Below are 107674 nucleotides of genomic sequence, written 5' to 3' on the forward strand. Positions count from 1 at the left end.
GGATAGCAAACTCCCCAGCATATTTGTACTGTGGAAGAGTACTGACAGTAGGAATAGCTAGAGCAGCAGCTGCTGAGGTTGTTGGGCCCACTGTCTGTGCTGTTACCAACACACCATTGACATGACTTGTGGAACCTATAAAGGAGCTAGGCTCAGTATTAAATGGTAGTCTAGGAACAGCTGGGCAGATAGCACCAGGCATATTTTGGAATGGATGAGGTCTGGAACCCTGAGCAGTCCAGTGAGGACTTGGTCTTAGTTGAGCAATTTGGTGAAGAGGATGGTATGAAGCATGGTTCTGAGTCTACAGGGTAGCTGCCATGAAGTGACCTGAAGGAGGTGGATCCAGGTACTGTAGTTGTTTGCAGCTGGTGATGAAGTACAATACTAGCTGTTGTATTGTCACCAGAGCCAGAAGCCTCCTGTGTTCTTTTTAGGTCAAGTTAGGATTTTTTTAAATTTGTTTTTCGATTCTCAAATTGTCCCAAATATGGCCCTTGGGTACCCTTCACGATCGTTTCTGTACTCTCTGGATATGATGCCATAGTGTTTGAATGCTTTCTTCCTTGCAGGACTAACAAGCTGTCCCAGATTAATATGTATTTTTCCTACTCCAGACCTGGAAGCAGCTATTCTCCACAAGACACTGGTATCCTTCCATGAAAATGGGCATATTAAAACCAAAATCTGAAGGGTTAGGAATGCTAACTATAACTTAGGAGTATCACTGCTTCTAGACCTTTTCAGTAAGCATTGCTAAAAAATACAAGTTTTAGAAATCAGGAAGTACATGTTTTAAAGTAAAAACAGTGTTGTTTTTACTATTATTGGTGATTTTAGAATACAATTCATAGCATAGATTATATGTAGTCAAAATTGCTTCAGTGCTGATTAATGAGGAGAAAAAGTAAATGTTATATAAAACAATGTAACTATAGGACGTAAGTTCTATAAGATAACTAAATATTTGAAATAAAGTTTCCTAAGTTATCACAGTTTTTGAATCATTTAAAAAATAAAACTATAAAAAACATGAGATCAGTTCCTATTTCTAAATCAAATATAACTATTATAGGGATTTTACCTAACTTCTGTCTTCTTTCACTTACACTTAATATCTTGGTTCCTAATATTATTAACATATTATTTATTTTTAATATTTAGCATAGTATTTATTAGCTTTATTTTCCAATATTCAAAAATTTCAAGAGAACAATACCAATATTATTACTTACAAGAAACTACTGAATTAAGTTTAAGATTTTTTTTAATGTTTATTTATTTTTGAGAGAGAAAAAGAGAGTGAGAAAGAGAATCCCAAGTAGGCTCCGTACTCTCAGCGCAGAGCCCAATGTGGTGCTCAAACTCATGAACTGTGAAGTCATGACCTGAGCCAAAATCAAGAGTTGGAGGCTTAACTGAGTCCCTAAGATTTTTTTTTTAATATCCATGTATATATTTTGAGAGAGAGAATGCAAGAGGGGCAAGGGCAGAGAGAGGGGGAGAGAGAATCCCAAGCAGTCTCCACACTTGGCTCATGAACCGTGAGATCATGACCTGAGCCCAAATCAAGAGTTGGAGGCTTAACTGAGTCCCTAAGATTTTTTTTTAATATCCATATATATATTTTGAGAGAGAGAACGCAAGAGGGGCAAGGGAAGAGAGAGGGGGAGAGAGAATCCCAAGCAGTCTCCACACTTGGCTCATGAACCATGAGATCATGACCTGAGCCCAAATCAAGAGCCAATTGCCCAACTGACTGAGCCACCCATGTGCCCCTAAGTTTAAGATATTTTGCAGTTCTTTTGTCCTTAGACTATGTCTCACCAGAGACGTCCACTAAAAGTACTAAATTCTAAAGCGTCTTGAAATAATCCTTGAAATTATATATATAGTTATATAATATATATACTTTGATATACAGATTTATTTACTTCTATTTGCTTTTAGTTCCAAGATTTGCCTTTAAATAAGATTTACATATAATTTCGGAATATATAAAACATTTATATAGTTTAAAAGTCAAGACTATATGAAAAGGTATTTTTGGAAACTCTTGCTTCTTTTCCTGTCCCTTAACAATTGAGCCCATTTTCTTTTTCTTTATTTAATTTCTGGCTTCTCCTTTTTTAAAAAATATATTTTAGTAAATATAAGCAAATGGATATTTATTGTTGAAAATTATTCCTCTCCGATTACACAAATAGAGCATAATTTGTACACTTTTTTTGTCCAGTGTCAGTGCGTAGAAATTGTCCTTGTTCCTGTTAACCACTGAATAGTACCATATTATGCCCATGTCCCATTAGTTTGAGAATTCCTCTATTGACGAAAGTTCTTTCCAATCTTTTGATGTTATAAATAATCCCACGATGAACGAACACATGCGGTTATATTTTGTGTGTGATTATGTGTGTGTGTGTGCACGTGTGTGTGCTTGGGCAGAGTCTTTTCTAGGATCACACCAAGAGCATATATTTTCAAACCTCAGGATTATTCCAGTCTGATAAATGAGAGATAGATTTCAGTGTAATTTTAAGTTTCTTTGATTATGAATGAGTGGGCATCTTTCCATTGATTTAAAGGCCATTTGCCTTCCTTTTTCTGCAAACTATCTGTTCATGTCCTTTGTCTATCAGATTTTTGGTATTTCTCTTTTCTATTTTAAAAAGATCTTTACATAGGAGAGACTAGCCAATTGTCTGTGATGTAACTTACAGATCTTTTCTCCAATTTTTCTTTTGATTTTGCTAGTGGTACTTCTTTCCTTAAGTAAAAGAGTTTTCTGTTCATATAGTTGAATATATGAATCTTTTTCTTTATGCTATTAGATACACAGTTAGAAAGGAATTCACTCATTTTTCCCTTACCACTTGTATAGTTTCATTTTTCACTGTTACTTCTCTGATGCATTTGGAATTTACTCTGTTACATGGTGTGTGGTATGGATTGAATGTTATCTTTTGCCAAATGGTTTTCCAGTTATCTGACCCTGGATTAGTTTGTTAGAGCTGCCAAAACAAATTGCCACAAACTGAGTAGTTTTAAACAACAGAAACTTATTTTCTCATAGTTCTGAAGACTAGAAGTCCAAAATGAAGGTGTCAGCAGAGCCATGTTCCCTCCAAAGCCTCCCAGGGAGGATTTTTCCTGGCCTCTTCCAGCTGGTGGTAGTTCCTTGGCTTGTAAATGCATCACTCCAGTCTCTTACTCTGCCTTTAGATGGCATTTTCCTGATGTGTCTCTGCATCATCCTTCCTTTGTGCATGTCTGTTTCTGTGTCTAAATTTCCTATTCTTAGGGTGTCAGTCATATTGGATTAGGGGCTCAGCCTGCTCTAGTATGACCTCACCTTAACTAATTCCATCTGCAGTGACCCTATTTCCAAATAATTCTGAAGTACTAAGGTTCAAGACTTCAACATATCTTTTGGGGGAACACAACCCGTAATAAGTACCATTTATTAAAATAACTATCATTTTCCTTCTGTGATTCAAGATGTCTTTATTGTACATTAAATTTCCATATATATTTGAGTCTATTTCTGGAGTTTTATCCTATTCCATTGATTTATCAATTCACCTTCTAATACCAGAATATTTTAATTTTAGAAGCTTTATATTATGTTTTAATATCTGGTAGAGCTAGTTACCCTTAATGCTCCTTTTTCCCTAGGACTTTCCTTGCTTTTTTTAAAATTTTCCTTATGAACTTTAAGATGACTATGTAAATACAGAACATATTTCTTGCATATTACTCTGCTTACATCTCGAGAACAGTATAGCAATGTGTGGTAAAGTTTTCAATCCAACATTCACAGCACAAGGAGAGACATAGAAGGAGGGTGTGGATCAGAGAACATAAATGCTTTTCATGAAAGAACTGAATAGACTATGTCTAAGTGGTTTTCATTTGTTTAAGGAAAGGAATGACTGTTGTATTTAATGCCCTCGATACTACATTAATTTCTACTGTACATTATACTCCCTTGGTGAGAGTGTTCTTAATGCCATATTATTTTTTAATAAAAACAATATTTTTGTTGTGCTTGTTTATAGGAGTTATTGTCAATTGGAATTTATAGAAGTTATTGTCAATTGGAATGTATACATAAGAATTACTTCATGGTGTAGGAATCTCTAGGTTTTCGATAACCATTTGTTATATGTATTAAAGATTAATCTTCTATTAGTAAGCTAGTTATAGGTTTAAAGTATTGTCCCCCAGTGCTGTTTGTTTGTATGTCAGGCAGAGGAGTTTAGAATTACAGAATACAGGAGCAGGAAGACACTTGGTGATCATTTAATCTAACCTCCCTCATCTTTTATTTTAAAAAATTTTTTAAATTTTTGAGAGATTAAAGTTTTGACAGAAATAAATTTTTAAATTTATTTTTGAGAGAGAGAGAGCAAGCAAAGGAGTAGCAGAGAGAGAGAGAGAGAGAGAGAGAGAGAGATCTGAAGCGGGCTCCACGCTAACAGCCCAGAGCCTGATGCAGGGCTTGAACTCATGAACCATGAGATCATGCCTGAGCTGTGAAGTCAGAAGCTTAACCAACTGAACCACCCAGGCACCCCACCTTCCTCATCTTCTAGATGAGAAAACTGAAACCCAGATTTATTATTACTGCTCAGTGTCCAAGTCTGGGCCTCAAATCTCCCTTTTCTCCATTGCTTTCTGCTCAACTAAACCTCTGAACATCAGTGGCCCACACTGGCCACATCGTCATTATTTCCTCTGGTCTTACTAACCGTCTTCTAATAGTTCCACTCCATTTCAGCTCATCTCAAGTTTTATTTTTTCTTTCATTCACAACATATTACTTAAAATATTGCTGGCAATAATTAATATGATTCTGATGAAGTAATGAAGTAGTCATTGGATGTGTACTGCCCCCAGGGAGGTAGTGTAATTGGGCTACGTAGTTCCTTTTTGGTGTTGTTGTTAATGTTTATTTATTTTTGAGAGAGAGTGAAAGACAATGCAGGTGAGGGGCAGAGAGAGAGGGAAACAGAGGATCCAAAGCAGGCTCTACATTGACAGCAGAGAGCCCTGTGTGGGCTCAAACCCACAAACCGTGAGATCAAGAGCGGAGCCAAAGTCGGACACTTAACCAACTGAGCCACTAGGCGCCCTGCTATATAGTTCCTTTTGTCTGAGGGCAATTCTCTCTCTCTTCTTTTTTAATGTTTATTTATTTTTGAGAGAGAGAGAGAGAGCACGCGCACAAGCAAAGGAGGTGCAGAAAGAGGGAAGATACAGAATCTGAAGAAGGCTCCAGGCTCTGAGCTGTCAGCATAGAGCCCAACGTGGAGCTCAAATTAACAAACTGTGAGATCATGACCAGAGCAGAATTAGAACATTTAACCAATTGAGCCACCCAGGCGCCCCTATATGAGGGCAATTCTTAAGGAAGGTCTTAGTTGTGATCCCTCAACAGACAACACTCAAGGCAGGCAGGGGAATGAGTGCCTCAGTCCTGAAAGAGGGATATTGGCTACACATCACCACCCCTTGTGCCATTTGGATCTTTGGCTCTATTGCTTCATATAATTTCACTCCATCTGGGAAAAAACTCCTCCAGGATTCTGGTTGGTTTCTTTTCTTGGGGAAATTTATGAAAGGAACATTAGTGGAATGAACTATAGCCCCTTACCTCCGCAGCTGGTCTTGCACCCTCAACTGATCATCGCTCTCACCTACTATCCACACACTATCTGTTCTACACTTCTCTCACCCTCAACTAGTACCTGTACTGGTCTCTGTCACTTACCTGGCAGGTGACCCAAATCATCATCCTGAGGTGCTTGAGCCCAGGTCATCATTTGTCCTCTACTGAACATAGAATGCCACGCTCAGCCATGGTACTACACTTGTCTACTTAAATTGAGCCATCAAAATTGAATAAGAGATTCCCTTATTACATATCTGTTGCATACAGATCCCCCAGTGGATCACTTGGAATGTGCCAACCACATTCCTCTCTCCTTCCATTTTGTAACACCACTGAGAGATTAGAAGCAAAAATTTCCCAAACAGGTCACTGTGAATGATGGTAAATGTGCTACTCTTTCTCCACCCTTGATCTTCTGTCTGCTAGAGACATGGGACCATGTAATGGTCATTGATCTAGAGTGTATTCTGGCACCCCATCCTTGTAGCTTCAAAAGTCTTCTAAAGCTTTTTCTATCATTCTCATCAGTTTGGCAGGTTCTGATTGCTGTGCTTATATGATTTTTGATGGGATTACTGATGCACATTGTCATGTGTCCACTGCTCCAACTACTGTGCTATAAAGTGTATTCCTTGATCCAATGTAATGATAACCAGGATTCCTTGTTGGTTATCAAATATTCTGTTAGCCCTTGGGTAGTGGTGCTGGTTGAGGCCATATGAGCAGGAAAGACAGACTGATACTCAGAATAAGTCTCAATTCCAATCAAGATTAATTGTTCTCTTACCTAAATGGGAGGGATTCAATGTCTTCAACTTGCCACTATGTTACTATACGGTCTCATTGAAGGATGGTGCCATATTGAGGTCTCAGTGTTGTTCTCTGCTGTTAGCAGCAAGTTGGACATTCAGCAGCAGCAGTAAGAACTACTGTTTGGGCCTCTTTATAGCTGCCACTACATTTATGCACCAATTGTGCCAGTACTTAGGTGGCCAATGGAAGAGGCTGGCTGACATCAATTGGCTGAATCATTTTGTCACCTTGATTGTTGGTAGATACCCTCTGTAAGAATTAACTGTGATACAAAGATCTTCATATCTTGTATCTATTCCCATAGGTTCATTCATATGCCTCTTTCTCAGATTTCTTTGTCTTCAGTCTTCCATGCCTTCTCCTTCAGCCCCTTACCTACCAACCAAACCATTTGGCCATGAATCTGAATACACTCTTACCTTGGGCCACCTCTCTATACATGTGAAATGAATCAACCAGTCCAGAGTTCTGACTACTGGGAGGATTTTGTCTTTTTGTTACCTTTCCAGAGCTAAAGTAAGCAGCCATATAATTTTGGCTTCCAGCCACATCTTGAGCTAAACTTTGAATAAACCAAATTTAACCTTTTTCCTCCCCAAGCAACATGGGAATGCCCACACAACCATAGTTGCAAGCTGAGGGAGAGAAACTAGTGGAACAGTTTTTGATGACATGGGAACCTGAACCTCCTGCTTATACTGTTTATTTGTGACCTGCAGTGCTTCTCATGCCTGATCTTTAATGTGCTACTTCCATCTTGTGATAGGCTACTGTTGGACCAAGTTGCCCTTATGACTCGGTAGGTCTAACAAAACCAAGTTCATAATGGGAAGTTCTAGTCACATGGTAACTCAATACCCATTGCCAGGTGAATCCAGTATTATTAAGGTGTATAATTATGCTATTCAATATGATGTATAATTATCAGCAGACAGCATGGCCTTGCTAGAGAACCCCATAGGACTATGTTGTGATTCCTCTTCTTGTGGTTTGCTTCACATGGTGTCTTTCCCACTGTATATATCTTTTTTTCTCTATTGTTTGTATAGTGTTGAGATACATTAAAATATTAAGCATCACTATTGTAGAGAATTTAAACTCAATTCTATAATAAAATATGGTTAATACTGGATTGCCAAAAGCCCATTTTCTTCACTTTTAATATTCTTCCTCATTAAAATAACATTGCTGTAACACAGGTGGTTCCTACCCATACTGATCACCAAAATTTTAGAGTCTTATCTTGCAAGTGTAGCACATATATAATTAAACAGTTGGTAAACATACACAGATTGAGCACAAATAAGGCACACAAGGTACTGCTGTGTAATGTATCTACCAAGAAATTGATCAGGCCAGTATATAAAAGTTGTATTTTAAAGCAAGAAAAAAAATAACTGGTTTCTGTTCATAGCTGTGATTAAACAAAGACTGGGTTCCTTTCTTTCAGCTTCAGAGACTAGAGATACTAAGTGCTTTTTATTTGTGGCAGACAACTAGATCGGTTCCCAAGAACATAGTGGCACTACAGCGCCTTTAATTAGAAATTTGGCAAAACTCAAAATTGTATCACCCAGTAGTAAACTACTAAGAACGATCAGGCTAGAAGCAACTATCTAAATACAAAAGGCTAAATAGCTATTCTCTGAGATACTACAACATTTACCTGAACTATGTAAAGAGATATGAAGAGGCTAATAGCTGTCAGAATACCGTATGTTCCTTTTATCCAGTTTTTGACATGTGATCTTTTTTTAAGCATATATGATCCTGTTTCCCACTGCATACATATATATCTTTTTAATGTTTATTTATTTTTGAGAGAGAGAGAGAAGCACAAGTGGGGGGAGGGGAAAGAGGAGGGGGGGAAGTCCAAGCAGGCTCTGTGCTGTCAGCAGAGAGCCTGATGCGGGGCTGGAACTCATGAACCGTGAGATCATGACCTCAGCCGAAGTCAGATGCTCAACCAAATGAGCCACCCAGGCGCCCTCCCCCATCACTGCATATATCTTTAATGCCAGAATCTGCTGGTTGTATGACCCAACTGGTAGGACTGCTTGGACCTATTCTAAGCTCCTGTCAAAGCTGGCAGCCTTCTGTGTCACTCAGCAAATATGTCAGAGAAGTATTCCTAAGTTTGGAATATGCTACCTCCAGAACTCAAATAGGTCTATGAGGCATTGCGCTTCCTTCTTCATGGTAGGAATATAAGATGCAATAGTTTGTCCTGTATTTTAAACCTACCTCAGACCAATGGGCCCTGAAAATCTCCATTGATGTGGTAGGTCCCTTAACCTTCAAAGGGTTTTCTCTTACTCTCAGGGATGCATGCGTCCCAGATGTCCAGCATACTTGCCACTTCTTATCCCCCCAGTCTGTTTTAACTGATCAATATAATGGAAAAATGTGATATTCTTACAGAATGTCCAGACAGCCCAGGTATTTTTGGATTGTATTATGACAGAGGGTAGAAAAGCTAACCATAGACTTCGGGCAAGACTGTAAATGTTGCATGTTCTCGTCCTTCTCATGCATGTGAATTGCTTCTGGTAAATTTCCCTTAAAGTACTGCTTCAGCTGTATTACACACCTGTTGGTCTGTAATCTTTTCATTTTATCCAATTTTAAATATGTTCTAATTTTAGTATAATTGCTTCTTGTTTCCATAAATTATTTGGAATTGTTTTTAATTTCTAAAATCTATGGATCTCTTTTGAATAACCTTTTGTTATTGATTTCTTTTTTTTAATATGAAATTTATTGTCAAATTGGTTTCCATACAATACCCAGTGCTCATCCCAACAGGTGCCCTCCTCAATACCCATCACCCACCCTTCCCTCCCTCCCATCCCCCATCAACCCTTAGTTTGCTCTCAGTTTTTAAGAGTCTCTTATGTTTTGGCTCCCTCCCTCTCTAACCTTTTTTTTTTCCTTCCCCTCCCCCATGGTCTTCTGTTAAGTTTCTCAGGATCCACATAAGAGTGAAAACATATGGTATTTGTCTTTCTCTGTATGACTTACTTCACTTAGGGTAACACTCTCCAGTTCCATCCACGTTGCTACAAAAGACCGTATTTCATTCTTTCTCATTGCCACGTAGTATTCCATTGTGTATATTGTGTATTTAAGCCACAATTTCTTTATCCATTCATCAGTTGATGGACATTTAGGCTCTTTCCATAATTTGGCTATTGTTGAAAGTGCTGTATAAACATTGGGATACAATTGCCCCTACGCATCAGCACTCCTGTATCCCTTGGGTAAATTCCTAGCAGTGCTATTGCTGGGTCATAGGGTAGATCTATTTTTAATTTTTTGAGGAACCTCCACTGTTTTCCAGAGTGGCTGCACCAGTTTGCATTCCCTGTTATTGATTTCTAATACTAGTGCTTTTTTGTCTATCTCTGAATTTTAAAATGTCAAACCTTTAAGGACGCCTTGGTGGCTCAGTCAGTTGAGCATCTGACTCTTGATTTCAGCTCAGGTGATGGTCTCATGGTTCATGGGTTTGAGCCCTGCATTGGGCTCTATGCTGTATCATCACAGAGCCTGTTCAGAATTCTCTCTCCCTTCCTCTGTGCCCCTACCCTACTCATGCTCATGCTTTCTCTCAAAATAACAAACTTTAAAAAATTTTTAAAAATAAAATGTTACGACTTTAGGCCTAAAACCTGGTCCATTTTTGTAAATATTTCAAGTTTACTTGAAAAGAATAGGGATTCTTTAATTGTTGACTATAGTTCTATATCATATATATAGCTTTATGAAGTTTATGTGCATTTAGTCAGTTACTAAAAATGATGTGTTAAAATCTCTCAGTGTAGGGGCGCCTGGGTGGCTCAGTCCGTTAAGCATCTGACTTCAGCTCAGGTCACGATCTCGCGGTTGGTGAGTTCAAGCCCCGCGTCGGGCTCTGGGCTGACGGCTCAGAGCCTGGAGCCTGCTTCAGATTCTGTGCCTCCCTCTCTCTCTGCCCCTCCCCCGTTCATGCTCTGTCTCTCTCTGTCCCAAAAATAAATAAACGTTAAAAAAAATTAAAGTAAAATAAAATAAAATAAAAATAAAATCTCTCAGTGTATTTGTGAATTTATCAATTTCTCTCCATAATTCTATTTTGGCCTTTTTTACTCTTGAAGATGTATTATTAGGTATCTATAATTTTAGAACTGGTATATCTTCCTGGTGGATTTTTACTTTTATTATTATCTAGTGAAAGGGGAGGAGTTTGAGCATTTCAAGGCTGATCGTGGGAGGACAAATATGGCCATGAGGTGGCAGTAGCACACACAAGCTTTATTTGGGGGATGCTTTGAAGATTTGCATATTGGGGAAAGCCCTAAGGGAAGACCTTCCAGAGACTTAAGGCTTGGAGGCCATCCTTCAGAAGAGGAGGAGAGTGAGGGAACTCCTGGAGGAGAAAAGCATCAGAAAGAGGGCTTATGTGTCTAGGTGGTTTTTGTATGATGTCACTCAGCAAGCAGCATCTGAGTGCAGAGAGTCTCTGGGTCAGACTGAAGAATTCTAAAGAGCAGCAGCAGGTTAGGGTCTTTATAGCCCAAGACTTATTGTATCTGTGGCAAGCAGATTTTAGACAGTTGCACAGGGTATGTTAAGGAGTCAAGCTCTAAGTAGCTAAAAATCTGATTAAGCTATGTTTAAAACAAATGGATGTGTAAAATTTTGGTTTGGTATTAGTGGGCTTTTGAGCTAATAAACAACCCAGGGCCAATATACAGAAGCCTCATTTGCCTCATCAGTTTGTTTTTTTTGTTTTTGTTTTTGTTTTTGTTTCTTGCTCACTGTTTATTATATTTTACTTGATTTTTAGGTTTGTTTATTTTTTTAAAATATTTTTTTAACATTTATTTATTTTTGAGACAGGGAGAGACAGCATGAACGGGGGACGGTCAGAGAGAGAGGGAGACACAGAATCTGAAACAGGCTCCAGTCTCTGAGTTGTCAGCACAGAGCCTGACGCGGGGCTCAAACTCACGGACCACGAGATCATGACCTGAGCCGAAGTCGGACGCTTAACCCACTGAGCCATCCAGGCGCCCCTAGGTTTGTTTATTTTTATTGGCATTATTTTAATGAAGTGCCAGTTTATTGCAGTCTGCTATCTTACCACGTATTTATTATTAAAACTGCTGTAATAGGAATTTTACTTCATTCTTTGCTTCCACTTAACTAAAATTGCTCTAGGTAAGGTCATCAATGACCTTCATGTTATCAGTTCCAATTAATATTTTACATTTTCTTATAGCATATACACATGTGTAATTTACATAATTCAAAATGGGATATCATACATGGAATTTAATACTTTACTTTCCCTTTTTTGCTCATCCTCTCCTTTCTCCCACTCAAATTCCCATCTTTACTCCACCTACCCTCTCCAGACAAAAAATGTCATCGTCATTAGATTTTATCCCCATTTTTCTCCATGCTCATAAGATCTTATGCAAAATTATATACATATACATGACCCCAAATAAGAGTGTATATATACATACATACACACAAAGATGGATTAAACATGCTATATTGCATCTTGCTTTTTACCACTACTACATAGAAATGCTGACTGATTCACCCAAACACTCCTAAAGTGAGTTTTTAAGTCCATAATTTAAAAAGTACTAAGAAGGGCGCCTGGGTGGCTCATTCAGTTGAGTGGCCGCCTCTTTATTTTGAATCAGGTCATGATCCCAGGGTCGGGGGATCGAGTCCTGTGTTGGGCTCCATGCTCACAGCACAGAGTCTACTTGGGATTCTCTCTTTCCCTCTCTTTCTGCCCCTCCCTCACACTTTCTCCCCAAATAAATATAATAAACATTTCAAAAATTTAAAAAACTCTTTTTATTTAAAGAAAAATTTTTTAAATGTTTATTTCTGACACAGAGAGAGACAGAGCATGAGCAGGGGAGGGGCAGAGAGAGGGAGACACAGAATCCAAAGCAAGCTCCAGGCTCTGAGCTGTCAGCACAGAGCCCAATGCGGGGCTCTAACTCACAACCGCAAGATCATGACCTGAGCCACCCAGGTGCCCCAAAACTCTCCTTTTTAAAAACCTCACTTTTGGGGTGCCTGGCAGTCTGTCAGTTAAGTGACTGACTCTGGATTTTGGCTCAGGTCATGATCTTACAGTTGTGAGATCCACTGTGCAGAGCCTGCTTAAGATTCTCTCCCTCTCTCTGCCCTCCCCCTGCTTGTGTGCATGTGCCTGTGTGCTCTTAAAAACTCAAAAAATATAATAAATAAAATTTAAAAGCCTCACTTTTATGTTCTCATTTGGTAATTAATCTACTAACATTTTAAATTTCATCTTGGGTGCTTTTGGTCATTTTTGGTCATTTATGTTTTTCTAGGAAATTATCCATTTCCTCTAGGTTTTCCAATGTGTTGCTTATACAGCTGTATGCAGCATTTTTTTTTTAACGTTTATTCATTTTTTGATAGAGATAGAGCGTTGAGTGGGGGAGGGGCAGAGAGGGAGACAGAATCGGTCGCAATCTCCAGGCCCTGAACTGACAGCACAGAGCCAGAGGCTGGGCTAGAACTCACGGACCATGAGATCATGACCTGAGTGGAAGTCTGACGCTCAACCGACTGAGCCACCCAGATGCCCCTGTATGCAGCATTTTAAAGTGAGTATCTTTCTATATCTTCATCTTATTTCGCTGCTTGGCAGCATTCAAGATAATTGAAGACTGTACTTCTAAGTTTTGAGGGTTTTTTCTTTTAACATTTATTCATTTTTGAAAGACAGAGAGAGACAGAGCATGAGCAGGGGAGGGGCAGAGAGAGAGAGAGACAAAGAATCCGAAGCAAGTTCCAGGCTTTAAGCTGTCAGCACAGAGCCTGACATGGGGCTCGAAACCACGGACCACGAGATCATTACTTGAACCGAAGTCGGACGCTTAGTTGACTGAGCCACCCAGGTGCCCCTAAGTTTTTGAGTTCCTTAAATCTGTTGAATGGGTGGTGTTGATCCCTATCTTCAGTGTTATGAGGCAGAGGAATGTATGACAGATACTAATGGAAAATTACAGGAAATTCAAAAATTTAGTGAATTATTTCTTGACATTTTTTATTTTCCCTCTAGTACGGGGATCATCTCTGTAATTATGCAGTTTACTACCCTTTTCCCCATTTCTATATCGTTTTGGGAAATTACAGCCTTATAATAGAGATCAGGAATTTGCTAACATTGTGGCTGATCTATTGGACAACAGTAAATATTGAATTTGACAATAGAGAATAGAGTCACAGATACACTCTTTTTATAAGCAAAGAAATATTTAAACCAAAGGACAATTAGTGGGTGATGTCATCTCTGAGTAACAACATAGGTATGCCTCTCTGAACAGATTTTCAATGTCCTTCAAGATCATAACTAATATAAAATGACATAATACAATTGCTTACAATATGGATTTTCTACTTTTTATATTAAAATACTGCTTGCTAGAACATGACTCTACTAAACTGGATTTCTCCAGAAGATAAAAAATTTCACTATCTGGGGGCGCCTGGGTGGCTCAGTCGGCTGAGCGTCCGACTTCAGCTCAGGTCACGATCTCACAGTTCATGGGTTCGAGCCCCGCATCAGGCTCCGTGCTGATGGCTCGGAGCCTGTAGCCTGCTTCGGATTCTGTGTCTCCCTCTCTCCCTGCCCCTTCCCCACTCATGCTCTGTCTCTGTCTCTCAAAAATGAATAAACGTTAAAAAAAATTAAAAATTTTTCACTATCTGAACATGATAAGATAAAGTGAGCTTCCAGGAAAAGATCATCACAAACTAAATCACAACTTCAGATGATGCAGTATAGCTAAAACAAAACAAAACAAAACAGCCATTGAGTCTTCTACAGTCCAGCCTCTGATGCAAAGGGATTCCCTGGCTAGCAAGACAAACCATGTTCCTTTAATTTTCCTCATACTTTAACAAATTAAATTATGTAGTGAATTACAGTCATTAAACTTGAAAAATCTTTCAATTAAATGGAAAAACTTCCCATGAGAACTCTCCAAATATCAAAGAGAGAGTCAAGGTATTTTCTGCATAAATTTTCCACCTGGATATACCACTCAAAGTGCTAAACTTTTAACTATTTGAAGTGGAAACTGGTATCACAAAATGCAACACATATCCTGCCTTCTTAAATACCACATACTACCCATCTTGATTCGAATTCATCAGTAACATTACTTGGATTAAGTTGATCACAGGGATGCTCTCAGGGACGAGTGTGCAGGATCCTACGTTAAATTTTAAGCTGCTATACTTTTAATGTTCACATTAAATTTACTTTTTAGTTTCCTCCCCCTGCTATCAGCTGTTACATTTTATTGTTTACCTGACACTAGCAGGACCCTGTTGATACTTGCAATTTTTTTCAGGAGCATAAATCAGATAACCAAACTTACCAGAATTAGTTGTGAAGTAATAAGCAGACTCTGAAGATGGGGACCTGAGGCACTCGATTCTTTTTTTTTTTAATTAATTATTTTTTAAATTTACATCCAAGTTAGTTAGCATATAGTGCAACAATGATTTCAGTAGATTCCTTAATGCCCCTTATCCATTTAGCCCATCCCCCCCCCACAACCCCTCAGTAACCCTCTGCTTGCTCTCCATATTTAAGAGTGTCTTATGTTTTGTCCCTCTCCCTGTTTTTATATTATTTTTGCTTCCCTTCCCTTATATTCATCTGTTTTGTATCTTAAAAGTCCTCATGAGTGAAGTCATATGTTTGTCTTTCTCTGACTTACTAATTTTGCTTAGCATAATACCCTCCAGTTCCATCCATGTAGTTGCAAATGGCAAGATTTCATTCTTTTTTATTGTGAGGCACTCAATTCTTAGTTAGATGTTTCTAGTAGGTAGTTAACAAAATATCCACCATAATTTAAGAACCCTATTGAGCAGCAGATTTTAAAACTCTCTTTGCAGAGGGAGAGTCTGATAGCATGTTTCTAATGGAAAACTATATGAATCGCAATAAGGAAGGCAGAACTATGTAGATCAGCAACTGGCTTACGTAGCTTCCCATCAACTTATTAACAAATTAGGTTACAAAATACAAAAGCAATTTAATGAATCATCATATGAGGCATTGAACTCAAAGCTGAACTGTCATGTGCTTTCATAATACCACTTGCTTAATTACCCATATGAATGAATCATTAATACTTCAAGCCTGCTCAACAGTTTTGGATACCTGATATTTATGTAATGGTGTGCTCATTTGCTGAGTAAGGCAATGAGTAAGGAGAAGCAAGCCTCAAAACAATCACGTGACAATGAGAGTTTTTTCTTTAAGGTTCCAGAAAACCAAGGTATGTATTTCAAGAGCTGTTATCTTCTGTTGTAACAATTCAGAAGCAGTTGGTTATCAGATCATTTTTTAAAACAGACATGATGGAATTCTATAAATTTATAAGAGGAAGTGACGGCAACTGATAATAATGCTTATGTAAAGGGAGTCATTAAAAAAACAGCTTGCTACCAGCCTCAGCCCCTTTTGAAAAATTTGCACACGTAGGAAAATATTTGGACATAGCTCTTTAAAAATGTGGGGAGCACAAACTATTCTGAGAGTATAGCTCTCATACTTTTGGGGTGTTAAAATTACCTTCTATTAGATAATTAGTTTTCAATTCTTTATATACATTTAGCTGACAAAACTTAAAGTTGATAATTTCATTTTTAGTCTCCACATTTTTAGGAAACTTTAAGTATGGGAACCACTAGAATATACATGTTGCTGTGCTGCAGTAAATTATTTTAAAGAAAAGCATTTCACGACCACAGACCATGGATATTCAAACTTTTGGTAAGGAAGATTTTTCCCAAAATCTTGTGATCATCTATGGAGAAATAATTGTTTACTTTGACAGTGAAGCCCCTCAAGAATGTTGAAGAGAAGGTTTTAGGAAAGAACACCCAGAGCCATAGTGATGGCAGTGGTAGACTTCTCCCTCTTCACACATGAGGAAAGATTAACAATTTTGGACACACACCTTGTAAAACTGTTCAAAACCACAACTACATTTCTAACCCTAACTTTAAAACTCCTGCTTTTGGGGAGCCAGGATGGCTCAGTCAGTTGAGCGTCTGATTCTTGATTTCAGTTCAGGTCATGATCTCGCGGTTGCTGGGTTTGAGCCCCACGTGGGGCTATGTGCTGATACCAAGAAGTCTGCTTAGAATTCTCCCTCCCTCTCCGCCCCTCTCCTGTTCGCGCTCTCTCTCTCTCTCAAAATAAATAAAAATAAAACTTAAAAAAAAAAGGTTTTAAAATCCCTGCTGTTGGTCACAGAGGCAAGATCACACAATAGAATCTACTGACGTTACAAGTAATAAATTACAAACCTAGGTACCAGACTTAGTGCAATGTCACATACATACATGTGCTACCTATTAGCATATCTTTGTATATAAAAAAGACACAGTAAACTGACAGGACTGTACCTTTAATAGACAGACTTAAGGATAGCTATTAATAGAAGAACTGTAATATACAATAAAACAAAATAGACTCTTAGGCTGAAAAATTACAAAAGTTTTAAAGATTCTTCAGTAAGTTTATTTTACAAACTTTCTGTGTTTTATGTTTTATTGGCTTAGACTGTTTGAAGAGAAAAATGTATACCATTTTGAACACTGAAGTGTTTATCATTTTACTATGAATTCAGATATACTTTATGTTTATTTCTAACTGACCTTCAAATTGCAGCAGCTCATGAGTTTAGTATAAGTATTCTTGCCACCCCATCCCATCCTGTCATTGAGTCAAAGAGTTCAAGATACATATACAAAACACACACCTAAACAGACACAAACAAGACTTTTGTAAAGTAAACACATTTTTTATAATGTAAATAACTGTTCCTTTTTGGAACTTTCTTTATCCAGTTCAAGTCTTTTCTGAAACTGGGATATTCACACTTATTAGACACAATCTTTATAAAAGCAAAGCATTTATCTCTTTGAAAACTCAAGTAATTCTTGAGAGCAACATGTTTCTTACTGACCTAAAAATAACAGAGTGTGGAAGGCCAAAGAGGAAAAATCACAGAAGAGGACTGGAAAACAATATATTTAATAGTGCACAGAGAAAATTTCTAAGTGTAGATTCTATTGAAAATATTGATATTCAAAGGAATAGCTTTGGACACACTGCCAAAAACTTAGATTTTTCTCAATTAAAACCAAGAGTGTTGATTTATTTAGGAAAATAACATTAAGTCTTTGAAGTAAGAATGAAAGGGTTGTACAATTTAATTTCTATATAAATGATTGTTTGAATATACAAAGTATCAAATATAAACAGTAGTGTAGCAAGAAAATAAATTGGCAGAAATAATTACTCAACCAATAGCAATAATTAAGACCACCATTTGAAAGATCTTCTATACACAAAGAATGAAAAAATATTATTAGGACATTTTACAGCACACAACTGAACTCAATCCTAATTCATTACTATTATACTTCTTTCTTCTTCAGTATTAGCGGACCCACATTATCTCCTGTTAACTCATTGTGTTTATTATGTGAACCATCACAGGCAGGAAACTAGAAAGGAAAAAGAATTACAAGTATTATTTTAAAAATGATTCAATAAGTAGAAATATTTGTGAAATGCTCTTATAAAGAAAGCACATTACTTTGAAAAACAAATCACCAGACAGCTTTCCTAAGTAATGTATATTCTACACCTAACCTAACTGCATTCCAATATCACAGCAAATCTAACAACTTTAAACAGTTAATTTATTATTTGATAAATATTTTAAATAAAAAGCTTTGGATTGGTTATTCCAAGAGTCAATACAACAGGCTTAAAGGGGGATCAAAATAATCTCTTGTTTTTTGTGGAGCTCCAAATTAGAGCTCACCTCTTCACTTATTTAAATTTGAAAAGAATGTACAGTTGACCCTTGAACAATACAGGTTAGAACTGTGTGGGTCTACTTAACTGTGGATTTTTTTCTTTTTTGATAAACACAGTATAGTACTGTAAATGAATTTTCTCTTCCTTATTGTTTTCTTACTAACATTTCTTCTCTAGCTTCATTGTAAGAATAAAGTATGTAATATATCTAACATGCAAGATAAATGTTGACTGTTTATGTCATTATTAAGGCTTCTGGCCAACAGTAAGCTAATAAGTTTTGGGGGGAGCCAAAAGTTATACCCAGATTTGACTGTGCCGGTGGTTGGTGACCCAACCTCCATGTTCAAGGGTCAACTGTAATTTAAATTCAAAATACATTATTTCATGTTTTCTTACCATGAAACTCACACATATTGTAAAATTTTTGAAAAAATTTTAAAATGAATTTAAAAATATTCACTCATAAGTAACAATAATCAAGATTTTTATATAATTTTTCCTCTGCATTTACTATGTGTATTTCTTTTTTAAAAAACAAAACTGGGATCATACTGTACTGTGCTTTTATTAATTACATCATGCTCTCCTGTCATTAAAATATTCTTTAAAAACATTACTTATAATGGCTTCCTAATATCCCATAATTTGTATTATACCATTCTTTAATCACATTCCCATTATCGTACACCTAGATTATTTCCAAAACTTTGCTATTACAATAAATGTTGTGATGAACATTACTATGCTTAAAACTTCAAATAACCTATGATCAAAGTACTCGAAGAAAACAGATCTCACCACCTACTTATAATACTCATCACTCCATACTTGTTTTTATTATTTCCACATTAAAAATCATCCATAATTATAGCTGCCATTTATTAGCTCATCTATATATAAGGCCCTGTACATATAGTATCTACTAAATCCTAAAAAATGTCTGTGATATTGATATATTATCAGAAAACAAAAAAACAAAAACCTAAAACATCGGAGATTAAAGATTCAGTAACCTGCCCAACCGAAGTCATACTGTAAGTGGCAGACATCAGTTTTGAAAACATCAGATTTCTATTCTTCCTTTTCTAATGTAGGTAAGTATCCACCATAAAATGCAAACTTTAATTTAGGAATATAAATTTTCAGTACTGAATAGTGTGGAAAAATCTTTCATTTCACAGAACCTCAAAACTAAGGATTTAAAAAGCAGAACAATTCTAACTGCACAAAGTTTCAGAGTACGTGCAAGCGGACATCTTACCGTCTTAGACCGCCAACACCTACAATAAGCTGCTTTAGTGAGACACAAATCTTCAATGTTTATTTCATTCACCACTTTGGGATTTTCCTTTTGTATTTTAAGATTAATCAAGCTATCCTTCTGTTGTTTCTTCTTCGGGAGGAATGGACGAACTGCAAGGTAGCCAAGTAGTGCAAGTACACCAAGGAAAGGCAATAACCGAAGCCATTCTGAAACTAAACACGTACAGATTTAACAGTCTGCAGCACTCTTGTAATAGAACTCAAACAGCACGTGTCATGCTTAAGTTATTCTTTACCTATGCTTTACTTCTCACATTAATTTCTTATCTATAAGTCTATGAACAAATAACAAAGTCAAGCCACCTATATCTAAGACCACTATGTTTGATTTGTGAGCTAACTGAAGAGTTGTGAAACTGGAACACAAAGTTTTGAGAAATGTATCTTATATCAAGTATCCTATTTCATTATCCCTGACCCCGCCCTCCAAGACAGTACTGAGTGCTCCACAAGGCATTTAATGAACACTTAGGGAATAAGAGGCATCTAACAATGAGAACACCAAGTATATTTGTGCTTATCTTTATTTTTATTTCAGGAATAACAATCATCATAATTACAAACAAAATTCAATGTGTGATATATTTTATAGGTTTAGAAAACATTTCCACCATGTCTAAAATCATACAACAGAATACCCAAGAATATTTTTTTAATGTTTATTTATTTTTGAGAGGGAGAGACAAAGCGTGAGAGGTGGAGGAGAGAGAGGGAGACACAGAATCTGAAGCAGCTCTGAGCTGTCAGCATAGAGCCTGATGTGGGGCTTGAACTCATGGACCACAAGATCATGACTTGCACTGAAGTTGGATGCTCAACCAACTGAGCCACCCAGGCACCCCGGAATACCCAAGAATATTTTACCGTTGATTTAGAATTTCAGACAGAACATGTCTTCAATGCTTTAATTTACATTTTTGGTAAGACACAGTAATTCCTAAAGAAATGTTATCTAAAAGCTACTATTTTAAAGAACTAATTAAAATTTTCATACACTGAATGTTCTCATTATTAGATACCTCTTATTCCCTAAGTGTTCATTAAATGCCTTGTGGAGCACTCAGTACCTTCTTGGAGGGCAGGGTCAGGGAATATTAAGTAATATAAATAAAATGGTCCCTATGTCTATGAAGACAAACACATAAGGAAACCAAGATAAACATTTCAGCATGCACTCATCAAATGTTGGTTAGTGCCCTCCCTCTTCGGGTCTCTGTAGAGAATCCTTTCTGTTCTTAAATGTGATCATTTGACAATCTTCACTGAGTACTTACCTGATATCTTGCTCAGCACTATGTAAAAATCGCTTAGTCAAGAAAGAGAGAAAAACTAAAGATGTGCCAAGGCATGCTAATTAATGTTAGTAATAGACTATGCTAAGAGTACCACTGTATTATCTTATTTAACTCTGTTAAGCTGTGTTAGCTTAAAACAGCTGTATTTGGAGGGTACCACTATTATTCCCATTTTCATGTGGGTAAACTGCAGCTCCATAAGGAGGTTTAGTCCAGGACAATAAATCCAGTCTAGTTCTCAATCATGATAAATAAAATCCAACAAATTTAAAATTTCATCTGTCCTTCTCTTGGTAAGACTATAATATAATTGTTCTTACACTTAACTATTAAAGAAAAAAATTTTAATTTTTAATGTTTATTTATTTATTGCAAGTACACGTGCAAGAGAGAGAGGGAGAGAGAGAAAATCCCAAGCAGGTTCCGCGCTGTCAGAACAGAGCCTGGTGCAATGTGGGGCTTGGTATCACCAACTGGGAGATCATCACCTGTGCAGAAATCAAGAGCTGGATGCTTAACTGACTGACCCATCCAGATGCCCCAAGATAATTTTAGATTATAATAAGAGCTATGAAGGAAACAAACAGAATGATAAAAGAAAGAAAAAGATTATCCTAAGGACCAAGCAGGATAGGTTGACTCCAACTTTCGGTAAGGAAGTCAGGAAGGAAAAACAGATCTTTAAGTCAAGACCTAAAGACAAGAAGGTGGGGGGCTCAAAGACTTGAGAAAAAAACTTTCAAGGCACAAGAGTACATGTAAAAGAAGCTTCCAATTTCACAGGATTGTTGGGAGGAGCGAATGAAGCTGGAAACCACTAGAAAAAGTACAGAACACTATGTGAAAGAAAGCTACTAATACATTCTGCCCTGAAACTACAGTTATGTAAATATCTGTCTCCTCCCCAACTCCTGGTCCTCTAACAGAGACTTATATAAACCAAGACTTCAATTAATTTTAACTGAATTGAGTCTGTACTCCATTACACTGACATTTAAGATAACTCCTACTAGGTATGCACTTGTTTGCCTTTATTCAAGGCCTATGAATGATAACAGTGTAAGGTGACAAATAAGAATTCTGTTTAAAATATTTAAGAAAAAAACTTTAAGCACCCTCAAGAAATATAAACCTCATAGACAGATCAGGTGATAAGACAGGTGAAGATACAAAAATTACAAGACACAGTTCCTACCCCGAAGAAGCTTTTCACCTAGTATGGACTACAGATCTATAAGAAAAGAATTAAGTACTGTATGGTATGTGCAATTATAAATAAGACAGAAGACATGATTAACTCTGCAGGGATGAGCAAAGGCTTTTACATAGAGGTTGGCACCTAACCAGGTTTCTGAAAGATGAATAAGACTATAGGAGTCCACTATGCTGACCGCTCAGAGCCTGGAGCCTGCTTTGGATTCTGTGTCTCCATCTTTCCCCCCTTTCCCACTTGCGTGCATTCCTCTCTCTCAAAAATAAACATCAAAGAAAAAATTTTTTAAAAAGACTATAGGAGTCCATAGGCTTATGGGAGGGGGAGCTACCTTTCACACAGAAGAAACAGCATAAGCAAAGGCACAAAGATACAATGTGCATTAAAAACTTGGGGGAAGTAAGCACAACAATATTGCTGGAATATGATGAAATAGGAGAGGGACTGTAGAAGTGGTCAGGTGCCAGATGATAAAAATCAATAGGTAGGTAATAATCTACCCTGTACATAAAAGGTAAACCACCGATATTAAGAATATCACTGCATATTAATGTAACTGGAAAGCTGTTCATTTATGAAATCAGATGGAATTAAGGTATCAGATGGACGATGGACTAGTGGAGAGACAGAGGGAAGGGCAGAGAGGGATGTTAGTGGGAGGGCAAGAGGCAAGACAATCTGTTAGAATTCCACTGAAATAATTCCCCCCAAAATAATGCAAGTTTAAACTAAGGCAGTAGCCATTAAAGCAGAGGACAAATGGAACCCCCAAAACTGCCTGAACGGTGTATGTGTGCATGCATTTTTTGAGGAGACAGTCTGATGCTTTTACTGGGATCACAGAGCAGGTCTGTGATCAATCTTCACATACCTTGAAACTTAAGAACCATTAACTCAAGTAGTAAAATCAATAGGATTAGGTGAGTGATCAAGTATGGAGCATAAATGGAGGAAGTGAGGGTCCTTCATGATTCCCAGATTTCTGGTTTCATTATCTGGATGAATGGAGATACTGGTCTCTAATTCAAAAACAAAACAAAACAGAACATAACAAGGGCAGTTTTAAGCAGCAAGAGACCAGTGAAGTGTTGTAGAAGAAAGGGAAAAATATGAAGGAAAATATTCCTTAAAGAATATAAGGGAGAGACTAAAGGTCAACAGTTAAAAGCAAAAAATTAGGAATACTGAAGGATTGCATAAGTCATAGCTTTCTTTGAAACAGTGAAATAGTCTAATGTGGAAGTTGCTCTTCAGAGCCTAAAAGATGCCATCTCTCGGGGCACCTGGGTGGCTCAGTTGATTAAGCATCCAACTCTTGATTTCAGCTCAGGTCATGATCTCACAGTTTGTGGGATTGAGCCCCATGTCATGCTCTGCACTGACAGCACAGAGCCTGCCTGGGATTCTGTCTCCCTCTCTCTACCCCTACCTCTTTCTCTTGCTCTCTCAAAAATAAACAAACATTAAAAAAAAAAAAAAAAAAGATGCCAACTCTCTCTGCTCTGCCAGAAAGACAAGAAAGATAAAGAAAAGATATCACTGAGAGACCTACAAGGGAAGTGGTTTACTAAGGGATAGCTTTGTTTCATTTAGGGTAAGGAGGTACATATATGAAAAATTATCAAGAAGACAAGCTAGGGAGCACCTGGGTGGCTCAGTCTGTTAAGTGTCAGACTTTGGCTCAGGTCACAATCTCACGGTTCATGTGTTCGAGCCCCACGTCGGGCTCTGTGCTGACAGCTCAGAGCCTGGAGCCTGCTTCAGATTCTGTGTCTCCCTCTCTCTCTGCCCCTCCCCTGCTTGTGCTCTGTCTCTCTCAAAAAAAAAAAAAAAAAAAAAAAAAAATTAAAAAAAAGTTTTTTAATAAAAAAAGTAGACAAGCCAGGAGTAGAAGATAACAGTGTGAGAGAAGATCAGGGGTTATGGGATGGGGTAAGTATTTTTGGCTGTAATTAAATCAAGGAGATGGCTGACCTCAACATTCAATCCACTAAAAACATACCCAGTTAGGCAACATTTTGATTATTCATTTGAATGTAAAAGGCTTGAATTTCCTTAAATTTTTTCCTTTACTTCAAATTTTTCACTTCAGAAAGATTTTCTTCCTCTACCAGTGAATTTCTCCTATTTCCAATTTTTTTAAATCACCTGTTTCTAAGTTAAAAACAAAAATTAGGGGTGCCCGGGTGGCTGAGTCGGTTAAGTATCTGACTTTGGCTCAGTTCATGATCTCGCCATCTGTGAGTTCAAGCCCCACGTCAGGCTCTGTACTGATCGCTCAGAGCCTAGAGCCTGCTTCAGATTCTGTGCCTCATTCTCTCTCTGTCCCTTGCCCACTCATGTTCTGTCTCTGTCTCTCTCTCAAAAATAATTAATAAAACATTTTTAAAAAACCACACTAATACTAAAATACCAAGCAGGATTCTAATATGCATTTTGCAATATTCTATTTCCCACTATTAAGATAAACAACAAATAGACTAAGAAGGTAGAGTAAAAGAACCAGTACCATCAGACAAACAAAACATACACAGAAAAGAACATTTCAAAGCAACCTGAGTAGCAAGCAATTTTAACATAAATTTTTTTTAAGTTTAAATGCTGTTAAAAGAAGGTATAGTATCTCCTTAGAGAAACAGAATGTGGCTTAAGACAGGGCAGATTCAAGACAGGCTACAGGGGCTCCTGGGTGGCTCAGCTGGTTAAGCATCAGACTGTTGATTTCGGCTCAGGTCATGATCTTGCTGTCATGAGACTGAAACCCATGTAGGGCTCCGCGCTGGGAACTGAGCCTGCTTAAGATTCTCTCTCTCCCTCTCTGTGCCCCTCCCCCACTTGCATACACTCTCTCTGAAAATAAACCCTATTACACCCTATTCCTGACCAAGATATATAATCAAATACTATGATAAAAACATTTGTAAAAGTACAATATAGATACACATGGCTCTCGATGAGGAACTATATTCTAAGAAACTAGGACAGACTTTTTTCCCTTCTCAAAATGTGGCATATAATGATATTATAAAAATAATATTGGCAACTTGGCTGCTGATACTTTAATAACAGATTTTCTTGTGTACCGTTTATAGGTTAAGACACAGAAATGATTTCTATTTCTGGACTGTAAAAAGAGAAAAGTAAAATCTTTTCAATGGATGGTTTTACTATTACCACTCAAAACCTAATACAGACTGTTCAGGACCAAAATCCAATAGAATGAAATTAATGATCAATTTAAAAATCTTTTTTCCATTCATTATTATGAATAGAACAGTGTCTCAGTGTCCAGAACATTTCCTGGACCAAGTCCTCAATAAATACCTGATGACCTGAGAAAATTTACACTGCAAGGTAGTTAGATGGCAGAAAATGTTTTAATGAGGCTGAAATTGTTCCCCACAAAGCCTAGTATAATCTTTAAATCTTTAATTACACTAACTTTTAAATATAGTTGGTCTAACTAGGAAGAGGGGAAAAAACTTTTGTAACTTATAGTAACTATGTAAATATCTTCCCAAATTCTCAAAAACAGTTTCCTAAAATAAAATTCTTTAATCTTTTAGAAATAACTTTTATTATTTACGTTATTATTAATAAATGCAACTTTCTAGTTTGAACTTATTTCTTATACATTCCTACTGAGAAACCTCACCTTTTGTTCATTTCTTTAAAAAAAAAAGAGAGATACATTTTACATACAAGAAAATAAACAGATCTCAGGTGTTTAGCTCTCAGTTGTGACAAACATACCCCAGCAGCCTCTACTGAAAATATGTAAAAACATGCAAAATCCTCCATCACCCAAGAAAGTATTCTTCTGCCCTTAGAAGTCTATCCTTCCACCACTGATGTCTATCACTAAAGCTTTTTCACTCAACATAAAGTTTTTGAGATTCATCCAGTGGAACAGTAATTCATTCCTTTTTATTGCTAACCAGTATTCCACTTTGAGTATACTATAATTTGTTTATCCACTCTCTTGTTGTCAGATATTCGGGTTGCTTCCAGTTTGGAACTATTATAAATAAGGCTACTATAAAACATGCTTGTAGAAGTGTTCTTGTGGATATAGGTTTTCAACTCTGTTCCACTTGTAAATTCTTTGTTCAAAAGTGGCCCTTTCTGTATAAACAGAGCTAATGCTTTTGATGCTGTCAGCTCTGACATGTTTGTGTTACTCTGGAAAGAATATTATGATGGTCTTGGGAGTCACTGCCTTGTCTTTAGGAGCAAAACCATTATTTTTCAAAGAACCAAACAGGGTCAAGAAGGGCAAAGCTGTATGTTCAAAGTTTCATAGCAAGCTTTTAAATCCAGAAGCAAACTGTTTCTGACTTTCGAATAGGAAGATTTTATTGTTGTTGTCATGCTTTAAAAGTTTACACAACAGGGAAAGTTTTTTTTAAAGGTCAAAGTATTGGAATAGACTATACTTCCAAGCAATATACAAACTTACTATAAAAGCCTCACTGTTAAAAATGTGACCTAAATAAAAATAGATAAGTTGTTTCTGATAGATAAGGACTGTCTGTAAATAGTGTATGGTGATTAAGGATCTCCAAGTGTTTACTAAGAATGCAGAGTCATCATGAGACAGTCTATTGCTTTAAAAAACCACTAGATCTAAATAGGGAAGAAAAAACAGGCAAAAATAATATAAACTGTAACTTTGTTTGCTCTAGTTTTCACAGATAGAAAATGCAAACACTTTTGGTCTCCTAGACATTTTTTTAAAAAAATTTTAATGTTTATTTATTTTTGAGAGAGACAGAGTGTGAGTGGGGGAGGGTCAGAGAGAGAGAGGGAGACACAGAATCCCAAGCAGGCTCCAGGCTCAGAGCTGTCAGCACAGAGCCCGATGTAGGGCTCGAACCCACCAATCATGAGCTTATGACCTGAGCCGAAGTCCAACACTCAATTGACTAAGCCACCAAGGCACCCCTGGTCTCCTAGACATTTTAACAATTGCTGAAAAGTTATCTTTCAGGTTTTTGACTCAACAGAAGTCTAAGTATGGATTCTGTAAGTAGCTCAATCAAGACAGATGTAATTAGCTACTAAAATCTACTCTGAAGGGGAGACAAAGAGTGGAAATTGGTCATTGGAAATTTTCTTCCATAGTGCTCCAAAACAGATTCTGCAACTATTATATTGTCACCGTCCAGTATGAAACAGACTATCTCAATTTTTCATAGAGCAATTATTACAAACATGTTAATGTTTCCTAATAAACAATACAATGAGAACTAAAGTGTAGACACATTGTAATGGAACTTAAATATATGTTTTTAAGATACTTATCAGAGTTATCACTATTTCTGAGAATCAGTCCTCACTTTAAATATTTAACAGCTTTGAAGAAGTTACTATGTATTATTGATTTAAGGGGGAAAAGGTTTTTGAGTTTCCTTAATGCCTTTAATAGAAATTAAATATTTGTTGACAGCGGAAATCTTTAAGGCAAAAATAAAAACAAAGAAAACTTCTAAAATCTAGCCACTAAATAAAACATCATACTTTCTATCTGCTCCAACTATATTCTATTCACAAAAAATTGAAACTAATATAAAACCAAATGTCACAAAATGATCATATTCTTTATTACCACTTTGGTGCATACATTCAAGGGTATAATAAAAGGAGAAAAACTAACAATTGGTATAGGGCTACTTAACCACTGAATATTACAAATAAAATATATATACACGCAAACATTCCAAATTTCCAACTGCAGGGGAATGGTTAAGCCTACCATGATGTTACTCTAAAAGAAAACTATACAGTTGTTAGAAAGAAGATGAACACGTTAAAATATATAAAGTTCTAAAGTAAAAGCAATGATACAGGGTTTAAAAAAGCCAAAATTGTATATAACTGATGAAAATCCATCAGAATAGGATCAAAAGAAGACTTTGATGTTTATAAATACTTGATTTGACACATTTTTTTCACTTTATGTTATTTTTATGCGGCTTTGGATGTTTAGATATTTCTTCTTAATAACCGTTAATTATTCGGTTACTATACTTTCTATTTAATTACATGCTTTCAGGGGCACCTGGGTGCCTCAGTTGGTTAAGTAGTTAGGCATCCGACTTTGGCTCAGGTCATGATCTCACAGTTTGTGAGTTCAAGCCCCACATCTGGCTAAGGTCAGTGTGGATCCTGCTTCTGGTTCTCTTTCCCCTTCCCTCTCCCCCTTGAAATAAACCTAAAAAAAAAAAAAAATAAATACATGCTTCCGATCAAACCGTAATTCAAACAATCTCTAGATTTGGAATGTCACCCAGTTCACCCCATCTAAATCTATTACTGGACTACCTCATTTTTTAAATACTATCCTTTTTTAGGGATAGTATTCTCTTAAAAAACAACCAAACACCTTCCCTGTATTAGGAGGTTAAATTCATCTCCCAATAATCTTCACTGATTTGGTCCTAGTTCTGTCTTTTGGTCTACACAGAATAAATGTTATTCTTCCACCAGTAAACCTTCAGCTACCATAAAACTCCAGACTGCTCCAGGCTAAACAACTCTATCTCAAAATTGTCTTCATGAATCATGTTTCATTCCCTGACATTGAAGACGTATGAGTTCAAAGTTTGCCGAATCAATATGGTTTTTGTTTTTTTCTCTCACCACCCTGATCAGTCTCAGTCTGGTTTACAAATATTCCACTTACAACGTAACACTCCCAACAATGTCTCCCAAGTGTTGACTGCATTCTAGAAATTTTCGTCCTTTTGATGTGAAATCCTGAATTGTGGGTTCTTTTCTTGTAGAGGAAGGATCTAAGTACAGAAAGTTATATATATTCATTAAATTTCACTTTCTAAAATCTGGTCCATCATACTAGCCTTTGAACACCTTTTGGCTAACTGATCTTTCCTCAAGTTGCCTCCAGGCCCATAGTAACGGAGTTGGCCTAAAATGCCCCGGGGTAGTTCAAGTCTTCCCTATGGGAATGGAGGCTACTCTCCAATTTTGTTACCAAATAAAACTGCCATACACATATTGCGTGCCTGTTTCTCTCCCACGCACACACAACCTGTGGGTAAAACAGCGCCGAGAGCTGGAAATGCCTAATTCACAGCACCTTAGAGAGCTATGACTTTAAAATAAAAAGCACACTGCAGTGACCGATGGAGATGAAAAATATGGGCCCGCCACAAATTCAGCACCTCCTCTGCAAAACCCTGGTCCCCCGTTACAGAAGAACACGGCAGAGCCACCAGGACAAGGACGGAAGGACGGAAGCCCCCAAGAACCCACAGGAGAAATCACTCGCGCTCCACCGCGGCTGCGCCAGCGCTCGCCCCCGCCCTCTGCGCGCAGGGTCACGGGGTAACGTGCCACTCGCCAAGCCCCGCCCCGTCCCTTAGCCCGAGGATGTTTAGACCACCCCCGACTCCCACCTTGAGAAACTTGCAAGGACAGGGACTGACTGAAGGCGAGGGTTACCTGTGAGACGGGCGAACCCGGTAATGCTCTCGGGGACAGGGAGCCGCTTTAGATAGGCGGGGAGCTGCACCTTCACGATACGGGCCACGCTCTCCAGCACCATCCTCGCGAGCAGCGTCCACTCCCCTCTGAGACCGCGCCGCTCTCCGGCCAAGCTGCCGCGCCTGCGCCGAGAGGAGAAGCGGCCGGCGGGCGTTGCGGCCTGGGTCCCGCGGCCTGCAGGAGGGGGCGGCGCTGGGGGCCCCCGGGGGAGAGGTGACCTGCTGGGCGCCGATTGGCAGCGGGCGAATGACGTGCGCGCCCCGCGGACGCCGAGGGGGCGCGCGCGGCCGCGAGGTGCGGAGCCGCGGGAATGGATGAGTAGGGCCGCCCTCCGTGGTAACACGGTTTTGAAGAGGGCCTGCGTACACGCTGGGCCCTTCACATCTGTAGACGGTGGAGGCCAGGAGAAAGGATACTGTGTGCGATGAGGTAAAGCATGTGAGAGTGCTTTGTAACCGGAAAGTGCCTTTCAAAAGTGAGTTGCTCCTCTCGTCGCTTTTTACTTCGGCCGCTCTCGTCCCGACCCCTTCTTCCTGGAACTGGTTGGGTACCTTGGCCCTAGCCTTGCATACTCATCTAAGAGCACCCTCCCCGTCTACCCTGCGGTGCCCAACTCCGTTCCCTCGCCCCTGCAAGCCAGGTTTTTTGTTTTTGTTTTTTTTTTTTAAGTTAAAATACCTGAGCTACGAACTGCTTAAATTAAGCTTTGCCACTCGGCAGTTTTGTGCAACTCTGAGGGGGTTTTTTTGTGTGTTTTTTTTGCAGCTTAGATAAGACCCGTGATATTCCTTCTTTCGATACTTTCAGTTCCTTCTGCAGATGATCAGTTCTTTTTTCGGTTAACTAAAACTAGGAAAGTGTAAAGGAATATAAACCTTTAAAGCGACTTTTATGGTGCAGGATTTCTACTATAAGCTAAAGTATTCGTGAAGATCTTTAGATTTTATTTTTATTAATATCTTTTTAAAAACTGAAGAGTGGAAGGAGACCGCTTCACTTCCTTGCAACACCTGCCTTGACATGACTTTGTTTCCTATTTTTACCAAAGTGAAATATCCCTAGTAATGCCCTTGGTGACTGCGTGTTGTGTATGTGGTGTGATATCTTAATAAGGTGCCTCCTTACAGTTCTGAGCTCCACCTGACTATTAACATAATACCAACGAACTGATCATGGTCCGGTATTTCGTTTTGTGTGACTTAATGTTAACAGCTAGTTGTAATAAATACGTTTTATTCTTTATTTTTTCCCTTGTTATTTTCATTTTAAAGCGAGGAAAGGACATTTTTTAAAGTAACTTTTCGTTCTCTAGACTCTTTGATTTTTAATATCTGTGATGGTTTTCACTAAAAAAAATAAATAACCGTATGAGAGTTAGTTGAATTCAGATCTAGATAAACCAATTTCCTATTGTTTTACCTTGTTCAAAATCCAATTACATTGGAAATTCTATGAAAATGCTTAGATACAGGTTCATGAGCTAGAGCAATATAGAACGTTATATACAAAGTGATGATCGAAAGGTTGTTTACATTAGTATTTCCTTTCCATTCTTTTTGGGAACTTACTTTTGGTTTAGTGAAAGAAGGACCCTGAAGTTTGTTTATTCTGAATTTAATATTCTCAAACATCCTTGTCTTCTGGACTGTTCTGTTAGGGGTTATCTTTAATAATCTCTGCTGGTCATATGTAGAAATACCCTTGGGGAGATGATTGCGGTAGGAGTGTGTTGGGAGTGAGGGAAATAAAGGGAGGAAAGGCTTGGAGACAGCCACTAAATTTTCTCAATTAAAGGCTTTGTGGTCTTGACAAGGGCAAAACAAGCTATGTTGAGTGAGATTCTTTAGGCTTCTGAAGTTTTTCTTTAAAGGAATTAAAAAATAAATACTTCATTTAAGACATACAGCATAGTAAAATGCTGAGGTGCCGAAGGTACAATTTGGTGTGACCACTGCACAGATAAATATAGAGAGAATAATGTATCCAACACCTAAGCAATAGAGCTTCTTTTGGTCCTTCCAACCATGGTTGGTCCCCGTACCACCACCACCACCGCCGCTGCTGCCACCACCGCTATTCTGCCTTGCTTTGAATGTTCTTTAACTTCATATAAAAGGAATTATACAGTATGTAGTTCTTCTGTGACTGGGTTCCCTGAGCAGTTGATGTAGATAGCTGATTTGCTATTTCCAAGTAGAAGAAATACAGTAAGTAGAAGTCTCTCATCCATTGATCTTCCTTTCTTCTTCCTTCCTTTTTCCTTCCTCCTTCCTTCCTTCCTTCCTTCCTCTTTTTTCTTTCTTCTTCCTTTCTTTCTTTCTTTCATCTTAAAATTTAGAGAAGATGCATTACATGAACTACATTCATGTATAAAAGGAGATAGTTCCTAACCGAATCAATAAAAATTCTTACTGTGTATTATAGGGAATAGTTTCTTAGATTCTTTTTACCTTAAAATTTAAATCTTGGGGCACCTGGGTGGCTCAGTCGGTTAAGCGTCTGACTTCAGCTCAGGTCATGATCTCACAGTCTGTGAGTTCAAGCCCCACATCGGGCTCTGTGCTGAAATCTCAGAGCCTGGAGCCTGCTTCGGATTCTGTGACTCCTTCTCTCTCTGCCCCTCCACCTCTCACGCTCTGTCTCTCTCTTTCTCTCTCTCAAAAATAAATAACCATTAAAAAACAAAATTTTAGGGGCGCCTGGGTGGCGCAGTCGGTTAAGCGTCCGACTTCGGCCAGGTCACGATCTCGCGGTCCGTGAGTTCGAGCCCCGCATCAGGCTCTGGGCTGATGGCTCGGAGCCTGGAGCCTGTTTCCGATTCTGTGTCTCCCTCTCTCTCTGCCCCTCCCCCGTTCATGCTCTGTCTCTCTCTGTCCCAAAAATAAATAAAAAACGTTGAAAAAAAAATTTTAAAAACAAAACAAAACAAAAAAAAAAAAAACAAAATTTTAATCTTATGGGACTCCTGGGTGGCACAGAAGGTTAAATGTCTGACTCTTAATTTTGGCTCGGGTCATGATCACAGTTGATGGGATCCGGCCCCACAGTTCAGACCTGCTTGGGATTCTCTGTCGCCAGTTGGCACGTGTGCACGCTCTCTCTCGCTGTCTCAAAATAAATAAATAAACATTAAAAAAACCAAATAAATTTAGGGACACTTGGGTGGCTCAGTCAGTTGAGCATCCAATTTTGGCTCAGGTCATGATCTTGCAGTTTGTGAGTTCAAGCCCTACATTGGGCTCTATGCTGACAGCTCAGAGCCTGCAGTCTGCTTCAGATTCTGTGTGTCCCTCTCTCTCTCTCTTCCCCTCCCCAACTCCTATGCATGTGCTCTCTCTCTCTCAAACATAAACGTTTTTTAAAAAATACATCTAAATCTTGAAAAATAAAATTTAAATCTTGTTTCATTTATATTTTAAGTTTATTTTGAGAAATATTTTGAGAAAGAGAGAGTGTGTATGTACACAAGTTGGGGAGGGGCAGAGAGAGAGGGAAAGAGAGAATCCCAAGCAGGCTCCACACTGCCAACACAGAACCTGATGTAGGGTTGTGAACCATGATGAACCATGAGATTATGACCTGAGTCAAAACCAAGAGTCAAATGCTTAACCAACAGAGCCACCCATGCACCCCTGTAATAAGATATTTATTAATGGTTGTTATGACTAGGTATAATTGTTTTGTGTGTATAATGAATGGTTAGTATCATCATCAATGAATGAGTCTTTACTCTGGCTTTGAGATCTTAAATTCAGAAATACTACCTTCTGACCACAACCTTGTATATTTGTTTATACATCTTCTACTCCCTTACTCCTATGAAACTTATTCTTTGACTTAAAGATATTTAGTGTTGAAACCATCTCTGTTATTCTAGTCTGTTAGTCCATTCCTGGATTTATTTACTTTTTCCATTCCTCCAAATCTTCACTATTTTACATTATTTATTTATTAAGCTTTCTAATTGTTACTACCAGACTTATTTTGAGCTTCGATGACCTTGAATTCTAGTTAACAGATAAGCTCTCCTCACCAGCACCTCTGAAGATAGCTATAATTCCTCCTATAACTAGCGTCAGTCCTTCTCGCCTAGTCTTCTGCACCCTGTGTTCTGGAGCTCATCCTCCAAGATTTTGCTTCATCAGTTATTTCCTCAGATTTTCATTTTTCTTGATCTCTACTGGCCACAGAACCTGATGATCTTCAGGCCTTTAGATTTCACCAACTATTAAGTTTTATAATTGCGAAAATGTAGGTTCCCCAACTTTTTATTTTGTCAAGAAAATATATTTAAAAGCAATATAACAGCACGCCCTGGGTTGGCCCAGTCAGTTGAGAGTCACTCTTGATTTCGGCTCAGGTCATGATCCCAGGGTAGTGGAATCGAGCCCTGCATCAGGCTCTGTGCTGAATGTGGAGCCTATTTGGGATTCTCTCTCTTTCTGACTCTCTCTCCCTGCTTGCATTCTCTCTCCCTCTCTAAAATAATAATAATAATAATAATAATAATAATAATAACAATAATAATAAATTTAAGGAGTGCCTGGGTGGCTCAGTCCATTAAGCATCCAACTCATGGTTTCACTCAGGTTATGATCTCACTTTTCATGAGATCAAGCCCCACGTCAAATCCCCTGCTTGAGATTCTCTTTCCCTCTCTCTCCTCTCTCTCTCTCAAAATAAACTTGAAAAAAAAAAGTAAAAGCAATATAACAAACAACAAAAAAACCTCTGCCATTAGGGGTGCCTGAGTGGCTCAGTCAGTTAAGCGTCCGACTTCAGCCCAGGTCATGATCTTACAGTTCGTGAGTTCAACACGACAGCTCAGAGCCTGGAGCCCGCTTCGGATTCTGTGTCTCCCTCTGTCTGCCCCTCTGCTGCTTGCACTCTGTCTCTTGCATTGTCTCAAAAATAAATAAACGTTTAAAAAAAAAACAAAAAAAAAAAACCCTCTGCCCCTTACTACTGGAAGGTAGTATATCGTAACAGTTAAGACCACTGACTCTGGAACTGGACTGTTTGGACTAGAATTCTGGCTCTGCCAAGGTAAATTATGTAACCTTTCAAAATGTAGATAGTATTGGGGTGCCTGGGCGGCCCAGTCAATTAAGTGTCCAACTTTGGCTCAGGTCATGATCTCGTGGTTCGTGAGTTCGAGCCCCACGTCGGTCTCTGTGCTGACCGCTCAGAGCCTGGAGCCTGCTTCAGATTCTGTCTCTCTTTCTCTCTGCCCCTCCCTTGCTCACACTCTTGTCTCTGTGTCTCTTTCTCAAAAATAAGTAAACATTAAAAAAAATTTCTTTAAGCTAGTTTAAGAAATATAGATGGATGGATGGATGGATGGATGGATAGATAGATAGAACCTAGATAGATAGATAGATAGATAGATAGATAGATAGATAGATAGAACCTACCTCTTAAGGTTGTACTGTATGTAGAAATTTAGTGGATTAAAACATATAAAGCAACTAAACTCACCTGGCACATATACATGCACAGTTGTGTTATCTTTTATCATTGTCATAATTATTTATATCACTATTAGCACATCTTTTTATTATAGCTGTATTTTGTTTTGTTTTTCACAGTGGTTGCTGTAGGGCTGCATGGTCAGTTTGATAGTGCAGTGTGTCAGTGCTAATCACATGTGGCTCTTGGGTATCTTATTAAGATTGCTGTAAATATAAAATGCTTAAGGGGACCCCACACAGATTTCTGGACTTCTTCAGAAACAAAGAGTAGATTGTACAAGTTTATGGAGAGAAAAAAAACAGGTTTCATGTGATGTACACAAAGGTTAATGTGCTGCACTTCTGAGTAGCAACTCTGCAAACAAAAGGATAATAGAGCAGTGCTTGAAAATTCTGATGAAAAATTAATTGTAATTTAGAATTCTGAATAAGCCAACCTGTAACTTAATTATGGGGCTAGAATAAAGTTATTTTCAAACCTAAAAGGTCTCAGAAAATACACATTTTGTACATCTTAAGAAGCTAATGGAGAATGTGTACAACCTAAGTTAGGATTAAACCAAGAAAAAGTAGGGCATGTGATTAAGGAAATATGAAACCCATACTAAAAAAGAGGTAAAGGAGTTGCGGATTGATGAATTGAAACAGTAAGATGAAATTAATGGAACACCTAACACAGGCATAGCTTTGTTTATTGTGCTTCGCAGATAATGCATTTTTTACAAACTGAAGGTTTGTGGCAACCCTGTGCAGAGCAAGTCTGTTGGCACCATTTTCCAACAGCTTTTGCTCTCTTTGTGTCTTTGTGTCACACTTTGGTAATTCTCACAATATTTCACACTTTTTCATTATTTGTTTTGGTGATCTGTGACTCACTGAAAGCTCAAATGATGGTTAGCATTTTTAGTAATAAAGGATTTTTTTTATTTTAACTTGTTTTATTTTTTATTTTTTTAAATTTACATCCAAATTAGTTAGCATATAGTGCAACAGTGATTTCAGGAGTAAATTCTTTAGTGTCCCTTACCCATTTAGCCCATCCCTTCTCCCACAACCCCTCCCGTAACTCTCAGTTTGTTCTCGGTATTTGTGAGTCTCTTCTGTTTTGGCCCCCTCCCTATTTTTATTATTTTTGTTTCCCTTCCCTATGCTCATCTGTTTCGTATCTTAAAGTCCTCATATGAGTGAAGTCATATGATTTTTGTCTTTCTCTGACTAATTTCACTTAGCATAATACCGTCTAGTTCCATCCACGTAGTTGCAAATGGCAAGATTTCATTCTTTTTGATTGCCGAGTAATACTGCATTGTATATATATGCCACATTTGCTTTATCCATTCATCCATCAGTGGACATTTGGGCTCTTTCCATACTTTGGCTATTGTTGATAGTGCTGCTATAAACATGGGGGTGCATGTGTCCCTTCGAAACAGCACACCTATATCCCTTGGATAAATGCCTAGTAGTGCAATTGCTGGGTCGTAGGGTAATTCTATTTTTAGTTTTTTGAGGAACCTCCATACTGCTTTCCAAAGTGGCTGCACCAGCTTGCATTCCCAAGTAATAAAGGATTTTAATTAAGGTTTGTACATTGGGTTTTTTAGACATAATGCTGTTGTACATTTAATAGGTTACAGTATAGTATAAAATAACTTACATGCACTGGGAAGCCAAAAAATTTATTTGACTCACTTTATTGAGATACTTGCTTTATTGTGGTGGTCTGGAGCTGAACCCAAAATATCTCTTAGGTATGCCTGTATGTCTGAAAGTTATTTGCAGGCTTACCCTCCTGGGCTATAGATTGGGGTTGAATGAATGATCATTACATGAGAAACTAAGCAGATGTTTAAAAAGAACTTTTATTAAACCTATGAACTTATTTATTAAAACATTTTTAAGGGGATAAACAAATTTACTAAAAAGAGTATTTTGATTTTGGTGTTTGGTGTTCTCACATTATACTTCCCCTTTCTTTATGAGGAACCATATTTTAACTGCCTTGCCTTACCCACAGCTTTAAGAGGAAATGCAGCAAACTGGAAATAAAAGCAAAATTGGAGAAACAAAACTGGTATTGGTGAATTAATAACATATGGTAAAGCTATTTTAAAATCATTTTCCGTAATACTTCTGGTACTAAAAACAAGCAGTATATAGAATTGCCTAGTAGGAAATTTCTAGAGACATGTAGTGGAATAGAGTGAGCTTTGAAACAGCCCCTCTACCCCATAATTCTATGAGTGTATACAGTTCTTCCTCAGTTTACAATGAGGTTATGCCTCAATAAACCCATCATAAGTTGAAAATATATTAAGTCAAAAACACCTTTAATAAAGCTAATATAACGAACATCATAGCTTAGTCTAGCCTACCTTAAACATGCTTAGAATACTTACATTAGCCTATAGTTGGGCAAGATCATCTTACACAAAACCTAGTGTATAATATCTCACCTAATGTATTGAATACTGTATTGAAAGTGAAAACCAGAAGAGTTGTATTGTTACGGAATGGTTGTAAATGTATTGGTTGTTTATGCTGGTGATTTCATGGCTGGCTGGGAGCTGTGACTGCTGCCACTGCCCAGGATCACTAGAGAGTATCATACTGTATATCACTAGCCCAAAAGAAAACCCTAATTCAAAATTTGAAGTACAGTTTCTACTGAATGCATATTGCTTTCTCACCATCATGCAGTTGAAAAATCATGAGTCAAACCATCACAAGGGACCATCTATATTGAGATGCCACTTTTGCAGTCATTGACTAGAAAAATATTACAGTTAAGAAGTAAATACGTACATAGATACGTGCATACATACATAACAAAAAGCTTCTGTAGATCTTTGAAATTTCCTTTTCTTTTTTGGAAGCTACCTTTTTGCCTTAGAAATGCCATACTTACTATAATCTTCATATGTAATCATTCAAAATATTAGAACAGATTCTTATTTAACTCAGAAATTTATGGAACTGGCCTACTCCCAAGTGTGATGAATTAGGCATAAAGAAAGCAGGAATCTAATGCTTTGTGTTGTGCATAGAATAAATTTGATAGCTGCATTTTGTATGAAATAGTGCTATTTAGATTGAAAGCATCCAATAATGTCTTGTTAATGACTGATTTGTTAAAGAAATTAAAGGTAAGTTATAAAAATATGGAAATGAACAATTTAAGAACATGAGTAACACCAAGTGTAATGGATGAATAACTTCCTTATTCCTCCATGTCGTGTTAAGGTAAAAAATAGTCAACATGTCAGTCATGGCTATTCACATCTTTTCAGCCATATTTTTTTGTTCTCATAATTCTTGCCTATATTGGTGGGGTTTTTTTGCTGTTCCTGATTAACATAATATTTTTGACAGATTACCTCTTTAAATCACAAACTTTAAATTCTACTTAAAATTTCTAAGAATGCAGGGGCACCTGGGTGGCTCAGTTGGTTAAGCATCCAATGCTTAATTTAGGCTCAGGCTATGATCTCATGGTCATGAGATCAAGCCCCACGTTGAGCTCCGCACTGGGTGTGGAGCCTGCTTAAGATTCTCTTACTCGCTCGCTCGCTCACCCTCTGCCCCTCCCCCACTCATGCATGTGCACACACTTTCTCAAAAAATTACTTTAAAAAAAAAAGACTTCTCAGATGCAGTTTTCTTAAATTTTCAAACTAATTTCATTTGCTACCTTAGTACTAATCATTTTAAGCTTGGACCATAGCAACAACCTGCCTGATATTTGACCTCTAGCCTCCATCTCTAAAGTACCCTATACAAAGCTTTACAAAAATAGTTTACAAAATAGTTTTTCTAAATGAGGTTTTTTTAATAGATTGTTTTTGGATCAGTTCTAAGTTTACAGAAAAACTGGACAGAAGATACAGAATTCCCACATCTCACACACACACACTCAGTTTCTCCTATTGTTAACATCTTGTATTAGTGTGGTATATTTATTTGTTACCATTGATAAACCAATATTGATACATTAATATTAACTAAAGTCCATAGTTTGCATTAAGGTTCACTCTGTTTTGTACAGTTCTGTAGGTTTTGACAAATGCATAATGTCATGTATCCAGCATTATAGTATACAGAATAGTTTCACTGCCCTAAAAATGCCCTGTGTTTCTCCACCTGTTCATCCCTACTGTCCCCCAACCACTGACCACCCAGTGATCGTTTTATTATCTCTGTAATCATGCCTCCTAAATGAAATTCTACTGTCATTTAAAACCTCAGTCTCTGGAGTCAATCCATATTGGGAAATGAAAAAGCAAGCTGCTATAAATTTTTTAAACCATGTATGTATACATATTTGATTATACATAGAGAAAGAATTTCTGAAAAGATACATAGAAAAATGATTACCTCTATGGAAAGGATAATGGAGGAGAGTTAATGAGGTCTTTTACTTTCTACTTTCCTTCGATTTTGTTTGAATTTCTTACGATATACAAATACTATTTTATAATTTAAAATATTGCAATTATAAAGCTAAAAAAAATCTCTGGATGAAGGTGTTTCAAACATGAAAACAGGAAACCACAAGAGTAAAAAATCTAGAGGTTTTAACTACATAAAAATATTAAAATTCTGTACCTCAAAAGCAACTTAAAATCTGATCAACCCTGTTTATCCATCTATGATGTTCCTTTTTTTAATTTAATTTAATTTTAATTTATTTATGATGTTCTTTAAACTCTTTTGTTTCCATACCTAATATTCTCATACGGCTTTTTTATGATTTCTTGTTTCTTCAAACATTACTGACCTCCCACTCAACATCCTCTTCACTCCTATTTTAGGTTTAGTTTCATTTTGAAATTGTGACCCTTTTCACAATCCCAATCAGCCTTATTTTTATAGCAAATATTACCTTCTAAAATGGCTTATTCCTTAGTTAGATAATAAGTTGTTTGTATGCTTTTGTCTCTGTCCCTCATGCCATTTCCCACCACTAGAAAATAAAATGTACAAGAATAAAGATTTTTGTCTATCTTGTTCATGATGGATCCTCGGTGCCTGACACTAGTAGGTGCTCAGTAAACTTTTTGTTGAATGACTAATTGTTTAATTCTTTAAAAATTTTTAAATTAAATGTCTACATTTATTCCTATAATTCTGCTTCAGTTGGTATATGTTGTGTAACTTGTTGTGTTACATAGTGATCATATTCCTAGGAGTCTAGATACTTGGTTCACAAGCTTCTGTTCTTTCCTACCCTTTCTGATAATGGATATTGAGGAAGAGCAAAAGGGCAGACCCTAATTTTTATCCCTTCGCACAAGTTTAAGGATTAGAGAGCAGAGAGCTCCAGGCACCACAGAGGAGCTATAGTGTTCTATCTCTGTTGCTACTGTTTGCTCTGAAAACTCCTCTGGTGAGGATTTAACTTGAAACTCATAATCTAGCAGAAGGCTCTTGTCATCCATCAAAACCCTAGAGGTTTGGAGAAGGAGTTGGAGAGTGAATGTCTCAATTTTCTAGAGTATCTGTTCAGCCCACACTTTTTTTCATCAGCAACTCGCTTCAACAGACCCTTTGTATTATTCTATACTGGGAAGTTGTTGCTAATGATATCTGTAGCAGTCAGTTGTCTGGACTGATTGTCCCAAAGCAGTGAAGGGAAGTGCCAGGAACAATACTTAAAAACTTACTCCTGACCCTTACCAGGGTTTTCTCAGTTTTTTTATCTTATTCCTCAAGCCCTTGCTCCCTTATTTCTGTAGTTACCTAGGGTTTGTTTGGAGGGAGGAAGCCCACAGCCATTAGTAGTGCCCCATTTTCTCAGGAATCATGTAAGAAATCTACTTTACATATAAAGATACGGGTTAAAAGCAAAAGAATGGAGAAAGACCCACCAATCTCATACTAATCAAAAGAAAGCTATAGTTGCTATGTTCAGGGAAAACAGACTTTAGAACAAGGAAAATTATCAGGGATAGAGAGGAGCATTACATAATGATAAAGGTGTCCATTCTTCAAAAAGATATAAACTTTAATGTGCATATCTCACAACAAAGCATTAAAATAGCTAAGGCAAAAGTAGACAGAACTACAAAGAGAAATAGACAAATCACTATTATGGTTGGAGATTTCAACACCCCTCTTGTGGTAATTGATAGATCTAGCAGGCAGAAAATCAGTGAGGATACAGTTGAACTGTGTATTACCATCGGTCAATTAGATCTAATTGACATTTATAGAATACTTCACCCCAAAAGAGCAGAATACACATTCTTCTCAAAAAAGATAGACACTTGTCATTATTAAAAAGTAGCCTGCATAGAAAAGTTATAATTAAGGTTAATAGATGTGCAATAAATTTTGAAAAATATTCATAAGGAGGTTTAACATCTGTAATACACAAAGCCCTCTTAGAAATTCACATTAAGGGAACATGTAGTTCAACAGAAAATTGGGTAGCAAAGAATATGAACTCAGCAAAGAGTAACTCCAAATGTGAAAAGATGCTCAAAATCAGGGGAAATCAGGAGCATGCAAAGTAAAATAATAATGAGATGCCAGTTAGGCCTAACAGACTATCAAACTATTGTTTTAATTCAACTAACATTAAATGCTGATTATGTAACCAGCACTGAGCTATGCACACATATAAGTGCTCACAAAGTACTATGAAGTGTATCTTACCCCTGATTTGCAGTAGAAGAAAGAATCAGATGGGTAAATGGACTTGACAAAAATCACATAAAGGAAACTAGGGAATTCACCATATGGAAACTTCTTTTCTTTTTGAGTAGGTAATTCATTCAAATGGTGTGTGTGTGCACGTGTGTATAAATAGACTTATGTTTTGAAATTTCCCACATGTATATCCCCTCCACCATTTCTCATGCCACAGCTATCTATCCATCCATCTCACAACTACTTTTACAATTTTCTCATGTATCTTCCTAGAGCTTATTTTTTCTTTTTCTTTTCCCTTTCTTTTGCAGTCTTTCTTGTCATGGTATTCTTTTTTTTCAATTGAGGTATAATTGACATAAAACTTTATATGTACAGGTGTACAGCATGATTTGATATTTGTAAATATTGTGAAATGATCATCACAATAAGTCTAGTTACCATACACTTACAGAATTTTTTTTCTTATGGTGAGGACTTTTTAAGATTTACTCAGCAACTTTCAAATATGCAAAACAGTATTATTAATTATAGTTACCTTCTGTACATTCCATCCTCATGACTTATTTATTACTGGAAGTTTGTACCTCTTGACCCCCTTCACCCATTTTGCCCACCCCACCCCTGGCAACCACCAGTCCGTTCTCTATCTCTGAGCTTGGCTGGTTGGTTGGTTGTTTTTATATTCCACATACAAGTGAGATCATGTGGTATTTGTCTTTCTCAATCTGACTTATTTCACTTAGCATTATGCCCACATGGTCTATGTTGTTGCAAATGGCAAGATTTCATTATTTTTTATGGTTGAATGATATTCCATTCTAAATATATATGACGTTTTTCTTTTTTTTCCCTCTAAACTTCGATCATGAATTTTTCTTTTTTTTTTTTTTTTGAGTGTAGTTGACACACAATGTTATATTAGTTCATATGTACAACATACTAATTTGACCAATTTGTACATTATGCTATGCTCATCACAAGTGTAGCTACTATCTGTCACCATACAACACTTACAATATCATTGATTATATTCTTTATGCTGTGGCTTTTATTTCCATGACTTACTCCATATCTACTACATTTTCTTTATCCATTCATCTTTCAATGTATATTTAGGTTGTTTCCATATCTTGGCTATTGTAAATAGCCACCCATGTTCAATGAACATGGGTGTGCATATATCCTTTGGAGCATTCTCATTGTCTTTGAATAAATACCCAGATGTGGAATTGCCAAGTCATATGGTAGTTCTAGTTTTAAGTTTTTGAGGAACTTCCACACTGTTTGCCATAGTGGCTATTCCAATACATAATTCCACGAACAGTGCACAAAAATTCTCTTTTCTCCACATCCTCACCAACATTTGTTACTTCTTGTCTTTTTGATAACAGCCATTCTAATAGATTTGAAGTAATTCCCAGAGCTTTCTTATACAAATTTATATTCTCCTGGGGCGCCTGGGTGGCTCTGTCGGTTAAGCGTCCGACTTCGGCTCAGGTCACGATCTCACGGTCCGTGAGTTCGAGCCCCGCGTCGGGCTCTGTGCTGACAGCTCAGAGCCTGGATCCTGTGTCTCCCGCTCTCTCTGACCCTCCCCCGTTCATGCTCTGTCTCTCTCTGTCTCAAAAATAAACAAACGTTAAAAAAAAAAAAAATTAAAAAAAAAAAAAACAAATTTATATTCTCCTTTTTAAAAAACAATTTATCATAATGTACACTATGTTCCACATCTCACTTTTTTGGTTGCAATACATCTTAGAGGTATTTAATCAGCTGCATAATAAGATTACTCATTCTTTAACAGCCACGTAGTATTTGTACTACAAGAATGCCAGAATTGGGGCAGCTGGGTGGTTCAGTCAGTTGAGCATCCAACCCTTGATTTCAGTTCAGGTCATGATCCCAGGGACATGGGATGGAGCCCCAGGTTGAGCTCCATGCTGAGCATGGAGCCTGCTTAGGATTCTCTGTGTGTGTGTGTGTCTCTCTCTCTCTCCCTCTCTTCCCCTCCCTCTCCCTCTCTCTTTTGCCCCTCTCCTACTCTCCCCCACTCACACTCTCTTTGTCTCTCTCTCAAAAAAAAAAAAAAAAAAAAAGCCAGAATTTATTTTGCAAACTTCTGTGATGGATATTTGCATTGTTTTCAGTCTTTTGCTCTTAAAAACAATGTAGTAATGAAAAATCCTGTTCATAGTTTTGTCTCACATGTTCAAGATATCTGTGGTATAAATTTACAGAAATAAGATTGTTAGATCAAGTTGTGCATATGTGTGTGTGTGTAATTTTGATGATATTGCCGAATTTTCCTCCATAAGTGTTGTATAAAGAACAGTTGAGAACATATAGCACTGTCATTAGAATATGTTATCAGACTTTTGGATTTGAGATTGAAAAGTGAAAATGTTTAATATCAGTATTAGTTTATTATGTTTTTCTCCTGTTATGAGTATGATGAAACATCTTTTCAGAGTGGGCAAAATTTTAAATTCCCTCTTGCTAGTGAGGATCCAAGTAAAAGGGTATTGTTTTACATTGCTGGTATACACGTGAACTTTTCAACCTATTTACAAAGCACTCTGGCAATCTGTGTTAAAATATTTTAAATGACAAATACCTTTGTTCTAGCTACCTTTTCTTAAGGGAATGCCATAGGAGTTGCAGCCGTCATTTCCACTTATAAGTCATGGGCCAAAATATAGTCATATGGCCACACTTTCAAGGGAGGCTAGGAAATATAGTCCTTAACTATGTGGCAATGTACAAAGCTAAAACTTGGGCATTCTAATACTGAAGGAAGAAGAAAGGACATTGAGAGACTAGATTAATTGGTGAGCTAGGTAACAAGAGAAAGAGACTTCCTCCTCCCCCCCCCCCCAAATTATCTATTCCTCCAAAGGCATATTGCAAAAAGGCATAAACCAAAGAAGAATTATTCATTGGGAACAAATATTATAACAGTGTAGCATATTACATACTTACAGGTATATATAAAGTTTTATATTTGCCCACATATTCAAAGAAATCTGTATAAGTAAAGTTGGTTAAACACGTTTATGGTATGCAGATACAAATATGACCATGTCACTATCCTACTTTTATTTGCCTTACAGATTGAAGCCCAAACCCCTTTGCCCATACTATTTCTATTGTTATACTGCCTCTCTGGGGATGTAATAAAAACCATATAGAAAGATAAATTGCCTCTATCTGGAGTGGTTGGACTTCATGTAAGATACGGAATCTGAACTGGACCTTGAAGGAAGAAGTATTTGAATTAATGGAGAGGGGCATGGAGGCATAAACAAATAGTTCCAGTCTTTTTAGGCCCACCTTTTAAAAAATCAAAATATAGAATACTACGGAAATAAATGAAGTATCTATCATAAAGTAAAAATATCACTGTATCCACCACTCAGAAAAGAGTATTACTGTTTACATAGTATGCAACCTCTCAATAACTATCCTGCCTTTCTCCCCAATGTCATCATTCTTCCAGTTTCTAACCATAGACCAATTTTGCCTCACTTTCAACCTTACATAAATGATATTAAGTGTGCATTTCATATGTATATGAGATTGTTCTGTATTGTTTGTAAAAGTTCACATTCATTGCTATATTCCATTGTATGACTACACCAAATATATTTATCCATCCTGTTGTTGATACTTGGGTTTTTCTCCCCTGGGGCTATTAACCAATAATGATGCCATAAACATTCTCTTATGTGTCTCTTGGTGTGAATGGGAAGACTTCTTTTGAGAGAATACTTAGGATTAAAATTCCTTGGTCTCGAGGTATGTTCACACTGTATAAAGAATGACAGTTTTCCAAAGTTTATGTTATTTATATCCCCACCAAAAGTATATGAAAGTTTCACAGTCTCCACACCCTGAGCAACACTTGGTATCATCACTGTTTTTAACGTTAGCCATTCTGATGGGTGTGTAGTGGCATTTCATTTTAGCTTTAATTTGCATGTTACTGGTGATTATTGAGACTGAGCACCATTTTATGTTATTTGCCATTTAGAGATCCTCTGGTTTGAAGTGCTTGTTCAAGTCACTTGCCCATATTTCTGTTGGGTTGTCAGTCATTTTCTGACTGATTTTTAGGACTTCTTTATCCTGGATATGAGTTCTTGAACACACATATATAACCAAATATCCTTTCTCATAGTATGGTTTGTCTTTTCATTTTCTCAGTAGCATCTTTTGAAAAAACAAAGTTCCTGATTTTAGTGTAATTTATTTTCACCAATCTTTTTCATTCTTAAATTATTTCACATGTGCCTTCAATTTTTTTTATAACCCTGACTGAAAGAGTAATTAGTACCAGAGCTGTTACAGGAGATGGACCCTTTGAGGTTGAATTAAATACACACACACATGTAAAATCAATCACAGGGATAACTTCATAGCTATAGACAAAGGGACCACAAGTGATCCATGGCTTAAGGTACTGTTATACTTACTATTAATAGCATGGGATGGAGTGAAGGTGAGAATGTATCACTGTGGTAACCATAGTGATTTAAGATTGTGGATCCACCAGGCCTCTCTTATGAACCTCAACAGAATGTAGACAGGAAAAAGAAAAATGTAAAAACTATGACTGTGTAGCTGAGAATGCATAGAGAGTGTCAGAACTCCTCCACCACAGCTTTGAAGGAGTCCTTCATCTCCTATAAGCAGTGGGCAGAAAAGGTAGATTTGTAGTACCAATAAAATACTCAGTTCTTCCAGTTTTCTTAGTCTAAGGGTAGAGCATTGGTGAGAAAGATGTGGAGCCCTAAGACAGAATGGAGACTTTTGAGCAGACAAGAATGAAGATGAGAATGCTGAACCTGCATATCCCCCAAACTTCCTTGGCTCTCTGGGGAAACTAGCCTCCTCTGCATAGAGGCTTTCGGTGACTGCACTGGGAACAGCTCTCTCATAGGCTGGTATCTGTTCTCAGAACGTACCTTCATCACCTCACAGTATCCCTAGATAAATCTCAAGATCACCTAATCAGAGAAGTATGTGGCCTGCTCTGGCATGAGATAACCTACACAGGAGTTAAAGACCTTACCATTTTGATCAGCAGAAACCTGAGGAGTATATATAGAAGTGGGTTCTAAGGATGTTACACCAAGGGGGAATCAATACAAGGTTTTATCATGGCAAATTTATTGGCATGGGTGCACTCACCTGAGAATCAACATCTCATATATTGGCATTAATAGTTTGCTAGGATGAGGCATGAGCTCAATAACAGTCTACAAATAATAAATGACCTACAAATGAAATTTGAAGTAATAATTTCAGAATCCCAGAAATACTCTGGCATACTGTAGAGAAGAGAAAACAAGGGCTCCTTAGACATTCTCCATTTTTACCAAGTCATTAAGGATGCATTAGTGATAGAAGTATAAGCATCCCTAAAGAGCTCTGAAGTGGCTGCCCTCTGTCAGATTGATGGTGATAAATGCTGTGGTAGAACTGAGTTTCCTGATCTCAGAATAAGATAATCTCAAATTAGTAGAGGCCACGTGATGGCATATAACCATCAGAGACATGGTGGGCACAATTACCATAATAATCCAAAGAAGAGAAAGTTATTCAGAGTGTTTTGACTTTCAGGGAAAGGTGGTAATGGTTAAAGGACAACAAGAAAGGAAGCAGATTAATAGATTAAGTAGCCTACTAATTTGCTGCTTGACATATATAGGTGGGAAAATTCTAAACTAACTTGTGTTGTCATAATGAAATTTGAAGCATCTCATCCAGTTCACAGACCTGGAACTCTTTGATGATGGAGAAAGATTGGGTCCCTTTGAAGAAAAACCCTGCAATGCTGCCACAGGTGTATAACCATGAACCTTCCCCTAATCCCATGCTTCCCAAGCCTGTCTGTACTTTAGACCACCGTAGAATTCTCAAGAACATCCAGGCCAATTAAACCATAATTTCAGAGAGTGAGACCCAGGCATTGATATTTTTTGAAGCTCCCCTGGTGAGCAAATTCCGGGATCACTGCCCTAATTCTTCTCTAGTGGCCATTTCATGGAGAAAGGAAAATACCAGACCTCCTGAGGCTTATTAGATACTGTCTCTTAACTTATATTAATACCTAGAGACCCAGAACCTAATCCTGGACAACTGGTTAAAATAGGAGGCCTAGGAAACTTAAGTGACAGATGGAGTCTTGGCCTGCATCTGGGTTAACAGTGAGTCCAGAGAGACCCATATTGGGGTTATTTCTCCAGTCTTAATGTGTAGTAAGAATAGACATATTTTAATAACTGAAGCAGTCTTCATTTTGGTTTCCTGTCCAATGGAGTGAATGCTATTATGGTAGGAAGGGCTATGTAGAAGTTCATAACTGCTTGTCTCTCACCAAAGCAGTACTGCATCCCTGGGGAACTTGTAGAAATTAGTGCCACCATGCTGGCATAGTGATTCATACCACATTCCCACTTAACTTCCCTTTGTGGTCACCAGATGGGTCATAGGGAATGACAGTATAAAAACCAGATGGGTAGTAAAGAATGACTGGATTACTGCAAGATTTTATCAGGCAAAGATGCCAATTGTAGTTGCTGTTATAGGTGTGGTATTTTCATTGGAGGAAATGAATAGAGACTTTGATATGATATATAGGTATTGCTCTGGAAGTGCCCCCTCACTTCCCATTCCAGTTATTGAGGGAAATCAGAAGTAGATTGTGTTTAACTGACAGAGACAACAGTAAGCCCTTACTGTCTTGTCTCAGCACTGTGCCACCTTTCTATTCTGTGCTGAAGGGACCTTGATCATCTTGCTATGCGATAGAATATCACACTGGTCTATTATAGAAATGAACGTTAAATGAGCCCAAAGAGCAGGAAGTAGTAAACACTCTACATGCTTTCGTAAGACATATGCTTAGCAGAAGGTGCAAGAAAAACCCTGTAAAACTTCAGGGACCTGCCACATGGGATTCAATGGCCAGAGACCTGTTAGGTTATCCATTCAAGTGAGTGACAGTCTGTTGTGTTTTTCACCACCACAGTAAAGAAAAAGGCAAAATGTGTGGCAGGCCTTTTTAGGTTCTGGAGACAACAAAATAGTACTTTTGGGTGACCTAACCTGTTTTATGGGTAACTGTAATTTTGAGTGGGGCCCAGAGCAAACCGTCTTGCCAGTTGGGCCTTATGGTTAGGCAGATACAATGGTATTGGAAGTTCATGTGGTAGAGATGTTATATGAAGCCTCTGAGGGTAAGTGCCAATAGGAGAATTACAAGATTCCTTGGTTTTTGAGTAAAGATCTATCTTCCTCAACCAATGTTTTGTTTTGTTTCTTTGAAAAGCAGCTCCTGGTTTGCTGCTGGTACCTGATAGAGATGGAACTCCTGACCATGGGACATAAGTGACTATGTGAATGATCGAACTACTACTCGTCATGAACTGGTGTTATCTGATTCACCAATCATACAACTGGATGGGCATAACAGCAGTTCACTCCCTACAAAACTGGGTACATGGCCACAACTAAACTGAATAAGCAGGTGACTCAGACTACTGTTATTAGTATCTGCCCCTATTCCTTCAGCACATCTCCCTCAATCCATATACACTGGCTTCAAAGGAGGTTCCCTCTGACCAATTAATGAAAGAAAAAAGTTTAGGTCTTGTTAATTCACAAAAGGGTCTGCAATGAGCTGGCAATAGCTGGGTGTGAGTGGTTACTATACAACACCATCGCTCAATAGTGGCCCTGAATCACAACAGTAAAGGGAAATCCTTTCCTTGAGAACTTTAGGAGACGTGGCCTGAGGTAAGGGTATAGAGTGGTTCATTGTGAGTGGCTTATGAGTCGACAGGCTGGACAAGAACTTAGAACAAATTAGAAAACTGGTTCAGTTTATGGAGCCAACCAGGAGACAATAACCTCCAAATTTAGGATGCGGACTTCAGAATAAAGTATTAGGCTTAAATGCAGTAACCAATATGTAGTGCCATCTTTCCCAGAAGGTATGTATAGTGGAGATGAGCATGGTCCCTCTATTTTCTATATGTCTATTTTTTTTAAATACTGGGAGCATGTTTTCTGAATTTGGTGAAAAGCATGAAATTACAGATCCACAAAGCTCAGTGAAGCACGGGTAGGAAAATTACCAATGTGTGTTATTGTCAAACTGGCAAAACTAAGAGAAAATATCTTAAAAGCATTCAGAAAAAGTGCACATCACACACAGGAGGGCTATTATATGAATTTTTAAAAGTTTTTTAATGGAAGCATAACACACATGTAGAAAAGTACACAAATATAATTATTTAGCACAACTTATCACAAAGTAAAGATAACTGTGTAATCAACACCCACATCCATAGCTACAACACTAACATGCCCCCTTCTTAGTCATTATTCTTCTTTCTTCCCAAAGGTAATCACTTTCCCAAATTCTAACACCAAAGATTAGGTTTGCCAATGGTTAACTTTTATATATATTGAATACATAACTGTATTCTCTTGTGTCTGGCTTCCTTTGTTTAATATTGTGAGGTTCATCTCTCTGCCCCTCCCCTGCTCACTCATCTCTCACTGTCTCAAAAATAAATAAACAAACATTAAAAAAAATCTTTAAAGAAAATATTGTGAGGTTTATCCATGTTGTTACCTGGATCGGTTGTTCATTTATTTTCATTGTTATACAGTGAATGAATATATTGCCATTTACTTATCCATTCTACCGTTGATAGATATTGGCGATGTTTCCATTTAGGGCTATTATAAGGACTGATGCTATGAACATTCTTTTGTATGTCTTTTGGGGTACACATGTATGCATTTTTGTTAGGTTCTCTATTATACCTAAAAACCCACTTGAAGAATTTTTTGGTCCCTGAAACTTTGGACTTAGTGGTTTTGGTAGTCTTGGTACTAAAGAGAGGAATGCTTCCTAATACTTCAACGAATTAGAAGTGGACACTGTTCACTGGCAGGTTTGGGCTTTTTCTGTCACTGACCAACAAGAGAGAAGGAAATCACTCTACTGGCAGGGTGAGGGATCCCTTTTAACAGGGGGAAATTGCGTTGCTGCTATACAGCAGAATAAATATGGCTGTATATGGACTGTAACAGTATTCTCTGAGAAGCTTGTTCATATTCTCTTAGCCAATAGTCCAGTAAAAAACTAGGGTAACCCAAAAAGGACCTCTGCTAGGACTCATCTTACAAGAATGACTGTTGGGAGTACCCCACCTGGTAAGAATCCCATCCAGGTGAGGTACAAACAAAAAGTGAGAGAAACCAAGAATGGACGGTGAATAGGGCACCTGGATAGCTCAATTGGTTAAGCATCTGATTTCAGCTCAGGTCATGATCTCATGGTTTGTGGGTTTGAGCCATCAGGCTCTGTGCTGACAGCGTGGAGCCTGCTTCGGATTCTCTCTCTCCCTCTATCTGCCCTCATGCTCTCTCTCTGTCTCTCACTCCCTCTTTCTCTCTCTCAAAAATAAACATTAAAAAAAAAAGTTAAAAAAAAAAAAAAGAATGGATGGTGAAAGAAAACAGCTATGTTTATGAATCTAGGCCTCATGACCAGCTTAAAAAAGCAGGTTTTAAGAGACTATGATTATGTTTTGTAACTTCTTTTCTCCCCTACCATATATGAAGAATTCTAGGGTGCTAATAATGTTTATGGTTCCAGAGCTGATTTACACCACCCCATGATGAGTTTGTAACTGATGGGAAGAGATTGCTTAGTGGAAAAGAGTGAGGTGAGCATATCTTTTCTTCCCCTCCACTAGAGGTTACCTTGAACTGGATTTATACTTTGACCACAGGTCATTACTCGTCTCACAGTGAACTCTTCACAATTCTTTCTCCCTCCAGATTCTGATTAAGTTCTTCTGTCTCTTGGAACCTATTCTTGTAATTCTCTTATACCCTACACACACACATTTGTAATTAGTCCCTTTGTAAATAAACCTTCTTTAAATGATCCTGAATGTATCATTTGTTTCCTATTAGGACTCTTGAACACATGAACTTTTTTTTTTTTTTTTTTTAATTAAGTAGGCACCATGCCCAACATGGGGCTTGAACTCACAACCCCGAGATCAAGAGTCCTATGTTCTATTGACTGAGCCAGCCAGGCGCCCCTGGACACATGAACTTTTTATCTCTTGAATTGCTTCTTGTCTAAAATCTACTTGGATTTAGCATAGCCGCCCAATCTTTATTAGTTTTTGCATGATATACCTTTTTACTTTAAGCTTTTCTGCATTCTCATATTTAAGATTTGTCTCTTGAAAACAGGTTAAAAGTGTACCTTTATAAATCCAAGTCTTTGTCTTTTAATTGGGATAATCAATTTACATTTAGTATAATTATTATATACAGGCTTTAAAGCTGCCATCCTGCTGTTTTTTGTCTCACCTATCCTTTGTTCTTTTTTCTGTACTTTCTTTGGGATTGTTCAAGTGTTTTTTCTATTTCATCTTTTTCTTTTGATTTTTTGTGGTTTTATGTTCTTTTAATATTCTTAGTTACTCTAGAAATGAGAATGTGCATCCATGACTTTTAAAAGCCTAGTGTATATTAGTACTTTTTCCACTTCCTAGACAATGTGATTACCTTAGACCACTTTAAGACTATTTTCCTTCGCCTCTCAATTACTGTGTTATTATGTTTTAAATCTGTATGTTTTTAACATGATATATTAGCATTGTTTTGTAAACTTACTATTTATTGGGATTTACCTATGTATTTTTCCTTTTCATTGCTCTTCATCTCTTCCAGAATGTGAGAGTGGCTATCTGAGATCATTTCTCTCTGCCCAAAGAAAGTCCACTCTTTTTTACAGGGCAGAAATGCTGGTGTCAAATTCTCAATTTCTGTTTGTTTGAAAAAACTTTATTTTGCCTATTTGAAAGTTATATTGTTTGAATGTAAATTCTAAGTTGACAGTATTTTCCTTTGGTACTCTAAAGATAGCATCATTTTGGTTGCAAAGCAGCTGTCTTACTGTCATTCGTTTTGATAAAGTAATTTGTCTTTTTCCTCTGGATGCGTAAATTTTTCCTCTTTGGTTTTCAGCAATTTTACGATGATGTGCTTAGGTGTGATTTTCCTTGCCTTTTTCTTGCTTAAGGTTTATAGTGCTGCTTAAATCTGAGGCATGATGCCTTTTACTTATTTTAGACATCTCTTCAAGTATCACTTTTTTATGGTCTCTCATTCCTTTCCTTCTGGGTCTCAACTATATTAGACTTTTTAAAATTCTACACTGTAAGTCTCTTCCACCTTTAAAAATTTTTTTACACATTTTCTTCCTTTTGTCTCTGTAAATCTATCTGCATATTTTCTTCTGAACTTTGTCCAATTCCCTAATTTTGTCCTCAACTCCATATAACTGACTACTAAGTCTACCCACTGTGAAAGTCTACCCTCAGCTGAAAGACTGAGGTGTTTATTTCTTCCTTGTGAGCCCTAAACTCCAGTTTTCAACCTCCCTGCCCCCTCCTGGGCCTGTGAGTTTGCAAAAATCTGTGTTCACTTTCTCAGTTGCTTTTGATAGAGTCAGATGTCTCTAGCAGAAAGGGAGCCCTGAATACTCAAGTATCTCTCCGATGTGTCTCCCTCTCCTAGATCTTGGCCCTGCAATCTTCACCAGTTTGGTAGCTTTTTAGTGCCTTTAAAGAAATGTGGTTTTCTTTTTCTTGGCCCACTTTTCTAGTTGCTAGTTATTCTCAGCTAAAGCATAATCAAAACCCACCTAGTTCTTTATTATTAGAAGTGGAACTGCAGACGACTCATTTTTTTTAAAGTAATCTCTACACCCAATGTGAAGCTCAAACTCACAACCCTGATATGAAGAGTCATATGCTCCATGCTCCACCAACTGAGCCAACCAGACACACCAAGTCCTTGGTGACTTGTGACATTTTTAATGTCAAAAATTTTACTGGATGCTCCTGCCCCCTCTCTATCAAAACACACAAGGTACTAGTCATACATGTTTAGCATATAAACTATAAATAAATATATAAGAAAAATAGACACATCATTATGTCCAAGTCCCCTGTAATAACTATTACTCAGGGATTTGTAACTCAAGGGAAACACTGCTAGAAGCAAAGGCATAGTCTCAGGAAAGTTAGAAGGATATTTGAAGGAACATGAGCCCAGTTTGATTAAGAGACTTGATGTATGAAAGCAGGGATAAAGGTCTGACTTTTATTCTCTATATAATAGGAAACCATTGGAAATTTCTTTATTGTGGTATCTTTAAATTTTTTTTTAATTTTTTTTTTATTTTTGAGGGAGAGAGAGACACAGAGTGTGAGCAGAGGAGGGGCAGAGAGAGAGAGGGAGACACAGAATCTGAAGCAGGCTCCAGGCTCTGAGCTGTCAGCACAGGGCCCACAGCGAGGCTCAAACTCACAAACCATGAGATCATGACCTGAGCGGAAGTCAGACACTCAACTGACTGAGCTACCCCTATTGTGGTATCTTTTCATAAAAACTGTGTTCAATACGGTAGTGACATGCAAGATAGACTGAAGAAGTAAGAATACAGGCAGAGAAACCCACTAGGAATCTTTAGTAATGGACCAAATATGAGCTGTTGATGAGAGACATCATGGTGTAATGAAAAGAATGTTGACATTAGAATCACAGGACTTGTAATTACTGGTCCTGTCAACTTGGGCAAGTCATTTAACCTGTGTGATTCTGCTTATTTACATGCCAGTCACCTTGGAGGCCTTTAATAGAATGATGAAATGTTAATAACTTTTGCTTAACTCACAGAGTGGTTATACAAATATAATGATGATAAAAACCTTTTAAAATGCATAGTATAAAATTTAAGGTGTAATATGCATTTGAAGATCTAAAGAAATAAAAGTGGAGACTGATAAGGAAAGAGAAGAGTGAAAGAAAAAGATTATTCAAGTATAGTGAATCCTGGTGACTAGAAAATGGAATCACTTACATAAGTCAGTCAAAAGAGGAACTGATGGGGTGCCTGGGTGGCTCAGTCAGTTAGGCCTCTAACTCTTGATCTCAGCTCAGACCGTGATCTCAGTTTGGGATCAAGCTGTGTGTCAGGCTCTGCGCCGACAGTGAGGAGACTGCTTGGGATTCTCTCCTTCTGCCCCTCTACACCCCCTTCCTCTCTCTCTCTCAAAATAAATAAACTTAAAAAAAAAAAAAGAGGAACTGATTTTGGGAATCAGGACGAGGGAAAAAACAGTGATTTATTTCTTTTTAATTGTGGAAATGTTTAGCAGGCACTTCTCTATTGTATCTATTAATTTCAAATATTCTTAGGTATTTTCATGTGAGATTACTCAATTTCCTTTATAAAATTTTAAGTTTGGGGATAGAGAAAGAAGATATCTCCTTGGGAATATGTATTTCCTCATTTTTTTTTTTTTTTTTTTTTTAGTTTATGTGTTTATTTTGGGAGAGAAGAGAGTACAAACAGGGTAGGGGCAGAGAAAAAGGGAGAAAATCCTAACAGGCTCTGCGCTGACCTGGTACAGAGCCCTAGGCAGGCTGCGGATTCAGGAACCCAGAGATCATGACCCCAGGCAAAATCAAGAGTCAGACACTTAACCGACTGAGCCACCCAGGCACCTCATTTTTAATTTAATTTTAATTTATTAAAAAAAATAAAGCATGTACCTGCTGGTTTGATAAAAGTTCCATTTATTTTTGTCCAGTTTATTAGTAAAGTGATTACCTGGGGTACTGCCTGGTTTAAGGATTATTTGTTCCTTCCAATTTAATACCAAACTGCTATTCTTCAGTGTGTATCACTCTAAATCTTTATCACTATTAGTACTTTAAGGTACTGTACCTTACTAAAATCCAGGCACTTTATTTTTTTTTCAATATATGAAATTTACTGTCAGATTGGTTTCCATACAACACCCAGTGCTCATCCCAAAAGGTGCCCTCCTCAATACCCATCACCCACCCTCCCCTCCCTCCCACCCCCCAGCAACCCTCAGTTTGTGCTCAGTTTTTAACAGTCTCTTATGCTTTGGCTCTCTCCCACTCTAACCTCTTTTTTTTGTTTTTTTTTTCCTTCCCCTCCCCATGGGTTTCTGTTAAGTTTCTCAGGATCCACATAAGAGTGAAAACATATGGTATCTGTCTTTCTCTATATGGCTTATTTCACTTAGCATCACACTCTCCAGTTCCATCCACGTTGCTACAAAGGGCCATATTTCATTCTTTCTCATTGCCACGTAGTACTCCATTGTGTATATAAACCACAATTTCTTTATCCATTCATCAGATGATGGACATTTAGGCTCTTTCCATAATTTGGCTATTGTTGAGAGTGCTGCTATAAACATTGGGGTACAAGTGCCCCTATGCATCAGTACTCCTGTATCCCTTGGGTAAATTCCTAGCAGTGCTATTGTTAGGTCATAGGGTAGGTTTATTTTTAATTTTTTGAGGAACCTCCACACTGTTTTCCAGAGTGGCTGCACCAGTTTGCATTCCCACCAACAGTGCAAGAGGGTTCCCGTTTCTCCACATCCTCTCCAGCATCTATAGTCTCCTGATTTGTTCATTTTGGCCACTCTGACTGGCATGAGGGGATGTCTGAGTGTGGTTTTGATTTGTATTTCCCTGATGAGGAGCAATGTTGAGCATCTTTTCATGTCAGGCAAACACTTTAACTTCAATTTGAATTTCATGTGAGACATAACAAATGTCTTACTGAAAGTCATATGCCATGTTTGTTTCTTTTATATTTTAAATGTATATGCCTTTAATTTAGACTGTGAACTTTTAAGATGGTTTCTGTTCCTTCTGAAATCCTTAGTTTCTCCTAATTGTTTTTAAAATTAAATTGTAATGGACACTCAACCATAACAGTAGCTTTATGTTGTGCCCCAGGAATTTGTCCCCCATAATTTGATTATCTCTGGATTTCTGTAGTATGTTACTGAATCTGTAACTTTACATTTCCAGTAACATCCAACATCTTCAGTAAGTTTATAAACTTTAAAAAAATGCTTTGTCCACCATTAGAAAGCTGATTGGGGGTTTAGACCAAACATTCCTCTTACATCCTCATTTGTTCCCTCTCATTTTTGTTTAGTTTCCCCTATTCTTACATGAGTATAAATTTGGTTATATAGAGCTGTTTGCCTTTCCTGCTTTTTTTTGCCCATTACAGTTTTCTGTATTTAACAGCCCTTCTAGTTCTACTCCAAATAAAATATTTTGTATTTTTTACTTGGGACTACAGAAATAATGTATTGGCATCCTCTCTTATCCAGTAGATTTTGGCATGCCCAAATCTGGAAGTGAAAAAAGCAACAACAACAACAAAAAAAAAAACAGAGCAGCAAGGAAAATCGGTAAGCTTTATCCTGCAGCAAAAATATCAATCTGTTCTTAAGGAATTAAGTGCTTCACAAAGGTGAGTTCTCCATGTGACTAAGGCTTCAATTATTCATCGTGGACAGTAACCCAGTGCAGTTTGAAGGTCCTTGTCATTACAGGTGACCTAGTAAATGTTTGACAACTAGCTCACCAGGAAAGAAAAAAAAAAAAAAGCTTTGATTATGGTGTTTGCAAATTTCTTGGGGTAAATATCCCACTGTGGCTCATTTCAGGCTACCACAGGACATCACAGAACACAGAATTAGAAGAAGGTATATATTATCAAACTATAATATTTCTATAATACGGATATGATCACCATAACCACAAAAACATGGATAATAGTAAAATGAGGAAATGAATTTTGAATATTTATTATTCTTATATATTGGATTTTAACATAATTGTCAGCTTACATAGTTAATTCTTCATAAAGGCTGTGTTTAACAGCCTGCAAAATTTCTAAAAATGTTTAAATGTACTCATAAAGCAGTATAAGCCAGCTCTAGCATATACTGCTTTCTGCACTCTTAGTTTTGGAAGTGACTTAGGCAATAGCTAATATGAGTTGAATCCTTCATGCCTTTTTCATATTCCTCCATGTATATGATACCTTGTTATGACTTTATTACTCTTTAAAATCTTCTGAGCCAGCTGTAAATGTTTAATTTGTCACTTGTAAATAAACACAAACAAAAGGAACTCCATAAACAATGGGAAAAAATAGAGACATTTCCTCAAGGAAGAAATATAGACAGCAAAACAGCACATGAAAAGATGCTGAACATCATTAGTCACTAGGTAAATGCAAATTAAAATAACAATGAGCTATACCACTACATACCTATTAGAATGGCTGATTAAAAAAGACTGGTCATAACAGGTCAGGGGGAATTGGAATTCTCAGTATATAACTAGTGAGAATGTAAAATGGTACAACCACTTGGAAAACAGCTTGGCAGTTTCTTAAAAAGGTAAATGTATACCTATCATAATCCACCTATTCCATTCCTACCTATTTGCCAAAAAGAAAACCTATGTCCATACAAACACTTATACAAGAGTATTTGTTATATACAAAAACTGGAAACAACCAGAATGTCCACCGATGGGTGAATGGATATAGAAATTGTGGCATATCCATACAAAGAATACTACTCAGTAGTAAAAAACAAAAAACAAAAAACTGTTGAGTGACACAACATAGGTAAATCTCAAAATAATTATGCTGAGTGAAAAAAGTCACGGAGGGCATGCCGTTTGATTCTATTTAAATAAAATTATAGAAAATGCCAACTAAGCTATAGGACAAAATGATCATTGGCTTCAAGTGGGTGCAAGGAAGAGGAGTTGGGTTGGGGGAACAGAAAGGGTTTACAAAGGACTACACAGACACTTGTAGTGAGGCATATGTTTATTATCTTGATTTTGGTGATTGTTTCATGGGTGTATACATATGTCAAATTACCAAATTGTGTACTTTAAATATATGTGATATACTGTATGTCAATTATATTTCAATAAAGCTATAAGAAATTTTTTTTTAATTTTTTTTAACATTTATTTATTTTTGACAGCCAGAGACAGCTGTGAGCTGAGCGTGAGCAGGGGAGGGGCAGAGAAAGAGGGAGACACAGAATCTGAAGCAGGTTCCAGGCTCTGAGCTGTCAGCAGAGCCTGACACAGAGCTGAAACTCACGAACCGCAAGATCATGACCTGAGCCAAAGTTGGACGCTTAACCGACTAAGCCACCCAGGCGCCCCCATAAAAATTTTTAAAACTATGGTCTGGCCAATGAAGATGAGGAAAAGGCAACTGCTTTGTGCTGGACAATACATTTCTATCTTTGGGAGTAAAACTGTATAGGTTCTTTAGGCAAGCCCTGACCACATTGCTGGCTTATACTGAGATGTTGAGCAACTGAAATGCTCATGTTTTTATCACATGTCTGCTGTTAAGCCAGATTCTCTTCATCTTTATACTTTACACTTCTTTACACATTTTATACTTATCTCTGCTATATTTTATATTATTTATTTCTCATAACTATTATAGTGAGGCTTTGGTATTAATATTTATTAGACAATTGGTTTTTCAGATTCTGTTTAGTGAACACTAGGAAGGGATACTCACAGAACCATCTGAGGTATCCTGAGTGGGTGTGAGGATTGGAAATGCAGGGAAAATGATAAAGATTCTCAGTAGGCAAGGCTCCAGCCTCCAAGTCAGGCAGCTTCTTTGTTTTATAGACTTAAGGGCTCCTGAGGGGAAAAAGTATGAAAATCACCTCTTAAGTTTTCTACAAGCTAAGGCCAGAAGCTAATGCATAGCAGTTGCTCAAATATCTGCCAAACGGATCTTGATTAAATTTAAAATGATTCTTTTATGGGGCACCGGGTGGCTCGGTCAGTTAAGGGTCCAACTTCAGCTCAGGTTATGATCTTATGATGGTTTGTGGGTTCCAGCCCCTCGTCCAGCTCTGTACTGACAGCTCAGAGCCTGGAGTCTGCTTCAGATTCTCTCTCTCTCTCTCTCTCTCTCTCTCTCTCTCTGCCCTTCCCTGGCTTGTGCTTTCTCTCTCCCTCAAAAACAAAAAATATCTAAAGGAATAAAAATAATAAATAAAATGCACTCTCGCTTCTTTCTGCACTCCCTCTCATGTGGCACATAAACATTTATTCTGTCATCTGAGTTTCTTGAGGTGGAAGTATTAATTTTTGAGAACTGCTATTGATTTTACACTAAGAAAGGTACCGATTGCAAGGAAGATGGAAGAACAGAAGGATCCTGAGCTCACCTCCACCCCCCACCCCCGCCAGACACACCCACACTGCAACTACATTTAATATAACTCACTCTGAAAACGACCTGAAGACTAGCAGAACAACTTTTCCACAGCTACTGATATAAAGAAAAAGCCACATTCATTACAGTAGGAGGGGCAGAGACTCAGTCAAGAACCAAAACCCCTGGCCTGGCAACCCACAAGTAGGAGGGATATCATAAGATATCATAGGAGTTCCTCTCTAAGGAACGAAGAGATCAGGCTCCACATCAGGCACCTCTGGCTGTGGGGACCTGCACAGGGAAGATAAATCCCCATAAAATCTGCCTTTGAAGATCAGTAGGACTTCACCATAACTCTAAGAGAGCCAGAAGGCAATAAGAAACAAAGACGCCACTCATAAGGCCAGAGCACTAGATCACTTAGTCTGAGACCCAGCACAGGGGCAGCAGTTCGGAAAGCACCTGGGTTATACATGAAGGAAATCTAATTTTAGGGTGTTCTGGAGGGGCAGGGCAGTACTGGTGGGCACCATTTTTCTTGCCCTCTTTCCGCTTAGCTGGACAGACGGTTGTGTGAGCCAGTTCTGATACTCTCCATCTGTCCTGAGAAAACTACTTGCTCCTCCCCAGCATTTCCCTACAGACCTGTCCGGTCCAATCTGCACCACATCTGGCAAGCAGCCTCAGTTGTTTTTTGGGGTTTGTTAATTGGTTGGTTGGTTGGTGGTTGGTTTTTAAGATTTTATTTGGGTAACTCTATACCCAACATGGGGCTTGAACTCACAACCCCTAGATCAAGTCACATGCTCCACCAACTACCAATGCCCTTCCAGAGCAACTTCTGCCCCAGGGAGGTGGAATGCTAGCCCCACCCACCAGCATGCCCACTAAAGGTGGAGGTGAGACTTTTAGACTTCTACACTGGAACTAACCCTATCTACCAGCACACCCACTACAGCCAGATCTCATAACTGCACAGGGGTCCACCCCTACCCACCAGTACACCCATAAGTAGTCATGGCTAATCACTGCAGCCAGCCAGGCTGGAGGCCAGACCTGCCCACTAGCATGCCTGCGGCAGTCATGCCAAGTCACAACAGGAGGGTGAATGCAGTCCACAGAGGAGACATCCTTGGATTACCTGGTTCTGGTGACCAGAGAGGATTGTGCTACTGGGCCCCACAGGACACCTTCAACATAAGGCCACTACTTTCAAGATCAGGAGATAGAGGAATATGTTCCAAACAAAAGAATAAGGCAAAACCTGAGAAAGAGAACTAAACAAAATAGAGATAAGGAATCTATCTGATAAAGAGTTCAAAATAATGCTCATAAAGATGCTAACCAGATTTGAGAGAAATATATGAGCTCAGTGAGAACTTTAACAAAAACTTCAAAAAAATCAGAGCTAAAGAATACAATAACTGAAATGAAAAATACACTAGAGGAAATCAACAGCAGATTAGAGAATACAGAAAAATGGATCAGTGATCTGGAAGACAGAGTAATGGAAAGCACCCAAGCCGAACAGTAAAAACAAAAGAGATTTAAGAAAAAAAAAAAGATAGGTTAATGGACTTCTAGGACAACATCAAGTATACTAACATTCATATTATACAGGCCCCAGAAAAAGAGAAAGGGGCAGAAAACAATTTGAGAAAACAACAGCTGAAAGCCTCCTTAAGTTTAAGGGGGATGAAAACAGACACCCAGGTCTAGGCTATACAGAAAACCTCAAACAAGTGAGCGCAAGGCAGTCCACACCAACACACATAATTAAAATGTCCAAAATTTGGGACACCTGGGTGGCTCAGTAAGTTAAGCGTCTGACTCTTGATGTCAGCTCAGATCATGATCTCAGAGTCACGAGACTGAGCCCTGCACTGGACTATATGCTGGCATGGAGCCTGCTTAATATTCTCTGTCTCCCTCTTCCTCTGTTCCTCACCCACTCAGGCACATGCATGCACTCTCTCTCAAATAAATAAATAAAATGTCCAAAATTAAAAACAGAGAATCTTAAAAGCAGCAAGAGAAAAGCAAATAGTTACATACCAGGGAAATCTCATAAGGCTATTACTTGGCTTGTCAGCAAAAATTTGCAGGCCAGAAGGGAGCAGCACTATATATTCAAAGTGCTCAAAGGAAAAAACCTATAACCATGAAGACTCTACTGGGCAAGGTTATCATTCAGAACTGAAGGAGAGATAAAGAGTTTCTCAGATAAACAAAAGTTAAAGTTCAGCACCACTAAACCAGCCTTACAAGAAATGTTAAAGGGAATTCCATAAGCAAATAAGAAAAGGCCACAACTAGAAGAAAATTGTAAAAGGAAAAAATTCCACTTGTAAAAACAAACACATAGTAATGGTAGTAGATCAATTATAAAGAAAGAGCTGGGGGCGCCTGGGTGGCTCAGTGGGTTAAGCATCTGACTTCAGCTCAGGTCATGATCTCGCGGTCAGTGAGTTTGAGCCCCGCGTCGGGCTCTGTGCTGACAGCTCAGAGCCTGGAGCCTGCTTCAGATTCTGTGTCTCCCTCTCTCTCTGACCCTCCCCCGTTCATGCTCTGTCTCTATCTGTCTCAAAAATAAATAAATGTCAAAAAAAAAAATTTTTTTTTAAAAAGAAGAAAGAGCTGGTTCTCTGAAAAGCTAAAAACCTTTAGCCAGACTCATCAAGAAAAAGAGAACTCAATATGAGAAACAAAGGGGATGTTTCAACTGATACCACAGAACTACAAAGGATTGAGACTACTATGAAAAATTATATGCCAACAAATTGGACAACTTAGAAGAAATGGATAAATTACTAGAAACATACAGTCTCCTGAGACTGAAGGAGGAGAAAATCTGATTACTACTAAGAAAATGGGATCAGTAATAAAAAAAATTCCCAACAAACAAAAGTCCAGGATCAAATGGCTTCACAGGTGAATTCAACCAAACATTTAAAGTTTATTTATTTATTTATTTATTTATTTTGAAAGAGAGACAGCACATACGCACATGTGCACATGAGTGGGGAAGGGGCGGAGAGGGAGAGAAAGAATCCCAAGCAGGTTCTGCCCTGTCGGCACGGAGCCCGATGTGGGGCTTAAACTAATGAACAGAGAGATCATGACCTGAGCCAAAACCAAGAGTCAGACGCTTAACCTACTGAGCCACCCAGGTGCCCTGAATTCTACGAAACATTCAAAGAACTGATGCCTATCCTTCTCAAACTATTCCAAAATATAGATGAGGATTGAATGTTTCCAAATTTATTCTATGAAGCAACAATTATCCTGGTAACAAAACCAAAGACACTACAAAAAAAGAAGTACAGACCAATATTCCTAATGGACATAGATGCAAAAATCCTCAACAAAATTTAACAAACCAAATTCAACAATATGTTAAAAGGATCATTCACCACAATCAAGTAGGATTTATGTTGGGGATTACAGGTTCAATACCTGCAAATCAATCAACATGATATGCCACATTAACAATATGAAGGATAAAAATCATGATCATTTCAAAAAATGCAGAAAAAGCCCTGGTCAAAACTCAACATCTATTCATTATAAACACTCTCAACAAAGTGAGTTTAGAGAGAACACACATCAACAAAATAAATGCCATATTGGAAAAATCCACATCTAACATCATATTCAGCAGTGAAAGGCTAAAAGCGTTCCTCTAAGATCAGGAACAAGACAAGGATGTCCACTCTCACCACATTTATTCAACATAATACTACAAGTCCTAGCCACAGCAATCAGATAGGAAAAATAAATAAAAGGTATCCAAATTGGTAAGGAAGAAGTAAAACTTTCACTATTTGCAGATGACCTGACACTACATATTGAAAACCCTAAAGACTTCACCAAAACGCTATTAGAACTAATGAATGGAGTCAGTAAAGTTGCTGGATACAGAACCAATATACAGAAATCTGCCACATTTCTCTACACTTAGAACAAACCATGAGAAAGACAAATTAAGAAAACAATCCCACTGACAACTGCATCAAAAAAAGAATAAAATACCTATGAATGAATTTAACCAAGGAGATAAAAGAAGCGTACTCTGCAAATTATATGGATAAGGCACAAATAAATAGAAAGATGTTCTGTGCTCATGGATTGGAAGAATTAATATTGTTAAAATGCCCATACTTTCCAAAGCAATCTACAGATTCAATGAAATCTCTATCAAAATACCAGCAGTATTTTTTACAGAACTAGAACAAACAATCCTTAAATTTGGGTGTAACCACAAAAGACCTCAAATAGCCAAAGTAATCTTGAGAAAAAAGAACAAAGCCAGAGGTATCACAATCCCAGTTTCAAACTGTACTACAAAGTTTTAATAATCAAAAGAATATGGTATTAGCACAAAAATGAACACAGAGAATCAATAGAGAGGAATAGAGCCCAGAAATAAATCCACGCTTATATGGTCAATTAATCTAAAACAAAGGAGGCAAAAATATACACTGGGGAAAAGATAGTCTCTTCAATAAATGGTGTTGGGAAACCTGGACAGTTAAATGCAAAAGAATGGAACTGGACCACTTTCTTAACAATATACACAAAAATAATGCAAAATGGATTAAAGACCTAAACATAAGACCTGAAATCATAAAATTCCTAAAAGAAACCATAGGTAGTAAACTCGGACTTAAACAATATTTTTCTGGATCTGTCTCCTCAGGCAAGAGAAACAAAAGCAAAAATAAACAACTTGTACTACATCAAACTAAAAAGCTTTTGTAAAGCAAAGGAAACCACCAAGAAGACAAAAAGGCAACCTACTGAATGACAGAAGATATTTGTAAATGACATATCTGCGAAGGAGTTAATATCCAAAATGTAAAAAGAACACAAACAATTCAACATAATAATAATAGTAATAATAATAATAAAATTTAAAAATAGAGGACCTGAATAGGCACTTTGCTGAAGACATACAGATGGCCAATAGACATATGAAAAGATGATCAACATCAATAATCATCAAGGAAATGCAAATCAAAACCACAGTAAGACATCAACTCATAGCAGTCAGAATGGCTAGTATCAAAAAGACAAGGGGCGCCTGGGTGGCTCAGTCGGTTGAGCGTCCGACTTCAGCTCAGGTCACGATCTCACGGTTCGTGAGTTCGAGCCCCGCGTCAGGCTCTGGGCTGATGGCTCAGAGCCTGGAGCCTGCTTCCGATTCTGTGTCTCCCTCTCTCTCTGCCCCTCCCCCATTCATGCTCTGTCTCTCTCTGTCTCAAAAATAAACAAACATTAAAAAAAAAAAAAAATTAAAAAAAAAAAGACAAGAAATACTAAGCGTTGGCAAAAATGTGGAAAAAAGGGGACGAATTTCTTTTTTTAATTTTTTTAAGGATTTTTAAAGTTAATTTGATTTTGAGAGAGACAGGTTTAGGTTTATAATCTTGTTGGTACTCTGCGAGTGGCGGGGGGCGGGGGGGGGGCGGGCGGAGAGAAAGTAGAGAGAGAATCCCAAACAGGCTCCACACTGCCAACTTAGAGTCTGATGTGGGACTCGAACTCACGAACCTCAAGATCATGACCTCAGCTGAAACCATGAGTCGGATGCTTAACTGAGAGAGCCACCCAGGCACCACAGGGAGCCATTTTCTTGGTGGGAATGTAAATTGATACAACAACTATGGAAAACAGTATGGAGATTTCTCCAAAAATTAAAAATAGAAATACCATATGATGCAGTAATTCCACTTCTGGGTATTTACTCAGGAAAATAAAAACACTAATTTGAAAAGATTACACAATGCTGTTTATTGTAGCATTATATACAATAGCTAAGATATGGAAGCACCTGAGTGTTCATCAATAGATGAATGGATAAAGCCCTCCTTCCAATTAAGCTGAGAAAACTGAGTATTAATGGTTAACTTCCTGCGTCTTTCCATTTAAAATTATCTTTGTTTTTACCCATTCTAATCTTCTTCCCTCTAGACTCTGATGTTTACCCATTGTTCAAAATCAAATACTCAATTTTTTGACCCACAGTCATCTCTTGTGAAGAAAATGACTTCATCTATTAATCTCTCTGTTCTACATCTCATCTCTCTCAGGATTTCCTCCAGACTATAAATATACTCAAACCTCTCCCATTCTAAAAAAATATCCTCCTTTGACCCTGAGTTACTCTAAGCTAATACTCTATCTTCTAATTTCTTCTCATGGCCATGCTCTGCACTTTTTCATTTTCCATTCACTTCACAACACGCTTAAATATAAATTATGTCAACACTACCTCAATAAAATTGAGTCATCAGTGACAAAATGTAGTTGACAAGTTCCTAACCTTTAGTATATTTAACTTCCTGTACCATTTCACACTTCAGATTTTGAGTAGTAGTCAAATATATTTAGAAGAACAAAGTAGGAATGGATGGAAGGAAGGGAAAAGTTGCTTTTAAACTTGAGTACCCAAGGAATTATAAATAGTTGTAGTAGCCAGAATAATGCCTCCCCATGATCTTCTACTCCCACTGAAGATGTTTACATCCCAGTTTCCCTGGAACCTTTGAATATGTTATGTTATATAGCAAGGGGGAATTAAGGTTGTGGATGGAATTAAGGTAGCTAATCATCTGGCCTTCAAGTAGGTAGATTTTCCTCGATTATCCATGTAGGCCCAATATAATCATAAAGATCCTTATAAATGAAAGGAGGCAGACAAGTGTGTCAGATTAATGTGATGTGAAAAAGACTAACCAGCCACTTCCGGCTTTGAAGATGGAAGGGAACCATGAACCAAGGTGCCGGCAGCCTCTAGAAGGTGGAAAGGGCAAGAAAAGAGATTCTGCCTCAGAATCTCAAGAAAGCAACCAACTCTGCTTATACCTTGATTTTAGAACAGTAGGACCCATTTCAGACTTCTGACCTCCAAATATCTAAGATAACTTTTTTTAAGCCACTAAATTTGTAGTAATTTGTTGTATCAACAGTATTACAATAACTATTTCTAATTTTCCTTTAAAGTACAGTTGAATCTTGTGACTTTTTCTATTGAGTCTGATCTATTGAGTGGGGGCTTGGAAGTGATGATAGGAAGGAAACCACGTTCAAATAAGAGTTCTTTATCACTGCAACTACTCTCTTGTTGATCTTCATACTTGCTTATAATCATATATAAATACTGACATTCTATTACCAGAATTAAAACCATTATGAAAACTTAACAGGGTGCATACTTGCTTAAGGAAAAAAAGGATAACGTAAGATTGTATTCTTCCCCAAGTGAGGATAGGAAAAGAAAGCTTGTTAGGGAGCAATTGATAATAGCAGGGGAGAAAAATGTGGGTAAACCAATCTGGCACTAAAAAAAAAAAAGAAAAGAAGGGGGTCCCAGAGCCAACCCAAACCATACAGTGACATCTAAGGTTAAATATAGATTCGTTGGCTACCAATCTCCAACTTTCTAAAGCTTTCATTCAACCACTCAATATGATTTTACCTTCAGTCCAATTATTCCTGATCTGTTTGAGTTCTTGCCCTAAGTTATAGGAAGTAACTAACTCCTGTTACTTGAAGGTAGGAGACTTACTTGCTAACAAAACAGAAAGGTAGGATGCCTCATTTTGATGAGCAGAGATCAGTCCTGCTATATCAACTTGAAACTCTATAGAATATTTTCTCATAGTAACATAAAACATATACAGAGGTTGGATTTAGAGAATGGCCCTAATAGTAATTCTGGAGACAGAATTACTTTCCTATTGCATATTGTGTTCTTAGTTCTAGAACAGGAATGAACCTTAAAATGTACCTAAGCCCTTTCTTTCTCCTTTTACTTTCCCTAAACTTTTTAAAAGTTTATTTATTTATTTTGAGAGAGAGAGAGAGAGAGAGAATGCTCGTGTGCAAGCAGGGGAGGGACAGAGAGAGACTCCCAAGCAGGCTCCCCACTGTAGCACAGAGCCCAACTCCAGGCTTGAACTCACAGTGAGATGATGACCTGAGTCAAAATCACAAGTTGGACACTTAACCAACTGAGCCAACCAGCACCCCTTTCACTTTAAAGTCAAGTTATTTATCTGTCCTACCTGTCTAGCATTTCTTGACTTTACTCAGAGTCATAAAGTCAGACTCAACAAATGTGACTTTAAATGTGACAAAGGGATTTTTATAACCTCTACACCAGTTTTTCTCAAACTAGAATCTTTGAATTTTTTACCAGACTTTTCCCATTTTGTGATTTATTTCATTACTTTATAATAATATAATCATAGTCCAAATCACCCTGATTACCACTTATAACTAAATACTGCCATGTGATTCCAGAGCCTGTGCTGTGTTTAGATTTATGATCTTGTTGGTACTGTGTAATAGCACTTGTGTCTCAGGCAAATGAGAACAGAAATAGGTAATAAATGCTTCTTTCTGGCCATATGAAAGTCAAATGACATCAGTGAAAGAATGAACAAGATCTCTTAAAGGTCTAGTAGAGAAAACTGGCCATCATATACGGAACACAACAGTTAGTACAGACAGGCCAAATTTAGAAGAACCTAAACTGTGGCAGATCTGTATTTCTGTTTCAAGAAGCAATTTTTGCAAAAAGTAAAAAGAAAAAAAAATCAAGTAGCACATAGATACTAATTTTATTAGTTTATATTTCTCTACATTTAGTATATAAATTTTAGTTTCAAGATTAATGAAGAGGTAAGAGCATAAAGAGTTCATATTAAGAGTTATAAAGATAACTGGAGGAAACTCAAAAAAAAATTTTTTTTCTTTAGGTAAGCTCCGCCCAGTAAACACACTAAATGTACTATGGGTCCTTAGTGCAAATACTCTATTTTAGGTCTTTCCCACAATCACATCTCATCTAGATATTTCAATAGCATCCCAAGTGGTCTCTTTGCCTCTAGTTCTCCACCCCATTGCAGCAAATATGTAACTTTAGTTACATATTTCACACTGCTCTCATAGTCATTTTTTTGTGATTAAAAGACCAAGACTTTTTTATGTTAAAATTCAATTCTCCCATCCCTTACCCTTCAGAATAGAATCTGAATTCATTACCATGATATGTTAAGGCACTCAATATATCCAGCCTTATCTTTCAACTGTTTTGTCTCCTCATTCATTCTTTTTAAGGGTTTGGTTTTTTTTAATGTTTTATTTATTTTTGAGACAGAGACAGAGAGAGACAGACTGTGAGCAGGGGAGGGGCAGAGAGTGAGCGAGACACAGAATCCAAAGCAGCCTTCAGGCTCTGAGCTGTCAGCACAGAGACCGACGCGGGGCTCAAACTCACAAACTGCGAGATCATGACCTGAGCCGAAGTCGGACGCTTAACCAACTGAGCCACCCAGGCGCCCCCCTTCTCATTCATTCTTTCCTCTGCCCTCCCCAAACCCCTTAGAGTACTTGCCAAACTTGTAGTTTTCAAAACTTACCAGGTCAAGTTCTCTGAGACTTTGCATTGTTCCCTCTGTGTAGGTGACTTCCTCTGTTCCCCCCCTCCCCCAGCTATGATTTTGTTTAAAAACAATTCTCTTACATATAGAAATTTTCCCTGAGCACCCCCAGTTAAATTAGATACATTAAAATTACTCTATGCATGCATTTATGTCATCACATTATGGTGACTATCTGATCCTTAATGGTCTCCCCAATTAAAAGACTTTCTTAAAGGTGACATCTGGATCTTTCATCTATGTATCTTCAACATCTAGCTCAGTGCCTTGCATATAATAGGCATTCAATATATTTTTAAAAGTTAACAGGAATATGGGAGTAATTTGCCAATAGATCTCTATTGCATTAACATTCTTCAGCCTAAACCTTCACTTAGGGAGAAACCTCCCCACTTGGCCCAGTCAAATCCAAATATCACTGACTGACAAACTGTAGGAGTCTCGGTTTTGCCTCAACCTACATCAAAAGCAGTCCCATATTATAAATGGATGTTTTTTTAAAGCTATAAATAAGAAGGCTTTTGGAAGGCAGAATGTACTATCATGTGAACAATGTTACAGTGACTAAATTTCAAGCTAGCAAGTACAGAAATGGCAATGAAGTTGTATAAAACTGAACCACCATGGTGGTAGCTGGAATTCTGTGCTCTAGGGCAGGAGATCTTACAGTGTTTGAACAAAGAGGAGAAAGAAAAAAAAAAATATCCTTATTTCTTGTTTCCTTAAGAATAGTTTTAATTTGCCTTTGACATTTTTCTTCCCACTTTTCTATGGAAAACCTGTCTCATACTGTTCTCTTACAAAGTATGTATATGGTAAAGCCCAATCTCATTATTGTTAACTTTTGAGATTAAATATGCTTTGATGATGGGATATCTCTGAAACTGTCACATTTCTTCAACACCAAATAAGCCAAATTCTTTAAGGTTTTTTTTAGATGTAGTGAAATGTTTCTTAATAAGTTTCATTCTTTTAGTGCCATGTTAAGTCACTGTTTCTGTGCAATGAAAAAATCAACAGGTACTAGATAATGTGTATTAAAACCTATAAGTCTCACATAAGTGGCTCCATTAAGTCACTTAGATATGATATAGATCAGATCCATCAGAACCACTATGCACAGCGTAATTCTTTAATAAGAGTGTATTAACTTCTTAAAGAATTCTCACATAGATTTATTTAAATAATCAAATCCAATACTGTAAACACTGATCATTTCTGGTCTAAATCACACTCTATCTCTGTTTCCTTTGCATTTTTTACATTGTTATTGAAGCAACAAAGATTATAGTTATTGTCGGGAAGTAATATTAATTCAAATTACATATTTTAACTACTGATAAAGTTAATTTGTAATTTGTATACTGGGACCCACAAAATGGAGGCTACCTAAGTGGCCTGGCCCACGTCACAAATGTAAACCTAAGCCAGTCTGCATTTACGAAAACGCCTGTTGCCTTTAGATTTTTTACATTGTTATTGAAGCAACAAAGATTATAGTTATTGTTGGGAAGTTAATATTAATTCAAATTACATATTTTAACTACTGATAAAGTTAATTTGTGTATTGGGATCCACAAAATGGAGGCCACCTCAGTGGCCCGGACCACATCACAAATGTAAACCTAAACCAGTCTGCATTTACGAAAAACACCTGTCAGGGAAACCTAACACATGCCAATCACAATCCTTCAAGTCAGCTTTAGCTCTAGCTTACCTTACCCTAGAACACAGGACCTGTTAGCCTTACAAGGAAATCCCCAACCTCCTAGCCAATCATGCCATTTTCATCTTGCTGCTCTAATACTTTGTAAAACTGGCTCCTGCCCAAAATCCCCTCAGAAGAGGGGGTACTATGTTCCCCAATCCATGGATTGTTTCCTTTCAATAAGGACATCAAACTTGTTACTAAACTGTTTTAGCGTTCTCATTTGATACTACCTAATCCTCAAAATCTGTATCTAGACGATTTACCCAATTTTCAACCTAACTTGATTTCATTTGAAATTTTAAAGAAAAATTTTTATCTATTTAGACTATTTGTAATTTCTGGCCATAATTATGAAGTTTTATTTTCAAGGAAATACAATGTATTTCAAGGAAATACAAAATTAATTATAAATTAATTTTTAATCACTATGTTTTATTAAATAAGATTGATGAAAATACCACCAAATTAAAAACTAATTAACAGCAAAGGCTTATTATTATATTAAAATCTAATCTAAATTACACTGTACTGAAGGAAAAACCGCTTGTTGACTAAGTTTTTCACCTTATACAAGGCTGCTGTATCTCATTTATCATCAGTAATCTGAGAGATGCTGAGATATTGAAAAATATTTAGTAATAAGCTTTCAGGGTGATTTCACATTTGGTTCTAATTAATATTTTTATTATTTTTTAAAACGTTATTTATTTATATTGAGAGAGAGAGCATGTGCACAAGCAGGGGAGGGGTAGAGAGAGAAGAAGAGAGAAAGAATCCCACGCAGTCTCCACACTGAGAGTGTGAGGCTTGAACTCACAAACCTTGAGATCATGACCTGAGCTGAAATCAAGAGTTAGACAGACATTTAACCGACTGAGCCACCCAGACGCCCGTCTAATTTCTTTTTAAAAATCTACATTGAAATAATTCACATACCATAAAATTCTTTTGAAGCCTACAATTCCGTGAGTTGTAGCGTATCTATAGAGTTGCATAACCATGATCATTATCCAATTTCAACATATTTCATCACCTCCCCCCCAAGACCCTATACTCATTTAGCAGTCACTCCCCATCCCCCCTGCCCCTAGCCTCTTGCAGCCAGTAATCTACTTTGTCTCTATTTGCCTTTTCTAGCAATTTCCTATAAATGGAATGATAAAATATGTTGCCTTTGTTTCTGGGTTTTTTCACTTCACATTTTCAAGCCTCAAGACACACGTTGAAATATGTATCGGTATTTTGTTCTTTTTTTTAATGTTTCTACTTATTTATTTTTGAGAGAGAGAGAGAGAGAATGAAAGCAAGTAGGGAGGGGTAGAGAGAGAGAGACAGAATCTGAAGCAGGCTCTAGGCTCTAAGCTGTCAGCACAGAGCTCAATGGTGGGGGGTGGGGGGGCTTGAACTCACAAACCGTGAGATCATGACCTGAGAAGTTGGACGCTTAACCAACTGAGCCACCAAGCGCCCCAAGTGTTCTTTCTTATTAATACTATTCCATAATAAGGATATACCACATTTTATTTATCCATTTATCACCTGGTGGGACTTTTGGTCGTATCCACTTTTTAGCTATTATAATGTTACTCTGAAGATTCATGTATACAAGTTTTTATGTGAAAATGCTCAAATGTATTTTTAGCTCAAACATTTGTGCATGGTTTAGTATGTACCAAACACCAGCTTAAAAAAAAAAAAATTAACATTTACTTATATTTGAGAGAGAGAGACAGAGAGAGTGTGCACAAGTGGGGGAGGGGCAGAAAGACATGGAGACAGAATCTGAAGCAGGCTCCTGGCTCTGCACAGAGCCTGATGTGGGGCTCAAACTCATGAACAGCGAGATCATGATTTGAGCCATTAACCAACTCAGCTACCCAGGCACTCCAAACACCATCTTAATTTAAGGTCGAAATGATGTTCTTAGCATAAAACAGTTCCCTAAACCACATCAACTTGTCTTGATCATAAAATGAGATTTTGAACTGACAAAGTATAGAGAGGAGTAATTTAATTTTTATGCGAACAATATGAAGTAACATTTGGTTGACTTGGTTTCCAAATCACCTATTACAAGCAGAATATGTAAACATACATTCTGAATATAAAATCTGGACTACAACATTTACAATTTAATTAAGCTAATAAAATGGCATACACTGTGTTAGAGCCAGTATCCCTAACACGTTATAAAATTCCATGATAAAGTTACAAAAATCTGAAAACAGACTCAACAATAATAAACGTATGTACCAATCTATATTAAATATATTTATTCACACATAAATTTTAATTAACCCTGGTACTGAGGTTTTTATAATTATGTGGCTTCAATGATACATTCACATATTAGTTTTGGGGTTTTGGGGTGATGGTGAGGTTCAGAGCTGACAACCAAGAAAGAATTCTTGAAGATGTCTTTAGTGCAAAAAGGTGACTTTATTAAGGCACAGGGACAGGGCAGAAAGAGCTGCACTGGGACTGTGAAGAGTGACTGGTTATATACCTTCAGATGGGGCAGGGGTTAGGGACAGCATAAGGCTCTAAGGAATTTTGGAAGCAAGGTTTCCAGAACCTTGAGGGGCTAGTTGTTGTTAGGAAAACGTCATGTATTACTATTTAGTAAAACCTCAGTCATGAAACCCTTCAGATGTACATCAGGGGCCATATGCTTGGAGTATAACTGCCAACATATACTGGGGGTTAAGTATAAAGGAGGTTTGCAAAGGAATTTTTATGTGTTTAAAAAGACACACAGGAATCCTGTGGCGGGGGTGGGGGTGGGGGTGGGGGTACAGAAGTACACAAGTATTAAATCCTGACTCTACTACTTAATAATTTTATGAGCTTGAGTGTTTCATCTATATAATGGGTATTTGATGAGATGATGAATTAAGAGACCCCATACATAGTGCTTCAAGTAACAATTATTATTAACACTTATTTTTAAGAAATTTACACAGTATTTTAATTTCATTGTAGGTTATTATTTTAATTTTGCAGTTCTTCCACCACATCTTATTTGCAAAGGCGTGTAATAAATAAAAGTGATACAGTAAAACCTAAGTTACCAGAATGCTTGGGAAATGAGTCATCTGGATAGGTAAGTTTTCCATAGGGTACGTTTATATGCATAGAAAAAAAATCAACGAATAGGATAAAACTATTTCCTAAACCTATTATATACTTCCATGCATTCTTAATGAGAATATACTGGTAGTAATTAAGCTTTTTTAAATGAATTTTAGTGATTAATGAATCACTACTGTTATGAATATAAGTTATAATTGAATGTTAACATTTCACAATCCTTTCAAGGCTTACCAACAGGAATAAGCCCACTTGACTTTACCTAAAATTTTTTATCATGAAGTTCATGGATAGAATATAGGAAGTATGTGAACTCGGTTGGGGAAAAAAAATTACTGCTTTATTTTTACTAATCTCGAACTGAAATGTAGTGTTTCCTTCAATTTTGAATGTAAGCAGCAAATAGCTATACCTATGTCTGTATCACCAATAGGAATGAGATACTTTATATCACATTACAACTATTGCTATGAATTTTACTTTATACATTTAAAAATATTATTTTGAGAAGAGTTAATGGCTTTGCCAGACTGCCAAAATGGTCTGTGTCACAAAAAAAGTAAATTTGTCCCACTCCGCTGTGCTTTGTTAATTCAGAGCATTAACATGTTCCTTTATACTTTCATACTGAAGTTTGTTTAGATCAGGGTAATACAAATTGGCTTATCTGGGACTTCTCTTTAGGGACCTCCTGGATACTGTGAGTTCCCTTTGGGTCAATAGGAATGTTTCCTACCACTCTTGTATACTGGCTTCTGAAAGAACAAAACAGAGGGAGAAATAAGTCAAATAAAACTAGATTCAGAGGACACTGAAAGTAGAAATATAAAACATCCTACTCTCCTACTTTCTAAAATAAGAGACAATATGAAACTCCACCTGATGAACACACTGAAGTTAACTGCATGGGTTCAAATTCTACTTCTGCCATTTATTAGCTGTGTGACCTTGGGATAGTAAATCTCCCTGTGCATCAGTTTATTTGTAAAAGTAGGTTAATAAGCACAGTCCCTGACACAAGACAAATGTTGCATAAACATTACCTATATTTAGGATTATTCTTGTACATTTGTTTCATATTATGGCCAGTTAATGTCTGGCTGGTTACATTAATAACTTCTATTTACACAGCATTGTAGTCTACAGTACCCTTTCACATACATTATGACATATGAACCACACAATAAACCTGTGAAAAAGGACAGCTATTATTATGTATAGTTCAGTGTTGAAGAAACTAAGATGGTAAGTAGCCACACAGTATCACACAAATCAGAATAGAGCAAGAATGCAAACCTGGATTTCTCCCTCCACCCCAACTGCCTAATTCTGTGTTTCTACCATATCAGGCTGGTTAAAACAGAGAACGAAGATTATTCTGGGAGAAGGGAAATAAGCCACATGATGAGCACTTTAGTACTCTGCTACTCATGTCTTCTACCCAGAATAATCTATATCACCTGGGAGCTTGTTAAAACTGTAGAATCTCATGCCCCACCAGGGCCTACTAAATCAAAACCTGCATTCTGAACAAAATCCTTAGGTGATTCACACAGACACTAGTCTGAAAAGCACTGTTTCACTAGTTGCTCTAGTGACACTCATTCTGGTCACTTAAACAGTATAAGTTAGCTCATTCATCACAGACCTACTTTAGTTTTTATTAGGTAATACTTTATTGTAACAAGAAAGAACTTGATTTTTTTCTTGAGTATATTCTAAAAATGAGTTTATATACATACACATTTTTTAAAGCATTTTGGATTCTTCTTTCGAAGAGAGAGTGCATGCGGGCACGAGCAGGGGATAAGGGCAGAGGGGGAGAGAAGAGAGAGACAGTCCCACGCAAGCACCATGCTCTGTACAGGCGCCATCCCACGACTCCGAGATCAAGACCCAAATGGAAATCAAGAGACTGCGCCACCCAAGCGCCCCAAGTTTATATTTATATTAATTCTTTAAAATATCCACTTCATGGGGCGCCCAGGGTGGCTCAGTCAGTTAAACGTGGGACTTCAGCTCAGGTCATGATCTCATGGTTGGTGAGTTCCAGCCCCGCCTCCAGCCTCCAGCTCTGTACCAACAGCTCAGAGCCTGGAGCCTGCTTCCAGTTCTCTCTCCCCCTCTGTCCTCCTCTCTCTCCCCTTCCCCGCTCATGCTCTCTCTCAAAAATGAATGAACGTTTGGGGCGCCTGGGTGGCTTGGTCGGTTAAGTGTCCGACTTCGGCTCAGGTCATGATCTCGCAGTCTGTGAGTTCAAGCCCCGAGTGGGGCTCTGTGCTGACAGCTCAGAGCCTGGAGCCTGTTTCAGATTCTCTGTCTCCCTCTCTCTCTGCCCCTCCCCTGTTCACGCTCTGTCTCTGTCTCAAAAATAAATAAACGTTAAAAAAAAAAAATTAAAAAAAAAATGAACGTTAAAAAAATTTTTTTAAATATCCACTTCACTTAGGAATGTTGGAAAACTTTAAAACACGTCAGCTCTTACCTTTACTCCTTTTAAAAATTAATGTACTACCCTTCACCGAAGGATGCACTAGACAGTAAAACCACCCTCTCTATCTTTTACAACACCTAAATTAAAACAGGCCGATCCTACCCTCATAGGTGTCTCCTCCCCCACCAGATATTTCAGTTAAGTAATGAGTTTTTATGACCCAAAACTGATTTCTTGAGTTTTGCAACTCTGTGGCTCTAGAAATTGAAAACACAGCAAGAGGAAGAAAAAGGTATTAAGCCTATTTTCCTACCTCAACCTTGGCGGATGGTGAAAGGCAAATAACTAGTCCGCCCCTATCCCCCAAGTTAATCAATTCACTGTTGAGTTTGATTTCTAGGCCGCTGTCATTCTGGGAACGAGTGTATGAGTCCACTCTTCTCGGTACTGATCCTCTAGGCCAGAAATGCGCTATATTTTGGCACGTGAGAGCGCTGATCAGCGGTTCGCCTAGTTCTATTTAAAATGACTGTTTCATTTTGAGAGGTGCCTCCTCCCATTGGTTAACCGGCCCGGATGGGCAGGCGAGTAAAATATTGCTCACCTGCTTCCCCGAAAACTTCAAAAGCCCGGGTCAACCTGGGCTAAAGTTATCTAGTGATTAGTTCGTGGTACCTCCCACAGCACATTCCTGATTGGGCGCGTGAGAGACGGATGTGTCGGCGCGCGCTCTAACCAGTCCGGGGAATTCCATTTCCTCTCCCTCCCACCAGCATAAGCACTCAGGGGCGGTGCTTCCCGGCGACAGCCCGCCCCAACCCGAGCCGGCGCTTATTGCTTCTCGCGAGAATTTGTGGATTTGGGGGCGGGCCCTCAGCAGGAAGCGCGCACAAAACTGCCCTTAAGTCATTGCAGAGGTATAGCTCCTGTTAGCCAGCCACGAGGTTCTCGCGAGATCCGCCGCCTCAATACCAAGTGAGGAAATTGGGGGACGCTGCTGGGAGGGGCGTGGGGCTCAATCGCGCAGCTGCCGCTTCCATTACCTTCTTCCCATGGTCTCCTTCCGGTTCTCGATGCTTCTCTGAGTCTGAGGGTTTCCGCCGTTCGTCCACCCTTCCCCCCAGCCCATGACCCGCCTCCGGCCCCCGCCCTCCCAGTCCAACCTCCGATCTGTTTAGTAAGAAGGTGCTGTTCCGAAAAGGAAAAGGGGGTAGCATAGATAAACTCAACCCTGGACGTAGGAAGTAAACCGTTCCCCTTCACCCTTAGATTCGTCCTGTGCTCGCGACGGCGGCGTTGGCGGACTGATACGCGGTGGTGAAGAGGCTGGAGGAGGGGGGAGGGGCGGAGCGTGGCAGCTGGCAGTAGTTCCGTCAGAGCGGACATCTTGTGGCTGTGTCGTGCGCGTGAGCCCCGTAGGGCCGGGGAGGCACCAGCTGCCGCGCGGGGAGGAGGCCGAGGCCGCAGCTTGAGGGAGGCCCCGGCCCCTCTGTACGCGTGGGTGTGGATGGCTAGGGGATGGGAAGGGAGGCCGGCCCACTGGCCGGCCTGGTAAGAGGGGAAATACAGGCCTTGGTTGGCTTGAGTGACCAGCCTGTTGGGTGGGGTAGGGTGGGAAGGCTGGAGAAGCCGGGGCCTGTCTTGCTTAAGGGGTGGGGGAATGGGCGCGTCCTCGCGCCTAAGCCAGAGCCTCAGGGGCAGCACGGGCGCGTGGTGGCGGTGGCTGGGCGGGCGCGTGCGGGAGCGCGCTGGAAGGCGGAGTGTACGGTGGCGTCAGGGGCCGACACAGAATAGCCCTAGCTGCGGGGACAGCAGCACATATCAAGCCTTCCCTCTTTTATTTCCTTCCCTTCCCTGGCCGCATCTTTGAGCAGAAACCGAAAGAAGTCCGGAGTCTCCTGTTTCCCCCTCCCCCCTAGCCTTTCTTTGCCCTAGTGACGCCGGCATAGCGCCGACTAGGCCCCGGCTCCTCCTCTGCTGGGCTCCGGACCCTGCCCCGCACCCACCCCTTTCTCCTACGCCTCTTCCTCTCCCACCCGGGTCTCTTCCTATCGAGAGGCCGGGAAGTCAAACTTGTAGCCGCCCCTCCGCTCTTCCCGTCACCTTCGCCTCCTCTTCGGGCCGAAGCACGGCATAGAGGCTGTTGGTGGCTTTGCCACGCCACCCCACCCACCCCGGATCGCGACCGTTTTAAGGGACCTGGATTCATCAGGGTCTCTTCGGGGCCTGTGCGAGTGCTGATCTGCTCCGTTTTTGCAAAAGGCGCCTGTGTCTGGCAGAGCCGGTGTGAGACGAAGAGACCCATCTTTCCCTGCCGCCCGGATAATCAAGAGTTTTGGCCGGACCTTTGAGCACACACCGGGAGAGTGAGGAGCCAGACGAAAAGCACAGACGATGGCGCTGAAACGGATTAATAAGGTAACCCTTGGGGCTAAAGGGAATGGGGTCGTAGGAGGAAAGGAAGGTTCAGTACCAGAGGAAAGCGTGGGGGTGGGGAGGAAGTATAATTATGAAAACGTCCCTCTTTGGGTCACTTCTCTTGGGGGAAGGGAAACGCAGATCTACTTTAAAGAAGTGAATTTTCAAGCTAAAGAACAACACTTGTGGCGAATGAGGTGTTATCTTATGTATGTTTCAGTGGAATCGGTGCAAATTAGGGGTGGGGGAGAGTGATTTCAGGCGCCTCGGTTCTGCTTCTAAAAGAAGAGTTAGTCTTGTTTGAGGTCAGAATTGCCGAGAGACGCTCCAGCAGATGTCATGGCGCTTCCTATTCTCGGTGCTTAAAAACTTCAATTGTAAGATCAAGGATCTTAGGCTTCCTATGGGAAGAATCATTGGAAACTCGGGGGAGAAGAACGTGTAAATCTGGCGGGCCCCGAACTTCATTGGGGGTCGGTGTAGACGTCTCTTAGTGGCTGAAAAGTAGTGAATGAGCCTCGTCAAACTTAATCGACTGGGGGCAGGTTGGTTACACAAGAGTAAGTGGGGTTGAGAGGAGATGGGCTGACACAATGTTACCGCTTCCTATGTTTTGTAGTTGAGGCTTCTCACCCGAAGCTATTTATCTGAGGGACACCGGCAACTGATGTAAAAGGCTTCAGGAAGCTCTCTTCTTTTTGGCTGGGGGGGGGGGGGGGGGGGCGGACGAGGGGTGTGATGGCAGTAAGGGAAGGCTAGGTGTACCTAGTTTTGCCTCGGCTCTGTTAATAACACTTTCGGGGAACAATGTTTCGCTACCTAAAATGTGGTTTGATACTAAACTATCCATGGAAATTGGGGTGAAAAAAGGATTTTTCGAGGCTTGGGGAGTGAGCGGAACCTCCACGTCCGGAGGTTTAGTCTCATTTTCTTGCTCTAACTTCTATCCCGCATTTTAAGATGGCGGCTGCTTTAACTGGTTCAGGCTCTTTCCGGCATCTCCTTTCCTAATAATATAAAATGATATTCTTTGTTAAATGTTAACTTTTACATCAGATTGTACATAGCTCTTAAGACGTCCTGCTCAAGACTTTATCTATATTCAAACTCTCAGACTGTATTTCCCTTTTTTGTAACTTGTGTATGTGTGGTGTGTTTGGTTCTTGCACAATCGAGGAGGGTGGAGTATTTACAGCTAACTTGAAAAAAATGTCATGGAATAAATTCAGCCTTACTAAAACTAGGAGACAGAGGAGGTTGTGGGTTAGAAACTTTGGTTTTGATGGGTTACTTTTTTTAAAGGGGTCCTGCATGGAAGGAATGACAAGGACTTGGCTTTACTAAGTAGACTTGATGCTGCCTAATTTTGATTTATTCAATACGTATGACTTTGGAGTTTATTTGACAACACTGATATTATGAAAGATGAAGGTTCAGATCTTCATGGAACGTATCGAGGCTGAAATTTTGAATTTTGATTTAGTCCATCATTGCATTGTCATTGTGTGTTTATGTGAAATATAAACTTAAATCTCTGTGATTTTGAGAGGATGGAAGAGGAGAGGAAAAATTTTGTAAGAGTTAAGATTTAAAGCAAAAAGGATTAAGCATCTCTTTACCCACTTTGAAGGCCAGCAATACATTGGAAAAGCATAGTTAATACTAAGAATATAACATTAAATACAAATCAAAACCTTTTATCTGTGAGAATTAGTTCAGGCTACTAAGATGTGGAATAGTTTCAAACCCATAGCTTTTTATGCATGTGGAACTTCAAAGGAAGGTCTCATTGATTTTTTTTCTTTTACAGGTGATACCCAGCTGCTGTGACACCACTTTAATTATTTAAAAGCTCTAGAGAGGCAATATAATGGTTAAGAATTTGAACTTTGGAGCAGAAATGCTCCAGTTAGAATTCTAGGACTGGGCAAGTTATTTGTATGCCTCTATAAAATGAGTATTTGTTACGTATGAACAATAGTTGAGTGCCTAGTATGTTCTAGATGCTAGGACTGCAGTAGTGAGCAAAACAGATTTAGGGTCCTAGATTTTATTTGTTTATTCGTTTATTTTAGGATTAAAGAGGTTAGTGTGTGGCTTGGAACAGGCATATGGCATTCAGATTATTACTGCTATTTTAATATCACTTTTTAATTTTCAAAATCTTGTTAAAGAACTTTTGTAGTTTAGTACTCTTCATTAACATCAGATTGTCTTCTGTTGTAAATTTTTTGAAGATATGCGTAATATATTAACTAGACATAATACTTTCCAAATTGGAAAAAACAATATTTATGTAGGACTGTTGATTCAATGTACAGAAAGTTTTTGAAAGGCATGTGGCTTGGTATTTAGCTGTTACTCTCAGAATCACATGGTGAAACTTCAAAAAAAAAAAAAAAAAATCCCAGATCCAAAGAGTATTAGTGAGTGATAGTTATGGGGGATGGTTTTATTAATTTCTGTTCTAGAAATACAGGGTCAAGTAGGCATCGCTATTAGTATGGTATTTCTTGTGTTATGCACTTTTTTCTTTTTTTTTTTTTTTTAATTTATTGTTTGGAGCCCCCGAATTCCAAATACTAAGATACTTACATTCTTTGTTGATGCTTTATTGAAATGCTTATTGTTGGATTATTTTTGGCCAGTATTCATTTGATAAAGCTTTTGGATTTGTTTTTTTCTAAAGCTTACGTTAAAATATATTGTGTTTCTTAGACCAGGCAGCTTTTTCAAACAATCTTACTTGTTTTTTGCTGTATTATTTATTTAATTAGCTGTAGTATGGTTTTACAAGGCTATTTATTAAACAACAAAAATGAAAAATGGGAACTCCCAAGTTGATTAGTGGTGTTTGAGGACCATAGGCAATTATACTACTCCCATTAAACCAGGTAACTACAGTGCTTGTATTTTGGGGAAGTTTAAAAAGAACTGCACATAAAATATAATGTGAGCCAAGCCTAGAAGAGTAACTCATGTTTTGAGGGTTTGCAATGTGTCAGAATTGTTTGAAACCCTTGTATTAACTCACTTAATATTACAACTCAAGGAAGTAGGTACAGTTAAATTATTATCCCCATTTGGAGATTAGAAACCTGAAGCACAGAAAGGTTAAAAAACAAAACAAAAACCTACCATTCGTCTCTGATAGCAGAATTGGGATTGGAACCTGGACAGTCTGGCTCCATTCTGTGTCTTAACTGTTATGTCATCCTTTATGTTTTTAGTATTCAAAAAGGTTTTCTTTTGCATCATTCTGCTGCTAGTAATAGCGAGGACTTAGCATTTACTGTGTACCAAACTATTTCCAAGCCCTTTATGGAAATCAGCTTATTTAATTCTCACAACAATTCTGTGAGATGCTCTTTATCATTCCGTTTTATACATGAGGAAACCAACACAGAGGTTACTTGCTACACAGCTAGTGACTGAGGTTCAGATCAGTCTACCTCAAGAGCTTAAGCTCTTGAACTCCATAGTGTACTGCTGTTCTGAGCCATTTGTTTCTATTTTATCAGGTGAATGAATGTTATTTTAGTTTTACTAGCGGCAATAAGCTGCTGCTCTCCTCTCCCACTTCACTTTTAAATAATGGGAATTTCACTTTATTCTTAGATTATAGTTAGTTTGTGAATTAAGATATTCACTAACATAAGTTTTGAAAGCGGGAGTGAATGTTCTTTTTGGTTGATCTCTTAAAGGACTGGGAGCTGCCATGTTCCAACTAATTGCTAGGGGTATCTTAAAATATCTTGTCTCCAAAGAGCCTATAGGCTGGATACACAGTTTTGCAGGTGTTTCTTTAGGATCCTCAAGGCTTTTCTGTAGCCAACTAAATGTGTGGGACAGTTGTGTGACTCATGGATACTGATCATGGTGACCTTGGTGTTTATTTTATGAAGAGGCACTTACCTTGACACTGTCTTCATCATCCTGCTCTTTTGCAGTGTTAATTCTAGTTTTTGTTGTTCCTACGAATATAAACTTGAATACTCTTATTAGCACTAGGGGAGAAGCTACTTACAATATATCTGTTACTAGATTATATGTGAATTTAACTCATGGATTCCGTGCACCTTGTTAATCCAAGATACAGTAAATTCTTGCAATTTTTCCAAATACTTTTACTGTAATGATCTGTTTCTAGTAAAGAAAACAGTAGGTTCTTAATGCTGACATAAAAATGTTTTCAGAGTAAGATTTCAAATCTTAGCTTGGCTTTTGCATTCCATAATATACGTTCTTGTTCGTGGGTTTTGACATGAGTTGCATTTATATGTCAGGAAATTGAGCAGAGTTCTTAATATAGTGTATAGGATCTTACCAGATATATGGAATCATTTTCTCTGGGAACAGGCATGATTTTGAAATGTCCCTTAGGTGATTCTGAAGCCTCCCTCTGGTGAAGATCCACAAACATCGGGGTAATCATTTAACCAATACTTAACTGAGGGAAGTTTTACTCCATTTAGCACAGTAGTTTAGTCCCAGGAGATAGAAAATGAGGAAGCCTTGTCATTACCCATGAGAGTCTCTGCTTTGAGTGGAAGAAACAAGCATATAAACACATGAATAAGGGTTTGTCACCTTGTACAACTTAACTTTCAAGAATCTAAGTCAAGTATGGGAAACACTTATTTAAAAGAAATTAAGGGGAGTGCCTGATCTTTATAAGTTGAGTTCTGAGTCTTGATTTTGGCTCAGGTCATGGTCTCAAGGTTTGTGGGATGGAGCCCCACATTGGGCTCCACACTCAGAGGGTGGAGCCTGCTTGGGATTCTGTCTCTCCCTCACTCTTTCTCTCTCACAATAAATTTTTAAAAAGGGGGGTGAAATCTTTGTTTTTATATCAGATTTACCCATTACTGTTTTTTACCTTTTTTGAGAGAGATGCAGGGGTGGGGCGGAGAGAGGGAGACACAGGATCTGAAACAGGGCTCTGAGTTGACAGCAGAGAACCCAGTTTGGGGTTTGAACTCTGGAAACGCAAGATCATGACCTGAGCCAAAGTCCGGTGCTTAACTGACTTAGCCATCCAGGTGCCCCAGATTTACTTATTATTAAAGATAGTTTATTTAAGTTTATTTAGGGGCGCCTGGTGGCTCAGTCGGTTGAGCGTTCAACTTCAGCTCAGGTCACGATCTTGCGGTCCTGAGTTCGAGCCCCGAGTCGGGCTCTGGGCTGACGGCTCAGAGCCTGGAGCCTGCTTCCAATTCTGTGTCTCCCTCTCTCTCTGCCCCTCCCCCATTCATGCTCTGTCTGTCTCTGTCTCAAAAATAAACAAATGTTAAAAAAAATTTTTTTTTAAAGATTATTTAAATAATTTGCTTATGCTATATTTTGCCATTTTATGGTGGGTTTTATAACTATACTTAATTCTGTCAAACCAGTAGTATTTTGAAATCAGCAAGATTAAGTGATTTTCATTACTTTACTGGAAAATTTTATGTTGTTGATTGGGTTTTACTACCAACGGCATGATCTTATTTGAAATTGAACAGTGTAATTAAGAATGAATGCATTTAGTGAATATCTTATTAGCTAAGTTATCTGGCTAGATAAGATTCTCAAAACTATCCTCTGCCTTGTTATGTGTGAAAGGGAAAAATTCAATGAAGTGTTTTATGCTTTCCCTAAACATCTGATTTTTATCTGCAACAATACTTTCAGTATAATCTTGTATCATTGAGATTGACAACTTTTCATAGCTAGATTTGTCTTATTTGGCCTTGTAGGTTTCAGTTGTGAATCACTACTTGGTTACTTGTTCGTTTTTAGGATGGAGTACTTGTTCACATTCATCCTAGTCTTGTTATCATTTCAAAGCTAATGTATAATTGGATGTTTTCAACCACAGGACTGCTGTTAATTTTTGTTTTTTCTTATCTATGAAATGCCTTGTGTGTTTTCATGTATCAAAGCTGAGAACCTAAATTTGGCTTTCTGTTTTGCCCATTTAGATAATGCCTACAAAAGAACAGCTTTGAATAATTTTAAGTGATTTAAATGGTGATCTAAAGAAAGAAAATTGTAGTAGTATTCATTCAAGACATTCTTTATATCTTGAGTAATGAGCAAGCACACTGTCTCACCTGTAATTACAGCTAAAGAGGAAGTTACTATATTGTCAGTGATGTAATGAGACATGGTTTGTAGCACCTACCTCTTAATTCTTAAAGTAAAAGAAACTTTTAGGATTTCGCATAAATTGTAAATTCCAAACTAAAATGATTTTAAAGTGACTGTTTCTTTTCATTCTTTAAGTCTGCAATTCTATGAAAGTGTTCAGATCCTAAAATATTTTTGCCAGGTTTCCTTCTTTTGAAATAATTTCTGGTAAGCATACATTTCTGAAATGTTTGCTGTTTTCTTCCTTACCATTTGTGTCTACACACAGTATATAGAAATTTCGCGATGTTAAAGTTAGTAAGAAAATTTTTGTTTACTTCATAGTAAACCTGATCTTTATAAGAACAATTAGAGCAGTTCTCATCAGGCAATAATTACATAGCATTTTGTCCTATCACTCGTCTGAATATGTACCTTTATATTTTGTAAGGTTGTAAAGGCTTGGTGAGGGTGAGTCTTCTCTCAAAATTTCTTGTAAAGGCACTCTTCTTTCCACTTCATGGCCTCATCTCATCCAGACCCCAAAGCAGTATTTTATGTTGCTCCTCAGTGTAGGTTTTAAGAGGCAAGAGATGTCTTTATAGTGCTGATTCATGTAGTTCTACAAACCTGGTCTCTAAGTCAAAAGTTTTGAAAGAAGTGGACTCTTGAGTAAAATACAAGAAATTGCTTGTCAGTAATGGCATGAACCTTTTAAGTTTTCCCAAAAGTTATGATAGGAATTGTATCTATACTGCTATCGTTATGACCTTTGGGTGATAATGTGCATGATGGATAGTGGAGTATGGGATAACAAATGATTGTGAACATGGTGATGATAATTACTGTACTCAGGGATGGAACCCATGAACTTGGCATTAGCACAGTAATTTCATAAATGCTGACTTTGGTTATGTTGATCTAATGTGTAAGTAGTGGTTGTCATTAGAAAGTTCAGCAGGATGCTTAAACGATTATTACTAGAGGCATTAAATCTTACTGGACACTCATTGATATGGCTGCTCTGTAGTTTCATTATTCATAAATAGTTCTTGTATTTCCAACTTATGAATTCTTTAATGGCAGAGACCATTTTTTGTACTTCCCATCATCTCTTTAGGCCTTTGCATTTAATGCCTTGGCTTCTTGTTCTTCATAGTCTGGTTAGTCATTTCACCTCTAAAATGAGTAAGATGTAGATACAGTAGAGAAGCAAAAAGCAAATATTTAGCAGTATGTTGAGACTTTTAGGTCTTTTCATGTTTTACTTCTAATAGTCAACTTTCAAAGAGATCCTGTGTGCTATAATGATCAAAGCAAAGATCTAAAGATAAGCTGGGCTTTCTTGTAGGAGCCCCACAAAAGGAATGGTCATACTTAATGTTTAATCATGTACCTGCAGTTGAGAACTCACTGCCTTAAGCTGTACCTTTTGTCTGCCTTTTGGAGAGATTTGCTTGACTCCTTATCTTATGGGTCTGTTTAGGCTCTTTTTTGTTTTTTGTTTTTAACATTTATTTATTTATTTTTGAGAGAGTGTAAGTAAGGAAGGGATAGAGAGAGGGGGCCAGAGGATTCAAAGCGGGCTTTGTGCTGACAGCAGTGAGCCCAACGTGGGGCTCAAGCTCACAAACCGCGAGATCATGACCTGAGCCAAAGCAGACACTCAATCGACTGAGCTACCCAGGTGCCCTGTTTAGGCTTTTAAATGGAATAGAGAAGCATATTTCTAAGTGAGAAAAGGCCTGGATTTTCATACTAGCTAAGTATGCAGGAAGGTTTCAGGTGAAGCAGTTCAGAGGAAGATGATCAAAAAAAAAATTTCCTCCAGAAGAACATACCATGACAAAAAAATATTTAAATTTGGTGAGGAGGTTTGTTTGTTTTATGTCCTTGTATGCTCTTGATCCATTTTAGTGTCCCTTCAGTGTGAGTGGAGCCTTTAAGCAACTCCTAGTGTGTGCCAGTCTCCCCTGACAACTTCTTTTCTATTTTAGTGGTCTTAATAGTTGGCTATGGGGCGCCTGGGTGGCTCACTCGGTTAAGCATCTAACTCTTGATTTGGGGTTAGGTCATGATCTCATGGTTCGTGAGTTTGAGCCCCATGTTGGGCTCTGTGCTGACAGTGCAGAGCCTGCTTGGAATTCTCTGTCTCCCTCCCTTTCTGCCCCGACCCCATTCACTCTTTCTCAAAACAAACAAACATTAAAAAAAAAATTTAGTAAAAAATAGTTGGGCAAGAGCCCACCTTAGTAATGCTATTCTTGGGGAAAGGGATGGTCATCATATGAAGACTTCCCAGGTGCTATATGTGAGCTGTTCTCTGGTCCTTTCCACGTTCCTCTCTACTAGGGAGCAAAGAGCTAACAGTTTCAGTACTTAGTATGATTTTACCAAAGACAAAACTACTTTTGGAAATTCATTGAGTGCTTCATTGAAAATTGATCTCAGTCCAGTAAATAGAGTTTCCTCTTGCAGTGGAATGGATAATTGTTTTCTCAGTTGGCTTTAATTTAAAGGCCATGTAACTTAAAAAATAGGTAACACTAGATTCACACTGAGTGTAGTAATAAGATGCAAACTAACTGAATGATTATGGAGAAACTGATCCTATGAAAACCTCAGTTTTCCATATCCTGTTCAATCTAGGGCATTTATTCCTTAAGTACAGTGGAGAGTTGGTTTAGTGCAATTGAAATTTTTTTCTTCAGTATGCCAAATGCTGTATCAAATTTTTTTAAATGCATCTTTGATGTAAGGACATCCTTTTTAAAAAGGAGCCATTTTGAAATCTGTTTCTAGATCTCTAATTTTCAAGTGTCTAGTAGATACACAACTTTTGTTTTCCTACACATCCTAAAGCTTAGTATATCGTACACTTGCATGTAGTCTTTCCTCTGATGTAAAATAGAAATCAGGCCTATTTTCGTAAGATTTTTGTAAGGGTAAAATGGTTGGTATTTAAGATTTTTTTTTTTTTTTTTTTTTTTTAATCCTCCATGACTTAGTTCATGTTCTACTCTCACCTGAATTACTGCTAATGCTTCCTAATGTAGTTACTGCTTCTCTGTCCTTGTATTAGGGATTCCTACAATACGGAGATGAGTCTGTGATACCCACAGATTAAATTTTTGTATGGGTATATGGGGGATAGAAACTCTAATAGTTAATTTTAGAAGTGCTTGTCACAAATAGTGTTAAAAGCCAGTGTTCTAGGGGTGCCTGGGTCTGGGTGGCCCAGTTGGTTGAGGGTCCCACTCCTGATTTTGGCTCAAGTCATGATCCCAGGGTCGTGGGATTGAGCCCCATGTTGGGCTACGCGCTGAGTGTGGTGCCTGCTTAAGATTTTCTCACTCACACTCTCCCTCCCTCTCTCTCTCTCTTTCTCTCTAAAAGAAAAAATTTTTTAAAAGCCAATGTTCTGAATGGTATCTATAGAAATACACGTGAATACAAATCTATATATATAGTTAAAATTTCAAGCCCTGCAAAACAATGCTATATATTCTTAAGAGATACATATCTAGTAGTGTATAAAAATGGGGAGAAGTAGTGGAAACCAAATTTCAAATAATCTGTTACCTTCTGAGGGGCAAGTAGAATTGGGGAGTACGTGAGGGAGCTTCAGGTATATCTGTAGCATTTTTTTAAAATTATTTATTTTGAGAGAGAGAGAATCGAATCCCAAGCTCTCGCCATCAGCACAGAGTCCGATGTGGGGCTCAAACTCCTGAACCTTGAGATCATGACCTGAGCCAAGACCAAGAGTTGGGCATTTAATTGACTGAGCCACCCAGGTGCTCCTATAGCTTTGTGTGTGTGTGTGGGGGGGGGGGGGGTCAGGGGAGAGACAATCCCAAGCAGGTTCCGTGATGTTCAGTGTGCAGCCCGGTGCGGAGCTCAATCCCACAAACTATGAGAACCTGAGCCAGTTAAGAGTCAGATGCTTAACCAACTGATTCATACAGGCACCTCTCTGCAGCATTTTATTTTTAATAAGAAGGAAATATAGTAAAAATGTTCAGCTTTACTTGTCAGCCTGGGTACACAGATTCAGGGGTACTTCTAGGATATGACCTAGTAATTTTAAAGTAATTGAAAGTTTTTTCTAGTGTACTATTGTCTCCACATTTTTTTAAAAACACCCCAAATTTGATTTGCCTTATTTCTGCTTAAAAATTTCTGTGGTTCCCATTGCCTTTGGGATGGTCTTTGATATATTCAAAGCTATTGAAAGATCAAGCCATGGTTAACCTTTCTGGTCACATGTGCTACCTTCTTACCTTTACTCTTTTGTGTTTCTGGTTGGTATACCAGAATTACAAGCAAATTTTTGTAGACTGTTCTTTCATACCCTTGACTTTGAATAAGGTTCTCTGCTTGGAATGCTTATCCCTCCATCAGGACTCAGCTCAGTTGTCACTGTTTTTAAACCCAGGCAAGGTTAGTGGTTACCTTTTCAGGATTCACAAAGCATTTAAATGTCTGTATTTTAAGCACTTAAAGTTGTTGAAATGTAGTTTTTTGTTTCTGCATTGTGCCCACTTTATATTAACTCAGTCTATTAGGGAAGGGATTCGGGTTTTATCTCAGTGTATTCAGACCTAACATGCTTGACACCAAATATGCACTTTTCCTATATGTGAATAAATGATGGTGAAACTTTGGCTAATAGCAAATACTACTTTTCATTTTAGAAATGGATTTAAATTAACTTCTAGTTTCTGTGATTAGATTAAAAGTTGCTAGACAGAATACATGATTTCTCCCTGCTCCCTCTAGCTTGATTTTGAGACTGTTTGATTTAGATTTCTTACATGTTTTTCAAAAAACAAGACTTGAGCATTACATTGTGCTTTAGTGGGATAAGCTCTGTATAAATGGCCGTGGTTCCCAGGAACTTTCTGCTTAGAATGGGTCTCTCCTCACTCTTGGGGTTTTTTCTCCCTTGGATTTGTTAGAAGGAAACTGGAGCAGTTAACAATCAAAGGAAATAACTATAGGAACCAGAGCAAGCCACAACCTCAGGGACTGAAATTGCATATCTTTATGCCAAGTCAGCTCTTATTATCTCCTTTGCCCAATGTGGTCTCTTTTTCTCTGGATTCACCATGTAATTTCAAGGCACATGCCTGCCAATAGCTCTAGGTCACATCCTTACAGTTAGAATAGGAAGAAGTCTTCCCAGCTTCAATATGAAAAACCAGGCAGAGATGGATGGACCTGATTAGGTCAGGTCCTGGCTTGGCTTAGGTTACTTTCCAGCCCTTTGAGCTAATCACTGAGGCTAAAGAAACAAAATTCTATGATTAGCCCTGAGTAATGGGTGGTTATCAGCCACCATTAACCAAACACTACAATCACATGTTTTGGAGTAAGGGAAAAGCATTTCCATGAAAGCAGGGTAAGATGGATAGTTTATTGAGTAGATAAAAGGTCTTACACATTAAGAGCATCTGAGGTGACCTCTTACTGTGCTTTCTTATAATTTTTCTTGCTGAGATTTTCTTACGTATTCTCATTTGCTTATGCTATGGGCATAATAATGTCATGAGAATTACTTGTTATCTTAGAGATGAACGCTGGTACATGATTTGAAAGACCTGTTTTGATCCCTAAAATAACTCAGGTTGGTTTTTTTTTTCAATGTTGTATTTAAAGTAGATTTTAGTATGTAAGATAATTGACCTAATTTTAGATCTTTGATTATTACTTCAGAGACATCTTGGTCATGGAGAACTTAGAAAATAAGACACTCAGAAATTATCTGAGTAATAAGAGCCTGAAATTTTGGGAGGGAAGAGCTCAAATTAGACCTTCACTCTAAAGTTAGAATAATGCCAGTACTATAAAGGCTTAATTTATAAATATTATGCATAAAAACTTCTTTCCTCTGTAAGAAATATGTTCTTTAACATTAAATAGGGTGTTGGTTTATTCTAGGTCAACTTTATAGATTCCTGAAATTTATAATGAAGTTGTTTCAAGGTCACTTAGAGCAGCCATCGTTTAGATTGGTTTTATTTAAAAATAACTGCTTTTCTTCTGGCATATAAGCAAATCTGTATTCAAAACATGTTTATTAAGGACCTAATTTGGGCTAGATCAATGTAAGAAACGAGATAAATCTTTTATGGAAAAGAAGGGGGGATGGTTTAGAACAGATAAGTTTTTAACCTTAAAATAGACCCCCTTTTTTGAACCCTTGTGTTCCTTAAGGAAAGACAATTAAACTGTATAAATTAGCTTTTGGCTTTTTTTATTTTTTGGTGGGCCAGCTAAACAGTAGAAATTGTTACATAAGCTTTGGAACATGGGAGAATTCTCTGGTCATGTCAGTTTGACTAGACTACTTGATTTTTACCAACAATGAAGTTTTTAATGCTTTGAGATGGTGTTAAAGTAGATTCCCATCATAACAAAAGTGGCTGGTTATGGGATGTAAATAATTGCCATATGAAACCTAATCTGGCCTATGAAAAAGTCATTTGCTTAATAATGGGTAGTCAATTAATTCAAGTACGTTTCTATTTTTACTCAAAAATTGGTAGTTTTGGGCACCAGGGTAGCTCAGTCGGTTAAGTGTCAGACTCTTGATCTCAGCTCAGGTCTTGATCTCAGGGTTGTGAGTTCAAGCCCGTGTTGGGCTCCCCCCTGGACATCAAGCCTTAAAAAACAAAACAAAAAATAACTTCAAATACTTGATTCAGAATCATTTGATAATTTGTAACAGTGTTTGTTTTTGTTTTTAAGTTAAAACCATACATAGTTTTGTTCTGTTTTCTTAAGTTATTTACTTAGAGGGGGGAATATCCCAAGCAGGCTCTGTGCTTACAGCGCAGAGCTGACATGGGCCTCAAACCCCCACAAGCCATGAGATCATGATCTGAGTTGAAATCAAGAATAGAAGGCTTAACCAAATGGGCCACCCAGATGCCCCCATACATAGTTTCTTTTAACCAGTTGTTTAAATCTCTGTTCAGAGTTTCTGTAATTCCTACTGATCAGGATCCACGGTGGTTGGGATGAATTTTCTCCCATTCTTAAATATATTGAACATAAGAAGGTATATTTATTTAGGCAAGCATAAAGGTCTGATCTGATCTTCCGTTATCCTAAGTTGTGTATCCTGGGATTTCTGGCTGTTTTGATAACCTTAAAAACAGATGTGTGAGTTGGAGAAGCAAGTTGGCAGTGTATCAGAGCACTCCAACTCCCAGTTTTATTGAGGTATAATTGATTTGTAACATTTTTAGTTTTAGAGCTACAACGTCATGGTTTATGAATTTTGTGAAACAATTACAAGGACAATTCTGCATTGTGGGGTTTTGTTTTGTTTTGTTTTGTTTTTAAATGGAGTGAATCTAGATTGATCACTGTGCAACAGTTGGTTAGTTTCTGAAATGTATTTGGACCATGTGAGAGAGGCAGATATTTGCTCTGGATTGAGCCCCACACATACTCTCTTTCTCTAAAATAAAATTAAAAATTAAAAAAGAAACAACTTTATTTTCTGACTAAATTATCCATATTTGTTACATACAAGTCCTGGAAAGGCTAAGTACATATTTATAAATATAAGGTCTGATGGAATTTTGGAAACTGCATGTTTTACCTAGAGCAAATTTCAGTTTCTTCCAGGGTAATAAACATAGTTGAGTTGCAGCAATAAGACCAAATCAAAAAGGATACCTACCTACCTAGCCCCATTAGAGATTTTTCAAGTGGAAATGAGGTCTGTGGATAGTGTGGTTCAGATACAACAGAGGATTTAGGATAGTAGAAATAAGGGCTTCTGAGATATCCTGAAAGTTAAGCAAACAACATGAATGTTGAGAACTGTCTCAGTTCTTAAGCTGTGAAAGTATCTGATACAACTTTTCTGGTTTGGATGGCTTTTGTTGATGTAACAAGAATTTTTGTATCTGTGCCTATTATGTTCCACGATCTGGACTATGGTTAACTTAATGTTTTCTTTTACTAGAATGTATTAATGTGAACTATGATTGTGTGTCCCTTAAAGAATGGGGTGAAGATAAACTATTGACTCTGTTTGTTTGTTGTTATGGTTATATGACCCATCATTTTCTGTTTTGGTGTAGGAACTTAGTGATTTGGCCCGTGACCCTCCAGCACAATGTTCTGCAGGTCCAGTTGGGGATGACAGTAAGTAACTCTGAAGTTGATTTGAATGGCTAATTTCAAAAAAGCTTGTACATTTTTAGATAACAGTTTTGTTTTGTTTTTCCCTAGTGTTTCATTGGCAAGCCACAATTATGGGACCTGTAAGTATTAAGAATTAAAAATTGTTGCTTTTAATTAAAAATTCAACATTGACCTAGTTATATTTAACTTAGTCTCATATTTATTTTATTAACCTTGTAATGCCGTTTTGGAACTGCCGTAGTTGTACAGCTTTTGAAAGCCCTAAAAATTTAATGAATTAGTCATTTGTTTACATATATTATATGTGTCTGTCCCTGTATTCGGGTTCTAGAGTCTAGCATCTCTATGACCTATCAAATATTTTTTCACTTTATCCTAGTTTTCTTTTGTAGTAATGTAAAGCATTGTTGCAGAGCTTCCTGTTATTTATAGACCATTTAATTTATTAGCTCTACCATGGATCTAATTCCTCTTGCTGCCAAAAATCTAAGTTTTTATTGTATTTGATGTTTGTATAGAACTTTAGATTTTTACAAAATTTGAATATTTTTAGGTAGAAAGTGATATTTTGAATACAGCAAAATTCCTTTCTATCCTGGGTAGATAAGAAACTGTATATGCTGGATAATTGAATATTCAGAATTATGGATACCATCTAAGAATTTCACAGAATTAGAGCGCAGTAAAACAACCTGGGGTAAGACTGTATCTTGCACAATACTTAATATTTTTTTTGACTTGGAAGGCACTTTAGGATTTCTATTCTATGTATGTCTTAATCTGCTTTCTTCCCCCCCTTTTTGGTGGTTTAATCTCAACATAAATGTCAATAATGTACTTGGTGAGATAATGGTCAATAAATAGGTATTATTCTAAAAGGAGAAATGCTTTTGGAAAAGTTAGCCAGTTGATGGGTTGGATCAATAAGTTTTTATTCCGTAGTTCTGATTTTGATAACTTTAATCTTTTTTTTTTTTTTTTTCCATCTCTGTGTGGTCCCCCACTGTATGCCAGCCATTAAGGATAGACATAATACTTCTCATTCTTTAGAGAACTTAAAATCTGGGAGAGACTGGCAATTAAAACAAGTGTATAAGATAGGAAATTTTATGGGAAATCATAGCAGGAATGATTGAGTTAGAGTAATTGTGAAATGTTATGACCTAAAGGTAGGGAGACTGTGAGTTAAGTTAAACTTGGTGGTGTTGGTAGAGGGGGGATATTTATCTTAATAATCTGAAACATATCTGTATTATCCTAATAGGGAAAAAAAAATTAACAGAGTCAGAATTGTTCACTTCCAGTTATCTCAAGGACTATTCTTAACTACTGTAAATTTTATTTTGCTTTAAAAATACTTACTTTGTAACAAAATTGTGGTTTATTTATTTTAAGTGAACATAGTTAACTAGTCTGGCTTTTACCCAGTTTGGTCCACAAAACAGTTTAGAAGTTAACAGTCTTCATATTAAAACACTGACGAGGCCCTCATTCCATAGCAGTAGTGACTGGGGATGGAGTTTAGCAGCTACCTCCCTTTTTTTATATGGGGTTTGTGTCTCACACTCCTGTCCACTTCATTTTGCCTCCCTAGATTCTGTAGGCACATGGATTTGCTGTTTCTAGAATTTTGTCATTATAGATCACCAATTCTTAAAGGAGAGTGTTCAGTAAAATGCCTTACCATTTCTACCAAGTAAAAGCTCATCTTTGATCCAGAGGGTGCTTTAAGATGTCTCATTATAAAAATTAGTTGTCAGTATTAATAAAGCACTAAAAAGTTGGTAATCTCAAGACTTAATTGGATGGTGTGCATAATAGAAACCAGCTCTTTGACACCAGTGTGACATTTTTCTGCTGGACTCTGAGACTTCACTGTTTATTGAACTTTTGTTTCCAAAAGGTGAGGAATATACTTAAGAGTAAATCAGAGTGAAGCATAAGTGAGTAGTTTATGCCAGTAATTTTTTAGAGAATAAGAGAAGATTGCTTATCCTGACCTTTTTTTGTAGCTGCTTACTTATTTGCTTTTATTTTCAGAAAACTTTGTTAATTGTATCAATGACAGTTTTCTGCTTTTAAAAACAAATACTTGATTTTCAGAACTATTTAAATATTCCCTAATAAAATTTGCAGAAACTGTATTTTAGTAAACACCGGTTTTGGATGTCAACTTGGAAATAGTTAGCAATTATCTTTACCATAGCGTCAACAATGAAACAACTCATGTTCTTATTTTGGCTTTTGATTGCATCCTTGTGATACAACATCACAGTTTGATTAGATAAATAATTGCTTTATTTTGTTACTATGCCTAGCTGTGTGACATGCAGGTAAATGAGCTAAAACATTGGGACATTGGTAGTATAGCAATCCATATATTTGCAGATTTGCTGAAAGAATAAATGGTAACAAAATTGCTATGGAGTACTTCTTAGGTCAGTAAAGTGATTGGCAGTGCCACATAACTAAAGGTTCCTGACTAAGGAATGGAGCATCTAATTTAAGTTTTGATGCAGAGTAACTATTCAGTTTTAGTGTATTACAGTCTGGGAATGTTCTTGATCATTAAATTTATGAGGCAAAATGCTTTCTAATAACCATTTGAACTGGCTTATTCTTTCTTAAGGTAAGATACTTTGGAAGCACAAATACTAATAAAAATTAAACCTTTGAAAGAAATGACAGAGCATTGCTGGTTATGTGGTTCTTAAACTTTGGTGGTGGCTGGGTGTTTTGTACTATATTGAGGACAATTCCCATTAACAATTGGAAAAGTTAGGAGAAGTTAACTCCTTACTTATTTCTGATATTTATATACTTGATTACTAATTGGAAATGGAGCTGGGAGAAAGATAATTTTGAAATTATTTGGAGAACCACACTAACTTCCACCTAATCTATGATACAGCCAAGGAAGAAAGTACCAAATTTGAATAATATAACGTCATCTTTGGCAGCTTGAGCAGAATCAACTACAAAAACCATCTGAAGTCAAATAATTGGTTCATAGGTATTGTCTTATTGGTCCATAAAGGTTATTTTTCAACTTACTTTAAGTGTATTATGTCAGTTTCTGCAAAGGTTAATGATACATGAAAACTCTTCCCTTCATGACCTTTTAAAAGGAGCTTTGTAGTCCAGAGGAAGAGTAGAGGAAGTGGAAAATATAAGTAAGTTATATAGTAAATGTACAGAAAGTACAGAAGAAAGGCAACAAGCGGATTGAACTAAAGGAAAGGCTGTATTATCTTTTTAAGGACATGTAAGCTTAAGATGGACTTTATAGTGTAGGTAGGATCCTAGAGATAAAGACACAGATGCAGATAAGAATATTTCAAGTAGGAACGCCTGGGTGGTTCAGTCTGTTGAGTATCTGACTCTTGATTTTTGGCTTATGTCATGATCCCAGGGTCGTGGGATCAAGCTTTGTGTCATAACGCTGTGTGTAGAGCCTGCTTAACATTCTCTCTCCTGCCCCTCTCTCCCCCCCCCCCCCACCCACCCGCTCGCACATGCTGTCTCTCTAATAAAAAAAAATTTTTTTTTTCAAAGAATATTTCAAGTAAGAGAAAGAAAGAAATAATGGAAAAAGGAGATGTGAAACATTTTATGTGCAGTAAAGAGCACATTTAGGAGAAGAGGTAGAAGATGAGACCAGCTATATTAGTGGGAATGGGTTCATAAAGCACTTTATGTGCTTAGGAGTTTGTACTTTATCTTGAAATCTGTGCTGGATTTCAAGCAGGGGTGCAACTTGTGTCTTAAGACAACTTCAGAATTAGGGTGAGGGATAAATTAGAAGAAAAAGCCAGAGTGAAGACAGGAATACCAGTAGTAAACCATTACCATAATGTAGAAAAAAGATGTGAGATCTGGAACGAAGGTAGTGGTGGCAGTGGACCTAAAGGAGAAGCAGCTAGTTGAAGAGAATTTAAGGATCTTTAAGATTGATAACTGCTTTGATCACTGATGGTTTGTGGTTTGAGTTTTGGACACAAGACATCCAAGAATAAACATTCATGAGCATTTGAATATATATAGAGAGAGAGGACTCCAGAGTTACCAGAATAAGTGTGGATCAGGAGATAGAAGCAGAAGATGGATCTTTGGGAATACCAACACTTTATGATTGCCCTAGGGGAGGAATACAGGCACTGAGAGGAGTCACTTGAACTAATTGGAGTAAATCCAAGGTGTAGAAGGTTTATAAAGAGATCAAGTATAAATTCTGGATTTGGGTCCGTTTATAATCAAAATATACCTGTTTTAATTTCTTTTCTGTTTGTTTTCTATTTATAGTAACTTTGGTATAGAGCCTCAATCTTTAGATAGCATAGTTTGGTTGGGTTACCCTTGGATCTTAAGATTTTACCAGTTTTTCCTTTTTGAGTTGATGGAGTTGTAGTGTTAAATTGTAACATTGAAATATTTTCATCCCATAAGTGTTTTTTGTTTTTTTTTTGTTTTTTGTTTTTTTGAACAAGTGAAGTGAAATTTGGTTTTGCTTAAATCTTATGATTAGGTTGCCTTTATTCAGAAGCAGTGAGATTACAGCACTTGTGATTGTATGAAAATTGGAATGAAAATTTAGAATTTCTTTTTTTTTTTTTTTTTTTTTTTTTAATTTATTTTGAGAGAGAGTGAGAACATGAACAGGGGAGGGGCGGAGAAAGAAGGAAAGAATCCCAAGCAGGTTCCACACTTTCAGCCCAGTGCAGGGCTCAATTCACAAACTGAGATCGTGACTTGAGCCAAGATCAAGAGTCAGATGCTTAACCGACTGAGCCACTCAGGTGCCCCTAGAATTCTACTGTTTAGGATTACCGTAATTTGTTAACTGCACACTGTACAAACATTTTCAGTATTAGTCTTATAAAAGTGTATGCCATTTGAAGCATCTACTCCCAGTTGATGTAGCTGTTAAAGATCCATTAATCTGTTAAATTCAGATCGTATTCTGGTACCTTGCTTTGATTTTTGTCTATACTTCACAATGCTGCTTTGCAGTTGTTTTTCGAATTAAAATTTTGTAAACAATTTGAAAAGACAGGACTTGGGCATTACGAAAGGATTCAAACTGTAGTTTTTTTAATTTTACTAGTTGTATGTTTCTTTGAACTTCATTTATCAGTAAGTTGACATTTTTCCTTCAACTCGCAGATATATCCCATTCATTTTTCATAATACCTGCAACATTTCATTATATGTCTCTTTACCATACTGTTAGCCCATCAAGATAAGAAATTGTTCTCAATGTCCCTTCTACATACCTGATCTATAGAAGGGAGTTAAATTAATTCAGCTATTGGTTATTTTACAGTGGGCTGGGGATTAAATGAACACTATAAAAGTGACAGATCTGGAAAAGTTTTTATTTGCCTGATATCCAGAATGAGCATAGTAAAAGGCTTATATTAGCACTATGTACATACTCTTCTAATGGAGAGAAATAGATGTTGGTAATAACTCACTATAAACTTTGAAATACATCTTCAGGTCGGCTCTTAGCATATCTAGAAGCAGTTTTATATTTTCCTTAACTTTTACCTTAAAGTTTTTTACTAATTCACTGTCTTTTGTCCTCACTTTCTGATCCATTGTTGGTGGTCTTCATAAGACCTGGGGTTTCAATCTTGGTTCTATCCTATACCATTCACCTAAGTTATTTCTTCAAGTCCCTTTATATTTGTCCATAAAATGGGAACAGTGATATCTTTTTCCTGATATTGGTTAAATTAAATGTAAAATTCTAGCAAATAGTGTTTCCCAAAAATTACTTGATACTAACATTGTCTAATAGGTATTTACTAAGAGTCCTTCGTACTCAAATTATAATCAAAATGAGGGAGGAAGAGTGATGCGATAGCTTGAAATTTTGTTTTCTTTTGAAGTGGAAGAACAAATATTCTACATTGTTTTCCAAATATTGTAATGCTGTGTGTTGGTTTGCTGTGAGGTTTTTAGTATGCTTTTGAAGAAAAACTTCCTTGGTTTTAAATGAGGATTTTTGAGGGGTTACTGGCTGGCTCAGTCAGAAGAGCACGTGACTCTTAATCTCAGGGTTGTGAGTTCAGCATTTTGGTTTGCCAGTAGCCAGAGTGGTGTGTTGAAGTACAAAGCCTTCTGTGTTGTATATATGGTTTTCATTAGAAGAAATAAATATAAGACCTTATTTTCAAATTCATGTTTGATGTATAATACTTTTATAGACCTTATTGCTAAGTATACTTTTCCTTTGTGAAAGTTGGGATCTAGAACACCTATGTTTCTGGGTAATTTTTCGGTTCTTTGGTGACCTACGTAAAATGGGATCTAAGTAAATAAGGGTTCATTGTTCTATAGTAAATTTTGATTGTGTATTTTCTAGTAATATGAACTAAATTGTGGAATAGTTTAGATTCTATTGCAGTGTAAACAGTGGGTAATTTGGGTCCATATCAAATGCTTATTTAGAAAATAGAAATGTTACCTGGATTATTTAGCAGTAATATTTTAAATATCAGAGTTAAGCAAATTTTTCTTTTCACAGAATGACAGCCCATATCAAGGTGGTGTATTCTTTTTGACAATTCATTTTCCTACAGACTACCCCTTCAAACCACCTAAGGCAAGTATTTATCCCCAAAATCCATTAGTATACATCAGTGTTTTATTTCAAAGGAATAGAGTATTCTTAGAAATTACGATTCAATGTAATTCAAGGTAATTGGCATGTATATGTAGGGAGTAAGAATAATTTAGGTTAAATACATATTGAGGCTAATACATAAGCTAAATATATAATACAGAATGCTCTTAATCTTTAGTTAGAAGAGCAGCTAGACCTGGATTTGAACTTCTGTAAATGGAGATAAGGATTTATCCAACGTTGCAAAATTCTGATACATCATGTGGAAGTTTTTTTTCCCCCTTTATTGTGCTCATACAGGTTTGGATTATTAACCTCTGTAAAATAGTAGACTTCAGGTATTCAGCTTTGTATTCATTTGCATATGTTGCTGCAGCCTAGGCTATGTTTGTTAGGGCTTAGGCTATATCTTTTAGGGGTTTGGGTTTGCATATATAACAATAAATCTATCAAAGCTTATAGTTGCTTAATGCACAAAGGTGACTGGTTTACAGTTATTAAAAGCATTTGATCCTTGTCTTTTCAGAGCAATTAACATAAATCCAATCTATATGAATACCTGTAGAAAATAGCAGAACGTTGGCACTTCAGCCATCTTTGCAGTCATGTTATAGGTGTAGTATGACAGTTACTTCAGATGAAACACTTTTTTGATATTTAAAATTATTTTATGTACTATGGAAATGCACACTAAAACACATACTTTTTGTAACTTGATACCTTAAATGAGTTGGTCTACAAATTTGGTTTACATTCTGAAGTTCCTTTATTTATTAATGAATGTTAATTAGCCTTCACAATGTTCTTCTTGATACTCATGACATGGTAGAGTGAAAGTTAACCTTCAGAATATCCCATCATATCATTGATAGTAAAATTTTTGCCCCAAAGTTACATTTTTTATTTTAATGAAAGAGAAGGATCCCCTGAAAGATCTTGATCAGAATATCAGACGAGTTTCTGTAATTTTTAGTCTACTGTGTATGTAAAGTAGCTTTTAGCCATTTGATTGTGTGTGTGTGTGTGAGAGAGAGAGAAAGTGTGTGTGTGTGTGTGTGTGTGTGTGTGTGTGTGTGTGAGAGAGAGAGAGAGAGAGAGAGAGAGAGAGAGCAGGACAGTATTTTAAGCCTTGCTAAAAATGAAAGTCTTTTATTTCAGATTAGGATGCTTATTTTTACTTGGGGAAAAGATACCTAAAAAATTTTTTTAATTTATTTTAGGTTGCATTTACAACAAGAATTTATCATCCAAATATTAACAGTAATGGCAGCATTTGTCTCGATATTCTAAGATCACAGTGGTCTCCTGCTTTAACTATTTCTAAAGGTAAAATACTTTTAGAGAAAGTCTTGAGCTGCTCAGATTCATAGTCTTGGAAAGGTCTCTAGATCAATTCTGGTCTTCTACTTTCAATTGGGATCTATTATATGACATCTCTAATAGGTTGTCCAGTCTCCACAAGAATATCCCAGATGGAGATGGGAGTTCCTCCATCTTTCTCCATTTTGAATGACTGTGGTGGTTTTTATGTCACTTCTCCCCCACAAATGAAATCACCTACCACAGAGTGACTACTCAATGGGAAGGAAGTGTACCCTGTAGTAACCTTTGGGTATTGGTGTTGGCTTAGCATACCTTAAGGTATAAAAAATGAGGTTTTTAATGTTGCTAATTAAGACAGTGTTTCAGATAGGATTGTGCAGTGAATTTGTATCTACTAAAAAGGTAGTGTAGCATCTCCCAGACTTTTATTTGACTAAAATCACTGTTTTGGAGAAGAAAGAAAATCCCTTATAACACTTTGCAGTGTCTGCCACATAATAGGCATACAAAATGAATTAGGTACATGCTCTGTAATGCTTGGTATCATCCAAGTTCATGAACTGAACAGGTCAGAGTAAGAACTAAAGTTGTGAAGGCTCGTTTAGTAATAGAGATAGAGAGGTGCCTGCGTGGCTGGCTTAGTCTGTGGAGCATGACTCTTGATCTTGGAGTTGTGAGTTCAAGCCCCATGTTGAGTGTAGGAATTGCTTAAAAATAAAATCTTCAGGGGCTCCTGGATGGCTCAGTCGGTTAAGTGTCCACAACTCTTGATCTCAGCTCAGTTCTCAATCTCAGGGTTGTAATTTCAAGCCCCACGTTGGGCTCTCCGCTGGACGTGAAGCCTACTTAAAAATATATGTGTATGTACATATATGTATATAATAAAATCTTTTATTAAAAAAGTAATGGAGATCAGCATTTATTTAATCACTACTCTTAGTTTATAAATTCAAGGAGACAAAACACAATGGAGCAGTTGGGAGTTTATGTGAAACTCCCCCAAGGGCAGGGAAGAGCATGGATTTCTTTTTTTTTATTTTTTTTTTTATTTTCTTTAATGTTTGTTTATTTTTGAGAGACAGGGAGGGGGAGATACAGAATCTGAAGCAGGCTCCAAGCTCTGAGCACTCAGCATAGAGCCCAATGTGGGTCTCGAACTCAACAAACCATGAGATCATGACCTGAACCGAAGTTGGAGGCTAAATCAACTGAGCCACCCAGGTGCCCCCTTTCTTTTAATATATATATATATATATATATATTTAATAAGTAAACTCTACCTCCAACATGGGGCTTGAACTCCACAAACCCAAGATCATGGGTCTCATGCTCCTCTGACTGAGCTAGCTAGACACCCTGAGAATGGATTTTTTTGTTATGCCCAACCGCTGAGAATAATACTGCACGAATGTTCCCCACATTATTCTTTATAGATTTCCCCCCCTCAAAGTACGAAGAACTCCACAGTTTATTAACTTCTAATGCCACTTAACTTTATGAAAAGGGTAATAAACTACTACCGCATTGTTTGAGTATCTCGGAACTCCTGAGTTTGGCACTATTTTCATAGCTAGTCAGTACTAAACTTGATGCCAACAAAGTTCTATTTTTGACATTACTTATTGTCTCCTGTGAAGCAAAATGTCTGTAAAGCTGTGTCTCATTGACCTTAAGATACAAACTAATAAAAAATCTTTTGAGGATTGGGTTTTTTTTTTTTAATACATGTTTCTAAATACATTTTTATCTAAATTTCCAGTGCTAGGTAACACTTTTTTTTCTTGCAGTTCTTTTATCCATTTGTTCACTGCTATGTGATCCAAACCCAGATGACCCCCTAGTGCCAGAGATTGCACGGATCTATAAAACAGACAGAGATAAGTAAGTATATAGTAGAAAAGTGATTTTATTTTTTTAATGAGTTAGGCTTACACTCTGCTGTAAGTTGTGGCAATGCCAAGAAGACTTGATGATTATTGCTGGTAAGATAATAATTAAAATGTGCAGAAAGCTAGTTTTTGAAATGTGAGTTTTTCTTAATAGGTTTTAGTTTATGTGACAATGAATAGCCCCTCTAAAACGTTTTAATTTCCCAACATGTTGAGTGCTTTGTCACTTACTAAGTTTTTGGAAAGAAAGATTTTTCTTTGTCCCAATTACATCTTTGAAACAAATAACTGGTACTATTATAAAAATGTGGTCTAAATTCCTCAGATATTTGAATTACCTTTATGTACTACTTCACCATTATAACTTTGTTGTATGTTATGATTAATGCTAAGTATACTTGTTCAATTAGGTACAATAGGTTAGCAAGAGAGTGGACAGAGAAATACGCTATGTTGTAGGGTAAGAGGATCTGCACTCTATGGTGCGCTTATTCATGGTACTGCCAGCACTTGAGTGCTGCATGCTTAAAGGCACTGTCTTAACTAACCAAAGGTAACAGATGTGACAGTTTTCTGAAAACTGTACATTTAACTGCTTGATCTCTGTTTAGCGTGAAAGTATACCCAATAGTCATTATTGCTTGAGAGTATTTGCATGGCAAAGCAGTTATATATAGCACTAGTAAGAAATGAAAGTTTAAATAGTATCTTTTTCAAACTACCATGGTATTTAAATTTTAAAGTTGGTATATTTTAACCGTTATTACCAGTACTTTATGGAATGTGGTGATTTAATTAAAATTTGGTCAAGAGATCATAATATAAGGGAAAACACTTTTAGTAAAGCCTCCAAGCATCTAAACTAAATGTTCATTACTGACAAGCATGCATTAATATCAGCTATACTTTGTGGCTCCCTGTATGCTAAATGAAACCTTTGTTTTAAAGTGCTGGCTTTTTGAGAGGGTGTCCTTAAATGAGGTAACCATGAATGGTAGAAAGAACTTCTATATGCTAAAGTTTAGAAAAGTGGTTGAACCATGTTTAGTTCTTGTTTTGAAATGAAGCTAGTTAATATTTCATAAAGTTCAAACTGGAAATAGAAATCTAAAAGTTCTCCTATACCCTTTGATGTATATTCATAAGGCTATCACTGTATTTTTTGTTGGTAAGTAATTTATGGCATGGATGTAATACAGGAAGAAATTGATAGCATTTATCAATATGAATGATAATCCTCAGTAATAAATAACCTTGCTCGTGTGTGAGTTATCTGTTGATCTTTTTAAACAAAGATGCCCCCGAGTTGTACTACTAGAGATTCTCATTAAGTCTCAAGTGGGACTTGTTAGCTCCAGTCACACTTTCTAAAAGTAACACATACATGTTCCAATTAACACATACACGCCACTCACACCCACCTCCTCTTGAAAAGTCCTTTCTTCAAAACCTCCTTCCCCAATGTCTAATCTTCTCCCTGTGCTTTAAATCTCAAATGTAATTTCTGGTATTACCAATTTCTCAAAGTCTAGGATTCAGATAAAATTGTTTGGTTCCAACTTTGATGGAAATTTCTGTAGACTGTGCCGTTCTGACATAAGTCCGTGATGAACTGTAAAATAATTTTTTTAATGTTACAGTTAGTTGAAGTGAATACTAATTATAGGATTTTCTAATAGAACATTTAACTCAGTGGTAGGGAAGAGAAAAGGTCTTTGATTATTTTTTTCTTAGCCTCCCCAATCTCAATGCCACCTTACTGTGTTTATGAAAATATTTTCAGTCTATTGGAACATTCTATTGGAAGTATAAGATTTCCATTTCCCACATTGCTTTGAGTACCACTGCTATTTCTCCCTTGTTGGCTTAATTCTAATCATAGCCATAAGAAATAACTCCATGATGAGTTTGGAGGTAAAATAGAAATCTTTACTTTCAAATATTAAGAATTCTTTAACTTTTTAAGTAACATCTTCTTTATTTGCAGGTACAACAGAATATCTCGGGAATGGACTCAGAAGTATGCCATGTGATGCTACCTTAAAGTCAGAATAACCTGCATTATAGCTGGAATAAACTTTAAATTACTGTTCCTTTTTTGATTTTCTTATCCGGCTGCTCCCCTTTCAGACCTCATCTTTTTTAATTTTATTTTTTGTTTACCTCCCTCCATTCATTCACATGCTCATCTGAGAAGACTTAAGTTCTTCCAGCTTTGGACAATAACTGCTTTTAGAAACTGTAAAGTAGTTACAAGAGAACAGTTGCCCAAGATTCTGAATTTTTTTAAAAATGGAGCATGTGTATTATGTGGCCAATGTCTTCACTCTAACTTGGTTATGAGACTAAAACCATTCCTCACTGCTCTAACATGCTGAAGAAATCATCTGAGGGGGAGGGAGATGGATGCTCAGTTGTCACATCAAAGGAAGCAGCATTATTCTAGCATCCAGTCTTTTTTAAGCCTTCCACTGTTAGAGATTTGAGGTTACATGATATACTTTATGCTCATAACTGATGTGGCTGGAGAATTGGTATTGAATTTATAGCATCAGCAGAACAGAAAATGTGATGTATTTTATGCATGTCAATAAAGGAATGACCTGTTCTTGTTCTACAGAGAATGGAAATTGGAAGTCAAACACCCTTTGTATTCCAAAATAGGGTCTCAAACATTTTGTAATTCTCATTTAAATTGTTAGGAGGCTTGGAGCTATTAGTTAATCTATCTTCCAATACACTGTTTAATATAGCACTGAATAAATGATGCAAGTTGTCAATGGATGAGTGATCAACTAATAGCTCTGCTAGTAATTGATTTATTTTTCTTCAATAAAGTTGCATAAACCAATGAGTTAGCTGCCTGAATTAATCAGTATGGGAAACAATCTTTTGTAAATGCAAAGCTGTTTTTGTATATACTGTTGGGATTTGCTTCATTGTTTGACATCAAATAATGATGTAAAGTTCAAAAGAGTGAATATTTTGCCATGTTCAGTTAAAAGTGCACAGTCTGTTACAGGTTGACACATTGATTGACCTGATTTATGCAGAATTAATAAGCTATTCGGATAGTGTAGCTTTAGTATGCTGCACATGATACTGGCAGCCCTGGAGTTCATAGATGGACTTGGGACCCAGCAGTTTTGAAACGTGTATATGGAGTTTAAGAAATTTATTTTCCAGGTGCAACCCCCATCTAACTAAATTTTTTCTTCACCTTGTACACTTGACAGCTGAAAAAACCATAACATGGGAGTAATAATGGGTCAAAATTTACAAAATAAAGTACTGTTCTGGTGTGGGAGTTGTCATGAGGCTGTGTTGAAGTGACTTAACTATGTGGGATATTGACTATCCATTGAAATGGATTTGTTCAGCCATTTACATTAATGAGCATTTAAATGCAACAGATATCATTTCAGGTGACTTAACATGAATGAATAAAAGTCAATGCTATTGGATTATTTTTTGTTTGACAAGTGCTATCTGTGCCACTAACTTAACTTCTGTAGTAACAAGGGCATTATCATTCTTCACCCTTCCTAATCCTGACGCTATAGTTTCACTTTTTTCCTAGTTTTGATTTGTCCATTGCTTTCTTAAAATCTTGTGTTTGATTTTTAGCACATCTGTGACTTTTCTCCACTTCCACATTTTTGCACTGCTTACACTTATGTGCAATCTTACTCCTTGTCTGCACACAGATGTGGAAAGCTAGATATAAAATAAATGTTAAAGCTTGATTTTTATAAACATTTTAATATGTAGTTTGGACATGGTTTATTGACTTAAGATTTTTCTCTAAACTGCAAGTGAAATGCATGCCTTCCGAAGATGTTCTGGCTTTGTTAATTCTGTAATTTAAAACATTTCATTGAGAAATATCAACCCAGCTATACAATTTTCCAACGAGTGAATTTTTTTCATTTCATCTTTTACTTAAAAAAAATTACTCCTTAAAGGTAGATGTCATACTGTTAATGCTATTTTGGATTCAAATTACAAATCAAAAATTAGTAACCTACCTGCTCCGTAAGGTAAGAGATCCTGTTCTTTTGCTCTTTTTTCAAAATAATTACTTCTGATTCTCCGATAAAATAGCTTTAGTAGGCATATTATTTCTTGAAAGCCCGTCGTAAATAAGCACTTTGTCAGAGCTTCTGAATTGCTAATTGACTTTCAAGTTGACCTTTTTAGCCATAGACAACCTTGAAGTATTTATAGAGAATGACTGAAATTGTTGTCATAATTATTAGATGTGTCCAGTTCTCTGTATCTTTGATTTGATGCTTTCTACAACATTTCTAATGTCACTCAAAGGGAATAAGCCATAAAGGCTTCTCCAGGTTTAAGAGAACAGTAAAGTACCTGGAAAACCAACATTTTTGAATGTATGGACACTGGACTTGAGATCATCTCTAAT

General features: G+C 37.5%; 2 protein-coding genes and 2 long non-coding RNA genes across 11 annotated transcripts; 2 read left to right on the top strand and 2 right to left on the bottom strand.

The window, feature by feature from the left end:
* Window positions 1–16949: 16949 nt before the first annotated feature.
* CISD2 (CDGSH iron sulfur domain 2) lies at window positions 16950–29887 on the bottom strand. The gene is made up of 3 exons (XM_042935811.1): window positions 29688–29887; window positions 19654–19868; window positions 16950–18070 (listed from the first exon to the last, which is right to left on the bottom strand). Exons 1-3 carry the CDS (start codon window positions 29788–29790, stop codon window positions 17981–17983), a joined length of 408 nt encoding a protein of 135 aa, XP_042791745.1. The 5' UTR covers window positions 29791–29887; the 3' UTR covers window positions 16950–17980.
* A 142-nt stretch (window positions 29888–30029) lies between these two features.
* Window positions 30030–74299, top strand: LOC122218000. Of its 3 annotated transcripts, none has more exons than XR_006201793.1 (4): window positions 30030–30204; window positions 49188–49385; window positions 57133–57213; window positions 74169–74299. It is a non-coding gene; the product is annotated as an uncharacterized LOC122218000 (long non-coding RNA). The 3 variants fall into 3 exon arrangements; XR_006201795.1 differs by having other exon boundaries at window positions 74190–74299; XR_006201794.1 differs by having other exon boundaries at window positions 49191–49385.
* LOC122218001 lies at window positions 59301–77820 on the bottom strand. Of its 2 annotated transcripts, none has more exons than XR_006201796.1 (2): window positions 77754–77820; window positions 59301–59500 (listed from the first exon to the last, which is right to left on the bottom strand). It is a non-coding gene; the product is annotated as an uncharacterized LOC122218001 (long non-coding RNA). The 2 variants fall into 2 exon arrangements; XR_006201797.1 differs by lacking the exon at window positions 77754–77820 and adding an exon at window positions 67597–67799.
* UBE2D3 (ubiquitin conjugating enzyme E2 D3) lies at window positions 77530–106099 on the top strand. 5 transcript variants are annotated; one of them, XM_042935807.1, is made up of 8 exons: window positions 77530–77685; window positions 78973–79128; window positions 93342–93405; window positions 93493–93524; window positions 99938–100015; window positions 101257–101362; window positions 103147–103240; window positions 105236–106099. In XM_042935807.1, exons 2-8 carry the CDS (start codon window positions 79105–79107, stop codon window positions 105279–105281), a joined length of 444 nt encoding a protein of 147 aa, XP_042791741.1. In that variant the 5' UTR covers window positions 77530–77685; window positions 78973–79104; the 3' UTR covers window positions 105282–106099. The 5 variants fall into 5 exon arrangements, with proteins under 5 accessions (XP_042791741.1, XP_042791742.1, XP_042791743.1 ...); XM_042935808.1 differs by lacking the exon at window positions 77530–77685 and adding an exon at window positions 77813–77895; XM_042935805.1 differs by lacking the exon at window positions 77530–77685 and adding an exon at window positions 77939–78201.
* Window positions 106100–107674: the final 1575 nt, after the last annotated feature.

The sequence above is a fragment of the Panthera leo genome, chromosome B1 (assembly GCF_018350215.1).
Source record: "Panthera leo isolate Ple1 chromosome B1, P.leo_Ple1_pat1.1, whole genome shotgun sequence".
Lineage (NCBI taxonomy): Eukaryota > Metazoa > Chordata > Mammalia > Carnivora > Felidae > Panthera > Panthera leo.

Coding starts and splice junctions, on each gene's coding strand:
- CISD2 (XM_042935811.1), bottom strand. CDS start 29,790: ATGGTGCTGGAGAGCGTGGCCCGTATCGTGAAGGTGCAGCTCCCCGCC. Junction 19,869..29,687: donor CGGGTTCGCCCGTCTCACAG/GTAACCCTCGCC, acceptor GTACGTGTTTAG/TTTCAGAATGGCTTCGGTTA. Junction 18,071..19,653: donor GGTGTTGGCGGTCTAAGACG/GTAAGATGTCCG, acceptor TTTCCTTTCTAG/TTTCCTGCCTGTGATGGTTC.
- UBE2D3 (XM_042935807.1), top strand. CDS start 79,105: ATGGCGCTGAAACGGATTAATAAG. Junction 79,129..93,341: donor CGCTGAAACGGATTAATAAG/GTAACCCTTGGG, acceptor GTTTTGGTGTAG/GAACTTAGTGATTTGGCCCG. Junction 93,525..99,937: donor AAGCCACAATTATGGGACCT/GTAAGTATTAAG, acceptor TTCTTTTCACAG/AATGACAGCCCATATCAAGG.